The sequence below is a fragment of the Macaca fascicularis genome, chromosome X (genome assembly GCF_037993035.2).
Source record: "Macaca fascicularis isolate 582-1 chromosome X, T2T-MFA8v1.1".
NCBI classification, from domain to species: domain Eukaryota; kingdom Metazoa; phylum Chordata; class Mammalia; order Primates; family Cercopithecidae; genus Macaca; species Macaca fascicularis.
In genome coordinates this window covers 59,786,125-59,930,303 of record NC_088395.1, presented here as the reverse complement: position 1 = coordinate 59,930,303, position 144,179 = coordinate 59,786,125, and positions in this window count along the sequence as shown.

The window sequence follows — 144,179 nt, the reverse complement described above, 5'->3', positions numbered from 1 at the left end:
CAAGAAGTGTCTTAGGGAAAGGCCTCTGGAGGGGAAAGCTGTAACTCTGTGAGATGATTTCACAGAACACAAAGAAGTTTCTCAGAAAGCTTCTTTCTCTTTGTTATCGGAGGATATTTCCTTTGGCCCTATAGTCTTCAAAGGGATCCGAAATATCTGTTCTCAGATTCCACAGAAATAAGGCTAGCAAAGAGATCCACGAAATACAGATGTAACTCTGTGAGATGAATTAACAGAACACTAAGCAGGTACTCAGAAAGCTTCTTTCCAGATTTCATCTGAGGATATTTCCTTTTTCACCAGAGCCCTCTATGGGCTTCCAAATATCACTTTACCAATTCCACAAGAACTGTCTTAGCGAAAGGCTTCTTGAGGGGAAAGCTGTAACTCTGTGAGATGATTTCACAGAACACAAAGAAGTTTCTCAGAAAGCTTCTTTCTCTTTGTTATCGGAGGATATTTCCTTTGGCCCTATAGTCTTCAAAGGGATCCGAAATATCTGTTCTCAGATTCCACAGAAATAAGGCTAGCAAAGAGATCCACGAAATACAGATGTAACTCTGTAAGATGAATTAACAGAACCCTAAGCAGTTTCTCAGAAAGCTTCTTTCCAGATTTCATCTGAGGATATTTCCCTTTTCACCATAGCCCTCTATGGGCTTCCAAATATCACTTTGCCAATTCCACAAGAACTGTCTTAGCGAAAGACTTCTTGAAGGGAAAGCTGTAACTCTGTGAGATGATTTCACAGAACACAAAGAAGTTTCTCAGAAAGCTTCTTTCTCTTTGTTATCGGAGGATATTTCCTTTGGCCCTGTTGTCTTCAAAGGAATCCGAAATATCTGTTCTCAGATTCCACAGAAATAAGGCTAGCAAAGAGATGCACGAAATACAGATGTAACTCTGTGAGTGGAAGTCACACATCACAGAGCAGTTTCTCAGAAAGCTTCTTTCCAGATTTCATCTGAGGATATTTCCCTTTTCACCATAGCCCTCTATGGGCTTCCAAATATCACTTTGCCAATTCCACAAGAACTTTCTTAGCGAAAGACTTCTTGAGGGGAAAGCTGTAACTCTGTGAGATGATTTCACAGAACACAAAGAAGTTTCTCAGAAAGCTTCTTTCTCTTTGTTATCGGAGGATATTTCCATTGGCCCTATTGTCTTCAAAGGCATCCGAAATATCTGTTCTCAGATTCCACAGAAATAAGGCTAGCAAAGAGATTCACGAAATACAGATGTAACTCTGTGAGATGAATTAACAGAACACTAACCAGTTTCTCAGAAAGCTTCTTTCCAGATTTCATCTGAGGATATTTTTTTTTCACCATAGCCCTCTATGGGCTTCCAAATATCACTTTGCCAATTCCACAAGAACTGTCTTAGCGAAAGCCTTCTTGAGGGGAAAGCTCTAACACTGTGAGATGATTTCACCGAAAACAAAGAAGTTTCTCAGAAAACTTGTTTCTCTTTGTTATCGGAGGATATTTCCTTTGGCCCTATAGTATGAAAAGGGATCCGAAGTATCTGTTCTCAGATTCCACAGAAATAAGGCTAGCAAAGAGATCCACGAAATACAGATGTAACTCTGTGATTGGAAGTCACACATCACAGAGCAGTTTCTCAGAAAGCTTCTTTCCAGATTTCATCTGAGGATATTTCCCTTTTCACCATAGCCCTCTATGGGCTTCCAAATATCACTTTGCCAATTCCACAAGAACTGTCTTAGCGAAAGGCTTCTTGAGGGAAAAGCTGTAACTCTGTGAGATGATTTCACAGAACACAAAGAAGTTTCTCAGAAAGCTTCTTTCTCTTTGTTATCGGAGGATATTTCCTTTGGCCCTATTGTCTTCAAAGGGATCCGAAATATCTGTTCTCAAATTCCACAGAAATAAGGCTAGCAAAGAGATCCACGAAATACAGATGTAACCCTGTGAGATGAATGAACATAACACTAAGCAGTTTCTCAGAAAGCTTCTTTCCAGATTTCATCTGAGGATATTTCCTTTTTCACCATAGCCCTCTATGGGCTTCCAAATATCACTTTGCCAATTCCACAAGAACTGTCTTAGCGAAAGGCTTCTTGAGGGGAAAGCTGTAACTCTGTGAGATGATTTCACAGAACACAAAGAAGTTTCTCAGAAAGCTTCTTTCTCTTTGTTATCGGAGGATATTTCCTTTGGCCCTATAGTCTTCAAAGGGATCCGAAATATCTGTTCTCAGATTCCACAGAAATAAGGCTAGCAAAGAGATCCACGAAATACAGATGTAACTCTGTGAGATGAACTAAGAGAACACTAAGCAGTTTCTCAGAAAGCTTCTTTCCAGATTTCATCTGAGGATATTTCCTTTTTCACCATAGCCCTCTATGGGCTTCCAAATATCACTTTGCCAATTCCACAAGAACTGTCTTAGCGAAAGGCTTCTTGAGGGGAAAGCTGTAAATCTGGGAGATGATTTCACAGAAAACAAAGAAGTATCTCAGAAAGCTTCTTTATCTTTGTTATCAGAGGATATTTCCTTTGGCCCTACAGTCCTCAAAGGGACCCGAAATATCTGTTCTCAGATGCCACAGAAATAAGGCTAGCAAAGACATCCATGAAATACAGATGTAACTCTGTGAGTGGAAGTCACACTTCACAGAGCAGTTTCTCAGAAATCTTCTTTCCAGATTTCATCTGAGGATAATTCCTTTTTCACCATAGCCCTCTATGGGCTTCCAAATATCACTTTGCCAATTCCACAAGAACTATCTTAGCGAAAGGGTTCTTGGGGGGAAAGCTGTAACTTTGTGAGATGAATACACAGAACACAAAGAAATTTCTCAGTAAGCTTCTTTCTCTTTGTTATCGGAGGATATTTCCTTTGGTCCTATAGTCTTCAAAGGTACCCGAAATATCTGTTCTCAGACTCCACAGAAATAAGTCTAGCAGAGAGATCCACGAAATAGAGATGTAACTCTGTGAGATGAATTAACAAAACACTAAGCATTTTCTCAGAAAGCTTCTTTCCAGATTTCATCTGAGGATATTTCCTTTTTCACCATAGCCCTTTATGGGCTTCCAAATATCACTTTGCCAATTCCACAAGAACTGTCTTAGCGAAAGGCTTCTTGAGGGGAAAGCTGTAACTCTGTGAGATGATTTCTCAGAACACAAAGAAGTTTCTCAGACAGCTTCTTTCTGTTTGTTATCGGAGGATATTTCCTTTGGCCCTATAGTCTTCAAAGGGATCCGAAATGTCTGTTCTCAGAATCCACAGAAATAAGGCTAGCAAAGAGATCCACGAAATACAGATGTAAAACTGTGAGTGGAAGTCACACATCACAGAGCAGTCTCTCAGAAAGCTTCTTTCCAGATTTCATCTGAGGATATTTCCTTTTTCACCATAGCCCTCTACTGGCTTCCATATATCACTTTGCCATTTCCACAAGAACTGTCTTAGCGAAAGGCTCCTTGAGGGGAAAGCTGTAACTCTGTGAGATGATTTCACAGAACACAAAGAAGTTTCTCAGAAACCTTCTTTCTCTTTGTTATCGGAGGATATTTCCTTTGGCCCTATAGTCTTCAAAGGAATCCGAAATATCTGTTCTCAGATTCCACAGAAATAAGGCCAGCAAAGAGATCTTCGAAATACAGATATTACTCTGTGAGATGAATTAACAGAACACTAAGCAGTTTCTCAGAAAGCTTCTTTCCAGATTTCATCTGAAGATATTTCCTTTTTCACCATAGCCCTCTAAGGGCTTCCAAATATCACTTCGACAATTCCACAAGAACTGTCTTAGCGAAAGGCTTCTTGAGGGGAAAGCTGTAGCTCTGTGAGATGATTTCACAGAACACAAAGAAGTTTCTCAGAAAGCTTCTTTCTCTTTGTTATCGGAGGATATTTCCTTTGGCCCTATAGTCTTCAAAGGGATCCGAAATATCTGTTCTATCTTATTTCTGTGGAATCTCTCAGATTCCACAGAAATACGGCTAGCAAAGAGATCCACGAAATACAGATGTAACTCTGTGAGGTGAATTAACAGAACACTAAGCAGTTTCTCAGAAAGCTTCTTTCCAGATTTCATCTGAGGATATTTCCTTTTTCACCATAGCCCTCTATGGGCTTCCAAATATCACATTGCCTATTCGACAAGAACTGTCTTAGCGAAAGGCTTCTTGAGGGGAAAACTGTAACTCTGTGAGATGATTTCACCGAATACAAAGAAGCTTCTCAGAAAGCCTCTTTCTCTTTGTTACCGGAGGATATTTCCTTTGGCCCTATAGTCTTCAAATGGATCCGAAATATCTGTTCCCAGATTCCACAGAAATAAGGCTAGCAAAGAGATCCACGAAATGCAGATGTAACTCTGTGATGAATTAACAGAACACTAAGCAGTTACTCAGAAAGCTTCTTTCTAGATTTCATCTGAGGATATTTCCTTTTTCACCATAGCCTTCTATGGGCTTCCAAATATCACTTTGACAATTCCCCAAGAACTGTCTTAGCGAAAGGCTTCTTGAGGGGAAAGCTGTAACTCTGTGAGATGATTTCACATAACACAAAGAAGTTTCTCAGAAAGCTTCTTTCTCTTTGTTATCGGAGGATATTTCCTTTGGCCCTATAGTCTTCAAAGGGATCCGAAATATCTGTTCTCAGATTCCACAGAAATAAGGCTAGCAAAGAGATCCACGAAATACAGATGTAAACCTGTGAGTGGAAGTCACACATCACAGAGCAGTTTCTCAGAAAGCTTCTTTCCAAATTTCATTTGAGGATATTTCCTTTTTCACCATAGCCCCTATGGGCTTCCAAATATCACTTTGCCAATTCCACAAGAACTGTCTTAGCGAAAGGCTTCTTGAGGGGAAAGCTGTAACTCTGTGGAATGATTTCACAGAACACAAAGCAGTTTCTCAGAAAGCTTCTTTCTCTTTGTTATCGGAGGATATTTCCTTTGGCTCTATAGTCCTCAAAGGGATCCGAAATATCTGTTCTCAGATTCCACAGAAATAAGGCTAGCAAAGAGATCAATGAAATACAGATGTAACTCTGTGAGTGGAAGTCACACATCACAGAGCAGTTTCTCAGAAAGCTTCTTTCAAGATTTCATCTGAGGATATTTCCTTTTTCACCATAGCCCTCTATGGGCTTCCAAATACCACTTTGCCAATTCCACAAGAACTGTCTTAGCGAAAGACTTCTTGAGGGGAAAGCTGTAACTCTGTGAGATGATTTCACAGAACACAAAGAAGTTTCTCAGAAACCTTCTTTCTCTTTGTTATCGGAGGATATTTCCTTTGGCCCTATAGTCTTCAAAGGGATCCGAAATATCTGTTCTCAGATTCCACAGAAATAAGGCTAGCAAAGAGATCCACGAAATAGAGATGTAACTCTGTGAGATGAATTAACAGAACACTAAGCAGTTTCTCAGAAAGCTTCTTTCCAGATTTCATCTGAGGATATTTCCTTTTTCACCAGAGCCCTCTATGGGCTTCCAAATATCACTTTGCCAATTCCACAAGAACTGTCTTAGCGAAAGGCTTCTTGAGGGGAAAGGTGTAACTCTGTGAGATGATTTCACAAAACACAAAGAAGTTTCTCAGAAAGCTTGTTTCTCTTTGTTATCGGAGGATATTTCCTTTGGCCCTATAGTATTAAAAGGCATCCGAAGTATCTGTTCTCAGATTCCACAGAAATAAGGCTAGCAAAGAGATCCACGACATACAGATGTAACTCTGTGAGTGGAAGTCCCACATCCCAGGGCAGTTTCTCAGAAAGCTTCTTTCCAGATTTCATCTGAGGATATTTCCCTTTTCACCATAGCCTTCTATGGGCTTCCAAATATCACTTTGCCAATTTCACAAGAACAGTCTTAGCGAAAGGCTTCTTGAGGGGAAAGCTGTAACTCTGTGAGATGATTTCACAAAACACAAAGAAGTTTCTCAGAAAGCTTCTTTCTCTTTGTTATCGGAGGATATTTCCTTTGGCCCTTTAGTCTTCAAAGGGATTCGAAATATCTCTTCTCAGATTCCACAGAAATAAGGCTAGCAAGGAGATCCACGAAATACAGATGTACCTCTGTGAGATGAATTAACAGGACACTAAGCAGTTTCTCAGAAAGCTTCTTTCCAGATTTCATCTGAGGATATTTCCTTTTTCACCAGAGCCCTCTATGGGCTTCCAAATATCACTTTGCCAATTCCACAAGAACTGTCTTAGCGAAAGCCTTCTTGAGGGGAAATCTCTAACACTGTGAGATGATTTCACCGAAAACAAAGAAGTTTCTCAGAAAGCTTGTTTCTCTTTGTTATCGGAGGATATTTCCTTGGCCCTATAGTGTTAAAAGGGATCCGAAATACCTGTTCTCAGATTCCACAGAAATACGGCTAGCATAGAGATCCACGAAATACAGATATAACTCTGTGAGTGGAAGTCACACATCACAGAGCAGTTTCTCAGAAAGCTTCTTTCCAGATTTCATCTGAGGATATTTCCTTTTTCACCATAGCCCTCTATGGGCTTCCAAATAAAACCTTGCCAATTCCAGAAGAACTGTCTTAGCGAAAGGCTTCTTGAGGGGAAAGCTGTAACTCTGTGAGATGATTTCACAGAACACAAAGAAGTTTCTCAGTAAGCTTCTTTCTCTTTGTTATCGGAGGATATTTCCTTTGGCCCTTTAGTCTTCAAAGGGTTCCGAAATATCTGTTCTCAGATTCCACAGAAATAAGGCTAGCAAAGAGATCCACGAAATACAGATGTAACTCTGTGAGATGAATTAACAGAACACTAAGCCGTTTCTCAGAAAGCTTCTTTCCAGAATTCATCTGAGGATATTTCCTTTTTCACCATAGCCCTCTATGGGCTTCCAAATATCACTTTGCCTATTCCACAAGAACTGTCTTAGCGAAAGGCTTCTTGAGGGGAAAGCTCTACCTCTGTGAGATGATTTCACCGAACACAAAGAAGTTTCTCAGAAAGCTTCTTTCTCTTTGTTATCGGAGGATATTTCCTTTGGCCCTATAGTCTTCAAAGTGATCAGAAATATCTGTTCTCAGAATCCACAGAAATGAGGCTAGCAAAGAGATCCACGAAATACAGATGTAACTCTGTGAGATGAATTAACAGAACACTAAGTAGTTTCTCAGAAAGCTTCTTTCCAGATTTCATCTGAGGATATTTCCTTTTTACCATAGATCTCTACGGGCTTCCAAATATCACTTTGCCAATTCCACAAGAACTGTCTTAGCGAAAGGCTTCTTGAGGGGAAAGCTGTAACTCTGTGAGATGTTTTCACAGAACACAATGAAGTTTCTCAGTAAGCTTCTTTCTCTTTCTTAACGGAGGATATTTCCTTTGGCCCTATAGTCTTCAAAGGGATCCGAAATATCTGTTCTCAGATTCCACAGAAATAAGGCTAGCAAAGAGATCCACGAAATACAGATGTAACTCTGTGAGATGAATTAACAGAACACTAAGCAGCGTCTCAGAAAGTTTCTTTCCTGATTTCATCTGAGGATATTTCCTTTTTCACCATAGCCCTCTATGGGCTTTCAAATATCACTTTTCCAATTCCACAAGAACTGTCTTAGTGAAAGGCTTCTTGAGGGGAAAGCTGTAACTCTGTGAGATGATTTCACAGAACACAAAGAAGTTTCTCAGTAAGCTTCTTTCTCTTTGTTATCGGAGGATATTTCCTTTGGCCCTATAGTCTTCAAAGGGATCCGAAATATCTGTTCTATCTTATTTCTGTGGAATCTCTCAGATTCCACAGAAATACGGCTAGCAAAGAGATCCACGAAATACAGATGTAACTCTGTGAGGTGAATTAACAGAACACTAAGCAGTTTCTCAGAAAGCTTCTTTCCAGATTTCATCTGAGGATATTTCCTTTTTCACCATAGCCCTCTATGGGCTTCCAAATATCACATTGCCTATTCGACAAGAACTGTCTTAGCGAAAGGCTTCTTGAGGGGAAAACTGTAACTCTGTGAGATGATTTCACCGAATACAAAGAAGCTTCTCAGAAAGCCTCTTTCTCTTTGTTACCGGAGGATATTTCCTTTGGCCCTATAGTCTTCAAATGGATCCGAAATATCTGTTCCCAGATTCCACAGAAATAAGGCTAGCAAAGAGATCCACGAAATGCAGATGTAACTCTGTGATGAATTAACAGAACACTAAGCAGTTACTCAGAAAGCTTCTTTCTAGATTTCATCTGAGGATATTTCCTTTTTCACCATAGCCTTCTATGGGCTTCCAAATATCACTTTGACAATTCCCCAAGAACTGTCTTAGCGAAAGGCTTCTTGAGGGGAAAGCTGTAACTCTGTGAGATGATTTCACATAACACAAAGAAGTTTCTCAGAAAGCTTCTTTCTCTTTGTTATCGGAGGATATTTCCTTTGGCCCTATAGTCTTCAAAGGGATCCGAAATATCTGTTCTCAGATTCCACAGAAATAAGGCTAGCAAAGAGATCCACGAAATACAGATGTAAACCTGTGAGTGGAAGTCACACATCACAGAGCAGTTTCTCAGAAAGCTTCTTTCCAAATTTCATTTGAGGATATTTCCTTTTTCACCATAGCCCCTATGGGCTTCCAAATATCACTTTGCCAATTCCACAAGAACTGTCTTAGCGAAAGGCTTCTTGAGGGGAAAGCTGTAACTCTGTGGAATGATTTCACAGAACACAAAGCAGTTTCTCAGAAAGCTTCTTTCTCTTTGTTATCGGAGGATATTTCCTTTGGCTCTATAGTCCTCAAAGGGATCCGAAATATCTGTTCTCAGATTCCACAGAAATAAGGCTAGCAAAGAGATCAATGAAATACAGATGTAACTCTGTGAGTGGAAGTCACACATCACAGAGCAGTTTCTCAGAAAGCTTCTTTCAAGATTTCATCTGAGGATATTTCCTTTTTCACCATAGCCCTCTATGGGCTTCCAAATATCACTTTGCCAATTCCACAAGAACTGTCTTAGCGCAAGGCTTCTTGAGGGGAAAGCTGTAACTCTGTGAGATGATTTCACAGAACACAAAGAAGTTTCTCAGAAAGCTTCTTTCTCTTTGTTATCGGAGCATGTTTCCTTTGGCCCTATAGTCTTCAAAGGGATCCGAAATATCTGTTCTCAGATTCCACAGAAATAAGGCTAGCAAAGAGATCCATGAAATACAGATGTAACTCTGTGAGATGAATTAACAGAACACTAAGCAGTTTCTCAGAAAGCTTCTTTCCAGATTTCATCTGAGGATATTTCCTTTTTCACCAGAGCCCTCTATGGGCTTCCAAATATCACTTTGCCAATTCCACAAGAACTGTCTTAGCGAAAGACTTCTTGAGGGGAAAGCTGTAACTCTGTGAGATGATTTCACAGAACACAAAGAAGTTTCTCAGAAACCTTCTTTCTCTTTGTTATCGGAGGATATTTCCTTTGGCCCTATAGTCTTCAAAGGGATCCGAAATATCTGTTCTCAGATTCCACAGAAATAAGGCTAGCAAAGAGATCCACGAAATAGAGATGTAACTCTGTGAGATGAATTAACAGAACACTAAGCAGTTTCTCAGAAAGCTTCTTTCCAGATTTCATCTGAGGATATTTCCTTTTTCACCAGAGCCCTCTATGGGCTTCCAAATATCACTTTGCCAATTCCACAAGAACTGTCTTAGCGAAAGGCTTCTTGAGGGGAAAGGTGTAACTCTGTGAGATGATTTCACAAAACACAAAGAAGTTTCTCAGAAAGCTTGTTTCTCTTTGTTATCGGAGGATATTTCCTTTGGCCCTATAGTATTAAAAGGCATCCGAAGTATCTGTTCTCAGATTCCACAGAAATAAGGCTAGCAAAGAGATCCACGACATACAGATGTAACTCTGTGAGTGGAAGTCACACATCACAGAGCAGTTTCTCAGAAAGCTTCTTTCCAGATTTCATCTGAGGATATTTCCCTTTTCACCATAGCCCTCTATGGGCTTCCAAATATCACTTTGCCAATTTCACAAGAACAGTCTTAGCGAAAGGCTTCTTGAGGGGAAAGCTGTAACTCTGTGAGATGATTTCACAAAACACAAAGAAGTTTCTCAGAAAGCTTCTTTCTCTTTGTTATCGGAGGATATTTCCTTTGGCCCTTTAGTCTTCAAAGGGATTCGAAATATCTCTTCTCAGATTCCACAGAAATAAGGATAGCAAGGAGATCCACGAAATACAGATGTACCTCTGTGAGATGAATTAACAGGACACTAAGCAGTTTCTCAGAAAGCTTCTTTCCAGATTTCATCTGAGGATATTTCCTTTTTCACCAGAGCCCTCTATGGGCTTCCAAATATCACTTTGCCAATTCCACAAGAACTGTCTTAGCGAAAGCCTTCTTGAGGGGAAATCTCTAACACTGTGAGATGATTTCACCGAAAACAAAGAAGTTTCTCAGAAAGCTTGTTTCTCTTTGTTATCGGAGGATATTTCCTTGGCCCTATAGTGTTAAAAGGGATCCGAAATACCTGTTCTCAGATTCCACAGAAATACGGCTAGCAAAGAGATCCACGAAATACAGATATAACTCTGTGAGTGGAAGTCACACATCACAGAGCAGTTTCTCAGAAAGCTTCTTTCCAGATTTCATCTGAGGATATTTCCTTTTTCACCATAGCCCTCTATGGGCTTCCAAATAAAACCTTGCCAATTCCAGAAGAACTGTCTTAGCGAAAGGCTTCTTGAGGGGAAAGCTGTAACTCTGTGAGATGATTTCACAGAACACAAAGAAGTTTCTCAGTAAGCTTCTTTCTCTTTGTTATCGGAGGATATTTCCTTTGGCCCTTTAGTCTTCAAAGGGTTCCGAAATATCTGTTCTCAGATTCCACAGAAATAAGGCTAGCAAAGAGATCCACGAAATACAGATGTAACTCTGTGAGATGAATTAACAGAACACTAAGCCGTTTCTCAGAAAGCTTCTTTCCAGAATTCATCTGAGGATATTTCCTTTTTCACCATAGCCCTCTATGGGCTTCCAAATATCACTTTGCCTATTCCACAAGAACTGTCTTAGCGAAAGGCTTCTTGAGGGGAAAGCTCTACCTCTGTGAGATGATTTCACCGAACACAAAGAAGTTTCTCAGAAAGCTTCTTTCTCTTTGTTATCGGAGGATATTTCCTTTGGCCCTATAGTCTTCAAAGTGATCAGAAATATCTGTTCTCAGAATCCACAGAAATGAGGCTAGCAAAGAGATCCACGAAATACAGATGTAACTCTGTGAGATGAATTAACAGAACACTAACCAGTTTCTCAGAAAGCTTCTTTCCAGATTTCATCTGAGGATATTTTTTTTTCACCATAGCCCTCTATGGGCTTCCAAATATCACTTTGCCAATTCCACAAGAACTGTCTTAGCGAAAGCCTTCTTGAGGGGAAAGCTCTAACACTGTGAGATGATTTCACCGAAAACAAAGAAGTTTCTCAGAAAACTTGTTTCTCTTTGTTATCGGAGGATATTTCCTTTGGCCCTATAGTATGAAAAGGGATCCGAAGTATCTGTTCTCAGATTCCACAGAAATAAGGCTAGCAAAGAGATCCACGAAATACAGATGTAACTCTGTGATTGGAAGTCACACATCACAGAGCAGTTTCTCAGAAAGCTTCTTTCCAGATTTCATCTGAGGATATTTCCCTTTTCACCATAGCCCTCTATGGGCTTCCAAATATCACTTTGCCAATTCCACAAGAACTGTCTTAGCGAAAGGCTTCTTGAGGGAAAAGCTGTAACTCTGTGAGATGATTTCACAGAACACAAAGAAGTTTCTCAGAAAGCTTCTTTCTCTTTGTTATCGGAGGATATTTCCTTTGGCCCTATTGTCTTCAAAGGGATCCGAAATATCTGTTCTCAAATTCCACAGAAATAAGGCTAGCAAAGAGATCCACGAAATACAGATGTAACCCTGTGAGATGAATGAACATAACACTAAGCAGTTTCTCAGAAAGCTTCTTTCCAGATTTCATCTGAGGATATTTCCTTTTTCACCATAGCCCTCTATGGGCTTCCAAATATCACTTTGCCAATTCCACAAGAACTGTCTTAGCGAAAGGCTTCTTGAGGGGAAAGCTGTAACTCTGTGAGATGATTTCACAGAACACAAAGAAGTTTCTCAGAAAGCTTCTTTCTCTTTGTTATCGGAGGTTATTTCCTTTGGCCCTATAGTCTTCAAAGGGATCCGAAATATCTGTTCTCAGATTCCACAGAAATAAGGCTAGCAAAGAGATCCACGAAATACAGATGTAACTCTGTGAGATGAACTAAGAGAACACTAAGCAGTTTCTCAGAAAGCTTCTTTCCAGATTTCATCTGAGGATATTTCCTTTTTCACCATAGCCCTCTATGGGCTTCCAAATATCACTTTGCCAATTCCACAAGAACTGTCTTAGCGAAAGGCTTCTTGAGGGGAAAGCTGTAAATCTGGGAGATGATTTCACAGAAAACAAAGAAGTATCTCAGAGAGCTTCTTTATCTTTGTTATCAGAGGATATTTCCTTTGGCCCTACAGTCCTCAAAGGGACCCGAAATATCTGTTCTCAGATGCCACAGAAATAAGGCTAGCAAAGACATCCATGAAATACAGATGTAACTCTGTGAGTGGAAGTCACACTTCACAGAGCAGTTTCTCAGAAATCTTCTTTCCAGATTTCATCTGAGGATAATTCCTTTTTCACCATAGCCCTCTATGGGCTTCCAAATATCACTTTGCCAATTCCACAAGAACTGTCTTAGCGAAAGGGTTCTTGGGGGGAAAGCTGTAACTTTGTGAGATGAATACACAGAACACAAAGAAATTTCTCAGTAAGCTTCTTTCTCTTTGTTATCGGAGGATATTTCCTTTGGTCCTATAGTCTTCAAAGGTACCCGAAATATCTGTTCTCAGACTCCACAGAAATAAGTCTAGCAGAGAGATCCACGAAATAGAGATGTAACTCTGTGAGATGAATTAACAAAACACTAAGCATTTTCTCAGAAAGCTTCTTTCCAGATTTCATCTGAGGATATTTCCTTTTTCACCATAGCCCTTTATGGGCTTCCAAATATCACTTTGCCAATTCCACAAGAACTGTCTTAGCGAAAGGCTTCTTAAGGGGAAAGCTGTAACTCTGTGAGATGATTTCTCAGAACACAAAGAAGTTTCTCAGACAGCTTCTTTCTGTTTGTTATCGGAGGATATTTCCTTTGGCCCTATAGTCTTCAAAGGGATCCGAAATGTCTGTTCTCAGAATCCACAGAAATAAGGCTAGCAAAGAGATCCACGAAATACAGATGTAAAACTGTGAGTGGAAGTCACACATCACAGAGCAGTCTCTCAGAAAGCTTCTTTCCAGGTTTCATCTGAGGATATTTCCTTTTTCACCATAGCCCTCTACTGGCTTCCATATATCACTTTGCCATTTCCACAAGAACTGTCTTAGCGAAAGGCTCCTTGAGGGGAAAGCTGTAACTCTGTGAGATGATTTCACAGAACACAAAGAAGTTTCTCAGAAACCTTCTTTCTCTTTGTTATCGGAGGATATTTCCTTTGGCCCTATAGTCTTCAAAGGAATCCGAAATATCTGTTCTCAGATTCCACAGAAATAAGGCCAGCAAAGAGATCTTCGAAATACAGATATTACTCTGTGAGATGAATTAACAGAACACTAAGCAGTTTCTCAGAAAGCTTCTTTCCAGATTTCATCTGAAGATATTTCCTTTTTCACCATAGCCCTCTAAGGGCTTCCAAATATCACTTCGACAATTCCACAAGAACTGTCTTAGCGAAAGGCTTCTTGAGGGGAAAGCTGTAGCTCTGTGAGATGATTTCACAGAACACAAAGAAGTTTCTCAGAAAGCTTCTTTCTCTTTGTTATCGGAGGATATTTCCTTTGGCCCTATAGTCTTCAAAGGGATCCGAAATATCTGTTCTATCTTATTTCTGTGGAATCTCTCAGATTCCACAGAAATACGGCTAGCAAAGAGATCCACGAAATACAGATGTAACTCTGTGAGGTGAATTAACAGAACACTAAGCAGTTTCTCAGAAAGCTTCTTTCCAGATTTCATCTGAGGATATTTCCTTTTTCACCATAGCCCTCTATGGGCTTCCAAATATCACATTGCCTATTCGACAAGAACTGTCTTAGCGAAAGGCTTCTTGAGGGGAAAACTGTAACTCTGTGAGATGATTTCACCGAATACAAAGAAGCTTCTCAGAAAGCCTCTTTCTCTTTGTTACCGGAGGATATTTCCTTTGGCCCTATAGTCTTCAAATGGATCCGAAATATCTGTTCCCAGATTCCACAGAAATAAGGCTAGCAAAGAGATCCACGAAATGCAGATGTAACTCTGTGATGAATTAACAGAACACTAAGCAGTTACTCAGAAAGCTTCTTTCTAGATTTCATCTGAGGATATTTCCTTTTTCACCATAGCCTTCTATGGGCTTCCAAATATCACTTTGACAATTCCCCAAGAACTGTCTTAGCGAAAGGCTTCTTGAGGGGAAAGCTGTAACTCTGTGAGATGATTTCACATAACACAAAGAAGTTTCTCAGAAAGCTTCTTTCTCTTTGTTATCGGAGGATATTTCCTTTGGCCCTATAGTCTTCAAAGGGATCCGAAATATCTGTTCTCAGATTCCACAGAAATAAGGCTAGCAAAGAGATCCACGAAATACAGATGTAAACCTGTGAGTGGAAGTCACACATCACAGAGCAGTTTCTCAGAAAGCTTCTTTCCAAATTTCATTTGAGGATATTTCCTTTTTCACCATAGCCCCTATGGGCTTCCAAATATCACTTTGCCAATTCCACAAGAACTGTCTTAGCGAAAGGCTTCTTGAGGGGAAAGCTGTAACTCTGTGGAATGATTTCACAGAACACAAAGCAGTTTCTCAGAAAGCTTCTTTCTCTTTGTTATCGGAGGATATTTCCTTTGGCTCTATAGTCCTCAAAGGGATCCGAAATATCTGTTCTCAGATTCCACAGAAATAAGGCTAGCAAAGAGATCAATGAAATACAGATGTAACTCTGTGAGTGGAAGTCACACATCACAGAGCAGTTTCTCAGAAAGCTTCTTTCAAGATTTCATCTGAGGATATTTCCTTTTTCACCATAGCCCTCTATGGGCTTCCAAATATCACTTTGCCAATTCCACAAGAACTGTCTTAGCGCAAGGCTTCTTGAGGGGAAAGCTGTAACTCTGTGAGATGATTTCACAGAACACAAAGAAGTTTCTCAGAAAGCTTCTTTCTCTTTGTTATCGGAGCATGTTTCCTTTGGCCCTATAGTCTTCAAAGGGATCCGAAATATCTGTTCTCAGATTCCACAGAAATAAGGCTAGCAAAGAGATCCATGAAATACAGATGTAACTCTGTGAGATGAATGAACAGAACACTAAGCAGTTTCTCAGAAAGCTTCTTTCCAGATTTCATCTGAGGATATTTCCTTTTTCACCAGAGCCCTCTATGGGCTTCCAAATATCACTTTGCCAATTCCACAAGAACTGTCTTAGCGAAAGGCTTCTTGAGGGGAAAGCTGTAACTCTGTGAGATGATTTCACAGAACACAAAGAAGTTTCTCAGAAACCTTCTTTCTCTTTGTTATCGGAGGATATTTCCTTTGGCCCTATAGTCTTCAAAGGGATCCGAAATATCTGTTCTCAGATTCCACAGAAATAAGGCTAGCAAAGAGATCCACGAAATAGAGATGTAACTCTGTGAGATGAATTAACAGAACACTAAGCAGTTTCTCAGAAAGCTTCTTTCCAGATTTCATCTGAGGATATTTCCTTTTTCACCAGAGCCCTCTATGGGCTTCCAAATATCACTTTGCCAATTCCACAAGAACTGTCTTAGCGAAAGGCTTCTTGAGGGGAAAGGTGTAACTCTGTGAGATGATTTCACAAAACACAAAGAAGTTTCTCAGAAAGCTTGTTTCTCTTTGTTATCGGAGGATATTTCCTTTGGCCCTATAGTATTAAAAGGCATCCGAAGTATCTGTTCTCAGATTCCACAGAAATAAGGCTAGCAAAGAGATCCACGACATACAGATGTAACTCTGTGAGTGGAAGTCACACATCACAGAGCAGTTTCTCAGAAAGCTTCTTTCCAGATTTCATCTGAGGATATTTCCCTTTTCACCATAGCCCTCTATGGGCTTCCAAATATCACTTTGCCAATTTCACAAGAACAGTCTTAGCGAAAGGCTTCTTGAGGGGAAAGCTGTATCTCTGTGAGATGATTTCACAAAACACAAAGAAGTTTCTCAGAAAGCTTCTTTCTCTTTGTTATCGGAGGATATTTCCTTTGGCCCTTTAGTCTTCAAAGGGATTCGAAATATCTCTTCTCAGATTCCACAGAAATAAGGATAGCAAGGAGATCCACGAAATACAGATGTACCTCTGTGAGATGAATTAACAGGACACTAAGCAGTTTCTCAGAAAGCTTCTTTCCAGATTTCATCTGAGGATATTTCCTTTTTCACCAGAGCCCTCTATGGGCTTCCAAGTATCACTTTGCCAATTCCACAAGAAGTGTCTTAGGGAAAGGCTTCTGGAGGGGAAAGCTGTAACTCTGTGAGATGATTTCACAGAACACAAAGAAGTTTCTCAGAAAGCTTCTTTCTCTTTTTTATCGGAGGATATTTCCTTTGGCCCTATACTCTTCAAAGGGATCCGAAATATCTGTTCTCAGATTCCACAGAAATAAGGCTAGCAAAGAGATCCACGAAATACAGATGTAACTCTGTGAGATGAATTAACAGAACACTAAGCAGTTTCTCAGAAAGCTTCTTTCCAGATTTCATCTGATGATATTCCTTTTTCAGCATAGCCCTCTATGGGCTTCCAAATATCACTTTGCCAATTCCACAAGAACTGTCTTAGCGAAAGGCTTCTTGAGGGGAAAGCTGTAACTCTGTGAGATGATTTCACAGAACACAAAGAAGTTTCTCAGAAAGCTTCTTTCTCTTTGTTATCGGAGGATATTTCCTTTGGCCCTATAGTCTTCAAAGGGATCCGAAATATCTGTCCTCAGATTCCACAGAAATAAGGCTAGCAAAGAGATCCACGAAATACAGATGTAACTCTGTGAGATGAATTAACAGAACACTGAGCAGTTTCTCAGAAAGCTTCTTTCCAGATTTCATCTGAGGATATTTCCTTTTTCAACATAGAACCTCTATGGGCTTCCAAATATCACTTTGCCAATTCCACAAGAACTGTCTTAGCGAAAGGCTTCTTGAGGGGAAAGCTGTAACTCTGTGAGATGATTTCACAGAACACAAAGAAGTTTCTCAGAAAGCTTCTTTCCCTTTGTTATCAGACGATATTTCCTTTGGCCCAATTGTCCTCAAAGGGATCCGAAATATCTCTTCTCAGATTCCACAGAAATAAGGCTAGCAAAGAGATCCAGGAAATACAGATGTAACTCTGTGAGTGGAAGTGACACATTACAGAGTAGTTTCTCAGAAAGCTTCTTTCCAGATTTCATCTGAGGATATTTCCTTTTTCACCATAGCCCTCTATGGGCTTCCAAATATCACTTTGCCAATTCCACAAGAACTGTCTTAGCGAAAGGCTTCTTGAGGGGAAAGCTGTAACTCTGTGAGATGATTTCACAGAACACAAAGAAGTTTCTCAGAAAGCTTCTTTGTCTTTGTTATCGGAGGATATTTCCTTTGGCCCTATAGTCTTCAAAGGGATCCGAAATATCTGTTCTCAGATTCCACAGAAATAAGGCTAGCAAAGAGATCCACGAAATACAGATGTAACTCTGTGAGATGAATTAACAGAACACTAAGCAGTTTCTCAGAAAGCTTCTTTCCAGATTTCATCTGAGGATATTTCCTTTTTCACCAGAGCCCTCTATGGGCTTCCAAATATCACTTTGCCAATTCCACAAGAAGTGTCTTAGGGAAAGGCTTCTTGAGGGGAAAGCTGTAACTCTGTGAGATGATTTCACAGAACACAAAGAAGTTTCTCAGAAAGCTTCTTTCTCTTTGTTATCGGAGGATATTTCCTTTGGCCCTATAGTCTTCAAATGGATCCGAAATATCTGTTCTCAGATTCCACAGAAATAAGGCTAGCAAAGAGATCCAGGAAACACAGATGTAACTCTGTGAGATGAATTAACAGAACACTAAGCAGTTTCTCAGAAAGCTTCTTTCCCGATTTCATCTGAGGATATTTCCTTTTTCACCATAGCCCTCTATGGGCTTCCAAATATCACTTTGCCAATTCCACAAGAACTGTCTTAGCGAAAGGCTTCTTGAGGGGAAAGCTGTAACTCTGTGAGATGATTTCACAGAACACAAAGAAGTTTCTCAGGAAACTTCTTTCTCTTTGTTATCGGAGGATATTTCCTTTGGCCCTAGGGTCTTCAAAGGGATCCGAAATATCTGTCCTCAGATTCCACAGAAATAAGGCTAGCAAAGAGATCCACGAAATACAGATGTAACTCTGTGAGATGAATTAACAGAACACTAAGCAGTTTCTCAGAAAGCTTTTTTCCAGATTTCATCTGAGGATATTTCCTTTTTCAACATAGAACCTCTATGGGCTTCCAAATATCACTTTGCCAATTCCACACGAACTGTCTTAGCGAAAGGCTTCTTGAGGGGAAAGCTGTAACTCTGTGAGATGATTTCACAGATCACAAAGAAGTTTCTCAGAAAGCTTCTTTCTCTTTGTTATCGGAGGATATTTCCTTTGGCCCTCTAGTCTTCAAAGGGAAACGAAATATCTGTTCTCAGATTCCACAGAAATAAGGCTAGGAAAGAGATCCACGAAATACAGATGTAACTCTGTGAGTGGAAGTCACACATCACAGAGCAGTTTCTCAGAAAGCTTCTTTCCAGATTTCATCTGAGGATATTTCCCTTTTCACCATAGCCGTCTAAGGGCTTCCAAATATCACTTTGACAATTCCACAAGAACTGCCTTAGCGAAAGGCTTCTTGAGGGGAAAGCTCTAACTGTGTGAGATGATTTCACCGAAAACAAAGAAGTTTCTCAGAAAGCTTGTTTCTCTTTGTTATCGGAGGATATTTCCTTTGGCCCTATAGTATTAAAAGGGATCCGAAATATCTGTTCTCAGATTCCACAGAAATAAGGCTAGCAAAGAGATCCATGAAATACAGATATAACTCTGTGAGTGCAAGTCACACATCACAGAGCAGTTTCTCAGAAAGCTTCTTTCCAGATTTCGTCTGAGGATATTTCCCTTTTCACCATAGCCCTCTATGGGCTTCCAAAGATCACTTTGCCAATTCCACAAGAACTGTCTTAGCGAAAGGCTTCTTGAGGGGAAAGCTGTAACTCTGTGAGATGATTTCACAGAACACAAGGAAGTTTCTCAGAAAGCTTCTTTCTCTTTGTTATCGGAGGATATTTCCTTTGGCCCAATTGTCTTCAAAGGGATCCGAAATATCTGTTCTCAGATTCCACAGAAATAAGGCTAGCAAAGAGATCCACGAAATACAGATGTAACTCTGTGAGTGGAAGTGACACATTACAGAGTAGTTTCTCAGAAAGCTTCTTTCCAGATTTCATCTGAGGATATTTCCTTTTTCACCATAGCCCTATATGGGCTTCCAAATATCACTTTGCCAATTCCACAAGAACTGTCTTAGCGAAAGGCTTCTTGAGGGGAAAGCTGTAACTCTGTGAGATGATTTCACAGAACACAAAGAAGTTTCTCAGAAAGCTTCTTTCTCTTTGTTATCGGAGGATATTTCCTTTATCCCTATAGTCTTCAAAGGGATCCGAAATATGTGTTCTCAGATTCCACAGAAATAAGCCTAGCAAAGAGATCCACGAAATACAGATGTATCTCTGTGAGATGAATTAACAGAAGACTAAGCAGTTTCTCAGAAAAATTCTTTCCATATTTCATCTGAGGATATTTCCTTTTTCACCATAGCCCTCTAAGGGCTTCCAAATATCACTTTGCAAATTCCACAAGAACTGTCTTAGCGAAAGGCTTCTTGAGGGGAAAGCTGTAACTCTGTGAGATGATTTCACAGAACACAAAGAAGTTTCTCAGAAAGCTTCTTTCTCTTTGTTATCGGAGGATATTTCCTTTGGCCCTATAGTCTTCAAAGGGATCCGAAATATCTGTTCTCAGATTCCACAGAAATAAGGCTAGCAAAGAGATCCACGAAATACAGATGTAACTCTGTGAGATGAATTAACAGAACACTAAGCAGTTTCTCAGAAAGCTTCTTTCCAGATTTCATCTGAGGATATTTCCTTTTTCACCAGAGCCCTCTATGGGCTTCCAAATATCACTTTGCCAAATCCACAAGAACTGTCTTAGCGAAAGGCTTCTTGAGGGGAAAGGTGTAACTCTGTGAGATGATTTCACAAAACACAAAGAAGTTTCTCAGAAAGCTTGTTTCTCTTTGTTATCGGAGGATATTTCCTTTGGCCCTATAGTATTAAAAGGCATCCGAAGTATCTGTTCTCAGATTCCACAGAAATAAGGCTAGCAAAGAGATCCACGACATACAGATGTAACTCTGTGAGTGGAAGTCACACATCACAGAGCAGTTTCTCAGAAAGCTTCTTTCCAGATTTCATCTGAGGATATTTCCCTTTTCACCATAGCCCTCTATGGGCTTCCAAATATCACTTTGCCAATTTCACAAGAACAGTCTTAGCGAAAGGCTTCTTGAGGGGAAAGCTGTAACTCTGTGAGATGATTTCACAAAACACAAAGAAGTTTCTCAGAAAGCTTCTTTCTCTTTGTTATCGGAGGATATTTCCTTTGGCCCTTTAGTCTTCAAAGGGATTCGAAATATCTCTTCTCAGATTCCACAGAAATAAGGATAGCAAGGAGATCCACGAAATACAGATGTACCTCTGTGAGATGAATTAACAGGACACTAAGCAGTTTCTCAGAAAGCTTCTTTCCAGATTTCATCTGAGGATATTTCCTTTTTCACCAGAGCCCTCTATGGGCTTCCAAGTATCACTTTGCCAATTCCACAAGAAGTGTCTTAGGGAAAGGCTTCTGGAGGGGAAAGCTGTAACTCTGTGAGATGATTTCACAGAACACAAAGAAGTTTCTCAGAAAGCTTCTTTCTCTTTTTTATCGGAGGATATTTCCTTTGGCCCTATACTCTTCAAAGGGATCCGAAATATCTGTTCTCAGATTCCACAGAAATAAGGCTAGCAAAGAGATCCACGAAATACAGATGTAACTCTGTGAGATGAATTAACAGAACACTAAGCAGTTTCTCAGAAAGCTTCTTTCCAGATTTCATCTGATGATATTCCTTTTTCAGCATAGCCCTCTATGGGCTTCCAAATATCACTTTGCCAATTCCACAAGAACTGTCTTAGCGAAAGGCTTCTTGAGGGGAAAGCTGTAACTCTGTGAGATGATTTCACAGAACACAAAGAAGTTTCTCAGAAAGCTTCTTTCTCTTTGTTATCGGAGGATATTTCCTTTGGCCCTATAGTCTTCAAAGGGATCCGAAATATCTGTCCTCAGATTCCACAGAAATAAGGCTAGCAAAGAGATCCACGAAATACAGATGTAACTCTGTGAGATGAATTAACAGAACACTGAGCAGTTTCTCAGAAAGCTTCTTTCCAGATTTCATCTGAGGATATTTCCTTTTTCAACATAGAACCTCTATGGGCTTCCAAATATCACTTTGCCAATTCCACAAGAACTGTCTTAGCGAAAGGCTTCTTGAGGGGAAAGCTGTAACTCTGTGAGATGATTTCACAGAACACAAAGAAGTTTCTCAGAAAGCTTCTTTCTCTTTGTTATCAGACGATATTTCCTTTGGCCCAATTGTCCTCAAAGGGATCCGAAATATCTCTTCTCAGATTCCACAGAAATAAGGCTAGCAAAGAGATCCACGAAATACAGATGTAACTCTGTGAGTGGAAGTGACACATTACAGAGTAGTTTCTCAGAAAGATTCTTTCCAGATTTCATCTGAGGATATTTCCTTTTTCACCATAGCCCTCTATGGGCTTCCAAATATCACTTTGCCAATTCCACAAGAACTGTCTTAGCGAAAGGCTTCTTGAGGGGAAAGCTGTAACTCTGTGAGATGATTTCACAGAACACAAAGAAGTTTCTCAGAAAGCTTCTTTGTCTTTGTTATCGGAGGATATTTCCTTTGGCCCTATAGTCTTCAAAGGGATCCGAAATATCTGTTCTCAGATTCCACAGAAATAAGGCTAGCAAAGAGATCCACGAAATACAGATGTAACTCTGTGAGATGAATTAACAGAACACTAAGCAGTTTCTCAGAAAGCTTCTTTCCAGATTTCATCTGAGGATATTTCCTTTTTCACCAGAGCCCTCTATGGGCTTCCAAATATCACTTTGCCAATTCCACAAGAAGTGTCTTAGGGAAAGGCTTCTTGAGGGGAAAGCTGTAACTCTGTGAGATGATTTCACAGAACACAAAGAAGTTTCTCAGAAAGCTTCTTTCTCTTTGTTATCGGAGGATATTTCCTTTGGCCCTATAGTCTTCAAAGGGATCCGAAATATCTGTTCTCAGATTCCACAGAAATAAGGCTAGCAAAGAGATCCAGGAAACACAGATGTAACTCTGTGAGATGAATTAACAGAACACTAAGCAGTTTCTCAGAAAGCTTCTTTCCCGATTTCATCTGAGGATATTTCCTTTTTCACCATAGCCCTCTATGGGCTTCCAAATATCACTTTGCCAATTCCACAAGAACTGTCTTAGCGAAAGGCTTCTTGAGGGGAAAGCTGTAACTCTGTGAGATGATTTCACAGAACACAAAGAAGTTTCTCAGGAAACTTCTTTCTCTTTGTTATCGGAGGATATTTCCTTTGGCCCTAGGGTCTTCAAAGGGATCCGAAATATCTGTCCTCAGATTCCACAGAAATAAGGCTAGCAAAGAGATCCACGAAATACAGATGTAACTCTGTGAGATGAATTAACAGAACACTAAGCAGTTTCTCAGAAAGCTTTTTTCCAGATTTCATCTGAGGATATTTCCTTTTTCAACATAGAACCTCTATGGGCTTCCAAATATCACTTTGCCAATTCCACAAGAACTGTCTTAGCGAAAGGCTTCTTGAGGGGAAAGCTGTAACTCTGTGAGATGATTTCACAGATCACAAAGAAGTTTCTCAGAAAGCTTCTTTCTCTTTGTTATCGGAGGATATTTCCTTTGGCCCTCTAGTCTTCAAAGGGAAACGAAATATCTGTTCTCAGATTCCACAGAAATAAGGCTAGGAAAGAGATCCACGAAATACAGATGTAACTCTGTGAGTGGAAGTCACACATCACAGAGCAGTTTCTCAGAAAGCTTCTTTCCAGATTTCATCTGAGGATATTTCCCTTTTCACCATAGCCGTCTATGGGCTTCCAAATATCACTTTGACAATTCCACAAGAACTGCCTTAGCGAAAGGCTTCTTGAGGGGAAAGCTCTAACTGTGTGAGATGATTTCACCGAAAACAAAGAAGTTTCTCAGAAAGCTTGTTTCTCTTTGTTATCGGAGGATATTTCCTTTGGCCCTATAGTATTAAAAGGGATCCGAAATATCTGTTCTCAGATTCCACAGAAATAAGGCTAGCAAAAAGATCCATGAAATACAGATATAACTCTGTGAGTGCAAGTCACACATCACAGAGCAGTTTCTCAGAAAGCTTCTTTCCAGATTTCGTCTGAGGATATTTCCCTTTTCACCATAGCCCTCTATGGGCTTCCAAAGATCACTTTGCCAATTCCACAAGAACTGTCTTAGCGAAAGGCTTCTTGAGGGGAAAGCTGTAACTCTGTGAGATGATTTCACAGAACACAAGGAAGTTTCTCAGAAAGCTTCTTTCTCTTTGTTATCGGAGGATATTTCCTTTGGCCCAATTGTCTTCAAAGGGATCCGAAATATCTGTTCTCAGATTCCACAGAAATAAGGCTAGCAAAGAGATCCACGAAATACAGATGTAACTCTGTGAGTGGAAGTGACACATTACAGAGTAGTTTCTCAGAAAGCTTCTTTCCAGATTTCATCTGAGGATATTTCCTTTTTCACCATAGCCCTCTAAGGGCTTCCAAATATCACTTTGCAAATTCCACAAGAACTGTCTTAGCGAAAGGCTTCTTGAGGGGAAAGCTGTAACTCTGTGAGATGATTTCACAGAACACAAAGAAGTTTCTCAGAAAGCTTCTTTCTCTTTGTTATCGGAGGATATTTCCTTTGGCCCTATAGTCTTCAAAGGGATCCGAAATATCTGTTCTCAGATTCCACAGAAATAAGGCTAGCAAAGAGATCCACGAAATACAGATGTAACTCTGTGAGATGAATTAACAGAACACTAAGCAGTTTCTCAGAAAGCTTCTTTCCAGATTTCATCTGAGGATATTTCCTTTTTCACCAGAGCCCTCTATGGGCTTCCAAATATCACTTTGCCAATTCCACAAGAAGTGTCTTAGGGAAAGGCTTCTTGAGGGGAAAGCTGTAACTCTGTGAGATAATTTCACAGAACACAAAGAAGTTTTTCAGAAAGCTTCTTTCTCTTTGTTATCGGAGGATATTTCCTTTGGCCCTATAGTCTTCAAAGGTATCCGAAATATCTGTTCTCAGATTCCACAGAAATAAGGCTAGCAAAGAGATCCACGAAATACAGATGTAACCCTGTGAGATGAATGAACAGAACACTAAGCAGTTTCTCAGAAAGCTACTTTCCAGATTTCATCTGAGGATATTTCCTTTTTCACCATAGCCCTCTATGGGCTTCCAAATATCACTTTGCCAATTCCACAAGAACTGTCTTAGCGAAAGACTTCTTGAGGGGAAAGCTGTAACTCTGTGAGATGATTTCACAGAACACAAAGAAGTTTCTCAGTAAGCTTCTTTCTCTTTGTTATCGGAGGATATTTCCTTTGGCCCTATAGTCTTCAAAGGGATCCGAAATATCTGTTCTCAGATTCCACAGAAATAAGGCTAGCAAAGAGATCCACGAAATACAGATGTAACTCTGTGAGATGAATTAACAGAACACTAAGCAGTTTCTCGGAAAGCTTCTTTCCAGATTTCTTCTGAGGATATTTCCTTTTTCACCAGAGCCCTCTATGGGCTTCCAAATATCACTTTGCCAATTCCACAAGAACTGTCTTAGCGAAAGGTTTCTTGAGGGGAAAGGTGTAACTCTTTGAGATGATTTCACAGAACACAAAGAAGTTTCTCAGAAAGCTTCTTTCTCTTTGTTATCGGAGGATATTTCCTTTGGCCCTATAGTCTTTAAAGGGATGCGAAATATCTGTTCTCAGATTCCACAGAAATAAGGCTAGCAAAGAGATTCACGAAATACAGATGTAACTCTGTGAGATGAATTAACAGAACACTAAGCAGTTTCTCAGAAAGCTTCTTTCCAGATTTCATCAGAGGATATTTCCTTTTTCACCATAGCCCTCTAAGGGCTTCCAAATATTACTTTGCCAATTCCACAAGAACTGCCTTAGCGAAAGGCTTCTTGAGCGGAAAGCTCTAACTGTGTGAGATGATTTCACCGAAAACAAAGAAGTTTCTCAGAAAGCTTGTTTCTCTTTGTTATCGGAGGATATTTCCTTTGGACCTATACTATTAAAAGGGATCCGAAATATCTGCTCTCAGATTCCACAGAAATAAGGCTAGCAAAGAGATCCATGAAATACAGATATAACTCTGTGAGTGGAAGTCACACATCACAGAGCAGTGTCTCAGAAAGCTTCTTTCCAGATTTCATCTGAGGATATTTCCCTTTTCACCATAGCCCTCTATGGGGTTCCAAATATCACTTTGCCAATTCCACAAGAACTGTCTTAGCGAAAGGCTTCTTGAGGGGAAAGCTGTAACTCTGTGAGATGATTTCACAGAACACAAAGAAGTTTCTCAGAAAGCTTCTTTCTCTTTGTTATCGGAGGATATTTCCTTTGGCTCAATTGTCTTCAAAGGGATCCGAAATATCTGTTCTCAGATTCCACAGAAATAAGGCTAGCAAAGAGATCCACGAAATACAGATGTAACTCTGCTAGTGGAGGTGACACATTACAGAGTAGTTTCTCAGAAAGCTTCTTTCCAGATTTCATCTGAGGATATTTCCTTTTTCACCAGAGCCCTCTATGGGCTTCCAAATATCACTTTGCCAATTCCACAAGAACTGTCTTAGCGAAAGGCTTCTTGAGGGGAAAGCTGTAACTCTGTGAGATGATTTCACAGAACACAAAGAAGTTTCTCAGAAAGCTTCTTTCTCTTTGTTATCGGAGGATATTTCCTTTGGCCCTATAGTCTTCAAAGGGATCCGAAATATGTGTTCTCAGATTCCACAGAAATAAGCCTAGCAAAGAGATCCACGAAATACAGATGTATCTCTGTGAGATGAATTAACAGAACACTAAGCAGTTTCTCAGAAAACTTCTTTCCAGATTTCATCTGAGGATATTTCCTTTTTCACCATAGCCCTCTATGGGCTTCCAAATATAACTTTGCCAATTCCACAAGAACTGTCTTAGCGAAAGGCTTCTTGAGGGGAAAGCTGTTACTCTGTGAGATGATTTCACAGAACACAAAGAAGTTTCTCAGAAAGCTTCTTTCTCTTTGTTATCGGAGGATATTTCCTTTGGCTCTATAGTCTTCAAAGGGATCCGAAATATCTGTTCTCAGATTCCACAGAAATAAGGCTAGCAAAGAGATCCACGAAATACAGATGTACCTCTGTGAGATGAATTAACAGAACACTAAGCAGTTTCTCAGAAAGCTTCTTTCCAGATTTCATCTGAGGATATTTCCTTTTTCACCAGAGCCCTCTATGGGCTTCCAAATATCACTTTGCCAATTCCACAAGAAGTGTCTTAGGGAAAGGCTTCTTGAGGGGAAAGCTGTAACTCCGTGAGATGATTTCACAGAACACAAAGAAGTTTCTCAGAAAGCTTCTTTCTCTTTGTTATCGGAGGATATTTCCTTTGGCCCTATAGTCTTCAAAGGGATCCGAAATATCTGTTCTCAGATTCCACAGAAATAAGGCTAGCAAAGAGATCCACGAAATACAGATGTAACCCTGTGAGATGAATGAACAGAACACTAAGCAGTTTCTCAGAAAGCTTCTTTCCAGATTTCATCTGAGGATATTTCCTTTTTCACCATAGCCCTCTAGGGGCTTCCAAATATCACTTTGCCAATTCCACAAGAACTGTCTTAGCGAAAGGCTTCTTGAGGGGAAAGCTGTAACTCTGTGAGATGATTTCACAGAACACAAAGAAGTTTCTCAGAAAGCTTCTTTCTCTTTGTTATCGGAGGATATTTCCTTTGGCCCAATTGTCTTCAAAGGGATCCGAAATATCTGTTCTCAGATTCCACATAAATAAGGCTAGCAAAGAGATCCACGAAATACAGATGTAACTCTGTGAGTGGAAGTGACACATTACAGAGTAGTTTCTCAGAAAGCTTCTTTCCAGATTTCATCTGAGGATATTTCCTTTTTCACCATAGCCCTATATGGGCTTCCAAATATCACTTTGCCAATTCCACAAGAACTGTCTTAGCGAAAGGCTTCTTGAGGGGAAAGCTGTAACTCTGTGAGATGATTTCACAGAACACAAAGAAGTTTCTCAGAAAGCTTCTTTCTCTTTGTTATCGGAGGATATTTCCTTTGGCCCTATAGTCTTCAAAGGGATCCGAAATATGTGTTCTCAGATTCCACAGAAATAAGCCTAGCAAAGAGATCCACGAAATACAGATGTATCTCTGTGAGATGAATTAACAGAACACTAAGCAGTTTCTCAGAAAACTTCTTTCCAGATTTCATCTGAGGATATTTCCTTTTTCACCATAGCCCTCTATGGGCTTCCAAATATCACTTTGCCAATTCCACAAGAACTGTCTTAGCGAAAGGCTTCTTGAGGGGAAAGCTGTAACTCTGTGAGATGATTTCACAGAACACAAAGAAGTTTCTCAGAAAGCTTCTTTCTCTTTGTTATCGGAGGATATTTCCTTTGGCCCTATAGTCTTCAAAGGGATCCGAAATATCTGTTCTCAGATTCCACAGAAATAAAGCTAGCAAAGAGATCCACGAAATACAGATGTAACTCTGTGAGATGAATTAACAGAACACTAAGCAGTTTCTCAGAAAGCTTCTTTCCAGATTTCATCTGAGGATATTTCCTTTTTCACCAGAGCCCTCTATGGGCTTCCAAATATCACTTTGCCAATTCAACAAGAAGTGTCTTAGGGAAAGGCTTCTTGAGGGGAAAGCTGTAACTCTGTGAGATGATTTCACAGAACACAAAGAAGTTTCTCAGAAAGCTTCTTTCTCTTTGTTATCGGAGGATATTTCCTTTGGCCCTATAGTCTTCAAAGGTATCCGAAATATCTGTTCTCAGATTCCACAGAAATAAGGCTAGCAAAGAGATTCACGAAATACAGATGTAACTCTGTGAGATGAATTAACAGAACACTAAGCAGTTTCTCAGAAAGCTTCTTTCCAGATTTCATCTGAGGATATTTCCTTTTTCACCATAGCCCTCCAAGGGCTTTCAAATATCACTTTGCCAATTCCACAAGAACTGCCTTAGCGAAAGGCTTCTTGAGCGGAAAGCTCTAACTGTGTGAGATGATTTCACCGAAAACAAAGAAGTTTCTCAGAAAGCTTGTTTCTCTTTGTTATCGGAGGATATTTCCTTTGGACCTATACTATTAAAAGGGATCCGAAATATCTGCTCTCAGATTCCACAGAAATAAGGCTAGCAAAGAGATCCATGAAATACAGATATAACTCTGTGAGTGGAAGTCACACATCACAGAGCAGTGTCTCAGAAAGCTTCTTTCCAGATTTCATCTGAGGATATTTCCCTTTTCACCATAGCCCTCTATGGGGTTCCAAATATCACTTTGCCAATTCCACAAGAACTGTCTTAGCGAAAGGCTTCTTGAGGGGAAAGCTGTAACTCTGTGAGATGATTTCACAGAACACAAAGAAGTTTCTCAGAAAGCTTCTTTCTCTTTGTTATCGGAGGATATTTCCTTTGGCTCAATTGTCTTCAAAGGGATCCGAAATATCTGTTCTCAGATTCCACAGAAATAAGGCTAGCAAAGAGATCCACGAAATACAGATGTAACTCTGCTAGTGGAGGTGACACATTACAGAGTAGTTTCTCAGAAAGCTTCTTTCCAGATTTCATCTGAGGATATTTCCTTTTTCACCAGAGCCCTCTATGGGCTTCCAAATATCACTTTGCCAATTCCACAAGAACTGTCTTAGCGAAAGGCTTCTTGAGGGGAAAGCTGTAACTCTGTGAGATGATTTCACAGAACACAAAGAAGTTTCTCAGAAAGCTTCTTTCTCTTTGTTATCGGAGGATATTTCCTTTGGCCCTATAGTCTTCAAAGGGATCCGAAATATGTGTTCTCAGATTCCACAGAAATAAGCCTAGCAAAGAGATCCACGAAATACAGATGTATCTCTGTGAGATGAATTAACAGAACACTAAGCAGTTTCTCAGAAAGCTTCTTTCCAGATTTCTTCTGAGGATAATTCCTTTTTCACCAGAGCCCTCTATGGGCTTCCTAATATCACTTTGCCAATTCCACAAGAACTGTCTTAGCGAAAGGCTTCTTGAGGGGAAAGGTGTAACTCTGTGAGATGATTTCACAGAACACAAAGAAGTTTCTCAGAAAGCTTCTTTCTCTTATTTATCGGAGGATATTTCCTTTGGCCCTATAGTCTTTAAAGGGATCCGAAATATCTGTTCTCAGATTCCACAGAAATAAGGCTAGCAAAGAGATTCACGAAATACAGATGTAACTCTGTGAGATGAATTAACAGAACAATAAGCAGTTTCTCAGAAAGCTTCTTTCCAGATTTCATCTGAGGATATTTCCTTTTTCACCATAGTCCTGTATGGGCTTCCAAATATCACTTTGCCAATTCCACAAGAACTGCCTTAGCGAAAGGCTTCTTGAGGGGAAAGCTCTAACTGTGTGAGATGATTTCACAGAACACAAAGAAGTTTCTCAGAAAGCTTCTTTCTCTTTGTTATCGGAGGATATTTCCTTTGGCCCAATTGTCTTCAAAGGGATCCGAAATATCTGTTCTCAGATTCCACAGAAATAAGGCTAGCAAAGAGATCCACGAAATACAGATGTAACTCTGTGAGTGGAAGTGACACATTACAGAGTAGTTTCTCAGAAAGCTTCTTTCCAGATTTCATCTGAGGATATTTCCTTTTTCACCATAGCCCTCTATGGGCTTCCAAATATCACTTTGCCAATTCCACAAGAACTGTCTTAGCGAAAGGCTTCTTGAGGGGAAAGCTGTAACTCTGTGAGCTGATTTCACAGAACACAAAGAAGTTTCTCAGAAAGCTTCTTTCTCTTTGTTATCGGAGGATATTTCCTTTGGCCCTATAGTCTTCAAAGGGATCCGAAATATGTGTTCTCAGATTCCACAGAAATAAGCCTAGCAAAGAGATCCACGAAATACAGATGTATCTCTGTGAGATGAATTAACAGAACACTAAGCAGTTTCTCAGAAAACTTCTTTCCAGATTTCATCTGAGGATATTTCCTTTTTCACCATAGCCCTCTATGGGCTTCCAAATATCACTTTGCCAATTCCACAAGAACTGTCTTAGCGAAAGGCTTCTTGAGGGGAAAGCTGTTACTCTGTGAGATGATTTCACAGAACACAAAGAAGTTTCTCAGAAAGCTTCTTTCTCTTTGTTATCGGAGGATATTTCCTTTGGCCCTATAGTCTTCAAAGGGATCCGAAATATCTGTTCTCAGATTCCACAGAAATAAGGCTAGCAAAGAGATCCACGAAATACAGATGTACCTCTGTGAGATGAATTAACAGAACACTAAGCAGTTTCTCAGAAAGCTTCTTTCCAGATTTCATCTGAGGATATTTCCTTTTTCACCAGAGCCCTCTATGGGCTTCCAAATATCACTTTGCCAATTCCACAAGAAGTGTCTTAGGGAAAGGCTTCTTGAGGGGAAAGCTGTAACTCCGTGAGATGATTTCACAGAACACAAAGAAGTTTCTCAGAAAGCTTCTTTCTCTTTGTTATCGGAGGATATTTCCTTTGGCCCTATAGTCTTCAAAGGGATCCGAAATATCTGTTCTCAGATTCCACAGAAATAAGGCTAGCAAAGAGATCCACGAAATACAGATGTAACCCTGTGAGATGAATGAACAGAACACTAAGCAGTTTCTCAGAAAGCTTCTTTCCAGATTTCATCTGAGGATATTTCCTTTTTCACCATAGCCCTCTATGGGCTTCCAAATATCACTTTGCCAATTCCACAAGAACTGTCTTAGCGAAAGGCTTCTTGAGGGGAAAGCTGTAACTCTGTGAGATGATTTCACAGAACACAAAGAAGTTTCTCAGAAAGCTTCTTTCTCTTTGTTATCGGAGGATATTTCCTTTGGCCCAATTGTCTTCAAAGGGATCCGAAATATCTGTTCTCAGATTCCACAGAAATAAGGCTAGCAAAGAGATCCACGAAATACAGATGTAACTCTGTGAGTGGAAGTGACACATTACAGAGTAGTTTCTCAGAAAGCTTCTTTCCAGATTTCATCTGAGTATATTTCCTTTTTCACCATAGCCCTATATGGGCTTCCAAATATCACTTTGCCAATTCCACAAGAACTGTCTTAGCGAAAGGCTTCTTGAGGGGAAAGCTGTAACTCTGTGAGATGATTTCACAGAACACAAAGAAGTTTCTCAGAAAGCTTCTTTCTCTTTGTTATCGGAGGATATTTCCTTTGGCCCTATAGTCTTCAAAGGGATCCGAAATATGTGTTCTCAGATTCCACAGAAATAAGCCTAGCAAAGAGATCCACGAAATACAGATGTATCTCTGTGAGATGAATTAACAGAACACTAAGCAGTTTCTCAGAAAACTTCTTTCCAGATTTCATCTGAGGATATTTCCTTTTTCACCATAGCCCTCTATGGGCTTCCAAATATCACTTTGCCAATTCCACAAGAACTGTCTTAGCGAAAGGCTTCTTGAGGGGAAAGCTGTAACTCTGTGAGATGATTTCACAGAACACGAAGAAGTTTCTCAGAAAGCTTCTTTCTCTTTGTTATCGGAGGATATTTCCTTTGGCTCAATTGTCTTCAAAGGGATCCGAAATATCTGTTCTCAGATTCCACAGAAATAAGGCTAGCAAAGAGATCCACGAAATACAGATGTAACTCTGCTAGTGGAGGTGACACATTACAGAGTAGTTTCTCAGAAAGCTTCTTTCCAGATTTCATCTGAGGATATTTCCTTTTTCACCAGAGCCCTCTATGGGCTTCCAAATATCACTTTGCCAATTCCACAAGAACTGTCTTAGCGAAAGGCTTCTTGAGGGGAAAGCTGTAACTCTGTGAGATGATTTCACAGAACACAAAGAAGTTTCTCAGAAAGCTTCTTTCTCTTTGTTATCGGAGGATATTTCCTTTGGCCCTATAGTCTTCAAAGGGATCCGAAATATGTGTTCTCAGATTCCACAGAAATAAGCCTAGCAAAGAGATCCACGAAATACAGATGTATCTCTGTGAGATGAATTAACAGAACACTAAGCAGTTTCTCAGAAAGCTTCTTTCCAGATTTCTTCTGAGGATAATTCCTTTTTCACCAGAGCCCTCTATGGGCTTCCAAATATCACTTTGCCAATTCCACAAGAACTGTCTTAGCGAAAGGCTTCTTGAGGGGAAAGGTGTAACTCTGTGAGATGATTTCACAGAACACAAAGAAGTTTCTCAGAAAGCTTCTTTCTCTTTGTTATCGGAGGATATTTCCTTTGGCCCTATAGTCTTTAAAGGGATCCGAAATATCTGTTCTCAGATTCCACAGAAATAAGGCTAGCAAAGAGATTCACGAAATACAGATGTAACTCTGTGAGATGAATTAACAGAACAATAAGCAGTTTCTCAGAAAGCTTCTTTCCAGATTTCATCTGAGGATATTTCCTTTTTCACCATAGTCCTGTTTGGGCTTCCAAATATTACTTTGCCAATTCCACAAGAACTGCCTTAGCGAAAGGCTTCTTGAGGGGAAAGCTCTAACTGTGTGAGATGATTTCACAGAACACAAAGAAGTTTCTCAGAAAGCTTCTTTCTCTTTGTTATCGGAGGATATTTCCTTTGGCCCAATTGTCTTCAAAGGGATCCGAAATATCTGTTCTCAGATTCCACAGAAATAAGGCTAGCAAAGAGATCCACGAAATACAGATGTAACTCTGTGAGTGGAAGTGACACATTACAGAGTAGTTTCTCAGAAAGCTTCTTTCCAGATTTCATCTGAGGATATTTCCTTTTTCACCATAGCCCTCTATGGGCTTCCAAATATCACTTTGCCAATTCCACAGGAACTGTCTTAGCGAAAGGCTTCTTGAGGGGAAAGCTGTAACTCTGTGAGATGATTTCACAGAACACAAAGAAGTTTCCCAGAAAGCTTCTTTCTCTTTGTTATCGGAGGATATTTCCTTTGGCCCTATAGTCTTCAAAGGGATCCGAAATATCTGTTCTCAGATTCCACAGAAATAAGGCTAGCAAAGAGATCCACGAAATACAGATGTAACTCTGTGAGATGAATTAACAGAACACTAAGCAGTTTCTCAGAAAGCTTCTTTCCAGATTTCATCTGAGGATATTTCCTTTTTCACCAGAGCCCTCTATGGGCTTCCAAATATCACTTTGCCAATTCCACAAGAAGTGTCTTAGGGAAAGGCTTCTTGAGGGGAAAGCTGTAACTCTGTGAGATGATTTCACAGAACACAAAGAAGTTTCTCAGAAAGCTTCTTTCTCTTTGTTATCGGAGGATATTTCCTTTGGCCCTATAGTCTTCAAAGGGATCCGAAATATCTGTTCTCAGATTCCACAGAAATAAGGCTAGCAAAGAGATCCACGAAATACAGATGTAACCCTGTGAGATGAATGAACAGAACACTAAGCAGTTTCTCAGAAAGCTACTTTCCAGATTTCATCTGAGGATATTTCCTTTTTCACCATAGCCCTCTATGGGCTTCCAAATATCACTTTGCCAATTCCACAAGAACTGTCTTAGCGAAAGACTTCTTGAGGGGAAAGCTGTAACTCTGTGAGATGATTTCACAGAACACAAAGAAGTTTCTCAGAAATCTTCTTTCTCTTTGTTATCGGAGGATATTTCCTTTGGCCCTATAGTCTTCAAAGGGATCCGAAATATCTCTTCTCAGATTCCACAGAAATAAGGCTAGCAAAGAGATCCACGAAATACAGATGTAACTCTGTGAGATGAATTAACAGAACACTAAGCAGTTTCTCGGAAAGCTTCTTTCCAGATTTCTTCTGAGGATATTTCCTTTTTCACCAGAGCCCTCTATGGGCTTCCAAATATCACTTTGCCAATTCCACAAGAACTGTCTTAGCGAAAGGCTTCTTGAGGGGAAAGGTGTAACTCTGTGAGATGATTTCACAGAACACAAAGAAGTTTCTCAGAAAGCTTCTTTCTCTTTGTTATCGGAGGATATTTCCTTTGGCCCTATAGTCTTTAAAGGGATGCGAAATATCTGTTCTCAGATTCCACAGAAATAAGGCTAGCAAAGAGATTCACGAAATACAGATGTAACTCTGTGAGATGAATTAACAGAACACTAAGCAGTTTCTCAGAAAGCTTCTTTCCAGATTTCATCTGAGGATATTTCCTTTTTCACCATAGCCCTCTAAGGGCTTCCAAATATCACTTTGCCAATTCCACAAGAACTGCCTTAGCGAAAGGCTTCTTGAGCGGAAAGGTCTAACTGTGTGAGATGATTTCACCGAAAACAAAGAAGTTTCTAGGAAAGCTTGTTTCTCTTTGTTATCGGAGGATATTTCCTTTGGACCTATACTATTAAAAGGGATCCGAAATATCTGCTCTCAGATTCCACAGAAATAAGGCTAGCAAAGAGATCCATGAAATACAGATATAACTCTGTGAGTGGAAGTCACACATCACAGAGCAGTGTCTCAGAAAACTTCTTTCCAGATTTCATCTGAGGATATTTCCCTTTTCACCGTAGCCCTCTATGGGGTTCCAAATATCACTTTGCCAATTCCACAAGAACTGTCTTAGCGAAAGGCTTCTTGAGGGGAAAGCTGTAACTCTGTGAGATGATTTCACAGAACACAAAGAAGTTTCTCAGAAAGCTTCTTTCTCTTTGTTATCGGAGGATATTTCCTTTGGCTCAATTGTCTTCAAAGGGATCCGAAATATCTGTTCTCAGATTCCACAGAAATAAGGCTAGCAAAGAGATCCACGAAATACAGATGTAACTCTGCTAGTGGAGGTGACACATTACAGAGTAGTTTCTCAGAAAGCTTCTTTCCAGATTTCATCTGAGGATATTTCCTTTTTCACCAGAGCCCTCTATGGGCTTCCAAATATCACTTTGCCAATTCCACAAGAACTCTCTTAGCGAAAGGCTTCTTGAGGGGAAAGCTGTAACTCTGTGAGATGATTTCACAGAACACAAAGAAGTTTCTCAGAAAGCTTCTTTCTCTTTGTTATCGGAGGATATTTCCTTTGGCCCTATAGTCTTCAAAGGGATCCGAAATATGTGTTCTCAGATTCCACAGAAATAAGCCTAGCAAAGAGATCCACGAAATACAGATGTATCTCTGTGAGATGAATTAACAGAACACTAAGCAGTTTCTCAGAAAGCTTCTTTCCAGATTTCTTCTGAGGATAATTCCTTTTTCACCAGAGCCCTCTATGGGCTTCCAAATATCACTTTGCCAATTCCACAAGAACTGTCTTAGCGAAAGGCTTCTTGAGGGGAAAGGTGAAACTCTGTGAGATGATTTCACAGAACACAAAGAAGTTTCTCAGAAAGCTTCTTTCTCTTTGTTATCGGAGGATATTTCCTTTGGCCCTATAGTCTTTAAAGGGATCCGAAATATCTGTTCTCAGATTCCACAGAAATAAGGCTAGCAAAGAGATTCACGAAATACAGATGTAACTCTGTGAGATGAATTAACAGAACAATAAGCAGTTTCTCAGAAAGCTTCTTTCCAGATTTCATCTGAGGATATTTCCTTTTTCACCATAGTCCTGTATGGGCTTCCAAATATCACTTTGCCAATTCCACAAGAACTGCCTTAGCGAAAGGCTTCTTGAGGGGAAAGCTCTAAATGTGTGAGATGATTTCACCGAAAACAAAGAAGATTCACAGAAAGCTTGTTTCTCTTTGTTATCGGAGGATATTTCCTTTGGCCCTATAGTATTAAAAGGGATCCGAAATATCTGTTCTCAGATTCCACAGAAATAAGGCTAGCAAAGAGATCCATGAAATACAGATATAACTCTGTGAGTGGAAGTCACACATCACAGAGCAGTTTCTCAGAAAGCTTCTTTCCAGATTTCAACTGAGGATATTTCCCTTTTCACCATAGCCCTCTATGGGCTTCCAAATATCACTTTGCCAATTCCACAAGAACTGTCTTAGCGAAAGGCTTCTTGAGGGGCCAGCTGTAACTCTGTGAGATGATTTCACAGAACACAAAGAAGTTTCTCAGAAAGCTTCTTTCTCTTTGTTATCGGAGGATATTTCCTTTGGCCCAATTGTCTTCAAAGGGATCCGAAATATCTGTTCTCAGATTCCACAGAAATAAGGCTAGCGAAGAGATCCACGAAATACAGATGTAACTCTGTGAGTGAAAGTGACACATTACAGAGTAGTTTCTCAGAAAGCTTCTTTCCAGATTTCATCTGAGGATATTTCCTTTTTCACCATAGCCCTCTATGGGCTTCCAAATATCACTTTGCCAATTCCACAAGAACTGTCTTAGCGAAAGGCTTCTTGAGGGGAAAGCTGTAACTCTGTGAGATGATTTCACAGAACACAAAGAAGTTTCTCAGAAAGCTTCTTTCTCTTTGTTATCGGAGGATATTTCCTTTGGCCCTATAGTCTTCAAAGGGATCCGAAATATGTGTTCTCAGATTCCACAGAAATAAGCCTAGCAAAGAGATCCACGAAATACAGATGTATCTCTGTGAGATGAATTAACAGAACACTAAGCAGTTTCTCAGAAAACTTCTTTCCAGATTTCATCTGAGGATATTTCCTTTTTCACCATAGCCCTCTATGGGCTTCCAAATATAACTTTGCCAATTCCACAAGAACTGTCTTAGCGAAAGGCTTCTTGAGGGGAAAGCTGTAACTCTGTGAGATGATTTCACAGAACACAAAGAAGTTTCTCAGAAAGCTTCTTTCTCTTTGTTATCGGAGGATATTTCCTTTGGCCCTAAAGTCTTCAAAGGGATCCGAAATATCTGTTCTCAGATTCCACAGAAATAAGGCTAGCAAAGAGATCCACGAAATACAGATGTAACTCTGTGAGATGAATTAACAGAAAACTAAGCAGTTTCTCAGAAAGCTTCTTTCCAGATTTCATCTGAGGATATTTCCTTTTTCACCAGAGTCCTCTATGGGCTTCCAAATATCACTTTGCCAATTCCACAAGAAGTGTCTTAGGGAAAGGCTTCTTGAGGGGAAAGCTGTAACTCTGTGAGATGATTTCACAGAACACAAAGAAGTTTCTCAGAAAGCTTCTTTCTCTTTGTTATCGGAGGATATTTCCTTTGGCCCTATAGTCTTCAAAGGGATCCGAAATATCTGTTCTCAGATTCCACAGAAATAAGGCTAGCAAAGAGATCCACGAAATACAGATGTAACCCTGTGAGATGAATGAACAGAACACTAAGCAGTTTCTCAGAAAGCTTCTTTCCAGATTTCATCTGAGGATATTTCCTTTTTCACCATAGTCCTCTATGGGCTTCCAAATATCACTTTGCCAATTCCACAAGAACTGTCTTAGCGAAAGGCTTCTTGAGGGGAAAGCTGTAACTCCGTGAGATGATTTCACAGAACACAAAGAAGTTTCTCAGAAAGCTTCTTTCTCTTTGTTATCGGAGGATATTTCCTTTGGCCCAATTGTCTTCAAAGGGATCCGAAATATCTGTTCTCAGATTCCACAGAAATAAGGCTAGCAAAGAGATCCACGAAATACAGATGTAACTCTGTGAGTGGAAGTGACACATTACAGAGTAGTTTCTCAGAAAGCTTCTTTCCAGATTTCATCTGAGGATATTTCCTTTTTCACCATAGCCCTATATGGGCTTCCAAATATCACTTTGCCAATTCCACAAGAACTGTCTTAGCGAAAGGCTTCTTGAGGGGAAAGCTGTAACTCTGTGAGATGATTTCACAGAACACAAAGAAGTTTCTCAGAAAGCTTCTTTCTCTTTGTTATCGGAGGATATTTCCTTTGGCCCTATAGTCTTCAAAGGGATCCGAAATATGTGATCTCAGATTCCACAGAAATAAGCCTAGCAAAGAGATCCACGAAATACAGATGTATCTCAGTGAGATGAATTAACAGAACACTAAGCAGTTTCTCAGAAAACTTCTTTCCAGATTTCATCTGAGGATATTTCCTTTTTCACCATAGCCCTCTATGGGCTTCCAAATATCACTTTGCCAATTCCACAAGAACTGTCTTAGCGAAAGTCTTCTTGAGGGGAAAGCTGTAACTCTGTGAGATGATTTCACAGAACACAAAGAAGTTTCTCAGAAAGCTTCTTTCTCTTTGTTATCGGAGGATATTTCCTTTGGCCCTATAGTCTTCAAAGGGATCCGAAATATCTGTTCTCAGATTCCAGAGAAATAAGGCTAGCAAAGAGATCCACGAAATACAGATGTAACTCTGTGAGATGAATTAACAGAACACTAAGCAGTTTCTCAGAAAGCTTCTTTCCAGATTTCATCTGAGGATATTTCCTTTTTCACCAGAGCCCTCTATGGGCTTCCAAATATCACTTTGCCAATTCCACAAGAAGTGTCTTAGGGAAAGGCTTCTTGAGGGGAAAGCTGTAACTCTGTGAGATGATTTCACAGAACACAAAGAAGTTTCTCAGAAAGCTTCTTTCTCTTTGTTATCGGAGGATATTTCCTTTGGCCCTATAGTCTTCAAAGGTATCCGAAATATCTGTTCTCAGATTCCACAGAAATAAGGCTAGCAAAGAGATCCACGAAATACAGACGTAACCCTGTGAGATGAATGAACAGAACACTAAGCAGTTTCTGAGAAAGCTACTTTCCAGATTTCATTTGAGGATATTTCCTTTTTCACCATAGCCCTCTATGGGCTTCCAAATATCACTTTGCCAATTCCACAAGAACTGTCTTAGCGAAAGACTTCTTGAGGGGAAAGCTGTAACTCTGTGAGATGATTTCACAGAACACAAAGAAGTTTCTCAGAAAGCTTCTTTCTCTTTGTTATCGGAGGATAATTCCTTTGGCCCTATAGTCTTCAAAGGGATCTGAAATATCTGTTCTCAGATTCCACAGAAATAAGGCTAGCAAAGAGATCCACGAAATACAGATGTAACTCTGTGAGATGAATTAACAGAACACTAAGCAGTTTCTCGGAAAGCTTCTTTCCAGATTTCTTCTGAGGATATTTCCTTTTTCACCATAGCCCTCTATGGGCTTCCAAATATCACTTTGCCAATTCCACAAGAACTGTCTTAGCGAAAGGCTTCTTGAGGGGAAAGGTGTAACTCTGTGAGATGATTTCACAGAACAGAAAGAAGTTTCTCAGAAAGCTTCTTTCTCTTTGTTATCGGAGGATATTTCCTTTGGCCCTATAGTCTTTAAAGGGATGCGAAATATCTGTTCTCAGATTCCACAGAAATAAGGCTAGCAAAGAGATTCACGAAATACAGATGTAACTCTGTGAGATGAATTAACAGAACACTAAGCAGTTTCTCAGAAAGCTTCTTTCCAGATTTCATCTGAGGATATTTCCTTTTTCACCATAGCCCTCTAAGGGCTTCCAAATATCACTTTGCCAATTCCACAAGAACTGCCTTAGCGAAAGGCTTCTTGAGCGGAACGCTGTAACTGTGTGAGATGATTTCACCGAAAACAAAGAAGTTTCTCAGAAAGCTTGTTTCTCTTTGTTATCGGAGGATATTTCCCTTGGACCTGTACTATTAAAAGGGATCCGAAATATCTGCTCTCAGATTCCACAGAAATAAGGCTAGGAAAGATATCCATGAAATACAGATATAACTCTGTGAGTGGAAGTCACACATCACAGAGCAGTGTCTCAGAAAGCTTCTTTCCAGATTTCATCTGAGGATATTTCCCATTTCACCATAGCCCTCTATGGGGTTCCAAATATCACTTTGCCAATTCCACAAGAACTGTCTTAGCGAAAGGCTTCTTGAGGGGAAAGCTGTAACTCTGTGAGATGATTTCACAGAACACAAAGAAGTTTCTCAGAAAGCTTCTTTCTCTTTGTTATCGGAGGATATTTCCTTTGGCTCAATTGTCTTCAAAGGGATCCGAAATATCTGTTCTCAGATTCCACAGAAATAAGGCTAGCAAAGAGATCCACGAAATACAGATGTAACTCTGCTAGTGGAGGTGACACATTACAGAGTAGTTTCTCAGAAAGCTTCTTTCCAGATTTCATCTGAGGATATTTCCTTTTTCACCAGAGCCCTCTATGGGCTTCCAAATATCACTTTGCCAATTCCACAAGAACTGTCTTAGCGAAAGGCTTCTTGAGGGGAAAGCTGTAACTCTGTGAGATGATTTCACAGAACACAAAGAAGTTTCTCAGAAAGCTTCTTTCTCTTTGTTATCGGAGGATATTTCCTTTGGCCCTATAGTCTTCAAAGGGATCCGAAATATGTGTTCTCAGATTCCACAGAAATAAGCCTAGCAAAGAGATCCACGAAATACAGATGTATCTCTGTGAGATGAATTAACAGAACACTAAGCAGTTTCTCAGAAAGCTTCTTTCCAGATTTCTTCTGAGGATAATTCCTTTTTCACCAGAGCCCTCTATGGGCTTCCAAATATCACTTTGCCAATTCCACAAGAACTGTCTTAGCGAAAGGCTTCTTGAGGGGAAAGGTGTAACTCTGTGAGATGATTTCACAGAACACAAAGAAGTTTCTCAGAAAGCTTCTTTCTCTTTGTTATCGGAGGATATTTCCTTTGGCCCTCTAGTCTTTAAAGGGATCCGAAATATCTGTTCTCAGATTCCACAGAAATAAGGCTAGCAAAGAGATTCACGAAATACAGATGTAACTCTGTGAGATGAATTAACAGAACAATAAGCAGTTTCTCAGAAAGCTTCTTTCCAGATTTCATCTGAGGATATTTCCTTTTTCACCATAGTCCTGTATGGGCTTCCAAATATCACTTTGCCAATTCCACAAGAACTGCCTTAGCGAAAGGCTTCTTGAGGGGAAAGCTCTAACTGTGTGAGATGATTTCACCGAAAACAAAGAAGATTCACAGAAAGCTTGTTTCTCTTTGTTATCGGAGGATATTTCCTTTGGCCCTATAGTATTAAAAGGGATCCGAAATATCTGTTCTCAGATTCCACAGAAATAAGGCTAGCAAAGAGATCCATGAAATACAGATATAACTCTGTGAGTGGAAGTCACACATCACAGAGCAGTTTCTCAGAAAGCTTCTTTCCAGATTTCATCTGAGGATATTTCCCTTTTCACCATAGCCCTCTATGGGCTTCCAAATATCACTTTGCCAATTCCACAAGAACTGTCTTAGCGAAAGGCTTCTTGAGGGGCAAGCTGTAACTCTGTGAGATGATTTCACAGAACACAAAGAAGTTTCTCAGAAAGCTTCTTTCTCTTTGTTATCGGAGGATATTTCCTTTGGCCCAATTGTCTTCAAAGGGATCCGAAATATCTGTTCTCAGATTCCACAGAAATAAGGCTAGCAAAGAGATCCACGAAATATAGATGTAACTCTGTGATTGAAAGTGACACATTACAGAGTAGTTTCTCAGAAAGCTTTTTTCCAGATTTCATCTGAGGATATTTCCTTTTTCACCATAGCCCTATATGGGCTTCCAAATATCACTTTGCCAATTCCACAAGAACTGTGTTAGCGAAAGGCTTCTTGAGGGGAAAGCTGTAACTCTGTGAGATGATTTCACAGAACACAAAGAAGTTTCTCAGAAAGCTTCTTTCGCTTTGTTATCGGAGGATATTTCCTTTGGCCCTATAGTCTTCAAAGGGATCCGAAATATGTGTTCTCAGATTCCACAGAAATAAGCCTAGCAAAGAGATCCACGAAATACAGATGTATCTCTGTGAGATGAATTAACAGAACACTAAGCAGTTTCTCAGAAAACTTCTTTCCAGATTTCATCTGAGGATATTTCCTTTTTCACCATAGCCCTCTATGGGCTTCCAAATATAACTTTGCCAATTCCACAAGAACTGTCTTAGCGAAAGGCTTCTTGAGGGGAAAGCTGTAACTCTGTGAGATGATTTCACAGAACACAAAGAAGTTTCTCAGAAAGCTTCTTTCTCTTTGTTATCGGAGGATATTTCCTTTGGCCCTATAGTCTTCAAAGGGATCCGAAATATCTGTTCTCAGATTCCACAGAAATAAGGCTAGCAAAGAGATCCACGAAATACAGATGTAACTCTGTGAGATGAATTAACAGAACACTAAGCAGTTTCTCAGAAAGCTTCTTTCCAGATTTCATCTGAGGATATTTCCTTTTTCACCAGAGCCCTCTATGGGCTTCCAAATATCACTTTGCCAATTCCACAAGAAGTGTCTTAGGGAAAGGCTTCTTGAGGGGAAAGCTGTAACTCTGTGAGATGATTTCACAGAACACAAAGAAGTTTCTCAGAAAGCTTCTTTCTCTTTGTTATCGGAGGATATTTCCTTTGGCCCTATAGTCTTCAAAGGGATCCGAAATATCTGTTCTCAGATTCCACAGAAATAAGGCTAGCAAAAAGATCCACGAAATACAGATGTAACCCTGTGAGATGAATGAACAGAACACTAAGCAGTTTCTCAGAAAGCTTCTTTCCAGATTTCATCTGAGGATATTTCCTTTTTCACCATAGCCCTCTATGGGCTTCCAAATATCACTTTGCCAATTCCACAAGAACTGTCTTAGCGAAAGGCTTCTTGAGGGGAAAGCTGTAACTCTGTGAGATGATTTCACAGAACACAAAGAAGTTTCTCAGAAAGCTTCTTTCTCTTTGTTATCGGAGGATATTTCCTTTGGCCCTGTAGTCTTCAAAGGTATCCGAAATATCTGTTCTCAGATTCCACAGAAATAAGGCTAGCAAAGAGATCCACGAAATACAGATGTAACTCTGTGAGATGAATTAACAGAACACTAAGCAGTTTCTCGGAAAGCTTCTTTCCAGATTTCTTCTGAGGATATTTCCTTTTTCACCAGAGCCCTCTATGGGCTTCCAAATATCACTTTGCCAATTCCACAAGAACTGTCTTAGCGAAAGGCTTCTTGAGGGGAAAGGTGTAACTCTGTGAGATGATTTCACAGAACACAAAGAAGTTTCTCAGAAAGCTTCTTTCTCTTTGTTATCGGAGGATATTTCCTTTGGCCCTATAGTCTTTAAAGGGATGCGAAATATCTGTTCTCAGAATCCACAGAAATAAGGCTAGCAAAGAGATTCACGAAATACAGATGTAACTCTGTGAGATGAATTAACAGAACACTAAGCAGTTTCTCAGAAAGCTTCTTTCCAGATTTCATCTGAGGATATTTCCTTTTTCACCATAGCCCTCTAAGGGCTTCCAAATATCACTTTTCCAATTCCACAAGAACTGCCTTAGCGAAAGACTTCTTGAGCGGAAAGCTCTAACTGTGTGAGATGATTTCACCGAAAACAAAGAAGTTTCTCAGAAAGCTTGTTTCTCTTTGTTATCGGAGGATATTTCCTTTGGACCTATACTATAAAAAGGGATCCGAAATATCTGCTCTCAGATTCCACAGAAATAAGGCTAGCAAAGAGATCCATGAAATACAGATATAACTCTGTGAGTGGAAGTCACACATCACAGAGCAGTGTCTCAGAAAGCTTCTTTCCAAATTTCATCTGAGGATATTTTCCTTTTCACCATAGCCCTCTATGGGGTTCCAAATATCACTTTGCCAATTCCACAAGAACTGTCTTAGCGAAAGGCTTCTTGAGGGGCAAGCTGTAACTCTGTGAGATGATTTCACAGAACACAAAGAAGTTTCTCAGAAAGCTTCTTTCTCTTTGTTATCGGAGGATATTTCCTTTGGCTCAATTGTCTTCAAAGGGATCCGAAATATCTGTTCTCAGATTCCACAGAAATAAGGCTAGCAAAGAGATCCACGAAATACAGATGTAACTCTGCTAGTGGAGGTGACACATTACAGAGTAGTTTCTCAGAAAGCTTCTTTCCAGATTTCATCTGAGGATATTTCCTTTTTCACCAGAGCCCTCTATGGGCTTCCAAATATCACTTTGCCAATTACACAAGAACTGTCTTAGCGAAAGTCTTCTTGAGGGGAAAGCTGTAACTCTGTGAGATGATTTCACAGAACACAAAGAAGTTTCTCAGAAAGCTTCTTTCTCTTTGTTATCGGAGGATATTTCCTTTGGCCCTATAGTCTTCAAAGGGATTCGAAATATGTGTTCTCAGATTCCACAGAAATAAGCCTAGCAAAGAGATCCACGAAATACAGATGTATCTCTGTGAGATGAATTAACAGAACACTAAGCAGTTTCTCGGAAAGCTTCTTTCCAGATTTCTTCTGAGGATATTTCCTTTTTCACCAGAGCCCTCTATGGGCTTCCAAATATCACTTTGCCAATTCCACAACAACTGTCTTAGCGAAAGGCTTCTTGAGGGGAAAGGTGTAACTCTGTGAGATGATTTCACAGAACACAAAGAAGTTTCTCAGAAAGCTTCTTTCTCTTTGTTATCGGAGGATATTTCCTTTGGCCCTATAGTCTTTAAAGGGATCCGAAATATCTGTTCTCAGATTCCACAGAAATAAGGCTAGCAAAGAGATTCACGAAATACAGATGTAACTCTGTGAGATGAATTAACAGAACAATAAGCAGTTTCTCAGAAAGCTTCTTTCCAGATTTCATCTGAGGATATTTCCTTTTTCACCATAGTCCTGTATGGGCTTCCAAATATCACTTTGCCAATTCCACAAGAACTGCCTTAGCGAAAGGCTTCTTGAGGGGAAAGCTCTAACTGTGTGAGATGATTTCACCGAAAACAAAGAAGATTCTCAGAAAGCTTGTTTCTCTTTGTTATCGGAGGATATTTCCTTTGGCCCTATAGTATTAAAAGGGATCCGAAATATCTGTTCTCAGATTCTACAGAAATAAGGCTAGCAAAGAGATCCATGAAATACAGATATAACTCTGTGAGTGGAAGTCACACATCACAGAGCAGTTTCTCAGAAAGCTTCTTTCCAGATTTCATCTTAGGATATTTCCCTTTTCACGATAGCCCTCTATGGGGTTCCAAATATCACTTTGCCAATTCCTCAAGAACTGTCTTAGCGAAAGGCTTCTTGAGGGGAAAGCTGTAACTCTGTGAGATGATTTCACAGAACACAAAGAAGTTTCTCAGAAAGCTTCTTTCTCTTTGTTATCGGAGGATATTTCCTTTGGCCCAATTGTCTTCAAAGGGATCCGAAATATCTGTTCTCAGATTCCACAGAAATAAGGCTAGCAAAGAGATCCACGAAATACAGATGTAACTCTGTGAGTGGAAGTGACACAGTACAGAGTAGTTTCTCAGAAAGCTTCTTTCCAGATTTCATCTGAGGATATTTCCTTTTTCACCATAGCCCTCTATGGGCTTCCAAATATCACTTTGCCAATTCCACAAGAACTGTCTTAGCGAAAGGCTTCTTGAGGGGAAAGCTGTAACTCTGTGAGATGATTTCACAGAACACAAAGAAGTTTCTCAGAAAGCTTCTTTCTCTTTGTTATCGGAGGATATTTCCTTTGGCCCTATAGTCTTCAAAGGGATCCGAAATATCTGTTCTCAGATTCCACAGAAATAAGGCTAGCAAAGAGATCCACGAAATACAGATGTAACTCTGTGAGATGAATTAACAGAACACTAAGCAGTTTCTCAGAAAGCTTCTTTCCAGATTTCATCTGAGGATATTTCCTTTTTCACCAGAGCCCTCTATGGGCTTCCAAATATCACTTTGCCAATTCCACAAGAAGTGTCTTAGGGAAAGGCTTCTTGAGGGGAAAGCTGTAACTCTGTGAGATGATTTCACAGAACACAAAGAAGTTTCTCAGAAAGCTTCTTTCTCTTTGTTATCGGAGGATATTTCCTTTGGCCCTATAGTCTTCAAAGGGATCCGAAATATCTGTTCTCAGATTCCACAGAAATAAGGCTAGCAAAAAGATCCACGAAATACAGATGTAACCCTGTGAGATGAATGAACAGAACACTAAGCAGTTTCTCAGAAAGCTTCTTTCCAGATTTCATCTGAGGATATTTCCTTTTTCACCATAGCCCTCTATGGGCTTCCAAATATCACTTTGCCAATTCCACAAGAACTGTCTTAGCGAAAGGCTTCTTGAGGGGAAAGCTGTAACTCTGTGAGATGATTTCACAGAACACAAAGAAGTTTCTCAGAAAGCTTCTTTCTCTTTGTTATCGGAGGATATTTCCTTTGGCCCTGTAGTCTTCAAAGGTATCCGAAATATCTGTTCTCAGATTCCACAGAAATAAGGCTAGCAAAGAGATCCACGAAATACAGATGTAACTCTGTGAGATGAATTAACAGAACACTAAGCAGTTTCTCGGAAAGCTTCTTTCCAGATTTCTTCTGAGGATATTTCCTTTTTCACCAGAGCCCTCTATGGGCTTCCAAATATCACTTTGCCAATTCCACAAGAACTGTCTTAGCGAAAGGCTTCTTGAGGGGAAAGGTGTAACTCTGTGAGATGATTTCACAGAACACAAAGAAGTTTCTCAGAAAGCTTCTTTCTCTTTGTTATCGGAGGATATTTCCTTTGGCCCTATAGTCTTTAAAGGGATGCGAAATATCTGTTCTCAGAATCCACAGAAATAAGGCTAGCAAAGAGATTCACGAAATACAGATGTAACTCTGTGAGATGAATTAACAGAACACTAAGCAGTTTCTCAGAAAGCTTCTTTCCAGATTTCATCTGAGGATATTTCCTTTTTCACCATAGCCCTCTAAGGGCTTCCAAATATCACTTTTCCAATTCCACAAGAACTGCCTTAGCGAAAGACTTCTTGAGCGGAAAGCTCTAACTGTGTGAGATGATTTCACCGAAAACAAAGAAGTTTCTCAGAAAGCTTGTTTCTCTTTGTTATCGGAGGATATTTCCTTTGGACCTATACTATAAAAAGGGATCCGAAATATCTGCTCTCAGATTCCACAGAAATAAGGCTAGCAAAGAGATCCATGAAATACAGATATAACTCTGTGATTGGAAGTCACACATCACAGAGCAGTGTCTCAGAAAGCTTCTTTCCAAATTTCATCTGAGGATATTTTCCTTTTCACCATAGCCCTCTATGGGGTTCCAAATATCACTTTGCCAATTCCACAAGAACTGTCTTAGCGAAAGGCTTCTTGAGGGGCAAGCTGTAACTCTGTGAGATGATTTCACAGAACACAAAGAAGTTTCTCAGAAAGCTTCTTTCTCTTTGTTATCGGAGGATATTTCCTTTGGCTCAATTGTCTTCAAAGGGATCCGAAATATCTGTTCTCAGATTCCACAGAAATAAGGCTAGCAAAGCGATCCACGAAATACAGATGTAACTCTGCTAGTGGAGGTGACACATTACAGAGTAGTTTCTCAGAAAGCTTCTTTCCAGATTTCATCTGAGGATATTTCCTTTTTCACCAGAGCCCTCTATGGGCTTCCAAATATCACTTTGCCAATTACACAAGAACTGTCTTAGCGAAAGGCTTCTTGAGGGGAAAGCTGTAACTCTGTGAGATGATTTCACAGAACACAAAGAAGTTTCTCAGAAAGCTTCTTTCTCTTTGTTATCGGAGGATATTTCCTTTGGCCCTATAGTCTTCAAAGGGATTCGAAATATGTGTTCTCAGATTCCACAGAAATAAGCCTAGCAAAGAGATCCACGAAATACAGATGTATCTCTGTGAGATGAATTAACAGAACACTAAGCAGTTTCTCGGAAAGCTTCTTTCCAGATTTCTTCTGAGGATATTTCCTTTTTCACCAGAGCCCTCTATGGGCTTCCAAATATCACTTTGCCAATTCCACAACAACTGTCTTAGCGAAAGGCTTCTTGAGGGGAAAGGTGTAACTCTGTGAGATGATTTCACAGAACACAAAGAAGTTTCTCAGAAAGCTTCTTTCTCTTTGTTATCGGAGGATATTTCCTTTGGCCCTATAGTCTTTAAAGGGATCCGAAATATCTGTTCTCAGATTCCACAGAAATAAGGCTAGCAAAGAGATTCACGAAATACAGATGTAACTCTGTGAGATGAATTAACAGAACAATAAGCAGTTTCTCAGAAAGCTTCTTTCCAGATTTCATCTGAGGATATTTCCTTTTTCACCATAGTCCTGTATGGGCTTCCAAATATCACTTTGCCAATTCCACAAGAACTGCCTTAGCGAAAGGCTTCTTGAGGGGAAAGCTCTAACTGTGTGAGATGATTTCACCGAAAACAAAGAAGATTCTCAGAAAGCTTGTTTCTCTTTGTTATCGGAGGATATTTCCTTTGGCCCTATAGTATTAAAAGGGATCCGAAATATCTGTTCTCAGATTCTACAGAAATAAGGCTAGCAAAGAGATCCATGAAATACAGATATAACTCTGTGAGTGGAAGTCACACATCACAGAGCAGTTTCTCAGAAAGCTTCTTTCCAGATTTCATCTTAGAATATTTCCCTTTTCACGATAGCCCTCTATGGGGTTCCAAATATCACTTTGCCAATTCCACAAGAACTGTCTTAGCGAAAGGCTTCTTGAGGGGAAAGCTGTAACTCTGTGAGATGATTTCACAGAACACAAAGAAGTTTCTCAGAAAGCTTCTTTCTCTTTGTTATCGGAGGATATTTCCTTTGGCCCAATTGTCTTCAAAGGGATCCGAAATATCTGTTCTCAGATTCCACAGAAATAAGGCTAGCAAAGAGATCCACGAAATACAGATGTAACTCTGTGAGTGGAAGTGACACAGTACAGAGTAGTTTCTCAGAAAGCTTCTTTCCAGATTTCATCTGAGGATATTTCCTTTTTCACCATAGCCCTCTATGGGCTTCCAAATATCACTTTGCCAATTCCACAAGAACTGTCTTAGCGAAAGGCTTCTTGAGGGGAAAGCTGTAACTCTGTGAGATGATTTCACAGAACACAAAGAAGTTTCTCAGAAAGCTTCTTTCTCTTTGTTATCGGAGGATATTTCCTTTGGCCATATAGTCTTCAAAGGGATCCGAAATATCTGTTCTAAGATTCCACAGAAATAAGGCTAGCAAAGAGATCCAAGAAATACAGATGTACCTCTGTGAGATGAATTAACAGAACACTAAGCAGTTTCTCAGAAAGCTTCTTTCCAGATTTCATCTGAGGATATTTCCTTTTTCACCAGAGCCCTCTATGGGATTCCAAATATCACTTTGCCAATTCCACAAGAAGTGTCTTAGGGAAAGGCTTCTTGAGGGGAAAGCTGTAACTCTGTGAGATGATTTCACAGAACACAAAGAAGTTTCTCAGAAAGCTTCTTTCTCTTTGTTATCGGAGGATATTTCCTTTGGCCCTATAGTCTTCAAAGGGATCCGAAATATCTGTTCTCAGATTCCACAGAAATAAGGCTAGCAAAGAGATCCACGAAATACAGATGTAACTCTGTGAGATGAATTAACAGAACACTAAGCAGTTTCTCAGAAAGCTTCTTTCCAGATTTCATCTGAGGATATTTCCTTTTTCACCATAGCCCTCTATGGGCTTCCAAATATCACTTTGCCAATTCCACAAGAACTGTCTTAGCGAAAGGCTTCTTGGGGGGCAAGCTGTAACTCTGTGAGATGATTTCACAGAACACAAAGAAGTTTCTCAGAAAACTTCTTTCTCTTTGTTATCGGAGGATATTTCCTTTGGCCCTATAGTCTTCAAAGGGATCCGAAATATGTGTTCTCAGATTCCACAGAAATAAGCCTAGCAAAGAGATCCACGAAATACAGATGTATCTCTGTGAGATGAATTAACAGAACACTAAGCAGTTTCTCAGAAAGCTTCTTTCCAGATTTCATCTGAGGATATTTCCTTTTTCACCATAGCCCTCTATGGGCTTCCAAATATCACTTTGCCAATTCCACAAGAACTGTCTTAGCGAAAGGCTTCTTGAGGGGCAAGCTGTAACTCTGTGAGATGATTTCACAGAACACAAAGAAGTTTCTCAGAAAGCTTCTTTCTCTTTGTTATCGGAGGATATTTCCTTTGGCCCTATAGTCTTCAAAGGGATCCGAAATATCTGTTCTCAGATTCCACAGAAATAAGGCTAGCAAAGAGATCCACGAAATACAGATGTAACCCTGTGAGATGAATGAACATAACACTAAGCAGTTTCTCAGAAAGCTTCTTTCCAGATTTCATCTGAGGATATTTCCTTTTTCACCATAGCCCTCTATGGGCTTCCAAATATCACTTTGCCAATTCCACAAGAACTGTCTTAGCGAAAGGCTTCTTGAGGGGAAAGCTGTAACTCTGTGAGATGATTTCACAGAACACAAAGAAGTTTCTCAGAAAGCTTCTTTCTCTTTGTTATCGGAGGATATTTCCTTTGGCCCTATAGTCTTCAAAGGGATCCGAAATATCTGTTCTCAGATTCCACAGAAATAAGGCTAGCAAAGAGATCCACGAAATACAGATGTACCTCTGTGAGATGAATTAACAGAACACTAAGCAGTTTCTCAGAAAGCTTCTTTCCAGATTTCATCTGAGGATATTTCCTTTTTCACCAGAGCCCTCTATGGGCTTCCAAATATCACTTTGCCAATTCCACAAGAAGTGTCTTAGGGAAAGGCTTCTTGAGGGGAAAGCTGTAACTCTGTGAGATGATTTCACAGAACACAAAGAAGTTTCTCAGAAAGCTTCTTTCTCTTTGTTATCGGAGGATATTTCCTTTGGCCCTATAGTCTTCAAAGGGATCCGAAATATCTGTTCTCAGATTCCACAGAAATAAGGCTAGCAAAGAGATCCACGAAATACAGATGTAACTCTGTAAGATGAATTAACAGAACACTAAGCAGTTTCTCAGAAAGCTTCTTTCTAGATTTCATCTGAGGATATTTCCTTTTTCACCATAGCCCTCTATGGGCTTCCAAATATCACTTTGCCAATTCCACAAGAACTGTCTTAGCGAAAGGCTTCTTGAGGGGAAAGCTGTAACTCTGTGAGATGATTTCACAGAACACAAAGAAGTTTGTCTGAAAGCTTCTTTCTCTTTGTTATCGGAGGATATTTCCTTTGGCCCTATAGTCTTCAAAGGGATCCGAAATATCTGTTCTCAGATTCCACAGAAATAAGGCTAGCAAAGAGATTCACGAAATACAGATGTAACGCTGTGAGATGAATTAACAGAACACTAAGCAGTTTCTCAGAAAGCTTCTTTCCAGATTTCATCTGAGGATATTTCCTTTTTCACCATAGCCCTCTATGGGCTTACAAATATCACTTTGCCAATTCCACAAGAACTGCCTTAGCGAAAGGCTTCTTGAGGGGAAAGCTCTAACTGTGTGAGATGATTTCACCGAAAATAAAGAAGTTTCTCAGAAAGCTTGTTTCTCTTTGTTATCGGAGGATATTTCCTTTGGACCTATAGTATTAAAAGGGATCCGAAATATCTGTTCTCAGATTCCACAGAAATAAGGCTAGCAAAGAGATCCATGAAATACAGATATAACTCTGTGAGTGGAAGTCACACATCACAGAGCAGTTTCTCAGAAAGCTTCTTTCCAGATTTCATCTGAGGATATTTCCCTTTTCACCATTGCCCTCTATGGGCTTCCAAATATCACTTTGCCAATTCCACAAGAACTGTCTTAGGGAAAGGCTTCTTGAGGGGAAAGCTGTAACTCTGTGAGATGATTTCACAGAACACAAAGAAGTTTCTCAGAAAGCTTCTTTCTCTTTGTTATCGGAGGATATTTCCTTTGGCCCAATTGTTTTCAAAGGGATCCGAAATATCTGTTCTCACATTCCACAGAAATGAGGCTAGAAAGAGATCCACGAAATACAGATGTAACTCTGTGAGTGGAAGTGACACATTACAGAGTAGTTTCTCAGAAAGCTTCTTTCCAGATTTCATCTGAGGATATTTCCTTTTTCACCATAGCCCTGTATGGGCTTCCAAATATCACTTTGCCAATTCCACAAGAACTGTCTTAGCGAAAGGCTTCTTGAGGGGAAAGCTGTAACTCTGTGAGATGATTTCACAGAACACAAAGAAGTTTCTCAGAAAGCTTCTTTCTCTTTGTTATCGGAGGATATTTCCTTTGGCCCTATAGTCTTCAAAGGGATCCGAAATATGTGTTCTCAGATTCCACAGAAATAAGCCTAGCAAAGAGATCCACGAAATACAGATGTATCTCTGTGAGATGAATGAACAGAACACTAGGCAGTTTCTCAGAAAGCTTCTTTCCAGGTTTCATCTGAGGATATTTCCTTTTTCACCATAGCCCTCTATGGGCTTCCAAATATCACTTTGCCAATTCCACAAGAAGTGTCTTAGCGAAAGGCTTCTTGAGGGGAAAGCTGTAACTCTGTGAGATGATTTCACAGAACACAAAGAAGTTTCTCAGAAAGCTTCTTTCTCTTTCTTATCGGAGGATATTTTCTTTGGCCCTATAGTCTTCAAAGGGATCCGAAATATCTGTTCTCAGATTCCACAGAAATAAGGCTAGCAAAGAGATCCACGAAATACAGATGTAACCCTGTGAGATGAATGAACATAACACTAAGCAGTTTCTCAGAAAGCCTCTTTCCAGATTTCATCTGAGGATATTTCCTTTTTCACCATAGCCCTCAATGGGCTTCCAAATATAATTTTGCCAATTCCACAAGAACTGTCTTAGCGAAAGGCTTCTTTAGGGGAAAGCTGTAACTCTGTGAGATGATTTCACAGAACACAAAGAAGTTTCTCAGAAAGCTTCTTTCTCTTTGTTATCGGAGGATATTTCCTTTGGCCCTATAGTCTTCAAAGGGATCCGAAATATCTGTTCTCAGATTCCACAGAAATAAGGCTAGCAAAGAGATCCACGAAATACAGATGTAACTCTGTAAGATGAATTAATAGAACCCTAATCAGTTTCTCAGAAAGCTTCTTTCCAGATTTCATCTGAGGATATTTCCTTTTTCACCATAGCCCTCTATGGGCTTCCAAATATCACTTTGCCAATTCCACAAGAACTGTCTTAGCGAAAGGCTTCTTGAGGGGAAAGCTGTAACTCTGTGAGATGATTTCACAGAACACAAAGAAGTTTCTCAGAAAGCTTTCTGTTTGTTATCGGAGGATATTTCCTTTGGCCATATAGTCTTCAAAGGGATCCGAAATATCTGTTCTCAGATTCCACAGAAATAAGGCTAGCAAAGAGATCCAAGAAATACAGATGTACCTCTGTGAGATGAATTAACAGAACACTAAGCAGTTTCTCAGAAAGCTTCTTTCCAGATTTCATCTGAGGATATTTCCTTTTTCACCAGAGCCCTCTATGGGATTCCAAATATCACTTTGCCAATTCCACAAGAAGTGTCTTAGGGAAAGGCTTCTTGAGGGGAATGCTGTAACTCTGTGAGATGATTTCACAGAACACAAAGAAGTTTCTCAGAAAGCTTCTTTCTCTTTGTTATCGGAGGATATTTCCTTTGGCCCTATAGTCTTCAAAGGGATCCGAAATATCTGTTCTCAGATTCCACAGAAATAAGGCTAGCAAAGGGATCCACGAAATACAAATGTAACTCTGTAAGATGAATTAACAGAACACTAAGCAGTTTCTCAGAAAGCTTCTTTCTAGATTTCATCTGAGGATATTTCCTTTTTCACCATAGCCCTCTATGGGCTTCCAAATATCACTTTGTCAATTCCACAAGAACTGTCTTAGCGAAAGGCTTCTTGAGGGGAAAGCTGTAACTCTGTGAGATGATTTCACAGAACACAAAGAAGTTACTCAGAAAGCTTCTTTCTCTTTGTTATCGGAGGATATTTCCTTTGGCCCTATAGTCTTCAAAGGGATCCGAAATATCTGTTCTCAGATTCCACAGAAATAAGGCTAGCAAAGAGATCCACGAAATACAGATGTAACTCTGTAAGATGAATTAACAGAACACTAAGCAGTTTCTCAGAAAGCTTCTTTCTAGATTTCACCTGAGGATATTTCCTTTTTCACCATAGCCCTCTATGGGCTTCCAAATATCACTTTGCCAATTCCACAAGAACTGTCTTAGCGAAAGGCTTCTTGAGGGGAAAGGTGTAACTCTGTGAGATGATTTCACAGAACACAAAGAAGTTTCTCAGAAAGCTTCTTTCTCTTTGTTATCGGAGGATATTTCCTTTGGCCCTATAGTCTTCAAATGGATCCGAAATATCTGTTCTCAGATTCCACAGAAATAAGGCTAGCAAAGAGATCCACGAAATACAGATGTAAGTCTGTGAGATGAATTAACAGAACACTAAGCAGTTTTTCAGAAAGCTTCTTTCCAGATTTCATCTGAGGATATTTCCTTTTTCACCATAGCCCTCTATGGGCTTCCAAATATCACTTTGCCAATTCCACAAGAACTGTCTTAGCGAAAGGCTTCTTCAGGGGAAAGGTGTAACTCTGTGAGATGATTTCACAGAACACAAAGAAGTTTCTCAGAAAGCTTCTTTCTCTTTGTTATCGGAGGATATTTCCTTTGGCCCTATAGTCTTCAAAGGGATCCGAAATATCTGTTCTCAGATTCCACAGAAATAAGGCTAGCAAAGAGATCCATGAAATACAGATGTACCTCTGTGAGATGAATTAACAGAACACTAAGCAGTTTCTCAGAAAGCTTCTTTCCAGATTTAATCTGAGGATATTTCCTTTTTCACCAGAGCCCTCTATGGGATTCCAAATATCACTTTGCCAATTCCACAAGAAGTGTCTTAGGGAAAGGCTTCTTGAGGGGAAAGCTGTAACTCTGTGAGATGATTTCACAGAACACAAAGAAGTTTCTCAGAAAGCTTCTTTCTCTTTGTTATCGGAGGATATTTCCTTTGGCCCTATAGTCTTCAAAGGGATCCGAAATATCTGTTCTCAGATTCCACAGAAATAAGGCTAGCAAAGAGATCCACGAAATACAGATGTAACTCTGTAAGATGAATTAACAGAACACTAAGCAGTTTCTCAGAAAGCTTCTTTCTAGATTTCATCTGAGGATATTTCCTTTTTCACCATAGCCCTCTATGGGCTTCCAAATATCACTTTGCCAATTCCACAAGAACTGTCTTAGCGAAAGGCTTCTTGAGGGGAAAGCTGTAACTCTGTGAGATGATTTCACAGAACACAAAGAAGTTTCTCAGAAAGCTTCTTTCTCTTTGTTATCGGAGGATATTTCCTTTGGCCCTATAGTCTTCAAAGGGATCCGAAATATCTGTTCTCAGATTCCACAGAAATAAGGATAGCAAAGAGATCCACGAAATACAGATGTAACTCTGTAAGATGAATTAACAGAACACTAAGCAGTTTCTCAGAAAGCTTCTTTCTAGATTTCATCTGAGGATATTTCCTTTTTCACCATAGCCCTCTATGGGCTTCCAAATATCACTTTGCCAATTCCACAAGAACTGTCTTAGCGAAAGGCTTCTTGAGGGGAAAGCTGTAACTCTGTGAGATGATTTCACAGAACACAAAGAAGTTTCTCAGAAAGCTTCTTTCTCTTTGTTATCGGAGGATATTTCCTTTGGCCCTATAGTCTTCAAATGGATCCGAAATATCTGTTCTCAGATTCCACAGAAATAAGGCTAGCAAAGAGATCCACGAAATACAGATGTAACTCTGTGAGATGAATTAACAGAACACTAAGCAGTTTTTCAGAAAGCTTCTTTCCAGATTTCATTTGAGGATATTTCCTTTTTCACCATAGCCCTCTAGGGGCTTCCAAATATCACTTTGCCAATTCCACAAGAACTGTCTTAGCGAAAGGCTTCTTCAGGGGAAAGGTGTAACTCTGTGAGATGATTTCACAGAACACAAAGAAGTTTCTCAGAAAGCTTCTTTCTCTTTGTTATCGGAGGATATTTCCTTTGGCCCTATAGTCTTCAAAGGGATCCGAAATATCTGTTCTCAGATTGCACAGAAATAAGGCTAGCAAACAGATCCACGAAATACAGATGTAACTCTGTGAGATGAATTAACAGAACACTAAGCAGTTTCTCAGAAAGCTTCTTTCCAGAATTCATCTGAGGATATTTCCTTTTTCACCACAGCCCTCTATGGGCTTCCAAATATCACTTTGCCTATTCCACAAGAACTGTCTTAGCGAAAGGCTTCTTGTGGGGAAAGCTCTACCTCTGTGAGATGATTTCACCGAACACAAAGAAGATTCTCAGAAAGCTTCTTTCTCTTTGTTATCGGAGGATATTTCCTTTGGCGCTATAGTCTTCAAAGGGATCAGAAATATCTGTTCTCAGAATCCACAGAAATGAGGCTTCCAAAGAGATCCACGAAATACAGATGTAACTCTGTGAGATGAATTAACAGAACACTAAGTAGTTTCTCAGAAAGCTTCTTTCCAGATTTCATCTGAGGATATTTCCTTTTTACCATAGATCTCTATGGGCTTCCAAATATCACTTTGCCAATTCCACAAGAACTGTCTTAGCGAAAGGCTTCTTGAGGGGAAAGCTGTAACTCTGTGAGATGATTTCACAGAACACAAAGAAGTTTCTCAGTAAGCTTCTTTCTCTTTGTTATCGGAGGATATTTAATTTGGCCCTATAGTCTTCAAAGGGATCCGAAATATCTGTTCTCAGATTCCACAGAAATAAGGCTAGCAAAGAGATCCACGAAATACAGATGTAACTCTGTGAGATGAATTAACAGAACACTAAGCAGTTTCTCAGAAAGCTTCTTTCCCGATTTCATCTGAGGATATTTCCTTTTTCACCATAGCCCTCTATGGGCCTCCAAATATCACTTTGCCAATTCCACAAGAACTGTCTTAGCGAAAGGCTTCTTGAGGGGAAAGCTGTAACTCTGTGAGATGATTTCACAGAACACAAAGAAGTTTCTCAGAAAGCTTCTTTCTCTTTGTTATCGGAGGATATTTCCTTTGGCCCTATAGTCTTCAAAGGGATCCGAAATATCTGTTCTCAGATTCCACAGAAATAAGCCTAGCAAAGAGATCCACGAAATACAGATGTAACTCTGTGAGATGAATTAACAGAACACTAAGCAGTTTCTCAGAAAGCTTCTTTTCAGATTTCATCTGAGGATATTTCCTTTTTCACCATAGCCCTCTATGGGCTTCCAAATATCTCTTTGCCCATTCCACAAGAACTGTCTTAGCGAAAGGCTTCTTGAGGGGAAAGCTGTAACTCTGTGAGATGATTTCACCGAACACAAAGAAGTTTCTCAGAAAGCTTCTTTCTCTTTGTTATCGGAGGATATTTCCTTTGGCCCTATAGTCTTCAAAGGGATCCGAAATATCTGTTCTCAGATTCCACAGAAATAAGGCTAGCAAAGAGATCCACGAAATACAGATGTAACTCTGTGAGATGAATTAACAGAACACTAAGCAGTTTCTCAGAAAGCTTCTTTCCAGATTTCATCTGAGGATATTTCCTTTTTCACTATAGAACCTCTATGGGCTTCCAAATATCACTTTGCCAATTCCACAAGAACTGTCTTAGCGAAAGGCTTCTTGAGGGAAAAGCTGTAACTCTGTGAGATGATTTCACAGAACACAAAGAAGTTTCTCAGAAAGCTTCTTTCTCTTTGTTATCGGAGGATATTTCCTATGGCCCTATAGTCTTCAAAGGGATCCGAAATATCTGTTCTCAGATTCCACAGAAATAAGGCTAGCAAAGAGATCCACGAAATACAGACGTAACTCTGTGAGTGGAAGTCACACATCACAGATCATTTTCTCAGAAAGCTTCTTTCCAGATTTCATCTGAGGATATTTCCCTTTTCACCATAGCCGTCTATGGGCTTCCAAATATCACTTTGACAATTCCACAAGAACTGTCTTAGCGAAAGCCTTCTTGAGGGGAAAGCAGTAACTCTGTGAGATGATTTCACAGAACACAAAGAAGTTTCTCAGGAAGCTTCTTTCTCTTTGTTATCGGAGGATATTTCCTTTGGCCCTGTTGTCTTCAAAGGCATCCGAAATATCTGTTCTCAGATTCCACAGAAATAAGGATTGCAAAGAGATCCACGAAATACAGATGTAACCCTGTGAGATGAATGAACAGAACACTAAGCAGTTTCTCAGAAAGCTTCTTTCCAGATTTCATCTGAGGATATTTCCTTTTTCACCATAGCCCTCTATGGGCTTCCAAATATCACTTTGCCAATTCCACAAGAACTGCCTTAGCGAAAGGCTTCTTGAGGGGAATGCTCTAACTGTGTGAGATGATTTCACCGAAAACAAAGAAGTTTCTCAGAAAGCTTGTTTCTCTTTGTTATCGGAGGATATTTCCTTTGGCCCTATAGTATTAAAAGGGATCCGAAATATCTGTTCTCAGATTCCACAGAAATAAGGCTAGCAAAGAGATCCATGAAATACAGATATAACTCTGTGAGTGGAAGTCACACATCACAGAGCAGTTCCTCAGAAAGCTTCTTTCCAGATTTCATCTGAGGATATTTCCCTTTTCACCATAGACCTCTATGGGCTTCCAAATATCACTTTGCCAATTCCACAAGAACTGTCTTAGCGAAAGGCTTCTTGAGGGGAAAGCTGTAACTCTGAGAGATGATTTCACAGAACACAAAGAAGTTTCTCAGAAAGCTTCTTTCTCTTTGTTATCGGAGGATATTTACTTTGGCCCAATTGGCTTCAAAGGGATCCAAAATATCTGTTCTCAGATTCCACAGAAATAAGGCTAGCAAAGAGATCCACGAAATACAGATGTAACTCTGCTGGTGGAGTTGACACATTACAGAGTAGTTTCTCAGAAAGCTTCTTTCCAGATTTCATCTGAGGATATTTCCTTTTTCACCATAGCCCTCTATGGGCTTCCAAATATCACTTTGCCAATTCCACAAGAACTGTCTTAGCGAAAGGCTTCTTGAGGGGAAAGCTGTAACTCTGTGAGATGATTTCACAGAACACAAAGAAGTTTCTCAGAAAGCTTCTTTCTCTTTGTTATCGGAGGATATTTCCTTTGGCCCTATAGTCTTCAAAGGGATCCGAAATATCTATTCTCAGATTCCACAGAAATAAGGCTAGCAAAGAGATCCACGAAATACAGATGTACCTCTGTGAGATGAATTAACAGAACACTAAGCAGTTTCTCAGAAAGCTTCTTTCCAGATTTCATCTGAGGATATTTCCTTTTTCACCAGAGCCTTCTATGGGCTTCCAAATATCACTTTGCCAATTCCACAGGAAGTGTCTTAGGGAAAGGCTTCTTGAGGGGAAAGCTGTAACTCTGTGAGATGAGTTCACAGAACACAAAGAAGTTTCTCAGAAAGCTTCTTTCTCTTTGTTATCGGAGAATATTTCCTTTGGCCCTATAGTCTTCAAAGGGATCCGAAATATCTGTTCTCAGATTCCACAGAAATAAGGCTAGCAAAGAGATCCACGAAATACAGATGTAACTCTGTGAGATGAATTAACAGAACACTAAGCAGTTTCTCAGAAAGCTTCTTTCCAGATTTCATCTGAGGATATTTCCTTTTTCACCATAGCCCTCTATGGGCTTCCAAATATCACTTTGTCAATTCCACAAGAACCGTCTTATCGAAAGGCTTCTTGAGGGGAAAGATGTAACTCTGTGAGATGATTTCACAGAACACAAAGAAGTTTCTCAGAAAGCTTCTTTCTCTTTGTTATCGGAGGATATTTCCTTTGGCCCTATAGTCTTCAAAGGGATCCGAAATATGTGTTCTCAGATTAAAAAGAAATAAGCCTAGGAAAGAGATCCACGAAATACAGATGAATCTCTGTGAGATGAATTAACAGAACACTAAGCAGTTTCTCAGAAAGCTTCTTTCCAGATTTCATCTGAGGATATTTCCTTTTTCACCATAGCCCTCTATGGGCTTCCAAATATCCCTTTGCCAATTCCACAAGAAGTGTCTTAGCGAAAGGCTTCTTGAGAGGAAAGCTGTAACTCTGTGAGATGATTTCACAAACACAAAGAAGTTTCTCAGAAAGCTTCTTTCTCTTTGTTATCGGAGGATATTTCCTTGGTCCTATAGTCTTCAAAGGGATCCGAAATATCTGTTCTCAGACTCCACAGAAATAAGGCTAGGAAAGAGATCCAAGAAATACAGATGTAACTCTGTGAGTGGAATTCACACATCACAGAGCAGTTTCTCCGAAAGCTTCTTTCCAGATTTCATCTGAGGATATTTCCTTTTTCACCATAGCCCTCTATGGGCTTCCAAATATCACTTTGCCAGTTCCACAAGAACTGTCTTAGCGAAAGGCTTCTTGAGGGGAAAGCTGTAACTCTGTGAGATGATTTCACAGAACACAAAGAAGTTTCTCAGAAAGCTTCTTTCTCTTTGTTATCGGAGGATATTTCCTTTGGACCTATAGTCTTCAAAGGGATCCGAAATATCTGTTCTCAGATTCCACAGAAATAAGGCTAGCAAAGAGATCCATGAAATACAGATGTAACTCTGTGAGTGGAAGTCACACATCACAGAGCAGTTTCTCAGAAAGCTTCTTTCCAGATTTCATCTGAGGATATTTCCTTTTTCACCATAGCCCTCTATGGGCTTCCAAATATCACTTTGCCAATTCCACAAGAACTGTCTTAGCGAAAGGCTTCTTGAGGGGAAAGCTGTAACTCTGTGAGATGATTTCACAGACACAAAGAAGTTTCTCAGAAAGCTTCTTTCTCTTTGTTATCGGAGGATATATCCTTTGGCCCTATAGTCTTCAAATGGATCCGAAATATCTGTTCTCAGATTCCACAGAAATAAGGCTAGCAAAGAGATCCACGAAATACAGATGTAACTCTGTGAGATGAATTAACAGAACACTAAGCAGTTTTTCAGAAAGCTTCTTTCCAGATTTCATCTGAGGATATTTCCTTTTTCACCATAGCCCTCTATGGGCTTCCAAATATCACTTTGCCAATTCCACAAGAACTGTCTTAGCGAAAGTCTTCTTCAGGGGAAAGGTGTAACTCTGTGAGATGATTTCACAGAACACAAAGAAGTTTCTCAGAAATCTTCTATCTCTTTGTTATCGGTGGATATTTCCTTTGGCCCTATAGTCTTCAAAGGGATCCGAAATATCTGTTCTCAGATTGCACAGAAATAAGGCTAGCAAAGAGATCCACGAAATACAGATGTAACTCTGTGAGATGAATTAACAGAACACTAAGCAGTTTCTCAGAAAGCTTCTTTCCAGAATTCATCTGAGGATATTTCCTTTTTCACCACAGCCCTCTATGGGCTTCCAAATATCACTTTGCCTATTCCACAAGAACTGACTTAGCGAAAGGCTTCTTGAGGGGAAAGCTCTACCTCTGTGAGATGATTTCACCGAACACAAAGAAGATTCTCAGAAAGCTTCTTTCTCTTTGTTATCGGAGGATATTTCCTTTGGCCCTATAGTCTTCAAAGGGATCAGAAATATCTGTTCTCAGAATCCACAGAAATGAGGCTACCAAAGAGATCCACGAAATACAGATGTAACTCTGTGAGATGAATTAACAGAACACTAAGTAGTTTCTCAGAAAGCTTCTTTCCAGATTTCATCTGAGGATATTTCCTTTTTACCATAGATCTCTATGGGCTTCCAAATATCACTTTGCCAATTCCACAAGAACTGTCTTAGCGAAAGGCTTCTTGAGGGGAAAGCTGTAACTCTGTGAGATGATTTCACAGAACACAAAGAAGTTTCTCAGTAAGCTTCTTTCTCTTTGTTATCGGAGGATATTTAATTTGGCCCTATAGTCTTCAAAGGGATCCGAAATATCTGTTCTCAGATTCCACAGAAATAAGGCTAGCAAAGAGATCCACGAAATACAGATGTAACTCTGTGAGATGAATTAACAGAACACTAAGCAGTTTCTCAGAAAGCTTCTTTCCCGATTTCATCTGAGGATATTTCCTTTTTCACCATAGCCCTCTAAGGGCTTCCATATATCACTTTGCCAATTCCACAAGAACTGTCTTAGCGAAAGGCTTCTTGAGGGGAAAGCTGTAACTCTGTGAGATGATTTCACCGAACACAAAGAAGTTTCTCAGAAAGCTTCTTTCTCTTTGTTATCGGAGGATATTTCCTTTGGCCCTATAGTCTTCAAAGGGATCCGAAATATCTGTTCTCAGATTCCACAGAAATAAGGCTAGCAAAGAGATCCACGAAATACAGATGTAACTCTGTGAGATGAATTAACAGAACACTAAGCAGTTTCTCAGAAAGCTTCTTTTCAGATTTCATCTGAGGATATTTCCTTTTTCACCATAGCCCTCCATGGGCTTCCAAATATGTCTTTGCCCATTCCACAAGAACTGTCTTAGCGAAAGGCTTCTTGAGGGGAAATCTGTAATTCTGTGAGATGATTTCACAGAACACAAAGAAGTTTCTCAGAAAGCTTCTTTCTCTTTGTTATCGGAGGATATTTCCTTTGGACCTATAGTCTTCAAAGGGATCCGAAATATCTGTTCTCAGATTCCACAGAAATAAGGCTAGCAAAGAGATCCATGAAATACAGATGTAACTCTGTGAGTGGAAGTCACACATCACAGAGCAGTTTCTCAGAAAGCTTCTTTCCAGATTTCATCTGAGGATATTTCCTTTTTCACCATAGCCCTCTATGGGCTTCCAAATATCACTTTGCCAATTCCACAAGAACTGTCTTAGCGAAAGGCTTCTTGAGGGGAAAGCTGTAACTCTGTGAGATGATTTCACAGACACAAAGAAGTTTCTCAGAAAGCTTCTTTCTCTTTGTTATCGGAGGATATATCCTTTGGCCCTATAGTCTTCAAATGGATCCGAAATATCTGTTCTCAGATTCCACAGAAATAAGGCTAGCAAAGAGATCCACGAAATACAGATGTAACTCTGTGAGATGAATTAACAGAACACTAAGCAGTTTTTCAGAAAGCTTCTTTCCAGATTTCATCTGAGGATATTTCCTTTTTCACCATAGCCCTCTATGGGCTTCCAAATATCACTTTGCCAATTCCACAAGAACTGTCTTAGCGAAAGTCTTCTTCAGGGGAAAGGTGTAACTCTGTGAGATGATTTCACAGAACACAAAGAAGTTTCTCAGAAATCTTCTATCTCTTTGTTATCGGTGGATATTTCCTTTGGCCCTATAGTCTTCAAAGGGATCCGAAATATCTGTTCTCAGATTGCACAGAAATAAGGCTAGCAAAGAGATCCACGAAATACAGATGTAACTCTGTGAGATGAATTAACAGAACACTAAGCAGTTTCTCAGAAAGCTTCTTTCCAGAATTCATCTGAGGATATTTCCTTTTTCACCACAGCCCTCTATGGGCTTCCAAATATCACTTTGCCTATTCCACAAGAACTGACTTAGCGAAAGGCTTCTTGAGGGGAAAGCTCTACCTCTGTGAGATGATTTCACCGAACACAAAGAAGATTCTCAGAAAGCTTCTTTCTCTTTGTTATCGGAGGATATTTCCTTTGGCCCTATAGTCTTCAAAGGGATCAGAAATATCTGTTCTCAGAATCCACAGAAATGAGGCTACCAAAGAGATCCACGAAATACAGATGTAACTCTGTGAGATGAATTAACAGAACACTAAGCAGTTTCTCAGAAAGCTTCTTTCCAGATTTCATCTGAGGATATTTCCTTTTTCACCATAGCCCTCTATGGGCTTACAAATATCACTTTGCCAATTCCACAAGAACTGCCTTAGCGAAAGGCTTCTTGAGGGGAAAGCTCTAACTGTGTGAGATGATTTCACCGAAAATAAAGAAGTTTCTCAGAAAGCTTGTTTCTCTTTGTTATCGGAGGATATTTCCTTTGGACCTATAGTATTAAAACGGATCAGAAATATCTGTTCTCAGATTCCACAGAAATAAGGCTAGCAAAGAGATCCATGAAATACAGATATAACTCTGTGAGTGGAAGTCACACATCACAGAGCAGTTTCTCAGAAAGCTTCTTTCCAGATTTCATCTGAGGATATTTCCCTTTTCACCATAGCCCTCTATGGGCTTCCAAATATCACTTTGCCAATTCCACAAGAACTGTGTTAGGGAAAGGCTTCTTGAGGGGAAAGCTGTAACTCTGTGAGATGATTTCACAGAACACAAAGAAGTTTCTCAGAAAGCTTCTTTCTCTTTGTTATCGGAGGATATTTCCTTTGACCCAATTGTTTTCAAAGGGATCCGAAATATCTGTTCTCACATTCCACAGAAATGAGGCTAGAAAGAGATCCACGAAATACACATGTAACTCTGTGAGTGGAAGTGACACATTACAGAGTAGTTTCTCAGAAAGCTTCTTTCCAGATTTCATCTGAGGATATTTCCTTTTTCACCATAGCCCTGTATGGGCTTCCAAATATCACTTTGCCAATTCCACAAGAACTGTCTTAGCGAAAGGCTTTTTGAGGGGAAAGCTGTAACTCTGTGAGATGATTTCACAGAACACAAAGAAGTTTCTCAGAAAGCTTCTTTCTCTTTGTTTTCGGAGGATATTTCCTTTGGCCCTATAGTCTTCAAAGGGATCCGAAATATCTGTTCTCAGATTCCACAGAAATAAGGCTAGCAAAGAGATCCACGAAATACAGATGTACCTCTGTGAGATGAATTAACAGAACACTAAGCAGTTTCTCAGAAAGCTTCTTTCCAGATTTCATCTGAGGATATTTCCTTTTTCACCAGAGCCCTCTATGGGATTCCAAATATCACTTTGCCAATTCCACAAGAAGTGTCTTAGGGAAAGGCTTCTTGAGGGGAAAGCTGTAACTCTGTGAGATGATTTCACAGAACACAAAGAAGTTTCTCAGAAAGCTTCTTTCTCTTTGTTATCGGAGGATATTTCCTTTGGCCCTATAGTCTTCAAAGGGATCCGAAATATCTGTTCTCAGATTCCACAGAAATAAGGCTAGCAAAGAGATCCACGAAATACAGATGTAACTCTGTAAGATGAATTAACAGAACACTAAGCAGTTTCTCAGAAAGCTTCTTTCTAGATTTCATCTGAGGATATTTCCTTTTTCACCATAGCCCTCTATGGGCTTCCAAATATCACTTTGCCAATTCCACAAGAACTGTCTTAGCGAAAGGCTTCTTGAGGGGAAAGCTGTAACTCTGTGAGATGATTTCACAGAACACAAAGAAGTTTGTCTGAAAGCTTCTTTCTCTTTGTTATCGGAGGATATTTCCTTTGGCCCTATAGTCTTCAAAGGGATCCGAAATATCTGTTCTCAGATTCCACAGAAATAAGGCTAGCAAAGAGATTCACGAAATACAGATGTAACGCTGTGAGATGAATTAACAGAACACTAAGCAGTTTCTCAGAAAGCTTCTTTCCAGATTTCATCTGAGGATATTTCCTTTTTCACCATAGCCCTCTATGGGCTTACAAATATCACTTTGCCAATTCCACAAGAACTGCCTTAGCGAAAGTCTTCTTGAGGGGAAAGCTCTAACTGTGTGAGATGATTTCACCGAAAATAAAGAAGTTTCTCAGAAAGCTTGTTTCTCTTTGTTATCGGAGGATATTTCCTTTGGACCTATAGTATTAAAAGGGATCCGAAATATCTGTTCTCAGATTCCACAGAAATAAGGCTAGCAAAGAGATCCATGAAATACAGATATAACTCTGTGAGTGGAAGTCACACATCACAGAGCAGTTTCTCAGAAAGCTTCTTTCCAGATTTCATCTGAGGATATTTCCCTTTTCACCATTGCCCTCTATGGGCTTCCAAATATCACTTTGCCAATTCCACAAGAACTGTCTTAGGGAAAGGCTTCTTGAGGGGAAAGCTGTAACTCTGTGAGATGATTTCACAGAACACAAAGAAGTTTCTCAGAAAGCTTCTTTCTCTTTGTTATCGGAGGATATTTCCTTTGGCCCAATTGTTTTCAAAGGGATCCGAAATATCTGTTCTCACATTCCACAGAAATGAGGCTAGAAAGAGATCCACGAAATACAGATGTAACTCTGTGAGTGGAAGTGACACATTACAGAGTAGTTTCTCAGAAAGCTTCTTTCCAGATTTCATCTGAGGATATTTCCTTTTTCACCATAGCCCTGTATGGGCTTCCAAATATCACTTTGCCAATTCCACAAGAACTGTCTTAGCGAAAGGCTTCTTGAGGGGAAAGCTGTAACTCTGTGAGATGATTTCACAGAACACAAAGAAGTTTCTCAGAAAGCTTCTTTCTCTTTGTTATCGGAGGATATTTCCTTTGGCCCTATAGTCTTCAAAGGGATCCGAAATATGTGTTCTCAGATTCCACAGAAATAAGCCTAGCAAAGAGATCCACGAAATACAGATGTATCTCTGTGAGATGAATGAACAGAACACTAGGCAGTTTCTCAGAAAGCTTCTTTCCAGGTTTCATCTGAGGATATTTCCTTTTTCACCATAGCCCTCTATGGGCTTCCAAATATCACTTTGCCAATTCCACAAGAACTGTCTTAGCGAAAGGCTTCTTGAGGGGAAAGCTGTAACTCTGTGAGATGATTTCACAGAACACAAAGAAGTTTCTCAGAAAGCTTCTTTCTCTTTCTTATCGGAGGATATTTTCTTTGGCCCTATAGTCTTCAAAGGGATCCGAAATATCTGTTCTCAGATTCCACAGAAATAAGGCTAGCAAAGAGATCCACGAAATACAGATGTAACCCTGTGAGATGAATGAACATAACACTAAGCAGTTTCTCAGAAAGCCTCTTTCCAGATTTCATCTGAGGATATTTCCTTTTTCACCATAGCCCTCAATGGGCTTCCAAATATAATTTTGCCAATTCCACAAGAACTGTCTTAGCGAAAGGCTTCTTTAGGGGAAAGCTGTAACTCTGTGAGATGATTTCACAGAACACAAAGAAGTTTCTCAGAAAGCTTCTTTCTCTTTGTTATCGGAGGATATTTCCTTTGGCCCTATAGTCTTCAAAGGGATCCGAAATATCTGTTCTCAGATTCCACAGAAATAAGGCTAGCAAAGAGATCCACGAAATACAGATGTAACTCTGTAAGATGAATTAATAGAACCCTAATCAGTTTCTCAGAAAGCTTCTTTCCAGATTTCATCTGAGGATATTTCCTTTTTCACCATAGCCCTCTATGGGCTTCCAAATATCACTTTGCCAATTCCACAAGAACTGTCTTAGCGAAAGGCTTCTTGAGGGGAAAGCTGTAACTCTGTGAGATGATTTCACAGAACACAAAGAAGTTTCTCAGAAAGCTTTCTGTTTGTTATCGGAGGATATTTCCTTTGGCCATATAGTCTTCAAAGGGATCCGAAATATCTGTTCTCAGATTCCACAGAAATAAGGCTAGCAAAGAGATCCAAGAAATACAGATGTACCTCTGTGAGATGAATTAACAGAACACTAAGCAGTTTCTCAGAAAGCTTCTTTCCAGATTTCATCTGAGGATATTTCCTTTTTCACCAGAGCCCTCTATGGGATTCCAAATATCACTTTGCCAATTCCACAAGAAGTGTCTTAGGGAAAGGCTTCTTGAGGGGAAAGCTGTAACTCTGTGAGATGATTTCACAGAACACAAAGAAGTTTCTCAGAAAGCTTCTTTCTCTTTGTTATCGGAGGATATTTCCTTTGGCCCTATAGTCTTCAAAGGGATCCGAAATATCTGTTCTCAGATTCCACAGAAATAAGGCTAGCAAAGGGATCCACGAAATACAAATGTAACTCTGTAAGATGAATTAACAGAACACTAAGCAGTTTCTCAGAAAGCTTCTTTCTAGATTTCATCTGAGGATATTTCCTTTTTCACCATAGCCCTCTATGGGCTTCCAAATATCACTTTGTCAATTCCACAAGAACTGTCTTAGCGAAAGGCTTCTTGAGGGGAAAGCTGTAACTCTGTGAGATGATTTCACAGAACACAAAGAAGTTACTCAGAAAGCTTCTTTCTCTTTGTTATCGGAGGATATTTCCTTTGGCCCTATAGTCTTCAAAGGGATAAGAAATATCTGTTCTCAGATTCCACAGAAATAAGGCTAGCAAAGAGATCCACGAAATACAGATGTAACTCTGTAAGATGAATTAACAGAACACTAAGCAGTTTCTCAGAAAGCTTCTTTCTAGATTTCACCTGAGGATATTTCCTTTTTCACCATAGCCCTCTATGGGCTTCCAAATATCACTTTGCCAATTCCACAAGAACTGTCTTAGCGAAAGGCTTCTTGAGGGGAAAGCTGTAACTCTGTGAGATGATTTCACAGAACACAAAGAAGTTTCTCAGAAAGCTTCTTTCTCTTTGTTATCGGAGGATATTTCCTTTGGCCCTATAGTCTTCAAATGGATCCGAAATATCTGTTCTCAGATTCCACAGAAATAAGGCTAGCAAAGAGATCCACGAAATACAGATGTAAGTCTGTGAGATGAATTAACAGAATACTAAGCAGTTTTTCAGAAAGCTTCTTTCCAGATTTCATCTGAGGATATTTCCTTTTTCACCATAGCCCTCTATGGGCTTCCAAATATCACTTTGCCAATTCCACAAGAACTGTCTTAGCGAAAGGCTTCTTCAGGGGAAAGGTGTAACTCTGTGAGATGATTTCACAGAACACAAAGAAGTTTCTCAGAAAGCTTCTTTCTCTTTGTTATCGGAGGATATTTCCTTTGGCCCTATAGTCTTCAAAGGGATCCGAAATATCTGTTCTCAGATTCCACAGAAATAAGGCTAGCAAAGAGATCCACGAAATACAGATGGAACTCTGTGAGATGAATTAACAGAACACTAAGCAGTTTCTCAGAAAGCTTCTTTCCAGAATTCATCTGAGGATATTTCCTTTTTCACCACAGCCCTCTATGGGCTTCCAAATATCACTTTGCCTATTCCACAAGAACTGTCTTAGCGAAAGGCTTCTTGAGGGGAAAGCTCTACCTCTGTGAGATGATTTCACCGAACACAAAGAAGATTCTCAGAAAGCTTCTTTCTCTTTGTTATCGGAGGATATTTACTTTGGCCCTATAGTCTTCAAAGGGATCCGAAATATCTGTTCTCAGATTCCACAGAAATAAGGCTAGCAAAGAGATCCATGAAATACAGATGTACCTCTGTGAGATGAATTAACAGAACACTAAGCAGTTTCTCAGAAAGCTTCTTTCCAGATTTAATCTGAGGATATTTCCTTTTTCACCAGAGCCCTCTATGGGATTCCAAATATCACTTTGCCAATTCCACAAGAAGTGTCTTAGGGAAAGGCTTCTTGAGGGGAAAGCTGTAACTCTGTGAGATGATTTCACAGAACACAAAGAAGTTTCTCAGAAAGCTTCTTTCTCTTTGTTATCGGAGGATATTTCCTTTGGCCCTATAGTCTTCAAAGGGATCCGAAATATCTGTTCTCAGATTCCACAGAAATAAGGCTAGCAAAGAGATCCACGAAATACAGATGTAACTCTGTAAGATGAATTAACAGAACACTAAGCAGTTTCTCAGAAAGCTTCTTTCTAGATTTCATCTGAGGATATTTCCTTTTTCACCATAGCCCTCTATGGGCTTCCAAATATCACTTTGCCAATTCCACAAGAACTGTCTTAGCGAAAGGCTTCTTGAGGGGAAAGCTGTAACTCTGTGAGATGATTTCACAGAACACAAAGAAGTTTCTCAGAAAGCTTCTTTCTCTTTGTTATCGGAGGATATTTCCTTTGGCCCTATAGTCTTCAAAGGGATCCGAAATATCTGTTCTCAGATTCCACAGAAATAAGGATAGCAAAGAGATCCACGAAATACAGATGTAACTCTGTAAGATGAATTAACAGAACACTAAGCAGTTTCTCAGAAAGCTTCTTTCTAGATTTCATCTGAGGATATTTCCTTTTTCACCATAGCCCTCTATGGGCTTCCAAATATCACTTTGCCAATTCCACAAGAACTGTCTTAGCGAAAGGCTTCTTGAGGGGAAAGCTGTAACTCTGTGAGATGATTTCACAGAACACAAAGAAGTTTCTCAGAAAGCTTCTTTCTCTTTGTTATCGGAGGATATTTCCTTTGGCCCTATAGTCTTCAAATGGATCCGAAATATCTGTTCTCAGATTCCACAGAAATAAGGCTAGCAAAGAGATCCACGAAATACAGATGTAACTCTGTGAGATGAATTAACAGAACACTAAGCAGTTTTTCAGAAAGCTTCTTTCCAGATTTCATTTGAGGATATTTCCTTTTTCACCATAGCCCTCTAGGGGCTTCCAAATATCACTTTGCCAATTCCACAAGAACTGTCTTAGCGAAAGGCTTCTTCAGGGGAAAGGTGTAACTCTGTGAGATGATTTCACAGAACACAAAGAAGTTTCTCAGAAAGCTTCTTTCTCTTTGTTATCGGAGGATATTTCCTTTGGCCCTATAGTCTTCAAAGGGATCCGAAATATCTGTTCTCAGATTGCACAGAAATAAGGCTAGCAAAGAGATCCACGAAATACAGATGTAACTCTGTGAGATGAATTAACAGAACACTAAGCAGTTTCTCAGAAAGCTTCTTTCCAGAATTCATCTGAGGATATTTCCTTTTTCACCACAGCCCTCTATGGGCTTCCAAATATCACTTTGCCTATTCCACAAGAACTGTCTTAGCGAAAGGCTTCTTGAGGGGAAAGCTCTACCTCTGTGAGATGATTTCACCGAACACAAAGAAGATTCTCAGAAAGCTTCTTTCTCTTTGTTATCGGAGGATATTTCCTTTGGCGCTATAGTCTTCAAACGGATCAGAAATATCTGTTCTCAGAATCCACAGAAATGAGGCTTCCAAAGAGATCCACGAAATACAGATGTAACTCTGTGAGATGAATTAACAGAACACTAAGTAGTTTCTCAGAAAGCTTCTTTCCAGATTTCATCTGAGGATATTTCCTTTTTACCATAGATCTCTATGGGCTTCCAAATATCACTTTGCCAATTCCACAAGAACTGTCTTAGCGAAAGGCTTCTTGAGGGGAAAGCTGTAACTCTGTGAGATGATTTCACAGAACACAAAGAAGTTTCTCAGTAAGCTTCTTTCTCTTTGTTATCGGAGGATATTTAATTTGGCCCTATAGTCTTCAAAGGGATCCGAAATATCTGTTCTCAGATTCCACAGAAATAAGGCTAGCAAAGAGATCCACGAAATACAGATGTAACTCTGTGAGATGAATTAACAGAACACTAAGCAGTTTCTCAGAAAGCTTCTTTCCCGATTTCATCTGAGGATATTTCCTTTTTCACCATAGCCCTCTATGGGCCTCCAAATATCACTTTGCCAATTCCACAAGAACTGTCTTAGCGAAAGGCTTCTTGAGGGGAAAGCTGTAACTCTGTGAGATGATTTCACAGAACACAAAGAAGTTTCTCAGAAAGCTTCTTTCTCTTTGTTATCGGAGGATATATCCTTTGGCCCTATAGTCTTCAAAGGGATCCGAAATATCTGTTCTCAGATTCCACAGAAATAAGCCTAGCAAAGAGATCCACGAAATACAGATGTAACTCTGTGAGATGAATTAACAGAACACTAAGCAGTTTCTCAGAAAGCTTCTTTTCAGATTTCATCTGAGGATATTTCCTTTTTCACCATAGCCCTCTATGGGCTTCCAAATGTCACTTTGCCAATTCCACAAGAACTGTCTTAGCGAAAGGCTTCTTGAGGGGAAAGCTGTAACTCTGTGAGATGATTTCACCGAACACAAAGAAGTTTCTCAGAAAGCTTCTTTCTCTTTGTTATCGGAGGATATTTCCTTTGGCCCTATAGTCTTCAAAGGGATCCGAAATATCTGTTCTCAGATTCCACAGAAATAAGGCTAGCAAAGAGATCCACGAAATACAGATGTAACTCTGTGAGATGAATTAACAGAACACTAAGCAGTTTCTCAGAAAGCTTCTTTCCAGATTTCATCTGAGGATATTTCCTTTTTCACTATAGAACCTCTATGGGCTTCCAAATATCACTTTGCCAATTCCACAAGAACTGTCTTAGCGAAAGGCTTCTTGAGGGGAAAGCTGTAACTCTGTGAGATGATTTCACAGAACACAAAGAAGTTTCTCAGAAAGCTTCTTTCTCTTTGTTATCGGAGGATATTTCCTATGGCCCTATAGTCTTCAAAGGGATCCGAAATATCTGTTCTCAGATTCCACAGAAATAAGGCTAGCAAAGAGATCCACGAAATACAGATGTAACTCTGTGAGTGGAAGTCACACATCACAGAGCATTTTCTCAGAAAGCTTCTTTCCAGATTTCATCTGAGGATATTTCCCTGTTCACCATAGCCGTCTATGGGCTTCCAAATATCACTTTGACAATTCCACAAGAACTGTCTTAGCGAAAGCCTTCTTGAGGGGAAAGCAGTAACTCTGTGAGATGATTTCACAGAACACAAAGAAGTTTCTCAGGAAGCTTCTTTCTCTTTGTTATCGGAGGACATTTCCTTTGGCCCTGTTGTCTTCAAAGGCATCCGAAATATCTGTTCTCAGATTCCAAAGAAATAAGGATAGCAAAGAGATCCACGAAATACAGATGTAACCCTGTGAGATGAATGAACAGAACACTAAGCAGTTTCTCAGAAAGCTTCTTTCCAGATTTCATCTGAGGATATTTCCTTTTTCACCATAGCCCTCTATGGGCTTCCAAATATCACTTTGCCAATTCCACAAGAACTGCCTTAGCGAAAGGCTTCTTGAGGGGAATGCTCTAACTGTGTGAGATGATTTCACCGAAAACAAAGAAGTTTCTCAGAAAGCTTGTTTCTCTTTGTTATCGGAGGATATTTCCTTTGGCCCTATAGTATTAAAAGGGATCCGAAATATCTGTTCTCAGATTCCACAGAAATAAGGCTAGCAAAGAGATCCATGAAATACAGATATAACTCTGTGAGTGGAAGTCACACATCACAGAGCAGTTCCTCAGAAAGCTTCTTTCCAGATTTCATCTGAGGATATTTCCCTTTTCACCATAGCCCTCTATGGGCTTCCAAATATCACTTTGCCAATTCCACAAGAACTGTCTTAGCGAAAGGCTTCTTGAGGGGAAAGCTGTAACTCTGAGAGATGATTTCACAGAACACAAAGAAGTTTCTCAGAAAGCTTCTTTCTCTTTGTTATCGGAGGATATTTACTTTGGCCCAATTGGCTTCAAAGGGATCCAAAATATCTGTTCTCAGATTCCACAGAAATAAGGCTAGCAAAGAGATCCACGAAATACAGATGTAACTCTGCTGGTGGAGTTGACACATTACAGAGTAGTTTCTCAGAAAGCTTCTTTCCAGATTTCATCTGAGGATATTTCCTTTTTCACCATAGCCCTCTATGGGCTTCCAAATATCACTTTGCCAATTCCACAAGAACTGTCTTAGCGAAAGGCTTCTTGAGGGGAAAGCTGTAACTCTGTGAGATGATTTCACAGAACACAAAGAAGTTTCTCAGAAAGCTTCTTTCTCTTTGTTATCGGAGGATATTTCCTTTGGCCCTATAGTCTTCAAAGGGATCCGAAATATCTATTCTCAGATTCCACAGAAATAAGGCTAGCAAAGAGATCCACGAAATACAGATGTACCTCTGTGAGATGAATTAACAGAACACTAAGCAGTTTCTCAGAAAGCTTCTTTCCAGATTTCATCTGAGGATATTTCCTTTTTCACCAGAGCCTTCTATGGGCTTCCAAATATCACTTTGCCAATTCCACAGGAAGTGTCTTAGGGAAAGGCTTCTTGAGGGGAAAGCTGTAACTCTGTGAGATGATTTCACAGAACACAAAGAAGTTTCTCAGAAAGCTTCTTTCTCTTTGTTATCGGAGAATATTTCCTTTGGCCCTATAGTCTTCAAAGGGATCCGAAATATCTGTTCTCAGATTCCACAGAAATAAGGCTAGCAAAGAGATCCACGAAATACAGATGTAACTCTGTGAGATGAATTAACAGAACACTAAGCAGTTTCTCAGAAAGCTTCTTTCCAGATTTCATCTGAGGATATTTCCTTTTTCACCATAGCCCTCTATGGGCTTCCAAATATCACTTTGTCAATTCCACAAGAACCGTCTTATCGAAAGGCTTCTTGAGGGGAAAGATGTAACTCTGTGAGATGATTTCACAGAACACAAAGAAGTTTCTCAGAAAGCTTCTTTCTCTGTGTTATCGGAGGATATTTCCTTTGGCCCTATAGTCTTCAAAGGGATCCGAAATATGTGTTCTCAGATTAAACAGAAATAAGCCTAGGAAAGAGATCCACGAAATACAGATGAATCTCTGTGAGATGAATTAACAGAACACTAAGCAGTTTCTCAGAAAGCTTCTTTCCAGATTTCATCTGAGGATATTTCCTTTTTCACCATAGCCCTCTATGGGCTTCCAAATATCCCTTTGCCAATTCCACAAGAAGTGTCTTAGCGAAAGGCTTCTTGAGAGGAAAGCTGTAACTCTGTGAGATGATTTCACAAACACAAAGAAGTTTCTCAGAAAGCTTCTTTCTCTTTGTTATCGGAGGATATTTCCTTGGTCCTATAGTCTTCAAAGGGATCCGAAATATCTGTTCTCAGACTCCACAGAAATAAGGCTAGGAAAGAGATCCAAGAAATACAGATGTAACTCTGTGAGTGGAATTCACACGTCACAGAGCAGTTTCTCCGAAAGCTTCTTTCCAGATTTCATCTGAGGATATTTCCTTTTTCACCATAGCCCTCTATGGGCTTCCAAATATCACTTTGCCAGTTCCACAAGAACTGTCTTAGCGAAAGGCTTCTTGAGGGGAAAGCTGTAACTCTGTGAGATGATTTCACAGAACACAAAGAAGTTTCTCAGAAAGCTTCTTTCTCTTTGTTATCAGAGGATATTTCCTTTGGACCTATAGTCTTCAAAGGGATCCGAAATATCTGTTCTCAGATTCCACAGAAATAAGGCTAGCAAAGAGATCCATGAAATACAGATGTAACTCTGTGAGTGGAAGTCACACATCACAGAGCAGTTTCTCAGAAAGCTTCTTTCCAGATTTCATCTGAGGATATTTCCTTTTTCACCATAGCCCTCTATGGGCTTCCAAATATCACTTTGCCAATTCCACAAGAACTGTCTTAGCGAAAGGCTTCTTGAGGGGAAAGCTGTAACTCTGTGAGATGATTTCACAGACACAAAGAAGTTTCTCAGAAAGCTTCTTTCTCTTTGTTATCGGAGGATATATCCTTTGGCCCTATAGTCTTCAAATGGATCCGAAATATCTGTTCTCAGATTCCACAGAAATAAGGCTAGCAAAGAGATCCACGAAATACAGATGTAACTCTGTGAGATGAATTAACAGAACACTAAGCAGTTTTTCAGAAAGCTTCTTTCCAGATTTCATCTGAGGATATTTCCTTTTTCACCATAGCCCTCTATGGGCTTCCAAATATCACTTTGCCAATTCCACAAGAACTGTCTTAGCGAAAGTCTTCTTCAGGGGAAAGGTGTAACTCTGTGAGATGATTTCACAGAACACAAAGAAGTTTCTCAGAAATCTTCTATCTCTTTGTTATCGGTGGATATTTCCTTTGGCCCTATAGTCTTCAAAGGGATCCGAAATATCTGTTCTCAGATTGCACAGAAATAAGGCTAGCAAAGAGATCCACGAAATACAGATGTAACTCTGTGAGATGAATTAACAGAACACTAAGCAGTTTCTCAGAAAGCTTCTTTCCAGAATTCATCTGAGGATATTTCCTTTTTCACCACAGCCCTCTATGGGCTTCCAAATATCACTTTGCCTATTCCACAAGAACTGACTTAGCGAAAGGCTTCTTGAGGGGAAAGCTCTACCTCTGTGAGATGATTTCACCGAACACAAAGAAGATTCTCAGAAAGCTTCTTTCTCTTTGTTATCGGAGGATATTTCCTTTGGCCCTATAGTCTTCAAAGGGATCAGAAATATCTGTTCTCAGAATCCACAGAAATGAGGCTACCAAAGAGATCCACGAAATACAGATGTAACTCTGTGAGATGAATTAACAGAACACTAAGTAGTTTCTCAGAAAGCTTCTTTCCAGATTTCATCTGAGGATATTTCCTTTTTACCATAGATCTCTATGGGCTTCCAAATATCACTTTGCCAATTCCACAAGAACTGTCTTAGCGAAAGGCTTCTTGAGGGGAAAGCTGTAACTCTGTGAGATGATTTCACAGAACACAAAGAAGTTTCTCAGTAAGCTTCTTTCTCTTTGTTATCGGAGGATATTTAATTTGGCCCTATAGTCTTCAAAGGGATCCGAAATATCTGTTCTCAGATTCCACAGAAATAAGGCTAGCAAAGAGATCCACGAAATACAGATGTAACTCTGTGAGATGAATTAACAGAACACTAAGCAGTTTCTCAGAAAGCTTCTTTCCCGATTTCATCTGAGGATATTTCCTTTTTCACCATAGCCCTCTAAGGGCTTCCAAATATCACTTTGCCAATTCCACAAGAACTGTCTTAGCGAAAGGCTTCTTGAGGGGAAAGCTGTAACTCTGTGAGATGATTTCACCGAACACAAAGAAGTTTCTCAGAAAGCTTCTTTCTCTTTGTTATCGGAGGATATTTCCTTTGGCCCTATAGTCTTCAAAGGGATCCGAAATATCTGTTCTCAGATTCCACAGAAATAAGGCTAGCAAAGAGATCCACGAAATACAGATGTAACTCTGTGAGATGAATTAACAGAACACTAAGCAGTTTCTCAGAAAGCTTCTTTTCAGATTTCATCTGAGGATATTTCCTTTTTCACCATAGCCCTCCATGGGCTTCCAAATATCTCTTTGCCCATTCCACAAGAACTGTCTTAGCGAAAGGCTTCTTGAGGGGAAATCTGTAATTCTGTGAGATGATTTCACCGAACACAAAGAAGTTTCTCAGAAAGCTTCGTTCTCTTTGTTATCGGAGTTTATTTACTTTGGCCCTATAGTCTTCAAAGGGATCCGAAATATCTATTCTCAGATTCCACAGAAATAAGGCTAGCAAAGAGATCCACGAAATACAGATGTAACTCTGTGAGATGAATTAACAGAACACTAAGCAGTTTCTTAGAAAGCTTCTTTCCAGATTTCATCTGAGGATATTTCCTTTTTCACCATAGCCCTCTATGGGCTTCCAAATATCCCTTTGCCAATTCCACAAGAAGTGTCTTAGCGAAAGGCTTCTTGAGAGGAAAGCTGTAACTCTGTGAGATGATTTCACAAACACAAAGAAGTTTCTCAGAAAGCTTCTTTCTCTTTGTTATCGGAGGATATTTCCTTGGTCCTATAGTCTTCAAAGGGATCCGAAATATCTGTTCTCAGACTCCACAGAAGTAAGGCTAGGAAAGAGATCCAAGAAATACAGATGTAACTCTGTGAGTGGAATTCACACATCACAGAGCAGTTTCTCCGAAAGCTTCTTTCCAGATTTCATCTGAGGATATTTCCTTTTTCACCATAGCCCTCTATGGGCTTCCAAATATCACTTTGCCAGTTCCACAAGAACTGTCTTAGCGAAAGGCTTCTTGAGGGGAAAGCTGTAACTCTGTGAGATGATTTCACAGAACACAAAGAAGTTTCTCAGAAAGCTTCTTTCTCTTTGTTATCGGAGGATATTTCCTTTGGACCTATAGTCTTCAAAGGGATCCGAAATATCTGTTCTCAGATTCCACAGAAATAAGGCTAGCAAAGAGATCCATGAAATACAGATGTAACTCTGTGAGTGGAAGTCACACATCACAGAGCAGTTTCTCAGAAAGCTTCTTTCCAGATTTCATCTGAGGATATTTCCTTTTTCACCATAGCCCTCTATGGGCTTCCAAATATCACTTTGCCAATTCCACAAGAACTGTCTTAGCGAAAGGCTTCTTGAGGGGAAAGCTGTAACTCTGTGAGATGATTTCACAGACACAAAGAAGTTTCTCAGAAAGCTTCTTTCTCTTTGTTATCGGAGGATATATCCTTTGGCCCTATAGTCTTCAAATGGATCCGAAATATCTGTTCTCAGATTCCACAGAAATAAGGCTAGCAAAGAGATCCACGAAATACAGATGTAACTCTGTGAGATGAATTAACAGAACACTAAGCAGTTTTTCAGAAAGCTTCTTTCCAGATTTCATCTGAGGATATTTCCTTTTTCACCATAGCCCTCTATGGGCTTCCAAATATCACTTTGCCAATTCCACAAGAACTGTCTTAGCGAAAGGCTTCTTCAGGGGAAAGGTGTAACTCTGTGAGATGATTTCACAGAACACAAAGAAGTTTCTCAGAAATCTTCTATCTCTTTGTTATCGGTGGATATTTCCTTTGGCCCTATAGTCTTCAAAGGGATCCGAAATATCTGTTCTCAGATTGCACAGAAATAAGGCTAGCAAAGAGATCCACGAAATACAGATGTAACTCTGTGAGATGAATTAACAGAACACTAAGCAGTTTCTCAGAAAGCTTCTTTCCAGAATTCATCTGAGGATATTTCCTTTTTCACCACAGCCCTCTATGGGCTTCCAAATATCACTTTGCCTATTCCACAAGAACTGACTTAGCGAAAGGCTTCTTGAGGGGAAAGCTCTACCTCTGTGAGATGATTTCACCGAACACAAAGAAGATTCTCAGAAAGCTTCTTTCTCTTTGTTATCGGAGGATATTTCCTTTGGCCCTATAGTCTTCAAAGGGATCAGAAATATCTGTTCTCAGAATCCACAGAAATGAGGCTACCAAAGAGATCCACGAAATACAGATGTAACTCTGTGAGATGAATTAACAGAACACTAAGTAGTTTCTCAGAAAGCTTCTTTCCAGATTTCATCTGAGGATATTTCCTTTTTACCATAGATCTCTATGGGCTTCCAAATATCACTTTGCCAATTCCACAAGAACTGTCTTAGCGAAAGGCTTCTTGAGGGGCAAGCTGTAACTCTGTGAGATGATTTCACAGAACACAAAGAAGTTTCTCAGTAAGCTTCTTTCTCTTTGTTATCGGAGGATATTTAATTTGGCCCTATAGTCTTCAAAGGGATCCGAAATATCTGTTCTCAGATTCCACAGAAATAAGGCTAGCAAAGAGATCCACGAAATACAGATGTAACTCTGTGAGATGAATTAACAGAACACTAAGCAGTTTCTCAGAAAGCTTCTTTCCCGATTTCATCTGAGGATATTTCCTTTTTCACCATAGCCCTCTAAGGGCTTCCAAATATCACTTTGCCAATTCCACAAGAACTGTCTTAGCGAAAGGCTTCTTGAGGGGAAAGCTGTAACTCTGTGAGATGATTTCACCGAACACAAAGAAGTTTCTCAGAAAGCTTCTTTCTCTTTCTTATCGGAGGATATTTCCTTTGGCCCTATAGTCTTCAAAGGGATCCGAAATATCTGTTCTCAGATTCCACAGAAATAAGGCTAGCAAAGAGATCCACGAAATACAGATGTAACTCTGTGAGATGAATTAACAGAACACTAAGCAGTTTCTCAGAAAGCTTCTTTTCAGATTTCATCTGAGGATATTTCCTTTTTCACCATAGCCCTCCATGGGCTTCCAAATATCTCTTTGCCCATTCCACAAGAACTGTCTTAGCGAAAGGCTTCTTGAGGGGAAATCTGTAATTCTGTGAGATGATTTCACCGAACACAAAGAAGTTTCTCAGAAAGCTTCGTTCTCTTTGTTATCGGAGTTTATTTACTTTGGCCCTATAGTCTTCAAAGGGATCCGAAATATCTGTTCTCAGATTCCACAGAAATAAGGCTACCAAAGAGATCCACGAAATACAGATGTAACTCTGTGAGATGAATTAACAGAACACTAAGCAGTTTCTTAGAAAGCTTCTTTCCAGATTTCATCTGAGGATATTTCCTTTTTCACCATAGAACCTCTATGGGCTTCCAAATATCACTTTGCCAATTCCACAAGAACTGTCTTAGCGAAAGGCTTCTTGAGGGGAAAGCTGTAACTCTGTGAGATGATTTCACAGAACACAAAGAAGTTTCTCAGAAAGCTTCTTTCTCTTTGTTATCGGAGGATATTTCCTATGGCCCTATAGTCTTCAAAGGGATCCGAAATATCTGTTCTCAGATTACACAGAAATAAGGCTAGCAAAGAGATCCACGAAATACAGATGTAACTCTGTGAGTGGAAGTCACACATCACAGAGTAGTTTCTCAGAAAGCTTCTTTCCAGATTTCATCTGAGGATATTTCCCTTTTCACCATAGCCGTCTATGGGCTTCCAAATATCACTTTGACAATTCCACAAGAACTGTCTTAGCGAAAGACTTCTTGAGGTGAAAGCAGTAACTCTGTGAGATGATTTCACAGAACACAAAGAAGTTTCTCAGGAGGCTTCTTTCTCTTTGTTATCGGAGGATATTTCCTTTGGCCCTATTGTCTTCAAAGGCATCCGAAATATCTGTTCTCAGATTCCACAGAAATAAGGATAGCAAAGAGATCCACGAAATACAGATGTAACCCTGTGAGATGAATGAACAGAACACTAAGCAGTTTCTCAGAAAGCTTCTTTCCAGATTTCATCTGAGGATATTTCCTTTTTCACCATAGCCCTCTATGGGCTTCCAAATATCACTTTGCCAATTCCACAAGAACTCTCTTAGCGAAAGGCTTCTTGAGGGGAAAGCTGTAACTCTGTGAGATGATTTCACAGAACACAAAGAAGTTTCTCAGAAAGCTTCTTTCTCTTTCTTATCGGAGGATATTTCCTTTGGCCCTATAGTCCTCAAAGGGATCCGAAATATCTGTTCTCAGATTCCACAGGAATAAGGCTAGCAAAGAGATCCACGAAATACAGATGTAACTCTGTGAGATGAATTAACAGAACACTAAGCAGTTTCTCAGAAAGCTTCTTTCCAGATTTCATCTGAGGATATTTCCCTTTTCACCATAGCCCTCTATGGGCTTCCAAATATCACTTTGCCAATTCCAGAAGAACTGTCTTAGCGAAAGACTTCTTGAGGGGAAAGCTGTAACTCTGTGAGATGATTTCACAGAACACAAAGAAGTTTCTCAGAAAGCTTCTTTCTCTTTGTTGTCGGAGGATATTTCCTTTGGCCCTATTGTCTTCAAAGGGATCCGAAATATCTGTTCTCAGATTCCACAGAAATAAGGCTAGCAAAGAGATCCACGAAATACAGATGTAACTCTGTGAGTGGAAGTCACCCAACACAGAGTAGTTTCTCAGAAAGCTTCTTTCCAGATTTCATCTGAGGATATTTCCTTTTTCACCATAGCCCTCTATGGGCTTCCAAATATCACTTTGCCTATTCCACAAGAACTGTCTTAGCGAAAGGCTTCTTGAGGGGAAAGCTGTAACTCTGTGAGATGATTTCACAGAACACAAAGAAGTTTCTCAGAAAGCTTCTTTATCTTTGTTATCGGAGGATATTTCCTTTGGCCCTATAGTCTTCAAAGGGCTCCGAAATATCTGTTCTCAGATTCCACAGAAATAAGGCTAGCAAGGAGATCCACGAAATACAGATGTAACCCTGTAAGATGAATTAACAGAACCGTAAGCAGTTTCTCAGAAAGCTTCTTTCCAGATTTCATCTGAGGATATTTCCTTTTTCACCATAGCCCTCTATGGGCTTCCAAATATCACTTTGCCAATTCCACAAGAACTGTCTTAGCGAAAGGCTTCTTGAGGGGAAAGCTGTAACTCTGTGAGATGATTTCACAGAACACAAAGAAGTTTCTCAAAAGCTTCCTTCTCTTTCTTATCGGAGGATATTTCCTTTGGCCCTATAGTCTTCAAAGGGATCCGAAATATCTGTTCTCAGATTCCACAGAAATAAGGCTAGCAAAGAGATCCACGAAATACAGATGTAACTCTGTGAGATGAATTAACAGAACACTAAGCAGTTTCTCAGAAAGCTTCTTTCCAGATTTCATCTGAGGATATTTCCTTTTTCACCATAGCCCTCTATGGGCTTCCAAATATCACTTTGTCAATTCCACAAGAACCGTCTTATCGAAAGGCTTCTTGAGGGGAAAGATGTAACTCTGTGAGATGATTTCACAGAACACAAAGAAGTTTCTCAGAAAGCTTCTTTCTCTTTGTTATCGGAGGATATTTCCTTTGGCCCTATAGTCTTCAAAGGGATCCGAAATATGTGTTCTCAGATTAAACAGAAATAAGCCTAGGAAAGAGATCCACGAAATACAGATGAATCTCTGTGAGATGAATTAACAGAACACTAAGCAGTTTCTCAGAAAGCTTCTTTCCAGATTTCATCTGAGGATATTTCCTTTTTCACCATAGCCCTCTCTGGGCTTCCAAATATCCCTTTGCCAATTCCACAAGAAGTGTCTTAGCGAAAGGCTTCTTGAGAGGAAAGCTGTAACTCTGTGAGATGATTTCACAAACACAAAGAAGTTTCTCAGAAAGCTTCTTTCTCTTTGTTATCGGAGGATATTTCCTTGGTCCTATAGTCTTCAAAGGGATCCGAAATATCTGTTCTCAGACTCCACAGAAATAAGGCTAGGAAAGAGATCCAAGAAATACAGATGTAACTCTGTGAGTGGAATTCACACATCACAGAGCAGTTTCTCCGAAAGCTTCTTTCCAGATTTCATCTGAGGATATTTCCTTTTTCACCATAGCCCTCTATGGGCTTCCAAATATCACTTTGCCAATTCCACAAGAACTGTCTTAGTGAAAGGCTTCTTGAGGGGAAAGCTGTAACTCTGTGAGATGATTTCACAGAACACAAAGAAGTTTCTCAGAAAGCTTCTTTCTCTTTGTTATCGGAGGATATTTCCTTTGGACCTATAGTCTTCAAAGGGATCCGAAATATCTGTTCTCAGATTCCACAGAAATAAGGCTAGCAAAGAGATCCATGAAATACAGATGTAACTCTGTGAGTGGAAGTCACACATCACAGAGCAGTTTCTCAGAAAGCTTCTTTCCAGATTTCATCTGAGGATATTTCCTTTTTCACCATAGCCCTCTATGGGCTTCCAAATATCACTTTGCCAATTCCACAAGAACTGTCTTAGCGAAAGGCTTCTTGAGGGGAAAGCTGTAACTCTGTGAGATGATTTCACAGACACAAAGAAGTTTCTCAGAAAGCTTCTTTCTCTTTGTTATCGGAGGATATTTCCTTTGGCCCTATAGTCTTCAAATGGATCCGAAATATCTGTTCTCAGATTCCACAGAAATAAGGCTAGCAAAGAGATCCACGAAATACAGATGTAACTCTGTGAGATGAATTAACAGAACACTAAGCAGTTTTTCAGAAAGCTTCTTTCCAGATTTCATCTGAGGATATTTCCTTTTTCACCATAGCCCTCTATGGGCTTCCAAATATCACTTTGCCAATTCCACAAGAACTGTCTTAGCGAAAGTCTTCTTCACGGGAAAGGTGTAACTCTGTGAGATGATTTCACAGAACACAAAGAAGTTTCTCAGAAATCTTCTATCTCTTTGTTATCGGTGGATATTTCCTTTGGCCCTATAGTCTTCAAAGGGATCCGAAATATCTGTTCTCAGATTGCACAGAAATAAGGCTAGCAAAGAGATCCACGAAATACAGATGTAACTCTGTGAGATGAATTAACAGAACACTAAGCAGTTTCTCAGAAAGCTTCTTTCCCGATTTCATCTGAGGATATTTCCTTTTTCACCATAGCCCTCTAAGGGCTTCCAAATATCACTTTGCCAATTCCACAAGAACTGTCTTAGCGAAAGGCTTCTTGAGGGGAAAGCTGTAACTCTGTGAGATGATTTCACCGAACACAAAGAAGTTTCTCAGAAAGCTTCTTTCTCTTTGTTATCGGAGGATATTTCCTTTGGCCCTATAGTCTTCAAAGGGATCCGAAATATCTGTTCTCAGATTCCACAGAAATAAGGCTAGCAAAGAGATCCACGAAATACAGATGTAACTCTGTGAGATGAATTAACAGAACACTAAGCAGTTTCTCAGAAAGCTTCTTTTCAGATTTCATCTGAGGATATTTCCTTTTTCACCATAGCCCTCCATGGGCTTCCAAATATCTCTTTGCCCATTCCACAAGAACTGTCTTAGCGAAAGGCTTCTTGAGGGGAAATCTGTAATTCCGTGAGATGATTTCACCGAACACAAAGAAGTTTCTCAGAAAGCTTCGTTCTCTTTGTTATCGGAGTTTATTTACTTTGGCCCTATAGTCTTCAAAGGGATCCGAAATATCTGTTCTCAGATTCCACAGAAATAAGGCTAGCAAAGAGATCCACGAAATACAGATGTAACTCTGTGAGATGAATTAACAGAACACTAAGCAGTTTCTCAGAAAGCTTCTTTCCAGATTTCATCTGAGGATATTTCCTTTTTCACCATAGAACCTCTATGGGCTTCCAAATATCACTTTGCCAATTCCACAAGAACTGTCTTAGCGAAAGGCTTCTTGAGGGGAAAGCTGTAACTCTGTGAGATGATTTCACAGAACACAAAGAAGTTTCTCAGAAAGCTTCTTTCTCTTTGTTATCGGAGGATATTTCCTATGGCCCTATAGTCTTCAAAGGGATCCGAAATATCTGTTCTCAGATTACACAGAAATAAGGCTAGCAAAGAGATCCACGAAATACAGATGTAACTCTGTGAGTGGAAGTCACACATCACAGAGTAGTTTCTCAGAAAGCTTCTTTCCAGATTTCATCTGAGGATATTTCCCTTTTCACCATAGCCGTCTATGGGCTTCCAAATATCACTTTGACAATTCCACAAGAACTGTCTTAGCGAAAGACTTCTTGAGGTGAAAGCAGTAACTCTGTGAGATGATTTCACAGAACACAAAGAAGTTTCTCAGGAGGCTTCTTTCTCTTTGTTATCGGAGGATATTTCCTTTGGCCCTATTGTCTTCAAAGGCATCCGAAATATCTGTTCTCAGATTCCACAGAAATAAGGATAGCAAAGAGATCCACGAAATACAGATGTAACCCTGTGAGATGAATGAACAGAACACTAAGCAGTTTCTCAGAAAGCTTCTTTCCAGATTTCATCTGAGGATATTTCCTTTTTCACCATAGCCCTCTATGGGCTTCCAAATATCACTTTGCCAATTCCACAAGAACTCTCTTAGCGAAAGGCTTCTTGAGGGGAAAGCTGTAACTCTGTGAGATGATTTCACAGAACACAAAGAAGTTTCTCAGAAAGCTTCTTTCTCTTTCTTATCGGAGGATATTTCCTTTGGCCCTATAGTCCTCAAAGGGATCCGAAATATCTGTTCTCAGATTCCACAGAAATAGGGCTAGCAAAGAGATCCACGAAATACAGATGTAACTCTGTGAGATGAATTAACAGAACACTAAGCAGTTTCTCAGAAAGCTTCTTTCCAGATTTCGTCTGAGGATATTTCCCTTTTCACCATAGCCCTCTATGGGCTTCCTAATATCACTTTGCCAATTCCACAAGAACTGTCTTAGCGAAAGGCTTCTTGAGGGGAAAGCTGTAACTCTGTGAGATGATTTCACAGAACACAAAGAAGTTTCTCAGAAAGCTTCTTTCTCTTTGTTGTCGGAGGATATTTCCTTTGGCCCTATTGTCTTCAAAGGGATCCGAAATATCTGTTCTCAGATTCCACAGAAATAAGGCTAGCAAAGAGATCCACGAAATACAGATGTAACTCTGTGAGTGGAAGTCACACATCACAGAGCAGTTTCTCAGAAAGCTTCTTTCCAGATTTCATCTGAGGATATTTCCCTTTTCACCATAGCCCTCTATGGGCTTCCAAATATCACTTTGCCAATTCCACAAGAACTGTCTTAGCGAAAGACTTCTTGACGGGAAAGCTGTAACTCTGTGAGATGATTTCACAGAACACAAAGAAGTTTCTCAGAAAGCTTCTTTCTCTTTGTTATCGGAGGATATTTCCTTTGGCCCTATTGTCTTCAAAGGGATCCGAAATATGTGTTCTCAGATTCCACAGAAATAAGCCTAGCAAAGAGATCCACGAAATACAGATGTATCTCTGTGAGATGAATTAACAGAACACTAAGCAGTTTCTCAGAAAGCTTCTTTCCAGATTTCATCTGAGGATATTTCCTTTTTCACCATAGCCCTCTATGGGCTTCCAAATATCACTTTGCCAGTTCCACAAGAACTGTCTTAGCGAAAGGCTTCTTGAGGGGAAAGCTGTAACTCTGTGAGATGATTTCAAAGAACACAAAGAAGTTTCTCAGAAAGCTTCTTTCTCTTTGTTATCGGAGGATATTTCCTTTGGCCCTATAGTCTTCAAAGGGATCCGAAATATCTGTTCTCAGGTTCCACAGAAATAATGCTGGCAAAGAGATCCACGAAATACAGATGTAACCCTGTGAGATGAATGAAGATAACACTAAGCAGTTTCTCAGAAAGCTTCTTTCCATTTTTCATCTGAGGATATTTCCTTTTTCACCATAGCCCTCTATGGGCTTCCAAATATAACTTTGCCAATTCCACAGGAACTGTCTTAGCGAAAGGTTTCTTGAGGGGAAAGCTGTAACTCTGTGAGATGATTTCACAGAACACAAAGAAGTTTCTCAGAAAACTTCTTTCTCTTTGTTATCGGAGGATATTTCCTTTGGCCCTATAGTCTTCAAAGGGATCCGAAATATCTGTTCTCAGATTCCCAAAAATAAGGCTAGCAAAGAGATCCACGAAATACAGATGTAACTCTGTAAGATGAATTAACGGAACCCTAAGCAGTTTCTCAGAAAACTTATTTCCAGATTTCATCTGAGGATATTTCCTTTTTCACCATAGCCCTCTATGGGCTTCCAAATATCACTTTGCCAATTCCACAAGAACTGTCTTAGCGAAAGGCTTCTTGAGGGGAAAGCTGTAACTCTGTGAGATGATTTCAGAGAACACAAAGAAGTTTCTCAGAAAGCTTCTTTCTCTTTGTTATCGGAGGATATTTCCTTTGGCTCTATAGTCTTCAAAGGGATCCGAAATATCTGTTCTGAGATTCCACAGAAATAAGGCTAGCAAAGAGATCCACGAAATACAGATGTACCTCTGTGAGATGAATTAACAGAACACTAAGCAGTTTCTCAGAAAGCTTCTTTCCAGATTTCATCTGAGGATATTTCCTTTTTCACCAGAGCCCTCTATGGGCTTGCAAATATCACTTTGCCAATTCCACGAGAAGTGTCTTAGGGAAAGGCTTCTTGAGGGGAAAGCTGTAACTCTGTGAGATGATTTCACAGAACACAAAGAAGTTTCTCAGAAAGCTTCTTTCTCTTTGTTATCGGAGAATATTTCCTTTGGCCCTATAGTCTTCAAAGGGATCCGAAATATCTGTTCTCAGATTCCACAGAAATAACGCTAGCAAAGAGATCCACGAAATACAGATGTAACTCTGTGAGTGGAAGTCACACAACACAGAGTAGTTTCTCAGAAAGCTTTTTCCAGATTTCATCTGAGGATATTTCCTTTTTCACCGTAGCCCTCTATGGGCTTCCAAATATCACTTTGCCAATTCCACAAGAACTGTCTTAGCGAAAGGCTTCTTGAGGGGAAAGCTGTAACTCTGTGAGATGATTTCACAGAACACAAAGAAGTTTCTCAGAAAGCTTCTTTCTCTTTGTTATCGGAGGATATTTCCTTTGCCCTATAGTCTTCAAAGGGGTCCGAAATATCTGTTCTCAGATTCCACAGAAATAAGGCTAGCAAAGAGATCCACGAAATACAGATGTAACTCTGTGAGATGAATTAACAGAACACTAAGCACTTTCTCAGAAAGCTTCTTTCCAGATTTCATCTGGGGATATTTCCTTTTTCACCAGAGCCCTCTATTGGCTTCCAAATATCACTTTGCCAATTCCACAAGAACTGTCTTAGCGAAAGGCTTCTTGAGGGGAAAGGTGTAACTCTGTGAGATGATTTCACAGAACCCAAAGAAGTTTCTCAGAAAGCTTCTTTCTCTTTGTTATCGGAGGATAATTCCTTTGGCCCTATAGTCTTCAAAGGGATCCGAAATATCTGTTCTCAGATTCCACAGAAATAAGGCTAGCAAAGAGATTCACGAAATACAGATGTAACTCTGTGAGTTGAATTTACAGAACACTAAGCAGTTTCTCTGAAAGCTTCTTTCCAGATTTCATCTGAGGATATTTCCTTTTTCACCATAGCCCTCTATGGGCTTCCAAATATCACTTTGCCAATTCCACAAGAACTGTCTTAGCGAAAGGCTTCTTGAGGGGAAAGCTGTAACTCTGTGAGATGATTTCACCGAAAACAAAGAAGTTTCTCAGAAAGCTTGTTTCTCTTTGTTATCGGAGGATATTTCCTTTGGCCCTATAGACTTCACAGGGATCCGAAATATCTGTTCTCAGATTCCACAGAAATAAGGCTAGCAAAGAGATCCACGAAATACAGATGTAACTCTGTGAGTGGAAGGCACACATCACAGAGCAGTTTCTCAGAAAGCTTCTTTCCAGATTTCATCTGAGGATATTTCCTTTTTCACCATAGCCCTCTATGGGCTTCCAAATATCACTTTGCCAATTCCACAAGAACTGTCTTAGCGAAAGGCTTCTTGAGGGGAAAGCTGTAACTCTGTGAGATGATTTCACAGAACACAAAGAAGTTTCTCAGAAATCTTCTTTCTCTTTGTTATCGGAGGATATTTCCTTTGGCCCTATAGTCTTCAAAGGGATCCGAAATATCTGTTCTCAGATTCCACAGAAATAAGACTAGCAAAGAGATCCATGAAATACAGATGTAACAGTGTGAGATGAATTAAGAGAACACTAAGCAGTTTCTCAGAAAGCTTCTTTCCAGATTTCATCTGAGGATATTTCCTTTTTAACCATAGCCCTCTATGGGCTTCCAAATATCACTTTGCCAATTCCACAAGAACTGTCTTAGCGAAAGACTTCTTGAGGGGAAAGCTGTAACTCTGTGAGATGATTTCACAGAACACAAAGAAGTTTCTCAGAAAGCTTCTTTCTCTTTGTTATTGGAGGATATTTCCTTTGGCCCTATAGTCTTCAAAGGGATCCGAAATATCTGTTCTCAGATTCCACAGAAATAAGGCTAGCAAAGAGATCCACGAAATACAGATGTAACTCTGTGAGATGAATTAACAGAACACTAAGCAGTTACTCAGAAAGCTTCTTTCCAGATTTCATCTGAGGATATTTCCTTTTTCACCAGAGCCCTCTATGGGCTTCCAAATATCACTTTGCCAATTCCACAAGAACTGTCTTAGCGAAAGGCTTCTTGAGGGGAAAGCTCTAACTCTGTGAGATGATTTCACAGAACACAAAGAAGTTTCTCAGAAAGCTTGTTTCTCTTTGTTATCGGAGGATATTTCCTTTGGCCCTATAGTATTAAAAGGGATCCGAAGTATCTGTTCTCAGATTCCACAGAAATAAGGCTAGCAAAGAGATCCACGAAATACAGATGTAACTCTGTGAGTGGAAGTCACACATCACAGAGCAGTTTCTCAGAAAGCTTCTTTCCAGATTTCATCTGAGGATATTTCCCTTTTCACCATAGCCCTCTATGGGCTTCCAAATATCACTTTGCCAATTCCACAAGAACTGTCTTAGCGAAAGGCTTCTTGAGGGAAAAGCTGTAACTCTGTGAGATGATTTCACAGAACACAAAGAAGTTTCTCAGAAAGCTTCTTTCTCTTTGTTATCGGAGGATATTTCCTTAGGCCCTATTGTCTTCAAAGGGATCCGAAATATCTGTTCTCAGATTCCACAGAAATAAGGGTAGCAAAGAGATCCACGAAATACAGATGTAACCCTGTGAGATGAATGAACATAACACTAAGCAGTTTCTCAGAAAGCTTCTCTCCAGATTTCATCTGAGGATATTTCCTTTTTCACCATAGCCCTCTATGGGCTTCCAAATATCACTTTGCCAATTCCACAAGAACTGTCTTAGCGAAAGGCTTCTTGAGGGGAAAGCTGTAACTCTGTGAGATGATTTCACAGAACACAAAGAAGTTTCTCAGAAAGCTTCTTTCTCTTTGTTATCGGAGGATATTTCCTTTGCCCTATAGTCTTCAAAGGGATCCGAAATATCTGTTCTCAGATCCAACAGAAATAAGGCTAGCAAAGAGATCCACGAAATACAGATGTAACTCTGTGAGATGAATTAACAGAACACTAAGCAGTTTCTCAGAAAGCTTCTTTCCAGATTTCATCTGGGGATATTTCCTTTTTCACCAGAGCCCTCTATGGGCTTCCAAATATCACTTTGCCAATTCCACAAGAACTGTCTTAGCGAAAGGCTTCTTGAGGGGAAAGGTGTAACTCTGTGAGATGATTTCACAGAACACAAAGAAGTTTCTCAGAAAGCTTCTTTCTCTTTGTTATCGGAGGATATTTCCTTTGGCCCTATAGTCTTCAGAGGGATCCGAAATATCTGTTCTCAGATTCCACAGAAATAAGGCTAGCAAAGAGATTCACGAAATACAGATGTAACTCTGTGAGTTGAAGTAACAGAACACTAAGCAGTTTCTCTGAAAGCTTCTTTCCATTTTTCATCTGAGGATATTTCCTTTTTCACCATAGCCCTCTATGGGCTTCCAAATATCACTTTGCCAATTCCACAAGAACTGTCTTAGCGAAAGGCTTCTTGAGGGGAAAGCTGTAACTCTGTGAGATGATTTCACAGAACACAAAGAAGTTTCTCAGAAAGCTTCTTTCTCTTTGTTATCGGAGTTTATTTCCTTTGGCCCTATAGTCTTCAAAGGGATCCGAAATATCTGTTCTCAGACTCCACAGAAATAAGGCTAGCAAAGAGATCCATGAAACACAGATGTAACTCTGTGAGATGAATTAACAGAACACTAAGGAGTTTCTCCGAAAGCTTCTTTCCAGATTTCATCTAAGGATATTTCCTTTTTCACCGTAGCCCTCTATGGGCTTCAAAATATCACTTTGCCAATTCCACAAGAAGTGTCTTAGGGAAAGGCTTCCTGAGGGGAAAGCTGTAACTCTGTGAGATGAATTCACAGAACACAAAGAAGTTTCTCAGAAAGCTTCTTTCTCTTTGTTATCGGAGGATATTTCCTTTGGCCCTATAGTCTTCAAAGGGATCCGAAATATCTGTTCTCAGATTCCACAGAAATAAGGCTAGCAAAGAGATCCACGAAACACAGATGTGACACTGTGAGTGGAAGTTACACATCACAGAGTAGTTTCTCAGAAAGCTTCCTTCCAGATTTCATCTGAGGATATTTCCTTTTTCACCATAGCCCTCTATGGGCGTCCAAATATCACTTTACCAATTCCACAAGAACTGTCTTAGCGAAAGGCTTCTTGAGGGGAAAGCTGTAACTCTGTGAGATGATTTCACAGAACACAAAGAAGTTTCTCAGAAAGCTTCTTTCTCTTTGTTATCGGAGGATATTTCCTTTGGCCCTATAGTCTTCAAAGTGATCCGAAATATCTGTTCTCAGAATCCACAGAAATGAGGCTAGCAAAGACATCCACGAAATACAGATGTAACTCTGTGAGATGAATTAACAGAACACTAAGTAGTTTCTCAGAAAGCTTCTTTCCAGATTTCATCTGAGGATATTTCCTTTTTACCATAGATCTCTATGGGCTTCCAAATATCACTTTGCCAATTCCACAAGAACTGTCTTAGCGAAAGGCTTCTTGAGGGGAAAGCTGTAACTCTGTGAGATGATTTCACAGAACACAAAGAAGTTTCTCAGTAAGCTTCTTTCTCTTTGTTAACGGAGGATATTTCCTTTGGCCCTATAGTCTTCAAAGGGATCCGAAATATCTGTTCTCAGATTCCACAGAAATAAGGCTAGCAAAGAGATCCACGAAATACAGATGTAACTCTGTGAGATGAATTAACAGAACACTAAGCAGCTTCTCAGAAAGTTTCTTTCCAGTTTTCATCTGAGGATATTTCCTTTTTCACCATAGCCCTCTATGGGCTTCCAAATATCACTTTGCCTATTCCACAAGAACTGTCTTAGCGAAAGGCTTCTTGAGGGGAAAGCTGTAACTCTGTGAGATGATTTCACAGAACACAAAGAAGTTTCTCAGAAAGCTTCTTTCTCTTTGTTATCGGAGGATATTTCCTTTGGCCCTATAGTCTTCAAAGGGATCCGAAATATCTGTTCTCAGATTCCACAGAAATAAGGCTAGCAAAGAGATCCACGAAATGCAGATGTAACTCTGTGAGATGAATTAACAGAACACTAAGCAGTTTCTCAGAAAGCTTCTTTCTCGATTTCATCTGAGGATATTTCCTTTTTCACCATAGCCCTCTATGGGCTTCCAAATATCACTTTGCCAATTCCACAAGAACTCTTAGCGAAAGGCTTCTTGAGGGGAAAGCTGTAACTCTGTGAGATGATTTCACAGAACACAAAGAAGTTTCTCAGAAAGCTTCTTTCTCTTTGTTATCGGAGGATATTTCCTTTGGCCCTATAGTCATCAAAGGAATCCGAAATATCTGTTCTCAGATTCCACAGAAATAAGGCTAGCAAAGAGATCCACGATATACAGATGTAACTCTGTGAGATGAATTAACAGAACACTAAGCAGTTTCTCAGAAAGCTTCTTTCCCGATTTCATCTGAGGATATTTCCATTTTCACCATAGCCCTCTAAGGGCTTCCAAATATCACTTTGCCAATTCCACAAGAACTGTCTTAGCGAAAGGCTTCTTGAGGGGAAATCTGTAACTCTGTGAGATTATTTCACCGAACACAAAGAAGTTTCTCAGAAAGCTTCTTTCTCTTTGTTATCGGAGGATATTTCCTTTGGCCCTATAATATTCAAAGGGATCCGAAATATCTGTTCTCAGATTCCACAGAAATAAGGCTAGCAAAGAGATTCACGAAATACAGATGTAACTGTGTGAGATGAATTAACAGAACACTAAGCAGTTTCTCAGAAAGCTTCTTTCCAGATTTCATCTGAGGATATTTCCTTTTTCACCATAGCCCTCTATGGGCTTCCAAATATCACTTTGCCAATTACACAAGAACTGTCTTAGCGAAAGGCTTCTTGAGGGGAAAGGTGTAACTCTGTGAGATGATTTCACAGAACACAAAGAAGTTTCTCAGAAAGCTTCTTTCTCTTTGTTATCGGAGGATATTTCCTTTGGCCCTATAGTCTTCAAAGGGATCCGAAATATCTGTTCTCAGATTCCACAGAAATAAGGCTAGCAAAGAGATCCACGAAATACAGATGTAACTCTGTGAGTGGAAGTCACACATCACAGAGCAGTTTCTCAGAAAGCTTCTTTCCAGATTTCATCTGAGGATATTTCCTTTTTCACCATTGCCCTCTATGGGCTTCCAAATATCACTTTGCCAATTCCACAAGAACTTTCTTAGCGAAAGGCTTCTTGAGGGGAAAGCTGTAACTCTGTGAGATGATTTCACAGAACACAAAGAAGTTTCCCAGAAAGCTTCTTTCTCTTTGTTATCGGAGGATATTTCCTTTGGCCCTATCGTCTTCAAAGGGATCCGAAATATCTGTTCTCAGATTCCACAGAAATAGGGCTAGCAAAGAGATCCACGAAACACAGATGTAACTCTGTGAGTGGAAGTCACAAATCACAGAGCAGTTTCTCAGAAAGCTTCTTTCCAGATTTCATCTGAGAATATTTCCCTTTTCACCATAGCCCTCTATGGGCTTCCAAATATCACTTTGCCAATTCCACAAGAACTGTCTTAGCGAAAGACTTCTTGAGGGGAATGCTGTAGCTCTGTGAGATGATTTCACAGAACACAAGGAAGTTTCTCAGAAAGCTTCTTTCTCTTTGTTATCGGAGGATAGTTCCTTTGGCCCTATTGTCTTCAAAGGGATCCGAAATATCTGTTCTCAGATTCCACAGAAATAAGTCTAGGAAAGAGATCCACGAAATACTGATGTAACCCTGTGAGATGAATGAACAGAACACTAAGAAGTTTCTCAGAAAGCTTCTTTCCAGATTTCATCTGAGGATATTTCCTTTTTCACCATAGCCCTCTATGGGCTTCCAAATACCACTTTGCCAATTCCACAAGAACTGGCTTATCGAAAGGCTTCTTGAGGGGAAAGCTGTAACTCTCTGAGATGATTTCACAGAACACAAAGAAGTTTCTCAGAAAGCTTCTTTCTCTTTGTTATCGGAGGATATTTCCTTTGGCCCTATAGTCTTCAAAGGGATCCGAAATATCTGTTCTCAGATTCCACAGAAATAAGGCTAGCAAAGAGATCCACGAAATACAGATGTAACTCTGTGAGATGAATTAACAGAACACTAAGCAGTTACTCAGAAAGCTTCTTTCCAGATCATCTGAGGATATTTCCTTTTTCACCATAGCCCTCTACGGGCTTCCAAATATCACTTTGCCAATTCCACAAGAACTGTCTTAGCGAAAGGCTTCTTGAGGGGAAAGCTGTAACTCTGTGAGATGATTTTACCGAACACAAAGAAGTTTCTCAGAAAGCTTCTTTCTCTTTGTTATCGGAGGATATTTCCTTTGACCCTATAGTCTTAAAAGGGATCCGAAATATCTGTTCTCAGATTCCACAGAAATAAGGCTAGCAAAGAGATCCACGAAATACAGATGTAACTCTGTGAGATGAATTAGCAGAACACTAAGCAGTTTCTCAGAAAGCTTCTTTCCATATTTCATCTGAGGATATTTCCTTTTTCACCAGAGCCCTCTATGGGCTTCCAAATATCACTTTGCCAATTCCACAAGAACTGTCTTAGCGAAAGGCTAATTGAGGGGAAAGGTGTAACTCTGTGAGATGATTTCACAGAACACAAAGAAGTTTGTCAGAAAGCTTCTTTCTCTTTGTTATCGGAGGATATTTCCTTTGGCCCTATAGTCTTCAAAGGGATCCGAAATATCTGTTCTCAGATTCCACAGAAATAAGGCTAGCAAAGAGATTCACGAAGTACAGATGTAACTCTGTGAGTGGAAGTCACACATCACAGAGCAGTTTCTCAGAAAGCTTCTTTCCAGATTTCATCTGAGGATATTTCCTTTTTCACCAGAGCCCTCTATGGGCTTCCAAATATCACTTTGCCAATTCCACAAGAACTGTCTTAGCGAAAGGCTTCTTAAGGGGAAAGCTGTAACTCTGTGAGATGATTTCACAGAACACAAAGAAGTTTCTCAGAAAGCTTCTTTCTCTTTGTTATCGGAGGATATTTCCTTTGGCCCTATCGTCTTCAAAGGGATCCGAAATATCTGTTCTCAGATTCCACAGAAATAGGGCTAGCAAAGAGATCCACGAAACACAGATGTAACTCTGTGAGTGGAAGTCACAAATCACAGAGCAGTTTCTCAGAAAGCTTCTTTCCAGATTTCATCTGAGGATATTTCCCTTTTCACCATAGCCCTCTATGGGCTTCCAAATATCATTTTGCCAATTCCACAAGAACTGTCTTAGCGAAAGACTTCTTGAGGGGAATGCTGTAGCTCTGTGAGATGATTTCACAGAACACAAGGAAGTTTCTCAGAAAGCTTCTTTCTCTTTGTTATCGGAGGATAGTTCCTTTGGCCCTATAGTCTTCAAAGGGATCCGAAATATCTGTTCTCAGATTCCACAGAAATAAGGCTAGCAAAGAGATCCACGAAATACAGATGTAACTCTGTGAGATGAATTAACAGAACACTAAGCAGTTACTCAGAAAGCTTCTTTCCAGATCATCTGAGGATATTTCCTTTTTCACCATAGCCCTCTATGGGCTTCCAAATATCACTTTGCCAATTCCACAAGAACTGTCTTAGCTAAAGGCTTCTTGAGGGGAAAGCTGTAACTCTGTGAGATGATTTCACCGAACACAAAGAAGTTTCTCAGAAAGCTTCTTTCTCTTTGTTATCGGAGGATATTTCCTTTGACCCTATAGTCTTAAAAGGGATCCGAAATATCTGTTCTCAGATTCCACAGAAATAAGGCTAGCAAAGAGATCCACGAAATACAGATGTAACTCTGTGAGATGAATTAACAGAACACTAAGCAGTTTCTCAGAAAGCTTCCTTCCATATTTCATCTGAGGATATTTCCTTTTTCACCAGAGCCCTCTTTGGGCTTCCAAATATCACTTTGCCAATTCCACAAGAACTGTCTTAGCGAAAGGCTTCTTGAGGGGAAAGCTGTAACTCTGTGAGATGATTTCACAGATCACAAAGAAGTTTCTCAGAAAGCTTCTTTCTCTTTCTTATCGGAGGATATTTCCTTTGGCCCTATAGTCTTCAAAGGGATCCGAAATATCTGTTCTCAGATTCCACAGAAATAAGGCTAGCAAAGAGATCCACGAAATACAGATGTAACTCTGTGAGATGAATTAACAGAACACTAAGCAGTTTCTCAGAAAGCTTCTTTCCAGATTTCATCTGAGGATATTTCCTTTTTCACCAGAGCCCTCTATGGGCTTCCAAATATCACTTTGCCAATTCCACAAGAACTGTCTTAGCGAAAGACTTCTTGAGGGGAAAGCTGTAACTCTGTGAGATGATTTCACAGAACACAAAGAAGTTTCTCAGAAAGCTTCTTTCTCTTTCTTATCGGAGGATATTTCCTTTGGCCCTATAGTCTTCAAAGGGATCCGAAATATCTCTTCTCAGATTCCACAGAAATAAGGCTAGCAAAGAGATCCACGAAATACAGATGTAAGTCTGTGAGATGAATTAACAGAACACTAAGTAGTTTCTCAGAAAGCTTCTTTCCAGATTTCATCTGAGGTTATTTCCTTTTTCACCATAGCCCTCTATGGGCTTCCAAATATCACTTTGCCAATTCCACAAGAACTGTCTTAGCGAAAGGCTTCTTGAGGGGAAAGCTGTAACTCTGTGAGATGATTTCACAGAACACAAGGAAGTTTCTCAGAAAGCTTCTTTCTCTTTGTTATCGGAGGATATTTCCTTTGGCCCTATAATCTTCAAAGGGATCCGAAATATCTGTTCTCAGATTCCACAGGAATAAGGCTAGCAAAGAGATCCACGAAATACAGATGTAACTCTGTGAGTGGAAGTCACACATCACAGAGCAGTTTCTCAGAAAGCTTCTTTCCAGATTTCATCTGAGGATATTTCCTTTTTCACCATAGCCCTCTATGGGCTTCCAAATATCACTTTGCCAATTCCACAAGAACTGTCTTAGCGAAAGGCTTCTTGAGGGGAAAGCTGTAACTCTCTGAGATGATTTCACAGAACACAAAGAAGTTTCTCAGAAAGCTTCTTTCTCTTTGTTATCGGAGGATATTTCCTATGGCCCTATAGTCTTCAAAGGGATCCGAAATATCTGTTCTCAGATTCCACAGAAATAAGGCTAGCAAAGAGATCCACGAAATACAATGTAACTCTATGAGATGAATTAACAGAACACTAAGCAGTTTCTCAGAAAGCTTCTTTCCAGATTTCATCTGAGGATATTTCCTTTTTCACCATAGCCCTCTATGGGATTCCAAATATCACTTTGCCAATTCCACAAGAACTGTCTTAGCGAAAGGCTTCTTGAGGGGAAAGACGTAACTCTGTGAGATGATTTCACAGAACACAAAGAAGTTTCTCAGAAAGCTTCTTTCTCTTTGTTATCGGAGGATATTTCCTTTGGCCCTAAAGTCTTCAAAGGGATCCGAAATATGTGTTCTCAGATTAAACAGAAATAAGCCTAGGAAAGAGATCCAAGAAATACAGATGTATCTCTGTGAGATGAATTAACAGAACACTAAGCAGTTTCTCAGAAAGCTTCTTTCCAGATTTCATCTGAGGATATTTCCTTTTTCACCATAGCCCTCTTTGGGCTTCCAAATATCACTTTGCCAATTCCACAAGAACTGTCTTAGCGAAAGGCTTCTTGAGAGGAAAGCTGTAACTCTGTGAGATGATTTCACAGAACACAAAGAAGTTTCTCAGAAGGCTTCTTTCTCTTTGTTATCGGAGGATATTTCCTTTGGTCCTATAGTCTTCAAAGGGATCCGAAATATCTCTTCTCAGATTCCACAGAAATAAGGCTAGCAAAGAGATCCAAGAAATACAGATGTAACTCTGTGAGTGGAAGTCACACATCACAGAGCAGTTTCTCAGAAAGCTTCTTTCCAGATTTCATCTGAGGATATTTCCTTTTTCACCATAGCCCTCTATGGGCTTCCAAATATCACTTTGCCAATTTCACAAGAACTGTCTTAGCGAAAGGCTTCTTGAGGGGAAAGCTGTAACTCTGTGAGATGATTTCACAGAACACAAAGAAGTTTCTCGGAAAGCTTCTTTCTCTTTGTTATCGTAGGATATTTCCTTTGGCCCTATAGTCTTCAAAGGGATCCGAAATATCTGTTCTCAGATTCCACAGAAATAAGGCTAGCAAAGAGATCCACGAAATACAGATGTAACTCTGTGAGTGGAAGTCACACATCACAGAGCAGTTTCTCAGAAAGCTTCTTTCCAGATTTCATCTGAGGATATTTCCCTTTTCACCATAGCCCTCTATGGGCTTCCAAATATCACTTTGCCAATTCCACAAGAACTGTCTTAGCGAAAGACTTCTTGAGGGGAAAGCTGTAACTCTGTGAGATGATTTCACAGAACACAAAGAAGTTTCTCAGAAAGCTTCTTTTTCTTTGTTATCGGAGGATATTTCCTCAGGCCCTATTGTCTTCAAAGGGATCCGAAATATCTGTTCTCAGATTCCACAGAAGTAAAGCTAGCAAAGAGATCCACGAAATACAGATGTAACTCTGTGAGTGGAAGTCACACATCACAGAGCAGTTTCTCAGAAAGCTTCTTTCCAGATTTCATCTGAGGATATTTCCCTTTTCACCATAGCCCTCTATGGGCTTCCAAATATCACTTTGCCAATTCCACAAGAACTGTCTTAGCGAAAGACTTCTTGAGGGGAAAGCTGTAACTCTGTGAGGTGATTTCACAGAACACAAAGAAGTTTCTCAGAAAGCTTCTTTCTCTTTGTTATCGGAGGATATTTCCATTGGCCCTATTGTCTTCAAAGGCATCCGAAATATCTGGTCTCAGATTCCACAGAAATAAGGCTAGCAAAGAGATCCACGAAATACAGATGTAACCCTGTGAGCTGAATGAACAGAACACTAAGCAGTTTCTCAGAAAGCTTCTTTCCAGATTTCATCTGAGGATATTTCCTTTTTCACCATAGCCCTCTATGGGCTTCCAAATATCACTTTGCCAATTCCACAAGAACTGTCTTAGCGAAAGGCTTCTTGAGGGGAAAGCTGTAACTCTGTGAGATGATTTCACAGAACACAAGGAAGTTACTCAGAAAGCTTCTTTCTCTTTGTTATCGGAGGATATTTCCTTTTGCCCTATAGTCTTCAAAAGGATCCGAAATATCTGTTCTCAGATTCCACAGAAATAAGGCTAGCAAAGAGATCCACGAAATACAGATGTAACTCTGTGAGATGAATTAACAGAACACTAAGCAGTTTCTCAGAAAGCTTCTTTCCAGATTTCATCTGAGGATATTTCCCTTTTCACCATAGCCCTCTATGGGCTTCCAAATTTCACTTTGTCAATTCCACAAGAACTGTCTTAGCGAAAGGATTCTTGAGGGGAAAGCTGTAACTCTGTGAGATGATTTCACAGAACACAAAGAAGTTTCTCAGAAAGCTTCTTTCTCTTTGTTATCGGAGGATATTTCCTTTGGCCCTATTGTCTTCAAAGGGATCCGAAATATCTGTTCTCAGATTCCACAGAAATAAGGCTAGCAAAATATTCCACGAAATACAGATGTAACTTTGTGAGTGGAAGTGACACATCACAGAGTAGTTTCTCAGAAAGCTTCTTTCCAGATTTCATCTGAGGATATTTCCTTTTTCACCATAGCCCTCTATGGGCTTCCAAATATCACTTTGCCAATTCCACAAGAACTGTCTTAGCGAAAGGCTTCTTGAGGGGAAAGCTGTAACTCTGTGAGATGATTTCACAGAACACAAAGAAGTTTCTCAGAAATCTTCTTTCTCTTTGTTATCGTAGGATATTTCCTTTGGCCCTATAGTCTTCAAAGGGATCCGAAATGTCTGTTCTCAGATTCCACAGAAATAAGACTAGCAAAGAGATCCATGAAATACAGATGTAACAGTGTGAGATGAATTAACAGAACACTAAGCAGTTTCTCAGAAAGCTTCTTTCCAGATTTCATCTGAGGATATTTCCTTTTTCACCAGAGCCCTCTATGGGCTTCCAAATATCACTTTGCCAATTCCACAAGAACTGTCTTAGAGAAAGACTTCTTGAGGGGAAAGCTGTAACCCTGTGAGATGATTTCACAGAACACAAAGAAGTTTCTCAGAAAGCTTCTTTCTCTTTGTTATCGGAGGATATTTCCTTTGGCCCTATAGTATTCAAAGGGATCCGAAATATCTGTTCTCAGATGCCACAGAAATAAGGCTAGCAAAGAGATCCACGAAATACAGATGTAACTCTGTGAGATGAAATAACAGAACACTAAGCAGTTACTCAGAAAGCTTCTTTCCAGATTTCATCTGAGGATATTTCCTTTTTCACCAGAGCCCTCTATGGGCTTCCAAATATCACTTTGCCAATTCCACAAGAACTGTCTTAGCGAAAGGCTTCTTGAGGGGAAAGCTCTAACTCTGTGAGATGATTTCACCGAAAACAAAGAAGTTTCTCAGAAAGCTTGTTTCTCTTTGTTATCGGAGGATATTTCCTTTGGCCCAAAAGTATTAAAAGGGATCCGAAGTATCTGTTCTCAGATTCCACAGAAATAAGGCTTGCAAAGAGATCCACGAAATACAGATGTAACTCTGTGAGTGGAAGTCACACATCACAGAGCAGTTTCTCAGAAAGCTTCTTTCCAGATTTCATCTGAGGATATTTCCCTTTTCACCATAGCCCTCTATGGGCTTCCAAATATCACTTTGCCAATTCCACAAGAACTGTCTTAGCGAAAGGCTTCTTGAGGGAAAAGCTGTAACTCTGTGAGATGATTTCACAGAACACAAAGAAGTTTCTCAGAAAGCTTCTTTCTCTTTGTTATCGGAGGATATTTCCTTTGGCCCTATTGTCTTCAAAGGGATCCGAAATATCTGTTCTCAGATTCCACAGAAATAAGGCTAGCAAAGAGATCCACGAAATACAGATGTAACCCTGTGAGATGAATGAACATAACACTAAGCAATTTCTCAGAAAGCTTCTCTCCAGATTTCATCTGAGGATATTTCCTTTTTCACCATAGCCCTCTATGGGCTTCCAAATATCACTTTGCCAATTCCACAAGAACTGTCTTAGCGAAAGGCTTCTTGAGGGGAAAGCTGTAACTCTGTGAGATGATTTCACAGAACACAAAGAAGTTTCTCAGAAAGCTTCTTTCTCTTTGTTATCGGAGGATATTTCCTTTGCCCTATAGTCTTCAAAGGGATCCGAAATATCTGTTCTCAGATTCCACAGAAATAAGGCTAGCAAAGAGATCCACGAAATACAGATGTAACTCTGTGAGATGAATTAACAGAACACTAAGCAGTTTCTCAGAAAGCTTCTTTCCAGATTTCATCTGGGGATATTTCCTTTTTCACCAGAGCCCTCTATTGGCTTCCAAATATCACTTTGCCAATTCCACAAGAACTGTCTTAGCGAAAGGCTTCTTGAGGGGAAAGGTGTAACTCTGTGAGATGATTTCACAGAACACAAAGAAGTTTCTCAGAAAGCTTCTTTCTCTTTGTTATCGGAGGATATTTCCTTTGGCCCTATAGTCTTCAAAGGGATCCGAAATATCTGTTCTCAGATTCCACAGAAATAAGGCTAGCAAAGAGATTCACGAAATACAGATGTAACTCTGTGAGTTGAATTTACAGCACACTAAGCAGTTTCTCTGAAAGCTTCTTTCCAGATTTCATCTGAGGATATTTCCTTTTTCACCATAGCCCTCTATGGGCTTCCAAATATCACTTTGCCAATTCCACAAGAACTGTCTTAGCGAATGTCTTCTTGAGGGGAAAGCTGTAACTCTGTGAGATGATTTCACCGAAAACAAAGAAGTTTCTCAGAAAGCTTCTTTCTCTTTGTTATCGGAGGATATTTCCTTTGGCCCTATAGACTTCACAGGGATCCGAAATATCTGTTCTCAGATTCCACAGAAATAAGGCTAGCAAAGAGATCCACGAAATACAGATGTAACTCTGTGAGTGGAAGTCACACATCACAGAGCAGTTTCTCAGAAAGCTTCTTTCCAGATTTCATCTGAGGATATTTCCTTTTTCACCATAGCCCTCTATGGGCTTCCAAATATCACTTTGCCAATTCCACAAGAACTGTCTTAGCGAAAGGCTTCTTGAGGGGAAAGCTGTAACTCTGTGAGATGATTTCACAGAACACAAAGAAATTTCTCACAAAGCTTCTTTCTCTTTGTTATCGGAGGATATTTCCTTTGGCCCTATAGTCTTCAAAGGGATCCGAAATATCAGTTCTCAGATTCCACAGAAATAAGACTAGCAAAGAGATCCATGAAATACAGATGTAACAGTGTGAGATGAATTAACAGAACACTAAGCAGTTTCTCAGAAAGCTTCTTTTCAGATTTCATCTGAGGATATTTCCTTTTTCACCATAGCCCTCTATGGGCTTCCAAATATCACTTTGCCAATTCCACAAGAACTGTCTTAGCGAAAGACTTCTTGAGGGGAAAGCTGTAACTCTGTGAGATGATTTCACAGAACACAAAGAAGTTTCTCAGAAAGCTTCTTTCTCTTTGTTATCGGAGGATATTTCCTTTGGCCCTATAGTCTTCAAAGGGATCCGAAATATCTGTTCTCAGATGCCACAGAAATAAGGCTAGCAAAGAGATCCACGAAATACAGATGTAACTCTGTGAGATGAATTAACAGAACACTAAGCAGTTACTCAGAAAGCTTCTTTCCAGATTTCATCTGAGGATATTTCCTTTTTCACCAGAGCCCTCTATGGGCTTCCAAATATCACTTTGCCAATTCCACAAGAACTGTCTTAGCGAAAGGCTTCTTGAGGGGAAAGCTGTAACTCTGTGAGATGATTTCACCGAAAACAAAGAAGTTTCTCAGAAAGCTTCTTTCTCTTTGTTATCGGAGGATATTTCCTTTGGCCCTATAGACTTCACAGGGATCCGAAATATCTGTTCTCAGATTCCACAGAAATAAGGCTAGCAAAGAGATCCACGAAATACAGATGTAACTCTGTGAGTGGAAGTCACACATCACAGAGCAGTTTCTCAGAAAGCTTCTTTCCAGATTTCATCTGAGGATATTTCCTTTTTCACCATAGCCCTCTATGGGCTTCCAAATATCACTTTGCCAATTCCACAAGAACTGTCTTAGCGAAAGGCTTCTTGAGGGGAAAGCTGTCACTCTGTGAGATGATTTCACAGAACACAAAGAAGTTTCTCAGAAAGCTTCTTTCTCTTTGTTATCGGAGGATATTTCCTTTGCCCTATAGTCTTCAAAGGGATCCGAAATATCTGTTCTCAGATTCCACAGAAATAAGGCTAGCAAAGAGATCCACGAAATACAGATGTAACTCTGTGAGATGAATTAACAGAACACTAAGCAGTTTCTCAGAAAGCTTCTTTCCAGATTTCATCTGGGGATATTTCCTTTTTCACCAGAGCCCTCTATTGGCTTCCAAATATCACTTTGCCAATTCCACAAGAACTGTCTTAGCGAAAGGCTTCTTGAGGGGAAAGGTGTAACTCTGTGAGATGATTTCACGGAACACAAAGAAGTTTCTCAGAAAGCTTCTTTCTCTTTGTTATCGGAGGATATTTCCTTTGGCCCTATAGTCTTCAAAGGGATCCGAAATATCTGTTCTCAGATTCCACAGAAATAAGGCTAGCAAAGAGATTCACGAAATACAGATGTAACTCTGTGAGTTGAATTAACAGAACACTAAGCAGTTTCTCTGAAAGCTTCTTTCCAGATTTCATCTGAGGATATTTCCTTTTTCACCATAGCCCTCTATGGGCTTCCAAATATCACTTTGCCAATTCCACAAGAACTGTCTTAGCGAAAGGCTTCTTGAGGGGAAAGCTGTAACTCTGTGAGATGATTTCACAGAACACAAAGAAGTTTCTCAGAAAGCTTCTTTCTCTTTGTTATCGGAGGATATTTCCTTTGGCCCTATAGTCTTCAAAGGGATCCGAAATATCTGTTCTCAGATGCCACAGAAATAAGGCTAGCAAAGAGATCCACGAAATACAGATGTAACTCTGTGAGATGAATTAACAGAACACTAAGCAGTTACTCAGAAAGCTTCTTTCCAGATTTCATCTGAGGATATTTCCTTTTTCACCAGAGCCCTCTATGGGCTTCCAAATATCACTTTGCCAATTCCACAAGAACTGTCTTAGCGAAAGGCTTCTTGAGGGGAAAGCTGTAACTCTGTGAGATGATTTCACCGAAAACAAAGAAGTCTCTCAGAAAGCTTCTTTCTCTTTGTTATCGGAGGATATTTCCTTTGGCCCTATAGACTTCACAGGGATCCGAAATATCTGTTCTCAGATTCCACAGAAATAAGGCTAGCAAAGAGATCCACGAAATACAGATGTAACTCTGTGAGTGGAAGTCACACATCACAGAGCAGTTTCTCAGAAAGCTTCTTTCCAGATTTCATCTGAGGATATTTCCTTTTTCACCATAGCCCTCTATGGGCTTCCAAATATCACTTTGCCAATTCCACAAGAACTGTCTTAGCGAAAGGCTTCTTGAGGGGAAAGCTGTCACTCTGTGAGATGATTTCACAGAACACAAAGAAGTTTCTCAGAAAGCTTCTTTCTCTTTGTTATCGGAGGATATTTCCTTTGCCCTATAGTCTTCAAAGGGATCCGAAATATCTGTTCTCAGATTCCACAGAAATAAGGCTAGCAAAGAGATCCACGAAATACAGATGTAACTCTGTGAGATGAATTAACAGAACACTAAGCAGTTTCTCAGAAAGCTTCTTTCCAGATTTCATCTGGGGATATTTCCTTTTTCACCAGAGCCCTCTATTGGCTTCCAAATATCACTTTGCCAATTCCACAAGAACTGTCTTAGCGAAAGGCTTCTTGAGGGGAAAGGTGTAACTCTGTGAGATGATTTCACGGAACACAAAGAAGTTTCTCAGAAAGCTTCTTTCTCTTTGTTATCGGAGGATATTTCCTTTGGCCCTATAGTCTTCAAAGGGATCCGAAATATCTGTTCTCAGATTCCACAGAAATAAGGCTAGCAAAGAGATTCACGAAATACAGATGTAACTCTGTGAGTTGAATTAACAGAACACTAAGCAGTTTCTCTGAAAGCTTCTTTCCAGATTTCATCTGAGGATATTTCCTTTTTCACCATAGCCCTCTATGGGCTTCCAAATATCACTTTGCCAATTCCACAAGAACTGTCTTAGCGAAAGGCTTCTTGAGGGGAAAGCTGTAACTCTGTGAGATGATTTCACCGAAAACAAAGAAGTTTCTCAGAAAGCTTCTTTCTCTTTGTTATCGGAGGATATTTCCTTTGGCCCTATAGACTTCACAGGGATCCGAAATATCTGTTCTCAGATTCCACAGAAATAAGGCTAGCAAAGAGATCCACGAAATACAGATGTAACTCTGTGAGTGGAAGTCACACATCACAGAGCAGTTTCTCAGAAAGCTTCTTTCCAGATTTCATCTGAGGATATTTCCTTTTTCACCATAGCCCTCTATGGGCTTCCAAATATCACTTTGCCAATTCCACAAGAACTGTCTTAGCGAAAGGCTTCTTGAGGGGAAAGCTGTAACTCTGTGAGATGATTTCACAGAACACAAAGAAATTTCTCACAAAGCTTCTTTCTCTTTGTTATCGGAGGATATTTCCTTTGGCCCTATAGTCTTCAAAGGGATCCGAAATATCAGTTCTCAGATTCCACAGAAATAAGACTAGCAAAGAGATCCATGAAATACAGATGTAACAGTGTGAGATGAATTAACAGAACACTAAGCAGTTTCTCAGAAAGCTTCTTTCCAGATTTCATCTGAGGATATTTCCTTTTTAACCATAGCCCCCTATGGGCTTCCAAATATCACTTTGCCAATTCCACAAGAACTGTCTTAGCGAAAGGCTTCTTGAGGGGAAAGCTCTAACTCTGTGAGATGATTTCACCGAAAACAAAGAAGTTTCTCAGAAAGCTTGTTTCTCTTTGTTATCGGAGGATATTTCCTTTGGCCCTATAGTATTAAAAGGGATCCGAAGTATCTGTTCTCAGATTCCACAGAAATAAGGCTTGCAAAGAGATCCACGAAATACAGATGTAACTCTGTGAGTGGAAGTCACACATCACAGAGCAGTTTCTCAGAAAGCTTCTTTCCAGATTTCATCTGAGGATATTTCCCTTTTCACCATAGCCCTCTATGGGCTTCCAAATATCACTTTGCCAATTCCACAAGAACTGTCTTAGCGAAAGGCTTCTTGAGGGAAAAGCTGTAACTCTGTGAGATGATTTCACAGAACACAAAGAAGTTTCTCAGAAAGCTTCTTTCTCTTTGTTATCGGAGGATATTTCCTTTGGCCCTATTGTCTTCAAAGGGATCCGAAATATCTGTTCTCAGATTCCACAGAAATAAGGCTAGCAAAGAGATCCACGAAATACAGATGTAACCCTGTGAGATGAATGAACATAACACTAAGCAGTTTCTCAGAAAGCTTCTCTCCAGATTTCATCTGAGGATATTTCCTTTTTCACCATAGCCCTCTATGGGCTTCCAAATATCACTTTGCCAATTCCACAAGAACTGTCTTAGCGAAAGGCTTCTTGAGGGGAAAGCTGTAACTCTGTGAGATGATTTCACAGAACACAAAGAAGTTTCTCAGAAAGCTTCTTTCTCTTTGTTATCGGAGGATATTTCCTTTGCCCTATAGTCTTCAAAGGGATCCGAAATATCTGTTCTCAGATTCCACAGAAATAAGGCTAGCAAAGAGATCCACGAAATACAGATGTAACTCTGTGAGATGAATTAACAGAACACTAAGCAGTTTCTCAGAAAGCTTCTTTCCAGATTTCATCTGGGGATATTTCCTTTTTCACCAGAGCCCTCTATTGGCTTCCAAATATCACTTTGTCAATTCCACAAGAACTGTCTTAGCGAAAGGCTTCTTGAGGGGAAAGGTGTAACTCTGTGAGATGATTTCACAGAACACAAAGAAGTTTCTCAGAAAGCTTCTTTCTCTTTGTTATCGGAGGATATTTCCTTTGGCCCTATAGTCTTCAAAGGGATCCGAAATATCTGTTCTCAGATTCCACAGAAATAAGGCTAGCAAAGAGATTCACGAAATACAGATGTAACTCTCTGAGTTGAATTTACAGCACACTAAGCAGTTTCTCTAAAGGTTCTTTCCAGATTTCATCTGAGGATATTTCCTTTTTCACCATAGCCCTCTATGGGCTTCCAAATATCACTTTGCCAATTCCACAAGAACTGTCTTAGCGAAAGGCTTCTTGAGGGGAAAGCTGTAACTCTGTGAGATGATTTCACCGAAAACAAAGAAGTTTCTCAGAAAGCTTCTTTCTCTTTGTTATCGGAGGATATTTCCTTTGGCCCTATAGACTTCACAGGGATCCGAAATATCTGTTCTCAGATTCCACAGAAATAAGGCTAGCAAAGAGATCCACGAAATACAGATGTAACTCTGTGAGTGGAAGTCACACATCACAGAGCAGTTTCTCAGAAAGCTTCTTTCCAGATTTCATCTGAGGATATTTCCTTTTTCACCATAGCCCTCTATGGGCTTCCAAATATCACTTTGCCAATTCCACAAGAACTGTCTTAGCGAAAGGCTTCTTGAGGGGAAAGCTGTAACTCTGTGAGATGATTTCACAGAACACAAAGAAGTTTCTCAGAAAGCTTCTTTCTCTTTGTTATCGGAGGATATTTCCTTTGCCCTATAGTCTTCAAAGGGATCCGAAATATCTGTTCTCAGATTCCACAGAAATAAGGCTAGCAAAGAGATCCACGAAATACAGATGTAACTCTGTGAGATGAATTAACAGAACACTAAGCAGTTTCTCAGAAAGCTTCTTTCCAGATTTCATCTGGGGATATTTCCTTTTTCACCAGAGCCCTCTATTGGCTTCCAAATATCACTTTGCCAATTCCACAAGAACTGTCTTAGCGAAAGGCTTCTTGAGGGGAAAGGTGTAACTCTGTGAGATGATTTCACGGAACACAAAGAAGTTTCTCAGAAAGCTTCTTTCTCTTTGTTATCGGAGGATATTTCCTTTGGCCCTATAGTCTTCAAAGGGATCCGAAATATCTGTTCTCAGATTCCACAGAAATAAGGCTAGCAAAGAGATTCACGAAATACAGATGTAACTCTGTGAGTTGAATTAACAGAACACTAAGCAGTTTCTCTGAAAGCTTCTTTCCAGATTTCATCTGAGGATATTTCCTTTTTCACCATAGCCCTCTATGGGCTTCCAAATATCACTTTGCCAATTCCACAAGAACTGTCTTAGCGAAAGGCTTCTTGAGGGGAAAGCTGTAACTCTGTGAGATGATTTCACCGAAAACAAAGAAGTTTCTCAGAAAGCTTCTTTCTCTTTGTTATCGGAGGATATTTCCTTTGGCCCTATAGACTTCACAGGGATCCGAAATATCTGTTCTCAGATTCCACAGAAATAAGGCTAGCAAAGAGATCCACGAAATACAGATGTAACTCTGTGAGTGGAAGTCACACATCACAGAGCAGTTTCTCAGAAAGCTTCTTTCCAGATTTCATCTGAGGATATTTCCTTTTTCACCATAGCCCTCTATGGGCTTTCAAAAGTCACTTTGCCAATTCCACAAGAACTGTCTTAGCGAAAGGCTTCTTGAGGGGAAAGCTGTAACTCTGTGAGATGATTTCACAGAACACAAAGAAATTTCTCACAAAGCTTCTTTCTCTTTGTTATCGGAGGATATTTCCTTTGGCCCTATAGTCTTCAAAGGGATCCGAAATATCAGTTCTCAGATTCCACAGAAATAAGACTAGCAAAGAGATCCATGAAATACAGATGTAACAGTGTGAGATGAATTAACAGAACACTAAGCAGTTTCTCAGAAAGCTTCTTTCCAGATTTCATCTGAGGATATTTCCTTTTTAACCATAGCCCTCTATGGGCTTCCAAATATCACTTTGCCAATTCCACAAGAACTGTCTTAGCGAAAGACTTCTTGAGGGGAAAGCTGTAACTCTGTGAGATGATTTCACAGAACACAAAGAAGTTTCTCAGAAAGCTTCTTTCTCTTTGTTATCGGAGGATATTTCCTTTGGCCCTATAGTCTTCAAAGGGATATAAAATATCTGTTCTCAAATTCCACAGAAATAAGGCTAGCAAAGAGATCCACGAAATACAGATGTAACCCTGTGAGATGAATTTACAGAACACTAAGCAGTTACTCAGAAAGCTTCTTTCCAGATTTCATCTGAGGATATTTCCTTTTTCACCAGAGCCCTCTATGGGCTTCCAAATATCATTTTGCCAATTCCACAAGAACTGTCTTAGCGAAAGGCTTCTTGAAGGGAAAGCTCTAACTCTGTGAGATGATTTCACCGAAAACAAAGAAGTTTCTCAGAAAGCTTGTTTCTCTTTGTTATCGGAGGATATTTCCTTTGGCCCTATAGTATTAAAAGGGATCCGAAGTATCTGTTCTCAGATTCCACAGAAATAAGGCTAGCAAAGAGATCCACGAAATACAGATGTAACTCTGTGAGTGGAAGTCACACATCACAGAGCAGTTTCTCAGAAAGCTTCTTTCCAGATTTCATCTGAGGATATTTCCTTTTTCACCATAGCCCTCTAAGGGCTTCCAAATATCACTTTGCCAATTCCACAAGAAGTGTCTTAGCGAAAGGCTTCTTGAGGGGAAAGGTGTAACTCTGTGAGATGATTTCACAGAACACAAAGAAGTTTCTCAGAAAGCTTCTTTCTCTTTGTTATCGGAGTTTATTTCCTTTGGCCCTATAGTCCTCAAAGGGATCCGAAATATCTGTTCTCAGACTCCACAGAAATAAGGCTAGCAAAGAGATCCATGAAATACAGATGTAACTCTGTGAGATGAATTAACAGAACACTAAGGAGTTTCTCCGAAAGCTTCTTTCCAGATTTCATCTGAGGATATTTCCTTTTTCACCGTAGCCCTCTATGGGCTTCAAAATATCACTTTGCCAATTCCACAAGAAGTGTCTTAGGGAAAGGCTTTTTGAGGGGAAAGCTGTAACTCTGTGAGATGAATTTACAGAACACAAAGAAGTTTCTCAGAAAGCTTCTTTCTCTTTGTTATCGGAGGATATTTCCTTTGGCCCTATAGTCTTCAAAGGGATCCGAAATATCTGTTCTCAGATTCCTCAGAAATAAGGCTAGCAAAGAGATCCACGAAATACAGATGTAACACTGTGAGTGGAAGTTACACATCACAGATTAGTTTCTCAGAAAGCTTCTTTCCAGATTTCATCTGAGGATATTTCCTTTTTCACCATAACCCTCTATGGGCGTCCAAATATCACTTTACCAATTCCACAAGAACTGTCTTAGCGAAAGGCTTCTTGAGGGGAAAGCTGTAACTCTGTGAGATGATTTCAAAGAACACAAAGAAGTTTCTCAGAAAGCTTCTTTCTCTTTGTTATCGGAGGATATTTCCATTGGCCCTATTGTCTTCAAAGGCATCCGAAATATCTGGTCTCAGATTCCACAGAAATAAGGCTAGCAAAGAGATCCACGAAATACAGATGTAACCCTGTGAGCTGAATGAACAGAACACTAAGCAGTTTCTCAGAAAGCTTCTTTCCAGATTTCATCTGAGGATATTTCCTTTTTCACCATAGCCCTCTATGGGCTTCCAAATATCACTTTGCCAATTCCACAAGAACTGTCTTAGCGAAAGGCTTCTTGAGGGGAAAGCTGTAACTCTGTGAGATGATTTCACAGAACACAAAGAAGTTACTCAGAAAGCTTCTTTCTCTTTGTTATCGGAGGATATTTCCTTTTGCCCTATAGTCTTCAAAAGGATCCGAAATATCTGTTCTCAGATTCCACAGAAATAAGGCTAGCAAAGAGATCCACGAAATACAGATGTAACTCTGTGAGATGAATTAACAGAACACTAAGCAGTTTCTCAGAAAGCTTCTTTCCAGATTTCATCTGAGGATATTTCCTTTTTCACCAGAGCCCTCTATGGGCTTCCAAATATCACTTTGCCAATTCCACAAGAACTGTCTTAGCGAAAGGCTTCTTGAGGGGAAAGCTCTAACACTGTGAGATGATTTCACCGAAAACAAAGAAGTTTCTCAGAAAGCTTGTTTCTCTTTGTTATCGGAGGATATTTCCTTTGGACCTATAGAATTAAAAGGGATCCGAAATACCTGTTCTCAGATTCCACAGAAATACGGCTAGCAAAGAGATCCACGAAATACAGATATAACTCTGTGAGTGGAAGTCACACATCACAGAGCAGTTTCTCAGAAAGCTTCTTTCCAGATTTCATCTGAGGATATTTCCCTTTTCACCATAGCCCTCTATGGGCTTCCAAATTTCACTTTGCCAATTCCACAAGAACTGTCTTAGCGAAAGGATTCTTGAGGGGAAAGCTGTAACTCTGTGAGATGATTTCACAGAACACAAAGAAGTTTCTCAGAAAGCTTCTTTCTCTTTGTTATCGGAGGATATTTCCTTTGGCCCTATTGTCTTCAAAGGGATCCGAAATATCTGTTCTCAGATTCCACAGAAATAAGGCTAGCAAAATATTCCACGAAATACAGATGTAACTTTGTGAGTGGAAGTGACACATCACAGAGTAGTTTCTCAGAAAGCTTCTTTCCAGATTTCATCTGAGGATATTTCCTTTTTCACCATAGCCCTCTATGGGCTTCCAAATATCACTTTGCCAATTCCACAAGAACTGTCTTAGCGAAAGGCTTCTTGAGGGGAAAGCTGTAACTCTGTGAGATGATTTCACAGAACACAAAGAAGTTTCTCAGAAATCTTCTTTCTCTTTGTTATCGTAGGATATTTCCTTTGGCCCTATAGTCTTCAAAGGGATCCGAAATGTCTGTTCTCAGATTCCACAGAAATAAGACTAGCAAAGAGATCCATGAAATACAGATGTAACAGTGTGAGATGAATTAACAGAACACTAAGCAGTTTCTCAGAAAGCTTCTTTCCAGATTTCATCTGAGGATATTTCCTTTTTCACCAGAGCCCTCTATGGGCTTCCAAACATCACTTTGCCAATTCCACAAGAACTGTCTTAGAGAAAGACTTCTTGAGGGGAAAGCTGTAACCCTGTGAGATGATTTCACAGAACACAAAGAAGTTTCTCAGAAAGCTTCTTTCTCTTTGTTATAGGAGGATATTTCCTTTGGCCCTATAGTCTTCAAAGGGATCCGAAATATCTGTTCTCAGATGCCACAGAAATAAGGCTAGCAAAGAGATCCACGAAATACAGATGTAACTCTGTGAGATGAAATAACAGAACACTAAGCAGTTACTCAGAAAGCTTCTTTCCAGATTTCATCTGAGGATATTTCCTTTTTCACCAGAGCCCTCTATGGGCTTACAAATATCACTTTGCCAATTCCACAAGAACTGTCTTAGCGAAAGGCTTCTTGAGGGGAAAGGTGTAACTCTGTGAGATGATTTCACAGAACACAAAGAAGTTTCTCAGAAAGCTTCTTTCTCTTTGTTATCGGAGGATATTTCCTTTGGCCCTATAGTCTTCAAAGGGATCCGAAATATCTGTTCTCAGATTCCACAGAAATAAGGCTAGCAAAGAGATTCACGAAATACAGATGTAACTCTGTGAGTTGAATTTACAGCACACTAAGCAGTTTCTCTGAAAGCTTCTTTCCAGATTTCATCTGAGGATATTTCCTTTTTCACCATAGCCCTCTATGGGCTTCCAAATATCACTTTGCCAATTCCACAAGAACTGTCTTAGCGAAAGGCTTCTTGAGGGGAAAGCTGTAACTCTGTGAGATGATTTCACGGAAAACAAAGAAGTTTCTCAGAAAGCTTCTTTCTCTTTGTTATCGGAGGATATTTCCTTTGGCCCTATAGACTTCACAGGGATCCGAAATATCTGTTCTCAGATTCCACAGAAATAAGGCTAGCAAAGAGATCCACGAAATACAGATGTAACTCTGTGAGTGGAAGTCACACATCACAGAGCAGTTTCTCAGAAAGCTTCTTTCCAGATTTCATCTGAGGATATTTCCTTTTTCACCATAGCCCTCTATGGGCTTCCAAATATCACTTTGCCAATTCCACAAGAACTGTCTTAGCGAAAGGCTTCTTGAGGGGAAAGCTGTAACTCTGTGAGATGATTTCACAGAACACAAAGAAATTTCTCACAAAGCTTCTTTCTCTTTGTTATCGGAGGATATTTCCTTTGGCCCTATAGTCTTCAAAGGGATCCGAAATATCAGTTCTCAGATTCCACAGAAATAAGACTAGCAAAGAGATCCATGAAATACAGATGTAACAGTGTGAGATGAATTAACAGAACACTAAGCAGTTTCTCAGAAAGCTTCTTTCCAGATTTCATCTGAGGATATTTCCTTTTTCACCATAGCCCTCTATGGGCTTCCAAATATCACTTTGCCAATTCCACAAGAACTGTCTTAGCGAAAGACTTCTTGAGGGGAAAGCTGTAACTCTGTGGGATGATTTCACAGAAAACAAAGAAGTTTCTCAGAAAGCTTCTTTCTCTTTGTTATCGGAGGATATTTCCTTTGGCCCTATAGTCTTCAAAGGGATCCGAAATATCTGTTCTCAGATGCCACAGAAATAAGGCTAGCAAAGAGATCCACGAAATACAGATGTAACTCTGTGAGATGAATTAACAGAACACTAAGCAGTTACTCAGAAAGCTTCTTTCCAGATTTCATCTGAGGATATTTCCTTTTTCACCAGAGCCCTCTATGGGCTTCCAAATATCACTTTGCCAATTCCACAAGAACTGTCTTAGCGAAAGGCTTCTTGAGGGGCAACCTGTAACTCTGTGAGATGATTTCACCGAAAACAAAGAAGTTTCTCAGAAAGCTTCTTTCTCTTTGTTATCGGAGGATATTTCCTTTGGCCCTATAGACTTCACAGGGATCCGAAATATCTGTTCTCAGATTCCACAGAAATAAGGCTAGCAAAGAGATCCACGAAATACAGATGTAACTCTGTGAGTGGAAGTCACACATCACAGAGCAGTTTCTCAGAAAGCTTCTTTCCAGATTTCATCTGAGGATATTTCCTTTTTCACCATAGCCCTCTATGGGCTTCCAAATATCACTTTGCCAATTCCACAAGAACTGTCTTAGCGAAAGGCTTCTTGAGGGGAAAGCTGTAACTCTGTGAGATGATTTCACAGAACACAAAGAAGTTTCTCAGAAAGCTTCTTTCTCTTTGTTATCGGAGGATATTTCCTTTGCCCTATAGTCTTCAAAGGGATCCGAAATATCTGTTCTCAGATTCCACAGAAATAAGGCTAGCAAAGAGATCCACGAAATACAGATGTAACTCTGTGAGATGAATTAACAGAACACTAAGCAGTTTCTCAGAAAGCTTCTTTCCAGATTTCATCTGGGGATATTTCCTTTTTCACCAGAGCCCTCTATTGGCTTCCAAATATCACTTTGCCAATTCCACAAGAACTGTCTTAGCGAAAGGCTTCTTGAGGGGAAAGGTGTAACTCTGTGAGATGATTTCACGGAACACAAAGAAGTTTCTCAGAAAGCTTCTTTCTCTTTGTTATCGGAGGATATTTCCTTTGGCCCTATAGTCTTCAAAGGGATCCGAAATATCTGTTCTCAGATTCCACAGAAATAAGGCTAGCAAAGAGATTCACGAAATACAGATGTAACTCTGTGAGTTGAATTAACAGAACACTAAGCAGTTTCTCTGAAAGCTTCTTTCCAGATTTCATCTGAGGATATTTCCTTTTTCACCATAGCCCTCTATGGGCTTCCAAATATCACTTTGCCAATTCCACAAGAACTGTCTTAGCGAAAGGCTTCTTGAAGGGAAAGCTCTAACTCTGTGAGATGATTTCACCGAAAACAAAGAAGTTTCTCAGAAAGCTTGTTTCTCTTTGTTATCGGAGGATATTTCCTTTGGCCCTATAGTATTAAAAGGGATCCGAAGTATCTGTTCTCAGATTCCACAGAAATAAGGCTAGCAAAGAGATCCACGAAATACAGATGTAACTCTGTGAGTGGAAGTCACACATCACAGAGCAGTTTCTCAGAAAGCTTCTTTCCAGATTTCATCTGAGGATATTTCCCTTTTCACCATAGCCCTCTATGGGCTTCCAAATATCACTTTGCCAATTCCACAAGAACTGTCTTAGCGAAAGGCTTCTTGAGGGAAAAGCTGTAACTCTGTGAGATGATTTCACAGAACACAAAGAAGTTTCTCAGAAAGCTTCTTTCTCTTTGTTATCGGAGGATATTTCCTTTGGCCCTATTGTCTTCAAAGGGATCCGAAATATCTGTTCTCAGATTCCACAGAAATAAGGCTAGCAAAGAGATCCACGAAATACAGATGTAACTCTGTGAGATGAATGAACATAACACTAAGCAGTTTCTCAGAAAGCTTCTCTCCAGATTTCATCTGAGGATATTTCCTTTTTCACCATAGCCCTCTATGGGCTTCCAAATATCACTTTGCCAATTCCACAAGAACTGTCTTAGCGAAAGGCTTCTTGAGGGGAAAGCTGTAACTCTGTGAGATGATTTCACAGAACACAAAGAAGTTTCTAAGAAAGCTTCTTTCTCTTTGTTATCGGAGGATATTTCCTTTGCCCTATAGTCTTCAGAGGGATCCGAAATATCTGTTCTCAGATTCCACAGAAATAAGGCTAGCAAAGAGATCCACGAAATACAGATGTAACTCTGTGAGATGAATTAACAGAACACTAAGCAGTTTCTCAGAAAGCTTCTTTCCAGATTTCATCTGGGGATATTTCCTTTTTCACCAGAGCCCTCTATGGGCTTCCAAATATCACTTTGCCAATTCCACAAGAACTGTCTTAGCGAAAGGCTTCTTGAGGGGAAAGCTGTAACTCTGTGAGATGATTTCACAGAACACAAAGAAGTTTCTCAGAAAGCTTCTTTCTCTTTGTTATCGGAGGACATTTCCTTTGGCCCTATAGTCTTCAAAGGGATCCGAAATATCTGTTCTCAGATTCCACAGAAATAAGGCTAGCAAAGAGATTCACGAAATACAGATGTAACTCTCTGAGTTGAATTAACAGAACACTAAGCAGTTTCTCAGAAAGCTTCTTTCCAGATTTCATCTGAGGATATTTCCTTTTTCACCATAGCCCTCTAAGGGCTTCCAAATATCACTTTGCCAATTCCACAAGAAGTGTCTTAGCGAAAGGCTTCTTGAGGGGAAAGGTGTAACTCTGTGAGATGATTTCACAGAACACAAAGAAGTTTCTCAGAAAGCTTCTTTCTCTTTGTTATCGGAGTTTATTTCCTTTGGCCCTATAGTCCTCAAAGGGATCCGAAATATCTGTTCTCAGACTCCACAGAAATAAGGCTAGCAAAGAGATCCATGAAATACAGATGTAACTCTGTGAGATGAATTAACAGAACACTAAGGAGTTTCTCCGAAAGCTTCTTTCCAGATTTCATCTGAGGATATTTCCTTTTTCACCAGAGCCCTCTATGGGCTTCCAAATATCACTTTGCCAATTCCACAAGAACTGTCTTAGCGAAAGGCTTCTTGAGGGGAAAGCTGTAACTCTGTGAGATGATTTCACAGAACACAAAGAAGTTTCTCAGAAAGCTTCTTTCTCTTTGTTATCGGAGGACATTTCCTTTGGCCCTATAGTCTTCAAAGGGATCCGAAATATCTGTTCTCAGATTCCACAGAAATAAGGCTAGCAAAGAGATTCACGAAATACAGATGTAACTCTCTGAGTTGAATTAACAGAACACTAAGCAGTTTCTCAGAAAGCTTCTTTCCAGATTTCATCTGAGGATATTTCCTTTTTCACCATAGCCCTCTAAGGGCTTCCAAATATCACTTTGCCAATTCCACAAGAAGTGTCTTAGCGAAAGGCTTCTTGAGGGGAAAGGTGTAACTCTGTGAGATGATTTCACAGAACACAAAGAAGTTTCTCAGAAAGCTTCTTTCTCTTTGTTATCGGAGTTTATTTCCTTTGGCCCTATAGTCCTCAAAGGGATCCGAAATATCTGTTCTCAGACTCCACAGAAATAAGGCTAGCAAAGAGATCCATGAAATACAGATGTAACTCTGTGAGATGAATTAACAGAACACTAAGGAGTTTCTCCGAAAGCTTCTTTCCAGATTTCATCTGAGGATATTTCCTTTTTCACCGTAGCCCTCTATGGGCTTCAAAATATCACTTTGCCAATTCCACAAGAAGTGTCTTAGGGAAAGGCTTCTTGAGGGGAAAGCTGTAACTCTGTGAGATGAATTCACAGAACACAAAGAAGTTTCTCAGAAAGCTTCTTTCTCTTTGTTATCGGAGGATATTTCCTTTGGCCCTATAGTCTTCAAAGGGATCCGAAATATCTGTTCTCAGATTCCTCAGAAATAAGGCTAGCAAAGAGATCCACGAAATACAGATGTAACACTGTGAGTGGAAGTTACACATCACAGATTAGTTTCTCAGAAAGCTTCTTTCCAGATTTCATCTGAGGATATTTCCTTTTTCACCATAACCCTCTATGGGCGTCCAAATATCACTTTACCAATTCCACAAGAACTGTCTTAGCGAAAGGCTTCTTGAGGGGAAAGCTGTAACTCTGTGAGATGATTTCAAAGAACACAAAGAAGTTTCTCAGAAAGCTTCTTTCTCTTTGTTATCGGAGGATATTTCCTTTGGCCCTATAGTCTTCAAAGTGATCCGAAATATCTGTTCTCAGTTTCCACAGAAATAAGGCTAGCAAAGAGATCCACGAAATACAGATGTAACTCTGTGAGATGAATTAACAGAACACTAAGCAGTTTCTCAGAAAGCTTCTTTCCAGATTTCATCTGAGGATATTTCCTTTTTCACCAGAGCCCTCTCTGGGCTTTCAAATATCACTTTGCCAATTCCACAAGAACTGTCTTAGCGAAAGGCTTCTTCAGGGGAAAGGTGTAACTCTGTGAGACGATTTCACAGAACACAAAGAAGTTTCTCAGTAAGCTTCTTTCTCTTTGTTATAGGAGGGTATTTCCTTTGGCCCTATAGTCTTCAAAGGGATCCGAAATATCTGTTCTCAGATTCCATAGAAATAAGGCTAGCAAAGAGATCCACAAAATACAGATGTAACTCTGTGAGATGAATTAACAGAACACTAAGCAGTTTCTCAGAAAGCTTCTTTCCAGAATTCATCTGAGGATATTTCCTTTTTCACCACAGCCCTCTATGGGCTTCCAAATATCACTTTGCCTATTCCACAAGAACTGTCTTAGCGAAAGGCTTCTTGAGGGGAAAGCTCTACCTCTGTGAGATGATTTCACCGAACACAAAGAACATTCTCAGAAAGCTTCTTTCTCTTTGTTATCGGAGGATATTTCCTTTGGCCCTATAGTCTTCAAAGGGATCCGAAATATCTGTTCTCAGATTCCACAGAAATAAGGCTACCAAAGAGATCCACGAAATGCAGATGTAACTCTGTGAGATGAATTAACAGAACACTAAGCTGTTTCTCAGAAAGCTTCTTTCTCGATTTCATCTGAGGATATTTCCTTTTTCACCATAGCCCTCTATGGGCTTCCAAATATCACTTTGCCAATTCCACAAGAACTGTGTTAGCGAAAGGCTTCTTGAGTGGAAAGCTGTAACTCTGTGAGATGATTTCACAGAACACAAAGAAGTTTCTCAGAAAGCTTCTTTCTCTTTGTTATCGGATGATATTTCCTTTGGCCCTATAGTCTTCAAAGGGATCCGAAATATCTGTTCTCAGATTCCACAGAAATAAGGCTAGCAAAGAGATCCACGAAATACAGATGTAACTCTGTGAGATGAATTAACAGAACACTAAGCAGTTTCTCAGAAAGCTTCTTTCCAGATTTCATCTGAGGATATTTCCATTTTCACCATAGCCCTCTAAGGGCTTCCAAATATCACTTTGCCAATTCCACAAGAACTGTCTTAGCGAAAGGCTTCTTGAGGGGAAATCTGTAACTCTGTGAGATGATTTCACCGAACACAAAGAAGTTTCTCAGAAAGCTTCTTTCTCTTTGTTATCGGAGGATATTTCCTTTGGCCCTATAGTCTTCAAAGGGATCCGAAATATCTGTTCTCAGATTCCACAGAAATAAGGCTAGCAAAGAGATCCACGAAATACAGATGTAACTCTGTGAGATGAATTAACAGAACACTAAGCAGTTTCTCAGAAAGCTTCTTTCCAGATTTCATCTGAGGATATTTCCTTTTTCACCATAGCCCTCTATGGGCTTCCAAATATCACTTTGCCAATTCCACAAGAACTGTCTTAGCGAAAGGCTTCTTGAGGGGAAAGGTGTAACTCTGTGAGATGATTTCACAGAACACAAAGAAGTTTCTCAGAAAGCTTCTTTCTCTTTGTTATCGGAGGATATTTCCTTTGGCCCTATAGTCTTCAAAGGGATCCGAAATATCTGTTCTCAGATTCCACAGAAATAAGGCTAGCAAAGAGATTCACGAAATACAGATGTAACTCTGTGAGATGAATTAACAGAACACTAAGCAGTTTCTCAGAAAGCTTCTTTCCAGATTTCATCTGAGGATATTTCCTTTTTCACCATAGCCCTCTATGGGCTTCCAAATATCACTTTGCCAATTACACAAGAACTGTCTTAGCGAAAGGCTTCTTGAGGGGAAAGGTGTAACTCTGTGAGATGATTTCACAGAACACAAAGAAGTTTCTCAGAAAACTTCTTTCTCTTTGTTATCGGAGGATATTTCCTTTGGCCCTATAGTCTTCAAAGGGATCCGAAATATCTGTTCTCAGATTCCACAGAAATAAGGCTAGCAAAGAGATCCACGAAATACAGATGTAACTCTGTGAGTGGAAGTCACACATCACATAGCAGTTTCTCAGAAAGCTTCTTTCCAGATTTCATCTGAGGATATTTCCTTTTTCACCATAGCCCTCTATGGGCTTCCAAATATCACTTTGCCCATTCCACAAGAACTGTCTTAGCGAAAGGCTTCTTGAGGGGAAAGCTGTAACTCTGTGAGATGATTTCACAGAACACAAAGAAGTTTCTCACAAAGCTTCTTTCTCTTTGTTATCGGAGGATATTTCCTTTGGCCCTATCGTCTTCAAAGGGATCCGAAATATCTGTTCTCAGATTCCACAGAAATAGGGCTAGCAAAGAGATCCACGAAACACAGATGTAACTCTGTGAGTGGAAGTCACAAATCACAGAGCAGTTTCTCAGAAAGCTTCTTTCCAGATTTCATCTGAGGATATTTCCCTTTTCACCATAGCCCTCTATGGGCTTCCAAATATCACTTTGCCAAGTCCACAAGAACTGTCTTAGTGAAAGACTTCTTGAGGGGAAAGCTGTAGCTCTGTGAGATGATTTCACAGAACACAAGGAAGTTTCTCAGAAAGCTTCTTTCTCTTTGTTATCAGAGGATAGTTCCTTTGGCCCTATTGTCTGCAAAGGGATCCGAAATATCTGTTCTCAGATTCCACAGAAATAAGTCTAGCAAAGAGATCCACGAAATACTGATGTAACCCTGTGAGATGAATGAACAGAACACTAAGCAGTTTCTCAGAAAGCTTCTTTCCAGATTTCATCTGAGGATATTTCCTTTTTCACCATAGCCCTCTATGGGCTTCCAAATATCACTTTGCCAATTCCACAAGAACTGTCTTATCGAAAGGCTTCTTGAGGGGAAGCTGTAACTCTCTGAGATGATTTCACAGAACACAAAGAAGTTTCTCAGAAAGCTTCTTTCTCTTTGTTATCGGAGGATATTTCCTTTGGCCCTATAGTCTTCAAAGTGATCCGAAATATCTGTTCTCAGATTCCACAGAAATAAGGCTAGCAAAGAGATCCACGAAATACAGATGTAACTCTGTGAGATGAATTAACAGAACACTAAGCAGTTACTCAGAAAGCTTCTTTCCAGATCATCTGAGGATATTTCCTTTTTCACCATAGCCCTCTATGGGCTTCCAAATATCACTTTGCCAATTCCACAAGAACTGTCTTAGCGAAAGGCTTCTTGAGGGGAAAGCTGTAACTCTGTGAGATGATTTCACAGAACACAAAGAAGTTTCTCAGAAAGCTTCTTTCTCTTTGGTATCGGAGGATATTTCCTTTGGCCCTATAGTCTTCAAAGGGATCCGAAATACCTGTTCTCAGATTCCACAGAAATAAGGCTAGCAAAGAGATTCACGAAATACAGATGTAACTCTGTGAGTTGAATTAACAGAACACTAAGCAGTTTCTCAGAAAGCTTCTTTCCAGATTTCATCTGAGGATATTTCCTTTTTCACCATAGCCCTCTAAGGGCTTCCAAATATCACTTGCCAATTCCACAAGAAGTGTCTTAGCGAAAGGCTTCTTGAGGGGAAAGGTGTAACTCTGTGAGATGATTTCACAGAACACAAAGAAGTTTCTCAGAAAACTTCTTTCTCTTTGTTATCGGAGTTTATTTCCTTTGGCCCTATAGTCCTCAAAGGGATCCGAAATATCTGTTCTCAGACTCCACAGAAATAAGGCTAGCAAAGAGATCCATGAAAAACAGATGTAACTCTGTGAGATGAATTAACAGAACACTAAGGAGTTTCTCCGAAAGCTTCTTTCCAGATTTCATCTGAGGATAATTCCTTTTTCACCGTAGCCCTCTATGGGCTTCAAAATATCACTTTGCCAATTCCACAAGAAGTGTCTTAGGGAAAGGCTTCTTGAGGGGAAAGCTGTAACTCTGTGAGATGAATTCACAGAACACAAAGAAGTTTCTCAGAAAGCTTCTTTCTCTTTGTTATCGGAGGATATTTCCTTTGGCCCTATAGTCTTCAAAGGGATCCGAAATATCTGTTCTCAGATTCCACAGAAATAAGGCTAGCAAAGAGATCCACGAAATACAGATGTAACACTGTGAGTGGAAGTTACACATCACAGATTAGTTTCTCAGAAAGCTTCTTTCCAGATTTCATCTGAGGATATTTCCTTTTTCACCATAGCCCTCTATGGGCGTCCAAATATCACTTTACCAATTCCACAAGAACTGTCTTAGCGAAAGGCTTCTTGAGGGGAAAGCTGTAACTCTGTGAGATGATTTCAAAGAACACAAAGAAGTTTCTCAGAAAGCTTCTTTCTCTTTGTTATCGGAGGATATTTCCTTTGGCCCTATAGTCTTCAAAGTGATCCGAAATATCTGTTCTCAGATTCCACAGAAATAAGGCTAGCAAAGAGATCCACGAAATACAGATGTAACTCTGTGAGATGAATTAACAGAACACTAAGCAGTTTCTCAGAAAGCTTCTTTCCAGATTTCATCTGAGGATATTTCCTTTTTCACCAGAGCCCTCTCTGGGCTTTCAAATATCACTTTGCCAATTCCACAAGAACTGTCTTAGCGAAAGGCTTCTTCAGGGGAAAGGTGTAACTCTGTGAGACGATTTCACAGAACACAAAGAAGTTTCTCAGTAAGCTTCTTTCTCTTTGTTATAGGAGGGTATTTCCTTTGGCCCTATAGTCTTCAAAGGGATCCGAAATATCTGTTCTCAGATTCCACAGAAATAAGGCTAGCAAAGAGATCCACGAAATACAGATGTAACTCTGTGAGATGAATTAACAGAACACTAATCAGCTTCTCAGAAAGTTTCTTTCCAGATTTCATATGAGGATATTTCCTTTTTCACCATAGCCCTCTATGGGCTTCCAAATATCACTTTGCCTATTCCACAAGAACTGTCTTAGCGAAAGGCTTCTTGAGGGGAAAGCTGTAACTCTGTGAGATGATTTCACAGAACACAAAGAAGTTTCTCAGAAAGCTTCTTTCTCTTTGTTATCGGAGGATATTTCCTTTGGCCCTATAGTCTTCAAAGGGATCCGAAATATCTGTTCTCAGATTCCACAGAAATAAGGCTACCAAAGAGATCCACGAAATGCAGATGTAACTCTGTGAGATGAATTAACAGAACACTAAGCTGTTTCTCAGAAAGCTTCTTTCTCGATTTCATCTGAGGATATTTCCTTTTTCACCATAGCCCTCTATGGGCTTCCAAATATCACTATGCCAATTCCACAAGAACTGTCTTAGCGAAAGGCTTCTTGAGTGGAAAGCTGTAACTCTGTGAGATGATTTCACAGAACACAAAGAAGTTTCTCAGAAAGCTTCTTTCTCTTTGTTATCGGAGGATATTTCCTTTGGCCCTATAGTCTTCAAAGGGATCCGAAATATCTGTTCTCAGATTCCACAGAAATAAGGCTAGCAAAGAGATCCACGAAATACAGATGTAACACTGTGAGTGGAAGTTACACATCACAGATTAGTTTCTCAGAAAGCTTCTTTCCAGATTTCATCTGAGGATATTTCCTTTTTCACCATAGCCCTCTATGGGCGTCCAAATATCACTTTACCAATTCCACAAGAACTGTCTTAGCGAAAGGCTTCTTGAGGGGAAAGCTGTAACTCTGTGAGATGATTTCAAAGAACACAAAGAAGTTTCTCAGAAAGCTTCTTTCTCTTTGTTATCGGAGGATATTTCCTTTGGCCCTATAGTCTTCAAAGTGATCCGAAATATCTGTTCTCAGATTCCACAGAAATAAGGCTAGCAAAGAGATCCACGAAATACAGATGTAACTCTGTGAGATGAATTAACAGAACACTAAGCAGTTTCTCAGAAAGCTTCTTTCCAGATTTCATCTGAGGATATTTCCTTTTTCACCAGAGCCCTCTCTGGGCTTTCAAATATCACTTTGCCAATTCCACAAGAACTGTCTTAGCGAAAGGCTTCTTCAGGGGAAAGGTGTAACTCTGTGAGACGATTTCACAGAACACAAAGAAGTTTCTCAGTAAGCTTCTTTCTCTTTGTTATAGGAGGGTATTTCCTTTGGCCCTATAGTCTTCAAAGGGATCCGAAATATCTGTTCTCAGATTCCACAGAAATAAGGCTAGCAAAGAGATCCACGAAATACAGATGTAACTCTGTGAGATGAATTAACAGAACACTAATCAGCTTCTCAGAAAGTTTCTTTCCAGATTTCATCTGAGGATATTTCCTTTTTCACCATAGCCCTCTATGGGCTTCCAAATATCACTTTGCCAATTCCACAAGAACTGTCTTAGCGAAAGGCTTCTTGAGGGGAAAGCTGTAACTCTGTGAGATGATTTCACAGAACACAAAGAAGTTTCTCAGAAAGCTTCTTTCTCTTTGTTATCGGAGGATATTTCCTTTGGCCCTATAGTCTTCAAAGGGATCCGAAATATCTGTTCTCAGATTCCACAGAAATAAGGCTACCAAAGAGATCCACGAAATGCAGATGTAACTCTGTGAGATGAATTAACAGAACACTAAGCTGTTTCTCAGAAAGCTTCTTTCTCGATTTCATCTGAGGATATTTCCTTTTTCACCATAGCCCTCTATGGGCTTCCAAATATCACTTTGCCAATTCCACAAGAACTGTCTTAGCGAAAGGCTTCTTGAGTGGAAAGCTGTAACTCTGTGAGATGATTTCACAGAACACAAAGAAGTTTCTCAGAAAGCTTCTTTCTCTTTGTTATCGGAGGATATTTCCTTTGGCCCTATAGTCTTCAAAGGGATCCGAAATATCTGTTCTCAGATTCCACAGAAATAAGGCTAGCAAAGAGATCCACGAAATACAGATGTAACTCTGTGAGATGAATTAACAGAACACTAAGCAGTTTCTCAGAAAGCTTCTTTCCAGATTTCATCTGAGGATATTTCCATTTTCACCATAGCCCTCTAAGGGCTTCCAAATATCACTTTGCCAATTCCACAAGAACTGTCTTAGCGAAAGGCTTCTTGAGGGGAAATCTGTAACTCTGTGAGATGATTTCACCGAACACAAAGAAGTTTCTCAGAAAGCTTCTTTCTCTTTGTTATCGGAGGATATTTCCTTTGGCCCTATAGTCTTCAAAGGGATCCGAAATATCTGTTCTCAGATTCCACAGAAATAAGGCTAGCAAAGAGATCCACGAAATACAGATGTAACTCTGTGAGATGAATTAACAGAACACTAAGCAGTTTCTCAGAAAGCTTCTTTCCAGATTTCATCTGAGGATATTTCCTTTTTCACCATAGCCCTCTATGGGCTTCCAAATATCACTTTGCCAATTCCACAAGAACTGTCTTAGCGAAAGGCTTCTTGAGGGGAAAGGTGTAACTCTGTGAGATGATTTCACAGAACACAAAGAAGTTTCTCAGAAAGCTTCTTTCTCTTTGTTATCGGAGGATATTTCCTTTGGCCCTATAGTCTTCAAAGGGATCCGAAATATCTGTTCTCAGATTCCACAGAAATAAGGCTAGCAAAGAGATTCACGAAATACAGATGTAACTCTGTGAGATGAATTAACAGAACACTAAGCAGTTTCTCAGAAAGCTTCTTTCCAGATTTCATCTGAGGATATTTCCTTTTTCACCATAGCCCTCTATGGGCTTCCAAATATCACTTTGCCAATTACACAAGAACTGTCTTAGCGAAAGGCTTCTTGAGGGGAAAGGTGTAACTCTGTGAGATGATTTCACAGAACACAAAGAAGTTTCTCAGAAAGCTTCTTTCTCTTTGTTATCGGAGGATATTTCCTTTGGCCCTATAGTCTTCAAAGGGATCCGAAATATCTGTTCTCAGATTCCACAGAAATAAGGCTAGCAAAGAGATCCACGAAATACAGATGTAACACTGTGAGTGGAAGTTACACATCACAGATTAGTTTCTCAGAAAGCTTCTTTCCAGATTTCATCTGAGGATATTTCCTTTTTCACCATAGCCCTCTATGGGCGTCCAAATATCACTTTACCAATTCCACAAGAACTGTCTTAGCGAAAGGCTTCTTGAGGGGAAAGCTGTAACTCTGTGAGATGATTTCAAAGAACACAAAGAAGTTTCTCAGAAAGCTTCTTTCTCTTTGTTATCGGAGGATATTTCCTTTGGCCCTATAGTCTTCAAAGTGATCCGAAATATCTGTTCTCAGATTCCACAGAAATAAGGCTAGCAAAGAGATCCACGAAATACAGATGTAACTCTGTGAGATGAATTAACAGAACACTAAGCAGTTTCTCAGAAAGCTTCTTTCCAGATTTCATCTGAGGATATTTCCTTTTTCACCAGAGCCCTCTCTGGGCTTTCAAATATCACTTTGCCAATTCCACAAGAACTGTCTTAGCGAAAGGCTTCTTCAGGGGAAAGGTGTAACTCTGTGAGACGATTTCACAGAACACAAAGAAGTTTCTCAGTAAGCTTCTTTCTCTTTGTTATAGGAGGGTATTTCCTTTGGCCCTATAGTCTTCAAAGGGATCCGAAATATCTGTTCTCAGATTCCACAGAAATAAGGCTAGCAAAGAGATCCACGAAATACAGATGTAACTCTGTGAGATGAATTAACAGAACACTAATCAGCTTCTCAGAAAGTTTCTTTCCAGATTTCATCTGAGGATATTTCCTTTTTCACCATAGCCCTCTATGGGCTTCCAAATATCACTTTGCCTATTCCACAAGAACTGTCTTAGCGAAAGGCTTCTTGAGGGGAAAGCTGTAACTCTGTGAGATGATTTCACAGAACACAAAGAAGTTTCTCAGAAAGCTTCTTTCTCTTTGTTATCGGAGGATATTTCCTTTGGCCCTATAGTCTTCAAAGGGATCCGAAATATCTGTTCTCAGATTCCACAGAAATAAGGCTACCAAAGAGATCCACGAAATGCAGATGTAACTCTGTGAGATGAATTAACAGAACACTAAGCTGTTTCTCAGAAAGCTTCTTTCTCGATTTCATCTGAGGATATTTCCTTTTTCACCATAGCCCTCTATGGGCTTCCAAATATCACTATGCCAATTCCACAAGAACTGTCTTAGCGAAAGGCTTCTTGAGTGGAAAGCTGTAACTCTGTGAGATGATTTCACAGAACACAAAGAAGTTTCTCAGAAAGCTTCTTTCTCTTTGTTATCGGAGGATATTTCCTTTGGCCCTATAGTCTTCAAAGGGATCCGAAATATCTGTTCTCAGATTCCACAGAAATAAGGCTAGCAAAGAGATCCACGAAATACAGATGTAACACTGTGAGTGGAAGTTACACATCACAGATTAGTTTCTCAGAAAGCTTCTTTCCAGATTTCATCTGAGGATATTTCCTTTTTCACCATAGCCCTCTATGGGCGTCCAAATATCACTTTACCAATTCCACAAGAACTGTCTTAGCGAAAGGCTTCTTGAGGGGAAAGCTGTAACTCTGTGAGATGATTTCAAAGAACACAAAGAAGTTTCTCAGAAAGCTTCTTTCTCTTTGTTATCGGAGGATATTTCCTTTGGCCCTATAGTCTTCAAAGTGATCCGAAATATCTGTTCTCAGATTCCACAGAAATAAGGCTAGCAAAGAGATCCACGAAATACAGATGTAACTCTGTGAGATGAATTAACAGAACACTAAGCAGTTTCTCAGAAAGCTTCTTTCCAGATTTCATCTGAGGATATTTCCTTTTTCACCAGAGCCCTCTCTGGGCTTTCAAATATCACTTTGCCAATTCCACAAGAACTGTCTTAGCGAAAGGCTTCTTCAGGGGAAAGGTGTAACTCTGTGAGACGATTTCACAGAACACAAAGAAGTTTCTCAGTAAGCTTCTTTCTCTTTGTTATAGGAGGGTATTTCCTTTGGCCCTATAGTCTTCAAAGGGATCCGAAATATCTGTTCTCAGATTCCACAGAAATAAGGCTAGCAAAGAGATCCACGAAATACAGATGTAACTCTGTGAGATGAATTAACAGAACACTAATCAGCTTCTCAGAAAGTTTCTTTCCAGATTTCATCTGAGGATATTTCCTTTTTCACCATAGCCCTCTATGGGCTTCCAAATATCACTTTGCCAATTCCACAAGAACTGTCTTAGCGAAAGGCTTCTTGAGGGGAAAGCTGTAACTCTGTGAGATGATTTCACAGAACACAAAGAAGTTTCTCAGAAAGCTTCTTTCTCTTTGTTATCGGAGGATATTTCCTTTGGCCCTATAGTCTTCAAAGGGATCCGAAATATCTGTTCTCAGATTCCACAGAAATAAGGCTACCAAAGAGATCCACGAAATGCAGATGTAACTCTGTGAGATGAATTAACAGAACACTAAGCTGTTTCTCAGAAAGCTTCTTTCTCGATTTCATCTGAGGATATTTCCTTTTTCACCATAGCCCTCTATGGGCTTCCAAATATCACTTTGCCAATTCCACAAGAACTGTCTTAGCGAAAGGCTTCTTGAGTGGAAAGCTGTAACTCTGTGAGATGATTTCACAGAACACAAAGAAGTTTCTCAGAAAGCTTCTTTCTCTTTGTTATCGGAGGATATTTCCTTTGGCCCTATAGTCTTCAAAGGGATCCGAAATATCTGTTCTCAGATTCCACAGAAATAAGGCTAGCAAAGAGATCCACGAAATACAGATGTAACTCTGTGAGATGAATTAACAGAACACTAAGCAGTTTCTCAGAAAGCTTCTTTCCAGATTTCATCTGAGGATATTTCCATTTTCACCATAGCCCTCTAAGGGCTTCCAAATATCACTTTGCCAATTCCACAAGAACTGTCTTAGCGAAAGGCTTCTTGAGGGGAAATCTGTAACTCTGTGAGATGATTTCACCGAACACAAAGAAGTTTCTCAGAAAGCTTCTTTCTCTTTGTTATCGGAGGATATTTCCTTTGGCCCTATAGTCTTCAAAGGGATCCGAAATATCTGTTCTCAGATTCCACAGAAATAAGGCTAGCAAAGAGATCCACGAAATACAGATGTAACTCTGTGAGATGAATTAACAGAACACTAAGCAGTTTCTCAGAAAGCTTCTTTCCAGATTTCATCTGAGGATATTTCCTTTTTCACCATAGCCCTCTATGGGCTTCCAAATATCACTTTGCCAATTCCACAAGAACTGTCTTAGCGAAAGGCTTCTTGAGGGGAAAGGTGTAACTCTGTGAGATGATTTCACAGAACACAAAGAAGTTTCTCAGAAAGCTTCTTTCTCTTTGTTATCGGAGGATATTTCCTTTGGCCCTATAGTCTTCAAAGGGATCCGAAATATCTGTTCTCAGATTCCACAGAAATAAGGCTAGCAAAGAGATTCACGAAATACAGATGTAACTCTGTGAGATGAATTAACAGAACACTAAGCAGTTTCTCAGAAAGCTTCTTTCCAGATTTCATCTGAGGATATTTCCTTTTTCACCATAGCCCTCTATGGGCTTCCAAATATCACTTTGCCAATTACACAAGAACTGTCTTAGCGAAAGGCTTCTTGAGGGGAAAGGTGTAACTCTGTGAGATGATTTCACAGAACACAAAGAAGTTTCTCAGAAAGCTTCTTTCTCTTTGTTATCGGAGGATATTTCCTTTGGCCCTATAGTCTTCAAAGGGATCCGAAATATCTGTTCTCAGATTCCACAGAAATAAGGCTAGCAAAGAGATCCACGAAATACAGATGTAACTCTGTGAGTGGAAGTCACACATCACATAGCAGTTTCTCAGAAAGCTTCTTTCCAGATTTCATCTGAGGATATTTCCTTTTTCACCATAGCCCTCTAAGGGCTTCCAAATATCACTTGCCAATTCCACAAGAAGTGTCTTAGCGAAAGGCTTCTTGAGGGGAAAGGTGTAACTCTGTGAGATGATTTAGCAGAACACAAAGAAGTTTCTCAGAAAGCTTCTTTCTCTTTGTTATCGGAGTTTATTTCCTTTGGCCCTATAGTCCTCAAAGGGATCCGAAATATCTGTTCTCAGACTCCACAGAAATAAGGCTAGCAAAGAGATCCATGAAATACAGATGTAACTCTGTGAGATGAATTAACAGAACACTAAGGAGTTTCTCCGAAAGCTTCTTTCCAGATTTCATCTGAGGATATTTCCTTTTTCACCGTAGCCCTCTATGGGCTTCAAAATATCACTTTGCCAATGCCACAAGAAGTGTCTTAGGGAAAGGCTTCTTGAGGGGAAAGCTGTAACTGTGTGAGATGAATTCACAGAACACAAAGAAGTTTCTCAGAAAGCTTCTTTCTCTTTGTTATCGGAGGATATTTCCTTTGGCCCTATAGTCTTCAAAGGGATCCGAAATATCTGTTCTCAGATTCCACAGAAATAAGGCTAGCAAAGAGATCCACGAAATACAGATGTAACACTGTGAGTGGAAGTTACACATCAAAGATTAGTTTCTCAGAAAGCTTCTTTCCAGATTTCATCTGAGGATATTTCCTTTTTCACCATAGCCCTCTATGGGCGTCCAAATATCACTTTACCAATTCCACAAGAACTGTCTTAGCGAAAGGCTTCTTGAGGGGAAAGCTGTAACTCTGTGAGATGATTTCAAAGAACACAAAGAAGTTTCTCAGAAAGCTTCCTTCTCTTTGTTATCGGAGGATATTTCCTTTGGCCCTATAGTCTTCAAAGTGATCCGAAATATCTGTTCTCAGATTCCACAGAAATAAGGCTAGCAAAGAGATCCACGAAATACAGATGTAACTCTGTGAGATGAATTAACAGAACACTAAGCAGTTTCTCAGAAAGCTTCTTTCCAGATTTCATCTGAGGATATTTCCTTTTTCACCAGAGCCCTCACTGGGCTTTCAAATATCACTTTGCCAATTCCACAAGAACTGTCTTAGCGAAAGGCTTCTTCAGGGGAAAGGTGTAACTCTGTGAGACGATTTCACAGAACACAAAGAAGTTTCTCAGTAAGCTTCTTTCTCTTTGTTATAGGAGGGTATTTCCTTTGGCCCTATAGTCTTCAAAGGGATCCGAAATATCTGTTCTCAGATTCCCCAGAAATAAGGCTAGCAAAGAGATCCACGAAATACAGATGTAACTCTGTGAGATGAATTAACAGAACACTAATCAGCTTCTCAGAAAGTTTCTTTCCAGATTTCATCTGAGGATATTTCCTTTTTCACCATAGCCCTCTATGGGTTTCCAAATATCACTTTGCCTATTCCACAAGAACTGTCTTAGCGAAAGGCTTCTTGAGGGGAAAGCTGTAACTCTGTGAGATGATTTCACAGAACACAAAGAAGTTTCTCAGAAAGCTTCTTTCTCTTTGTTATCGGAGGATATTTCCTTTGGCCCTATAGTCTTCAAAGGGATCCGAAATATCTGTTCTCAGATTCCACAGAAATAAGGCTACCAAAGAGATCCACGAAATGCAGATGTAACTCTGTGAGATGAATTAACAGAACACTAAGCTGTTTCTCAGAAAGCTTCTTTCTCGATTTCATCTGAGGATATTTCCTTTTTCACCATAGCCCTCTATGGGCTTCCAAATATCACTTTGCCAATTCCACAAGAACTGTCTTAGCGAAAGGCTTCTTGAGTGGAAAGCTGTAACTCTGTGAGATGATTTCACAGAACACAAAGAAGTTTCTCAGAAAGCTTCTTTCTCTTTGTTATCGGAGGATATTTCCTTTGGCCCTATAGTCTTCAAAGGGATCCGAAATATCTGTTCTCAGATTCCACAGAAATAAGGCTAGCAAAGAGATCCACGAAATACAGATGTAACTCTGTGAGATGAATTAACAGAACACTAAGCAGTTTCTCAGAAAGCTTCTTTCCAGATTTCATCTGAGGATATTTCCATTTTCACCATAGCCCTCTAAGGGCTTCCAAATATCACTTTGCCAATTCCACAAGAACTGTCTTAGTAAAGGCTTCTTGAGGGGAAATCTGTAACTCTGTGAGATGATTTCACCGAACACAAAGAAGTTTCTCAGAAAGCTTCTTTCTCTTTGTTATCGGAGGATATTTCCTTTGGCCCTATAGTCTTCAAAGGGATCCGAAATATCTGTTCTCAGATTCCACAGAAATAAGGCTAGCAAAGAGATCCACGAAATACAGATGTAACTCTGTGAGATGAATTAACAGAACACTAAGCAGTTTCTCAGAAAGCTTCTTTCCAGATTTCATCTGGGGATATTTCCTTTTTCACCATAGCCCTCTATGGTCTTCCAAATATCACTTTGCCAATTCCACAAGAACTGTCTTAGCGAAAGGCTTCTTGAGGGGAAAGGTGTAACTCTGTGAGATGATTTCACAGAACACAAAGAAGTTTCTCAGAAAGCTTCTTTCTCTTTGTTATCGGAGGATATTTCCTTTGGCCCTATAGTCTTCAAAGGGATCCGAAATATCTGTTCTCAGATTCCACAGAAATAAGGCTAGCAAAGAGATTCACGAAATACAGATGTAACTCTGTGAGATGAATTAACAGAACACTAAGCAGTTTCTCAGAAAGCTTCTTTCCAGATTTCATCTGAGGATATTTCCTTTTTCACCATAGCCCTCTATGGGCTTCCAAATATCACTTTGCCAATTACACAAGAACTGTCTTAGCGAAAGGCTTCTTGAGGGGAAAGGTGTAACTCTGTGAGATGATTTCACAGAACACAAAGAAGTTTCTCAGAAAGCTTCTTTCTCTTTGTTATCGGAGGATATTTCCTTTGGCCCTATAGTCTTCAAAGGGATCCGAAATATCTGTTCTCAGATTCCACAGAAATAAGGCTAGCAAAGAGATCCACGAAATACAGATGTAACTCTGTGAGTGGAAGTCACACATCACATAGCAGTTTCTCAGAAAGCTTCTTTCCAGATTTCATCTGAGGATATTTCCTTTTTCACCATAGCCCTCTAAGGGCTTCCAAATATCACTTGCCAATTCCACAAGAAGTGTCTTAGCGAAAGGCTTCTTGAGGGGAAAGGTGTAACTCTGTGAGATGATTTAGCAGAACACAAAGAAGTTTCTCAGAAAGCTTCTTTCTCTTTGTTATCGGAGTTTATTTCCTTTGGCCCTATAGTCCTCAAAGGGATCCGAAATATCTGTTCTCAGACTCCACAGAAATAAGGCTAGCAAAGATATCCGTGAAATACAGATGTAACTCTGTGAGATGAATTAACAGAACACTAAGGAGTTTCTCCGAAAGCTTCTTTCCAGATTTCATCTGAGGATATTTCCTTTTTCACCGTAGCCCTCTATGGGCTTCAAAATATCACTTTGCCAATTCCACAAGAAGTGTCTTAGGGAAAGGCTTCTTGAGGGGAAAGCTGTAACTCTGTGAGATGAATTCACAGAACACAAAGAAGTTTCTCAGAAAGCTTCTTTCTCTTTGTTATCGGAGGATATTTCCTTTGGCCCTATAGTCTTCAAAGGGATCCGAAATATCTGTTCTCAGATTCCACAGAAATAAGGCCAGCAAAGAGATCCACGAAATACAGATGTAACACTGTGAGTGGAAGTTACACATCAAAGATTAGTTTCTCAGAAAGCTTCTTTCCAGATTTCATCTGAGGATATTTCCTTTTTCACCATAGCCCTCTATGGGCGTCCAAATATCACTTTACCAATTCCACAAGAACTGTCTTAGCGAAAGGCTTCTTGAGGGGAAAGCTGTAACTCTGTGAGATGATTTCAAAGAACACAAAGAAGTTTCTCAGAAAGCTTCCTTCTCTTTGTTATCGGAGGATATTTCCTTTGGCCCTATAGTCTTCAAAGTGATCCGAAATATCTGTTCTCAGATTCCACAGAAATAAGGCTAGCAAAGAGATCCACGAAATACAGATGTAACTCTGTGAGATGAATTAACAGAACACTAAGCAGTTTCTCAGAAAGCTTCTTTCCAGATTTCATCTGAGGATATTTCCTTTTTCACCAGAGCCCTCTCTGGGCTTTCAAATATCACTTTGCCAATTCCACAAGAACTGTCTTAGCGAAAGGCTTCTTCAGGGGAAAGGTGTAACTCTGTGAGCCGATTTCACAGAACACAAAGAAGTTTCTCAGTAAGCTTCTTTCTCTTTGTTATAGGAGGGTATTTCCTTTGGCCCTATAGTCTTCAAAGGGATCCGAAATATCTGTTCTCAGATTCCACAGAAATAAGGCTAGCAAAGAGATCCACGAAATACAGATGTAACTCTGTGAGATGAATTAACAGAACACTAATCAGCTTCTCAGAAAGTTTCTTTCCAGATTTCATCTGAGGATATTTCCTTTTTCACCATAGCCCTCTATGGGCTTCCAAATATCACTTTGCCTATTCCACAAGAACTGTCTTAGCGAAAGGCTTCTTGAGGGGAAAGCTGTAACTCTGTGAGATGATTTCACAGAACACAAAGAAGTTTCTCAGAAAGCTTCTTTCTCTTTGTTATCGGAGGATATTTCCTTTGGCCCTATAGTCTTCAAAGGGATCCGAAATATCTGTTCTCAGATTCCACAGAAATAAGGCTACCAAAGAGATCCACGAAATGCAGATGTAACTCTGTGAGATGAATTAACAGAACACTAAGCTGTTTCTCAGAAAGCTTCTTTCTCGATTTCATCTGAGGATATTTCCTTTTTCACCATAGCCCTCTATGGGCTTCCAAATATCACTTTGCCAATTCCACAAGAACTGTCTTAGCGAAAGGCTTCTTGAGTGGAAAGCTGTAACTCTGTGAGATGATTTCACAGAACACAAAGAAGTTTCTCAGAAAGCTTCTTTCTCTTTGTTATCGGAGGATATTTCCTTTGGCCCTATAGTCTTCAAAGGGATCCGAAATATCTGTTCTCAGATTCCACAGAAATAAGGCTAGCAAAGAGATCCACGAAATACAGATGTAACTCTGTGAGATGAATTAACAGAACACTAAGCAGTTTCTCAGAAAGCTTCTTTCCAGATTTCATCTGAGGATATTTCCATTTTCACCATAGCCCTCTAAGGGCTTCCAAATATCACTTTGCCAATTCCACAAGAACTGTCTTAGTGAAAGGCTTCTTGAGGGGAAATCTGTAACTCTGTGAGATGATTTCACCGAACACAAAGAAGTTTCTCAGAAAGCTTCTTTCTCTTTGTTATCGGAGGATATTTCCTTTGGCCCTATAGTCTTCAAAGGGATCCGAAATATCTGTTCTCAGATTCCACAGAAATAAGGCTAGCAAAGAGATCCACGAAATACAGATGTAACTCTGTGAGATGAATTAACAGAACACTAAGCAGTTTCTCAGAAAGCTTCTTTCCAGATTTCATCTGAGGATATTTCCTTTTTCACCATAGCCCTCTATGGTCTTCCAAATATCACTTTGCCAATTCCACAAGAACTGTCTTAGCGAAAGGCTTCTTGAGGGGAAAGGTGTAACTCTGTGAGATGATTTCACAGAACACAAAGAAGTTTCTCAGAAAGCTTCTTTCTCTTTGTTATCGGAGGATATTTCCTTTGGCCCTATAGTCTTCAAAGGGATCCGAAATATCTGTTCTCAGATTCCACAGAAATAAGGCTAGCAAAGAGATTCACGAAATACAGATGTAACTCTGTGAGATGAATTAACAGAACACTAAGCAGTTTCTCAGAAAGCTTCTTTCCAGATTTCATCTGAGGATATTTCCTTTTTCACCATAGCCCTCTATGGGCTTCCAAATATCACTTTGCCAATTCCACAAGAACTGTCTTAGCGAAAGGCTTCTTGAGGGGAAAGGTGTAACTCTGTGAGATGATTTCACAGAACACAAAGAAGTTTCTCAGAAAGCTTCTTTCTCTTTGTTATCGGAGGATATTTCCTTTGGCCCTATAGTCTTCAAAGGGATCCGAAATATCTGTTCTCAGATTCCACAGAAATAAGGCTAGCAAAGAGATCCACGAAATACAGATGTAACTCTGTGAGTGGAAGTCACACATCACATAGCAGTTTCTCAGAAAGCTTCTTTCCAGATTTCATCTGAGGATATTTCCTTTTTCACCATAGCCCTCTATGGGCTTCCAAATATCACTTTGCCCATTCCACAAGAACTGTCTTAGCGAAAGGCTTCTTGAGGGGAAAGCTGTAACTCTGTGAGATGATTTCACAGAACACAAAGAAGTTTCTCACAAAGCTTCTTTCTCTTTGTTATCGGAGGATATTTCCTTTGGCCCTATCGTCTTCAAAGGGATCCGAAATATCTGTTCTCAGATTCCACAGAAATAGGGCTAGCAAAGAGATCCACGAAACACAGATGTAACTCTGTGAGTGGAAGTCGCAAATCACAGAGCAGTTTCTCAGAAAGCTTCTTTCCAGATTTCATCTGAGGATATTTCCCTTTTCACCATAGCCCTCTATGGGCTTCCAAATATCACTTTGCCAATTCCACAAGAACTGTCTTAGTGAAAGACTTCTTGAGGGGAAAGCTGTAGCTCTGTGAGATGATTTCACAGAACACAAGGAAGTTTCTCAGAAAACTTCTTTCTCTTTGTTATCGGAGGATAGTTCCTTTGGCCCTATTGTCTGCAAAGGGATCCGAAATATCTGTTCTCAGATTCCACAGAAATAAGTCTAGCAAAGAGATCCACGAAATACTGATGTAACCCTGTGAGATGAATGAACAGAACACTAAGCAGTTTCTCAGAAAGCTTCTTTCCAGATTTCATCTGAGGATATTTCCTTTTTCACCATAGCCCTCTATGGGCTTCCAAATATCACTTTGCCAATTCCACAAGAACTGTCTTATCGAAAGGCTTCTTGAGGGGAAGCTGTAACTCTGTGAGATGATTTCACAGAACACAAAGAAGTTTCTCAGAAAGCTTCTTTCTCTTTGTTATCGGAGGATATTTCCTTTGGCCCTATAGTCTTCAAAGTGATCCGAAATATCTGTTCTCAGATTCCACAGAAATAAGGCTAGCAAAGAGATCCACGAAATACAGATGTAACTCTGTGAGATGAATTAACAGAACACTAAGCAGTTACTCAGAAAGCTTCTTTCCAGATCATCTGAGGATATTTCCTTTTTCACCATAGCCCTCTATGGGCTTCCAAATATCACTTTGCCAATTCTACAAGAACTGTCCTAGCGAAAGGCTTCTTGAGGGGAAAGCTGTAACTCTCTGAGATGATTTCACAGAACACAAAGAAGTTTCTCAGAAAGCTTCTTTCTCTTTGTTATCGGAGGATATTTCCTTTGGCCCTATAGTCTTCAAAGGGATCCGAAATATCTGTTCTCAGATTCCACAGAAATAAGGCTAGCAAAGAGATTCACGAAGTACAGATGTAACTCTGTGAGTGGAAGTCACACATCACAGAGCAGTTTCTCAGAAAGCTTCTTTCCAGATTTCATCTGAGGATATTTCCTTTTTCACCAGAGCCCTCTATGGGCTTCCAAATATCACTTTGCCAATTCCACAAGAACTGTCTTAGCGAAAGGCTTCTTGAGGGGAAAGCTGTAACTCTGTGAGATGATTTTACAGAACACAAAGAAGTTTCTCAGAAAGCTTCTTTCTCTTTGTTATCGGAGGATATTTCCTTTGGCCCTATAGTCTTCAAAGGGATCCGAAATATCTGTTCTCAGATTCCACAGAAATAAGGCTAGCAAAGAGATCCACGAAATACAGATGTAACTCTGTGAGTGGAAGTCACACATCACAGAGCAGTTTCTCAGAAAGCTTCTTTCCAGATTTCATCTGAGGATATTTCCCTTTTCACCATAGCCCTCTATGGGCTTCCAAATGTCACTTTGACAATTCCACAAGAACTGTCTTAGCGAAAGACTTCTTGAGGGGAAAGCAGTAACTCTGTGAGATGATTTCACAGAACACAAAGAAGTTTCTCAGAAAGCTTCTTTCTCTTTGTTATCGGAGGATATTTCCTTTGGCCCTATTGTCTTCAAAGGCATCCGAAATATCTGTTCTCAGATTCCACAGAAATAAGGCTAGCAAAGAGATCCACGAAATACAGATGTAACCCTGTGAGATGAATGAACAGAACACTAAGCAGTTTCTCAGAAAGCTTCTTTCCAGATTTCATCTGAGGATATTTCCTTTTTCACCATAGCCCTCTATGGGCTTCCAAATATCACTTTGCCAATTCCACAAGAACTGTCTTAGCGAAAGACTTCTTGAGGGGAAAACTGTAACTCTGTGAGATGGTTTCACAGAACACAAAGAAGTTTCTCAGAAAGCTTCTTTCTCTTTGTTATCGGAGGATATTTCCTTTGGACCTATAGTCTTCAAAGGGATCCGAAATATCTGTTCTCAGATTCCACAGAAATAAGGCTAGCAAAGAGATCCACGAAATACAGATGTAACTCTGTGAGATGAATTAACAGAACACTAAGCAGTTTCTCAGAAAGCTTCTTTCCAGATTTCATCTGAGGATATTTCCTTTTTCACCAGAGCCCTCTATGGGCTTCCAAATATCACTTTGCCAATTCCACAGGAAGTTTCTTAGCGAAAGGCTTCTTGAGGGGAAAGGTGTAACTCTGTGAGATGATTTCACAGAACACAAAGAAGTTTCTCAGAAAGCTTCTTTCTCTTTGTTATCGGAGGATATTTCCTTTGGCCCTATAGTCTTCAAAGGGATCCGAAATATCTGTTCTCAGATTCCACAGAAATAAGGCTAGCAAAGAGATTCACGAAATACAGATGTAACTCTGTGAGATGAATTAACAGAACACTAAGCAGTTTCTCAGAAAGCTTTTTTCCAGATTTCATCTGAGGATATTTCCTTTTTCACCATAGCCCTCTATGGGCTTCCAAATGTCACTTTGCCAATTCCACAAGAACTGTCTTAGCGAAAGGCTTCTTGAGGGGAAAGCTCTAACTGTGTGAGATGATTTCACCGAAAACAAAGAAGTTTGTCAGAAAGCTTGTTTCTCTTTGTTATCGGAGGATATTTCCTTTGGCCCTATAGTCTTCAAAGGGATCCGAAATATCTGTTCTCAGATTCCACAGAAATAAGGCTAGCAAAGAGATCCACGAAATACAGATGTAACCCTGTGAGATGAATGAACAGAACACTAAGCAGTTTCTCAGAAAGCTTCTTTCCAGATTTCATCTGAGGATATTTCCTTTTTCACCATAGCCCTCTATGGGCTTCCAAATATCACTTTGCCAATTCCACAAGAACTGTCTTAGCGAAAGACTTCTTGAGGGGAAAACTGTAACTCTGTGAGATGATTTCACAGAACACAAAGAAGTTTCTCAGAAAGCTTCTTTCTCTTTGTTATCGGAGGATATTTCCTTTGGACCTATAGTCTTCAAAGGGATCCGAAATATCTGTTCTCAGATTCCGCAGAAATAAGGCTAGCAAAGAGATCCATGAAATACAGATATAACTCTGTGAGTGGAAGTCACACATCACACAGCAGTTTCTCAGAAAGCTTCTTTCCAGATTTCATCTGAGGTTATTTCCTTTTTCACCATAGCCTTCTATGGGCTTCCAAATATCACTTTGCCAATTCCACAAGAACTGTCTTAGCGAAAGGCTTCTTGAGGGGAAAGCTGTAACTCTGTGAGATGATTTCACAGAACACAAAAAGTTTCTCAGAAAGCTTCTTTCTCTTTGTTATCGGAGGATATTTCCTTTGGCCCTATAGTCTTCAAAGGGTTCCGAAATATCTCTTCTCAGATTCCACAGAAATAAGGCTAGCAAAGAGATCCACGAAATACAGATGTAACTCTGTGAGATGAATTAACAGAACACTAAGCAGTTTCTCAGAAAGCTTCTTTCCAGATTTCATCTGAGGTTATTTCCTTTTTCACCACAGCCCTCTATGGGCTTCCAAATATCAATTTGCCAATTCCACAAGAACTGTCTTAGCGAAAGGCTTCTTGAGGGGAAAGCTGTAACTCTGTGGGATGATTTCACAGAAAACAAAGAAGTTTCTCAGAAAGCCTCTTTCTCTTTGTTATCGGAGGATATTTCCTTTGGCCCTATAGTCTTCCAAGGGATCCGAAATATCTGTTCTCAGATTCCACAGAAATAAGGCTAGCAAAGAGATCCACGAAATACAGATGTAACTCTGTGAGTGGAGGTCACACATCACAGAGCAGTTTCTCAGAAAGCTTCTTTCCAGATTTCATCTGAGGATATTTCCTTTTTCACCATAGCCCTCTATGGGCTTCCAAATATCACTTTGCCAATTCCACAAGAACTGTCTTAGCGAAAGGCTTCTTGAGGGGAAAGCTGTAACTCTGTGAGATCATTTCACCGAACACAAAGAAGTTTCTCAGAAAGCTTCTTTCTCTTTGTTATCGGAGGATATTTCCTTTGGCCCTATAGTCTTCAAAGGGATCCGAAATATCTGTTCTCAGATTCCACAGAAATAAGGCTACCAAAGAGATCCACGAAATACAGATGTAACTCTGTGAGATGAATTAACAGAACACTAAGCAGTTTCTCAGAAAGCTTCTTTCCAGATTTCATCTGAGGATATTTCCTTTTTCACCAGAGCCCTCTATGGGCTTCCAAATATCACTTTGCCAATTCCACAAGAACTGTCTTAGCGAAAGGCTTCTTGAGGGGAAAGCTGTAACTCTGTGAGATGATTTCACAGAACACAAAGAAGTTTCTCAGAAAGCTTCTTTCTCTTTGTTATCGGAGGATATTTCCTTTGGCCCTATAGTGTTCAAAGGGATCCGAAATATCTGTTCTCAGATTCCACAGAAATAAGGCTATCAAAGAGATCCACGAAATACAGATGCAACTCTGTGAGTGGGAGTCACACATCAGAGAGTAGTTTCTCAGAAAGCTTCTTTCCAGATTTCATCTGAGGATATTTCCCTTTTCACCATAGCCCTCTATGGGCTTCCAAATATCACTTTGCCAATTCCACAAGAACTGTCTTAGCGAAAGACTTCTTGAGGGGAAAGCTGTAACACTGTGAGATGACTTCACAGAACACAAAGAAGTTTCTCAGAAACCTTCTTTCTCTTTGTTATCGGAGGATATTTCCTTTGGCCCTATTGTCTTCAAAGGGATCCGAAATATCTGTTCTCAGATTCCACAGAAATAAGGCTAGCAAAGAGATCCACGAAATACAGATGTAACTCTGTGAGTGGAAGTCACACATCACAGAGCAGTTTCTCAGAAAGCTTCTTTCCAGATTTCATCTGAGGATATTTCCCTTTTCACCATAGCCCTCTATGGGCTTCCAAATATCACTTTGCCAATTCCACAAGAACTGTCTTAGCGAAAGGCTTCTTGAGGGGAAAGCTGTAACTCTGTGAGATGATTTCACAGAACACAAAGAAGTTTCTCAGAAAGCTTCTTTCTCTTTCTTATCGGAGGATATTTCCTTTGGCCCTATTGTCTTCAAAGGGATCCGAAATATCTGTTCTCAGATTCCACAGAAATAAGGCTAGCAAAGAGATCCACGAAATACAGATGTAACTCTGTGAGTGGAAGTGACACATCACAGAGTAGTTTCTCAGAAAGCTTCTTTCCAGATTTCATCTGAGGATATTTCCTTTTTCACCACAGCCCTCTATGGGCTTCCAAATATCACTTTGCCAATTCCACAAGAACTGTCTTAGCGAAAGGCTTCTTGAGGGGAAAGCTGTAACTCTGTGAGATGATTTCACAGAACACAAAGAAGTTTCTCAGAAAGCTTCTTTCTCTTTGTTATCGGAGGATATTTCCTTTGGCCCTATAGTCTTCAAAGGGATCCGAAATATCTGTTCTGAGATTCCACACAAATAAGGCTGGCGAAGAGATCCACGAAATACAGATGTAACTCTGTGAGATGAATTAACAGAACACTAAGCAGTTTCTCAGAAAGCTTCTTTCCAGATTTCATCCGAGGATATTTCCTTTTTCACCATAGCCCTCTATGGGCTTCCAAATATCACTTTGCCAATTCCACAAGAACTGTCTTAGCGAAAGACTTCTTGAGGGGAAAGCTGTAACTCTGTGAGATGATTTCACCGAACACAAAGAAGTTTCTCAGAAAGCTTCTTTCTCTTTGTTATCGGAGGATATTTCCTTTCGCCCTGTAGTCTTCAAAGGGATCCGAAATATCTGTTCTCAGATTCCACAGAAATAAGGCTAGCAAAGACATCCACGAAATACAGATGTAACTCTGTGAGTGGAAGTCACACATCACAGAGTAGTTTCTCAGAAAGCTTCTTTCCAGATTTCATCTGAGGATATTTCCCTTTTCACCATAGCCCTCTATGGTCTTCCAAATATCACTTTGCCAATTCCACAAGAACTGTCTTAGCGAAAGACTTCTTGAGGGGAAAGCTGTAACTCTGTCAGATGACTTCACAGAACACAAAGAAGTTTCTCAGAAAGCTTCCTTCTCTTTGTTATCGGACGATATTTCCTTTGGCCCTATTGTCTTCAAAGGGATCCGAAATATCTGTTCTCAGATTCCACAGAAATAAGGCTAGCAAAGAGATCCACGAAATACAGATGTAACTCCGTGAGTGGAAGTCACACATCACAGAGCAGTTTCTCAGAAAGCTTCTTTCCAGATTTCATCTGAGGATATTTCCCTTTTCACCATTGCCCTCTATGGGCTTCCAAATATCACTTTGCCAATTCCACAAGAACTGTCTTAGCGAAAGGCTTCTTGAGGGGAAAGCTGTAACTCTGTGAGATGATTTCACAGAACACAAAGAAGTTTCTCAGAAAGCTTCTTTCTCTTTCTTATCGGAGGATATTTCCTTTGGCCCTATTGTCTTCAAAGGGATCCGAAATATCTGCTCTCAGATTCCACAGAAATAAGGCTAGCAAAGAGATCCACGAAATACAGATGTAACTCTGTGAGTGGAAGTGACACATCACAGAGTAGTTTCTCAGAAAGCTTCTTTCCAGATTTCATCTGAGGATATTTCCTTTTTCACCATAGCCCTCTATGGGCTTCCAAATATCACTTTGCCAATTCCACAAGAACTGTCTTAGCGAAAGGCTTCTTGAGGGGAAAGCTGTAACTCTGTGAGATGATTTCACAGAACACAAAGAAGTTTCTCAGAAAGCTTCTTTCTCTTTGTTATCGGAGGATATTTCCTTTGGCCCTATAGTCTTCAAAGGGATCCGAAATATCTGTTCTCAGATTCCACAGAAATAAGGCTAGCGAAGAGATCCACGAAATACAGATGTAACTCTGTGAGATGAATTAACAGAACACTAAGCAGTTTCTCAGAAAGCTTCTTTCCAGATTTCATCTGAGGATATTTCCTTTTTCACCATAGCCCTCTATGGGCTTCCAAATATCACTTTGCCAATTCCACAAGAACTGTCTTAGCGAAAGACTTCTTGAGGGGAAAGGTGTAACTCTGTGAGATGATTTCACCGAACACAAAGAAGTTTCTCAGAAAGCTTCTTTCTCTTTGTTATCGGAGGATATTTCCTTTGGCCCTATAGTCTTCAAAGGGATCCGAAATATCTGTTCTCAGATTCCACAGAAATAAGGCTAGCAAAGACATCCACGAAATACAGATGTAACTCTGTGAGATGAATTAACACAACACTAAGCAGTTTCTCAGAAAGCTTCTTTCCAGATTTCATCTGAGGTTATTTCCTTTTTCACCATAGCCCTCTATGGGCTTCCAAATATCACTTTGCCAATTCCACAAGAACTGTCTTAGCGAAAGGCTTCTTGAGGGGAAAGCTGTCACTCTGTGAGATGATTTCACAGAACACAAAGAAGTTTCTCAGAAAGCTTCTTTCTCTTTGTTATCGGAGGATATTTCCTTTGGCCCTATAGTCTTCAATGGGATCCGAAATATCTGTTCTCAGATTCCACAGAAATAAGGCTATCAAAGAGATCCACGAAATACAGATGTAACTCTGTGAGTGGAAGTCACACATCACAGAGCAGTTTCTCAGAAAGCTTCTTTCCAGATTTCATCTGAGGATATTTCCTTTTTCACCATAGCCCTCTAAGGGCTTCCAAATATCACTTTGCCAATTCCACAAGAACTGTCTTAGCGAAAGGCTTCTTGAGGGGAAAGCTGTAACTCTGTGAGGTGACTTCACAGAACACAAAGAAGTTTCTCAGAAAGCTTCTTTCTCTTTGTTATCGGAGGATATTTCCTTCGGCCCTATTGTCTTCAAAGGGATCCGAAATATCTGTTCTCAGATTCCACAGAAATAAGGCTAGCAAAGAGATCCACGAAATACAGATGTAACTCTGTGAGTGGAAGTCACACATCACAGAGCAGTTTCTCAGAAAGCTTCTTTCCAGATTTCATCTGAGGATATTTCCCTTTTCACCATAGCCCTCTATGGGCTTCCAAATATCACTTTGCCGATTCCACAAGAACTGTCTTAGCGAAAGACTTCTTGAGGGGAACGCTGTAACTCTTTGAGATGATTTCACAGAACACAAAGAAGTTTCTCAGAAAGCTTCTTTCTCTTTGTTATCGGAGGATATTTC